Here is a 144,179-nt window from a genome sequence, read left to right as displayed (position 1 = left end):
TTATTAGACAGTGTAGAGGGAAAAGTCTCCTCCCATAGTCTCCTCATTTCCTCTCCCCAGAAAAAAAGACTGTTTTCAGCTATATGGTTTTCTTTTCTGGCAGAACTCAGTTTTTCTTACAGGTTTTTACAAATTTTCAGTGTGAGCCTCATTGAACACAAGTTACATTAAAGAAATGTCTATATAGAATGGTTAATATTTTGTACATTTTTAACATTGTACTCTAGACAAGTGATCACTACTATCATTAAACATGTATTATGAGCCAGGCATTAAGAAATTAGCACATAAAAAAAAAAAAAAAAAAAAAAAAACTAAAGCTCGGTCTCTTCCTCAACCTCACTCATAGTTGAGTGATGTCTTTATTTCTCTGACCAGGAAAAATAATTACTGTGGCATTGCATGCAGGAAATTACTATTCAATACTGGCAGAGCCTTCTTCCCATTTTACCCAAAGATAAAATGTAGGGATTTGAGTGTATATTCTCTTTGGTCAAGTTTCACTTCTCCACTGTGATTCCCATAAACCACTTTGTGGTCTGCACTCCAAGATAAACCATTTGAACCACTCCTTGGATCTATTTGCCTTCAGAAAATTCATGAGGAAATGAAATTGTATTTACAAAGCTTTTATCCGAGTACAAGACAATCAAGAAAAACTGGTTCTTGCCAGTCCTTTGACATAGGTTCCTCTGAACACTTGGGCTGAGGAGTCAGCTGCCTATGTGGAATTTACTCGCTCAACCCAAATGTATAGAGTTACTTCCCACAAAAATTTGTAGGATTTGAGTGTCCTGGGAGAAAAGTCCCTACCATACAAGAATAGTACCTTGTTGCCCTGGCCAGATAGCTCAGTTGATTAGAGCATCGTCCCAATACACCAAGGTTGCAGGTTAGATCTCTGGTTAGGGTACATACGAGGATCCACCAATGGATAAACAAGTGAGACAACAAATCTTTCTCCTCCTCTTCTCTCTCTTTAAAATCAATTTAATTTTTTTTTCTTTATTGATTTTAGAGAGAGAGGAAGGGAGAGAGACAGAGAGATGGAAACATCAATGAGAGAGAACATCAATTGGCCGCCTCCTGCATGCCCCCCACTGGGGATTTGGCTCACAACCTGGGCATGTGTCCCAGCATCCTCTAGATGCATGGGTCAACTGAGCCACACCAGCTGGGCAATTAAAAAAAATTAAAGAATAATACTTTGTCAAATAATTAACTACTTTGTCTTTATTATTTTGAATTTTAAAGTCATTTCTGAGTGCAAAATCTCACCTTTAAAGCTAATTTTAACCCACAAAGTTTGGAGTACACACCTTAAAACTTCCCCTGGAAATTACCTTCCCGCCCCCCCACGCCCACACCCGTGATGGCAGGGGGCAGGAGGAGGGTATCAATGAAGGAAAAAAGGAGGGACATCTGTAATACTTTCAACAATAAGGATAAATTTTTTTAAAAAACTATTTGCTAAAACATCCCCTAACTTAAAACACTAATGAGAAACCTAAAATTATACATATGGCATACTTGTAATCACTACTTGAATAAGAGAACTATTTAAATACATGAAACAGATACTTTTGCCAATTTGTATACAAAATGTCACATGGTCAAAAGGTCTTGGTTTATGTTTCATTTCGTCAAGGAGAGGCAAAAGCATGTGGAAAAATCTTCTTAAGTATGTGGAAATTTAGGCAGGAAGTTAATTCACATTAATCACTAGAATAGAGTCCTAAAAGAAGCATTGTTCAGTTTACATTTCAGATTTTCAAGATCAGGATGTGGTGGCCAAGTCTGCAGATGGGAACATAATGTGGTCTATGTCATATTGAGCACATGACAGACACCCGGCGAAGAGCACAGCTGTTCCTGGAGAAGACCAGGGCACTAAAACATTCATGAGTATGACAATAGAACCATTTCCTTTACCATGTACCACCAGAAGCATTAGTCATCTTGGGTAATATTTCCTTTTTCTAAAAATAATGGCAGTGGTATTGTCACTCAGTCCACTAAAATGAGTTTATAGGTTAACTTCCAAGACAAGAGCTCTTTTTCCTGGGTGGAACTCCATTTCTCCAGCCAATGGGAGACTCCTCACCTAGAAAGAAATATTATTGATGTTCACCTATGATTTTCATAAAAATGCAAACAGACTCCCCACTTGGTCCTTTTTTAATTTTTTTTTTAATCCTCACCCGAGGACACTTTTGCATTTATCTTCAGATAGAGCGGGAGACACAGAGGAAGAGAGAGAGAGAGAGAGAAACATTGATGTGAGAGAGACACATCGAGTGGTTGCCACCCACACGACCCCAACCGGGGCCAGGGACAAACTGCAACCAAGGTATGTACCCTTAGCGGGAACCCAACCAAACCCGGGACTCTCTGATCCATAGGCTGACACACTAACTGCTGAGCCAAACAGGCCAGGGCCCTACTTGGTCCTTCTATGCGTATTCAAGAAACTGCCTCCTTCTGTACCACAGAGTTTCTTTCCTGTCCCCTCCCCCTTCCCTACTGTAGCCCTTACTGTCTGACTGACTCTACTTTCCTGCCACACCTCCATCTTTTCTTAGTCTGCTTTCTAAGTTCTGATTGCCTTTTCCAGGTCAAAACAGGGTGGGGGATCTCTGCAAGAAGAGAAGGGACTTTGGAGGCCGGAAAATCCTCCCTCAGTGGGCAACAGCATCTACCAGCAAGCAAGAACGGAAGATAAAATCCAATTCTGTATCTAAGGACTCCAAGCATTTTAGCAGCTGTTCCCCCTCCTCTGTCTCCGTCCTGTTCCAGCCCTGAGATTGAGTCTCTACTTACTAAACACAGGAACCTCCTCAGTGATACAAGTGGGAAAGGAAGACAAGCAACCTGTCCTCTCCACCGGAATCTTCTTTTTCCAGGGCTCATCAACTCCCTCATGCCCAGTTCAGCCCTAGGCTCCAAACCCAATATAGGTTTCTCCCTCCTAAGGCCTTTCCACTCCCCATTAGAGTCTCTATTCCCCAATCCTAGAATACCAGTCCCAGCCCAAATGGACTCCACCTAGAGCTTTTCACTGGAAGGATCTACTATCCCATTTAAAGCTGTCTCAAGGAGTCAGGGACCTCTGAAGACTTTTCCCTTAGAAATATGGCTATACCTAGTGGTTCTCACCTATACTTCCCTTAACATAGATTCCACCTCCATTCTGCTTAAATTAACTTTTCTGTGCTAGCCTAGGAACCTGATCACATTTCTATCTTCTCATGTGTTATTTCTACTCATTGTGTCTATCTACTCAATGTAGTTTTTTAACACAGAGCCTAAGAACTGTTTTAGGCATTGTACAAAACAAATTCTCTACTTTGATAAAGGAGACCAAGCCACTGATTCAACTAAACTTGATTGTTATCACTGGGGTAAGTAAAAATCCCCACCCAAGCCCAACAATTACAACACAAAGTATAGCCTGGGCTCCTCAGAATGTTGACAGAAAACCTGTTCCATTAGAAAGCAGGAGCAGCCATTGATTCTCAAGACTTCCCACCTCTAGGCAAGGGCAGAGGATCTCTGAAAAGCAGAAGTTCTAATGCTGTGCTAGTAAATGTACTGAACGAAGGTTCTGAAAGCCTTGGGAGAGCAAGAAAAGACTCAGGGGATGAGGAGCTGATGCCCTTCTGGCGTCTGTCCCAGCCATGGTAAAGAAGTCACTTCAAGCAGAACCACACAAAGCAATTCAATCGGACCTTGAGAGTCCCCTCACATCAGGGCAGTCCTGAGGTGAGAAGAATTGCAAGTGAAGGGATAACCAACTAGGACAGCAAAACTATTGAAATCCTGAAGAATCTCTGGTTTTGTTCTACTTTGGGAAGGGGAAGTTTCTGCCTAGTGGCAATCTCTAGTTTATGGCTGTGAGGATGTGCCATGATGCATAAACTAGGGATTGCCGCTAGGCAGAAACTTCCCCTTCCCAAAGTAGAACAAAACCAGAGATTCTTCAGGATTTCAATAGTTTTGTTTTTGTTTGGTTTTTTTTTCTCATTCTTCTCCATGAATTACTCTTTCCCTTTCTATCTCTAGTCAATGACGGTGGCCACTCCCATTCTTCCAACCTCCTCTCTTCCCAGCTAGGATGGAGCAATTCCTTCCCCACCATTCCTCAGGCTCTGGCCAGTTCCCTGCCATGCACTCCATAATTCTGCTCTTTGCCTAATCCCCATTCTCTGTGCCTTCGTATATTAGCAGTTCTGAGTATTATTCCAAAGGCATTAGCTTCTCTTTAATTGTTTAAATTAATCTTACTTTAAAAAAGATTATCTTCATTTCGACTTTAATAGTTCTTATCACCTAGCAAAAGTATAGAAAATGTCAGTGAACTAAAACGTAATAGATCTCCAAGATCTATTGTAAGTACAAAAACAAGATATTAAATTATGTTTGTCTCTGGGAGGGTATGGAAGAAGCTGCATACCCTTTGGTAATTTTTGAAACTTTTGTACTGTGTGTATTTATGACCTTTTCTAAAAAAGAAAGCAAATCTTTTTTTAATCCTCACCCGAGGATATTTTTCCATTTTTGTTCACATAGAGTGGGAGGAAGAGAGAGAGAGAAAAAAAAAAAACATCGACGTGAAAGGGACACATCAAGTGGCTGCCTCCAACATGACCCCAACCAGTGCCAGGGATGAAATGCAACAAAGGCATGTGCCTTTGACCATAATCGAACCCGCGACTCATTGTTCCGTAGGCCAACGCTCTAACTGCTGAGCCAGGGCAAGAGAGAAAATCTTTAAAAAGTACAATTATAGTGTATGCAAAAAGTTATTTGCCACTCAATTATGTTCTAAGCAAAATTATTAAGAAAAAAATGTTTGTTTACATTAGAGTAGCCACCAAAAATTAATAGTAATTATCTTAAAAGATGTTATTTGAAAAAAAATTCCTTCCCCTCTCTTTGGGCTTAGTTGAAGATTTTATGTTTTATAATGAATGTTTTGCTTGTATATTAAAAATAATAAAATAGAAAACAAAATGAGCATGGGGGCAGAGAGTACATGGAAAGTCTCTTCCCCTTCTGCTTATTTTTTCTGTAAACCTGGGACTCCTCTGAAAAACAAAGTCTTAAAAATGATTGGACTATTGCCATATATAAAAGACAAATTCTAGAAATTCAAGGAACAGGAAAAAAGACAGGGAGAGAGACTGTTTACAGAAATGTACCATACACATTTTCTTACATGTCTTCCTAATAGCTGCCCAGTTTAAAGTTAAAGCTATTTTCTATTTATCCACTCAATACACTGAGTGCCTCATTTGTTATTATAAATATATACCCACATAGCACAGTTTTGTATTTATCTAGACATCCTCAATCCTCTGAGATCTAAGACCTGAGAGCTCCTTCCTCAGGATAGCCTCCATTCAGAATCACCTAGGACATTCCCTCCTGAGTAGCTAGTATACAGATATCTTCAGCACATTACCCAGACTGGGACAAATTCCAATTTCAGAAACTACTCCTCCTCCCTTTGAATGCACCTTGATCAAAGTGCCTTGACCAAAAAGTCAAGGATTCCAGCAGGCACCCTTCTGAGTCTTCTAAAATAATTGGTTACTCCCAGAACTAGCGCAATACCTGTTATTTCTACATGACCTCAGCTGTGGCATTGCCATTTACCTCCAACATGCTGTCTTGTCTTCTACATTATTCCTTCTTTATCTATTCAGTCATTTCATCTTTCATTCACTTCATAAGTTGTTTTTTCTGTTTGTTTGTTTGTTTGTTTTTTACTTTACCCTCTGTGCCAGAGGCTGGGAGATAGCTCCTACCATCAAGCAACTGTCTGTGTTTGACTTCCTGGTTAGTGACTGCCAATATTGAGTCATAAATAGTTTCAAGTCAGAATATCATAAACAATTTAATAGGGCCCTGGCCGGTTTGGCTCAGCGATTAGAGCATCGGCCCTTGGACCATTGAGTCACGGGTTTGATTCTGGTCAGGGGCACGGACCTCAGTTTTGGTTTGTCCCTGGCCCTGGTAGGGATTATGCAGGATGCAACCAATCGACGTTTCTCTCTCACATTGATGTTTCTCTCTCTCTCTCTCCCTCCCACTCTGTCTGAAGATAAACAGGGGGGAAAATGTCCTCAGATGAGGAATTTTTTTAATGATAATAATAATTTAGTAGGAAACTTATTTAAAAGGTGCTACTGGCCCTGGCCAGTTTGGCTCAGCAGTTAGAGTGTCAGCCTGCGGACCAGAGAGTCCCGGGTTCAGTTTCCGCTAGGGACACGTACCAAAAATAAATAAATAAATAAATAAATAAATAAATAAATAAAATAAAATAAAAGATGCTACTGGTATAATTAGTTATGAGAAAAATTTGACAGGTGACTAAACATTGGAGCTGAGTCAGGAAGAATGAAGAAGCTATCTTCAAGTAGAAATTGGTGAACAAATATTCCAAAGAGAGAGACCAACATGGGTAAAGTTAAAAAGATGTGAAAGCTGATGCACACTGAGGGAATAGTCAATAGTTCACTGTAGTTATAGCACAGAGACCTGAGGCCAGGGTAAGGTGGAGGAGTGAATGTAAAGGGGACAGAAGGAGAAGACTCAGGAAAGAGGGGCAGGGGCCCCCACTGGGAAGGACCTAGCATGCCTTGTGGAGCTGTGACCCCAGCCTCACCTGAGCTGGGATTCAGGCTGACCTGACATACTGGTGAGTAAGGTCAAGAGGATGCACTTTGTACAAGAATACCTTTGGTCAATGGGAAGGACAGCTTGATGTCTGTCCCACATATGAGTTTCCTACCCCTGCATTCCTTACTTACCACTGAGAATATGGCTTGTAGACAGAAGCTGAACAGTTGGTTTTAAAAGGAAATGTTGGCCATGGCCGGGTGTGGCTCAGTTAGTTGGAACATTGTCCCATATACCGAAAGGTCATTGGTTTGAGAATCGGTCAGGGCACATCCCAGGTTGCAGGTTTGATCCCTGGTTGGGGTGCATATGGGAGGCAATCAGTTGATGTTTCTATCTCTCTCTCTCTCACTCTCTCTCTAAAATCATTTTTTTTAAAAGAAATGTTGGCACAGGGACACAGGCAGGCTTGGGTCAATGCCCAGGAGATAAAATACAATGATGAGTGGGTGAGGGTGGACATTCTCCCCACTTCTGCATGTGAAAAGCACCTCACTTTTGTGTATCAAGGACTCCAGAGAATGAGAAGGGGCACTGATATCTTGAGGGTTTGCAGCATTAAAAACCTACGAAGAGAGTTCCCTTGATACAAACAGCAGTGTTCTCATGGAGTGGGGATATCACCATCTGTGTTAGGGTGCTGATACCAACTTCCAGTGGCTTTTGTGGAAAACAGATATACATGAGAGTACTGAAGAGGAAGAACTTGAGATAACAAGTGATGAGCTTATTTGAAACCCCATCCAAGATTCAAAAAATGAATAACTGGATGTACATTTAAGATTATGGAAGGATGCTAGGGGCCTTTGCTATGCAGGAAAGGGCAGAGCCAGTACAATTTGAGTTAATGAAGGAAGGCCTAGTAGAGCAGAGAAAAAAGCCATCTCAGCTGAGAGGCCAATAGAACAACAGCCTGACCACTATCAGTAAGTGAAGATATCCTAGACCACTCAGCTTCGAGCAGATCCTGGCCAGAGAAAGAACAACTGCCCAAGAAGCATATAGAATCATGTGTACTCATAAATAACAAATGTTTGTCGTTTTAAACAACTAAGTGTTTAAATAGTTTGTTATACAATCAAAACTAATTGATAAAGCCCCAAGATGAGAATTGGTGGGAAAAGCTACTTAAGTAGGGTCAACAGCTTGGTCCAGGTTTCTAAATGCATGACAAGAATACTTTAGAAGAGTGTGGAGGGTTTGTATTCTGTCAACTTCGCTAAGCTGAAACTACATTTCCCAGAACTTTCTTCCCTGCATATTTCCCGTTTAGTTGGAATCATGGGACATTCTGCACATCATTCAGAAGATGGAAGCAGAATAACAGTCATTTTCTCTTTAATTCAAAAGGTTGGAGGGGTATGAGGTACTGTTGCAGCTCATGCATGTGTGAACTGTCTGCTGGGTCTGCTGGTTGGCATATGGCAGCAGCAGGGTCGACAACTCTTCCAGGTTTCATTACATTCTCCTCCAGCTCCTCTGACTCCCAGGTCAAGTGTGTCTGTGCAAAAGGGACATCCCCATCATCAAAGTTAGAAGCTTAAAGGTTGTGTGAAACTGACAAGAATTCTAGTCCACCTTCAGGCTCCAACATCAACAGCCTCAGAAACAATTGCCTCATCTGTAAAAAAGGAGATCTTACCTTTTGCAACAGCATGGATGGACCTGGAGAGTATTATGCTAAGTGAAATAAGCCAGTCAGAGAAAGACGAGCACCATTTGATCTCACTTATTTGTGGAATATAATGAACTAAATAATTTAACAAACAAAATAGAAACAGAAGTATAGATACACAGAACAGATTGACAGCTTTCAGGGGCGGGGAGGTGGAAGAGGGCAAACGGTGGAGGTGGAAAACAAACTTGGAGGTGGAAAAGGGCATAAATGGGGATGGACTGGGGGTATAAATGACTTTGGGAGATGGGCACACGATGCAACATGCAGACTTTGTTTTGTTGAGTTGAATACTTGGAACCTATATGGTTTTGTTAACCAATGTCACCCCGATAAACTCAATTAAAAAATAAATAGATCATAAAAATATAAAAGAAACTATCACCTTATGTAGATTTTTTAACTAGCTCCTAAAATTGGATAAGGTCAAATCCCTGTGATAAATATATAATATTTATAATATAATGTGTAATATCCAGACTATATATAATATATAAATTATATTTAATATTCAAATGATATTCAAGTCTTTAATCCATTTTGAGTTAATTTTTGTCTATGGTGTAAGACAATGGTCTAGTTTCACTCTTTTGCATGTGGCTCTCCATTTTACCCAACAACCTTTATTGAAGAGACTTTCCTTTCTCCATTGTATGTTTTTGGCTCCTTTGTCGAAAATTAGTTGCGCACAGTTGGGTGCTGAACACACAGTGTGGTATGCAGATGATGTGTTGTGGAGTTATACACTTGAAACCTGTGTGATTTTGTTGACCAGTGTCACCCTAATAAATTCAATAAAATTTTAAATGATATTTTATGTACAGGACAGTGTGGGGCGGGATTAGCAGCCCACATATGTGAGGGTTTATTTCTGGGCTCTCTACTCTGTTCTATTTATTTATGTGTCTATTTTTATGCTGATATCATACTGTTTTGATTACTGTAGCTTTGAAGTATAGTATAAAGGCAGGGAGTGTGATGCCTCTGGCTTTGTTCTTTTTATTCAGAATTGCTTTGCTGTTCAGGTTCTGTTATGGTTCCATACAAATTTGAGGATTTTTTGCTCTATTTTTGTGAAAATGTCATTGGGTTTCAATGAGGATTGCATTAAATCTGCATATTGCTTTAGGTAATACAGCCATTTTAATGGTGATAATTCTCACAGTCTATTAACATGAAATATCTCTCCGGTTCTTTGTGTTTTCAGTTACTTTCAACAATATCCTGTAGTTTTCACTATATAGATCCTTCACCTCCTTTGTTAAGTGTATTCCTAGGTATTGTATCCTTTTTGTTGCGATTGTAAATGATGTTGGCTGTAGGTTTTTCATATATGGCCTTTATTGTGTCGAAATATGTTCCCTCTATTCCCACATTGCTGAGCGTTTTTATCAGAAATGGGTGCTGGATTTTGTCTAATGCTTTTTCAGCATCTATTGATATGATCATATGTTTTATATCTTTCATTTTGTTTATGTGGTGTATCACATTTATTGATTTGCAAATATTGTATCAGCCTTGCATCCCTGGAATGAATCCCACTTGGTCATGGTGAGTAATTTTTTTATGTATTGCTGGGTCTGATTTGCTAACATTTTGTTAAGGATTTTGACATATATGTTCATCAGGAATATTGGTCTATAGTTTTTTCTTTGTAGTGTCTTTATCTGGTTTTGGAATTAGAGTTATGCTGGCCTCATAAAACGAGTTTGGAAGTCTTCCTTCTTGAATTTTTTGGAATAATTTGAGGAGAGTGGGTGTTAGTTCTTCTTTGAATGTTTGGTAAAACTCGCTAGGGAAGCCGTCCAGGCCTGGGCTTTTGTTTGCTGGAAGTTTCTTGATTACATCTCCAATTTCCTTAGTTGTTATGGGTCTGTTCAAGTTTTTTATCACTTCCCAGTTCAGTTTTGAGAGACTGTGTGATTCTAGAAATTTGTTTATTTCATCTAGATTGTCCAATTTGTTGGTATATGATTGTTCATAATTATTTTTGTTTGTTTTGTGTTTTTCTTTTAGAGAGGGGACGGGAGAGGGAGAGAGAGATAGAAACATCAATGAGAGAAAACATCGATTGGCCGCCTCCTGCATGACCCCCATTGAGGATTGGGCCCACAACCTGGGCATGTGTCCTGACTGGGAATTGAATTGGAGACCTCTTAGCGTATGAGTTGACTCTCAACCACTGAGCCACACCAGCTAGGTGTCATTTTTTTATTTGTCAATCTAAAGGAAAAGAGGTCAGTGCCCCAGGCTAAATAATCAGGTATTGAATGTTTTAAAAATTTTGCGGCACACCAGCTGAAAATTGCCGCTCTACAACTCTGAAAAGTGTGTCCAGAGTGGGAAAGACTGCAGATGAATATCAGATGAACAGTCAACATAAAGTCATTATAAAATTTGCTGAGAGATGTTCAACTTCATTGTAATCAGAGAAATGTAAATTGGAACTAGAAGTGGTTTTATTTTTCCCTCACACAAATGGTCAAAGATATCTATTTAAAAATTTAATTATACAAACCCTCTGACAAAGCAGTTTTATTCTTACTTATTTATCATAGAGATATTATCACATGTGTGTGAAATGATGTATGCATAAGGATATTCATTGCAGCATTTTTATTATGGCAAGAGATTAGAAATTACCCAGTAAGGAATTACATAAATAAATAATGAACCATAATGCATCTATTTAAAAGAATAAAGCTGGCCCTGGCCGGTTTGGCTAAGCAGTTAGAGCATTGGCCTGAGAACCAGAGTTGCGGGTTCAATTCCTGTCAAGGGCATGTACCTCTGTTGCAGTTTTTCCCTGGCCCTGGTCAAAGTGGTGTGGGAGGCAGCCACTTGATGTGCTCTCTCAAGTGGATGTTTCTCTCTATTTCCCTCTCTCTCCCTGTCTCTCTCTCTCCCTCCCTCCCACTCTATCTGAAGATAAATAAAAAAAAAAAATCCTTGGGTGAGGATAAAAAAAATAAAAATAAAAGAATGAAGCTGGCCTGGTTGGTGTGACTCAGTGGATTGAGCTTCGTCCCATGGACTGAGAGGTCCCAATTTGATTCCCAGTCAGGGTGCATGCCAAGATTGTGGGCTCGATCCTCAGTAGGGGGCATGTAGGAGGCAGCCAATCAGTGTTTCTTTCTCACATCTACGTCTCTATCTCTCTCCCTTCCTCTCTCTACAATCAATAGAATGATACTGCAGTATGTTTACTGATATAAAACAATTTTATAGATATACTGTTAAGTAAAAAGAAAAGGACTTGCATAATATGTATGCAATATCTTTCTCTCTTCTAAATGCTAGGACATCTCTGGAAGAATTCACATGACACTTATAATTTTGGTAACCTATTACCCCTTTTGTAACATGTGTCTATATTACCTATTCCTCCCCAAAAAAATTAATTTTAAAATTGTTGCAGGCATGTTCCAAATACTACTTTTCAGGAGATGGTCCTTGACCTCTTTCCCGTGGCATAAATGGTCTGAAAAACAAGAGTGATAATTATATCTAAGATTAAACAAGCTAAAAAACAGATTTTCCCTGCAAAAGAGAGTCTCCTTAGGAGCTATTACAGTAATTAGGAACATGTATAGGCAAGAAAACGCACAGATAGACCCAGGAGGGATGCCAAAGAATGAGATACCCAGAGAATAAGAGATTTAGTGCATAATCAGTTTTAGGGCTGGCATAGTGAGGAAGACTATTCCACTCAGTGTTGAGTGAGAAATGAGGAAGACATTCATGTGGCAGAAACCAATGAAGCTAACAGAACAACAGATGGAGATAATGTGTTTTAGGAAGGATTGGAATCTAGATAGATAAATGTATTCAAAGCTCTATAACAAAGGGAGTTTGAAAATGCCACAAAGACAATAAGGCAATACTCCAAATATTGATAATTATGTATGTGGAATATATCATATAAGAGAAGTGTTTTTTTGTTTGCTTTTTAAGTAGTGTCTTCATAACAAAGAGAAGTGGTAGAAATAGTCCTAAAGTGTAGATTGCTCTTTGGGTCAGGACAACATATATTCCACTAGCTAGTGAATTCCTGAAGCTAAGATCTAGCTACATAGGCAGAGGTGGAGAAGGCATGCCTCTTGGTATATAACTTTGACAGGATCTCCAAAACCCCCTTAAGATCCAGATGGTGGGCATCTGAGCATGTGCATCCAGTATACCAATTTCCCATTCCACTCAACCCAATAATCAGATAAAATATCCCAGTCATAAATGGACTTTTACAAACATACATTTCAAATTTAGTCTGAAGTACTTAAAAATGGAGTAAGCTCTCTTTACAAACGTCAAAGTCTGTTCTTTTTAGCTGTTAAATAAGTTGTTTTACCTGACAGTTAATAATTAGCTTGTTTTAAATATAAAATATAATGGCTTCTGATATTAAGTACTTTATTAAGTACTTTACAGTTTTAAAAAGTATCTTCAGCCCTGGCTGGTTTGGCTCAGTGGTTGAAGCGTCGGCTTGCGGTCCGGAGAGACCTGGGCTCGGTTCCCGCTAAGGGCGCATACCTCGGTTGCAGTTTGTCCCTGGCCCTGGTTGGTCGTGCGGGTGGCAGCCACTCAATGTGTCCCTTTCACGTCGATGTTTCTCTCTCTCTCTCTCTCTCTCTCTCTCTCTCTCTTCTTCTCCCTCCCTCCCACTCTATCTGAACAAAGAATGGAAAAATGTCCTCGGGTGAGGATAAAAAAAAAAAAGTATCTTCATAAGTGTCTTTATTTGTTTTCCAAACAGACACAACTGTTTTCAAAACAGCTGTGTAATAAATGTTGAATGTGATTACCTAATTATTACCTACTTGTGTTTAATTTTGGAGGTATAAAATGGCTTGCTCAAAAGTCACACTGTTGACTCATAGCTGCAACATTTAGTGGTCTTTAGATTTGTCATTACTTGGGTGGTTTTCTCAGTGGTTAGAGCATCAGCCTGCAGTCCAGAGAGACCAGGGTTCAGTTCCCACTAAGGGCATGTACCTCGGTTGCAGTTTGTCCCCAGCCCTGGTGGGGTTGTGCAGGAGACAGCCACTCCATGTGTCTCTGTCACATCGATGTTTCTCTCTCTCTCTCCCTCCAACTCTATCTGAACAAAAAAATGAAAAAATGTCCTTGGGTGAGGATAAAAAAATAAATAAAATAAATAAATTTGTCATTACTCTATGAGAGAGCGAGAGAGAGAGAGAGAGAGAGAATGTGATATGATTTGAGGAATTTCCTCAGATGATTATACAGGGAAGAAAAATCTTAAATATGCAGAGCAGGATGACAGTCTGGAAATCCCAGCAAGAAGTCAATGTCTTGAGTCCGAAGTCTGTCTGGAGGCAGAATTCCTTCCTGTTGGGTGAACCTCAGTCTTTTTGCTTAAGGCCTTCAACTGATTGGATGAGGCTCACCCACAGTATGGAGAGTAATCAGCTTTACTCGGTCTACTTATTTAAATGTTAATCATATCTAAGAAATATCTTCACAGCAACATGTAGACTGGTATTTACCCAAACAATAGGAAGCACCATAGCATAGCCAACTTGACACATAGAACTAAGCATCACAGTTGGTATTTGGAAAGGCTGTGTGTGACTCATATCCTAAATTAACAAGATAGCTTTCAAATAAGTAGTCAAAACCAGCAGTCCAGAGCTGGTATGGTGATTCTACAATCATAATGTGTCCAGGCCTATTCCAGTTTGTTTCTCCACTATCCTCAACAGAGAGCTTCTGCCTCATGTCCCAAGATGACTACATCAGCCTGAACTATCACAATCTCATTTATGTTTGCAGGAAGAGGGGAATGAAAAGGAGAAGAGCATCTACCTCACTTTAAAACACATGTCTTACACACATAGTCTAAAATTTAGTTCCATAACTATAATTACAATGGAGGCTGTAAAATATTGGCTTTATTTTGGTATCTATTTACTGGGCTACAATTCAGGGAATCTGAACTTTGAAATTTGGGGGGGGGGGGTGGAATGGATAGATATTGGGAAGAAGTCTACCATGTACAGATTATTATACTGAATGACTGAAGGACTGCTATTTCTATCACGGTCTACATCATAGATTATTCAGGACTGCTCATGCGTGAATGTGAATTAGTGAATGCCACATAACAGTAGATTTAGTGTATGAATGGTTAAAAGGACTACACAAATCAAGGGGCACCGCCCAGCCGGTGTGGCTCAGAGGTTGAGCGTCAACCCATGCACCAAGAGGTTGCCAATTCAATTCCCAGTCAGAACACATGCCCAGGTTGTGGGCCCGATCCCCAGTGCAGGGCATGCAGGAGGCAGCCAACTGAAGTTCTCTCTCATCAATATTTCTATCTCTCTCTCTCCCTTTCCCTTCCTCTCTTTCTAAAATCAATAAAGAAAAAATATTTTTTTTTTTAAATCAAGGAACACCAAAGTACAGTTTATGCCATGGATTATTTTTTAATTCCTAATATCCTCAGTGTGGAGGCAAGCAGTGACCACATACAGTAGACATGCCATATATGGCTGGGTGTAGTACACAGCAGGAGGGGAGGGCATTCATATTCTACTCTATTCCACAGAGCTTTCTGGACTTTTCATATGCTCAATATGGAGGTAAAAGATGGCCACATAAAAGAAGACTTATTTCATGTTTGGTTATGAGCCCTGCACACTCAGAGGATGCCCTTCACCTTCCCATCCCACTCAATGACAGGTTTCTTTCAAGATTCTTAATATGGTCCAAATGGAGGTAAGTGCTGATAGATTCACTGCACAACTCAACTGGTGTCATTTACATTGCAGTATATATCATGTAACTTTCTGGAGTCCCCATATGGTCAACATGGAGTTAGTGACAATCTCATAAAAGTAAATGTGGGTACACTCCGTAACTTAAGGGATGTGATTCATATTAGTCTATTCCATGAATCTTTCTGGATTTCTCATATGTTCAATGTGGAAGTAAATGTTGGCCCAATGAAATTAGATTGTGCTACATACTTTTGGCATGCTGCAAAACATAAGTGGTCCCAATCATATCCTAGTCTATACCATGGATCTTTCTAATCTCCTCATATATTCAACATGAAGGTAAAGGATGACCACATTAAAGGAGACAATTGCATGTCCCTTTGAGTGTGCTGCAAAACTCAAGATGTACCAATGATATTCTAGCATATGCTATGCATCTTGGTGTATTCCTCACATGCTCAACATTCAAGCTCTTATTGTCACATAAAAATAGGCTTAGTTCATGTACATTTTAGTGCATAGCACAATTTTAGGGGTGCCATTCACATCACTGTCTATACCATGGATCTTTTGGTAATCTCATATTGTCAGTGTGGAGGTAAGTGATGGCTACATGAAAATATACTTAATGTACCCACCACCATTCATTTTTTTTTCTAGCTGTATTTAAACGTTTACAAATAAAGGTAGTCCTCACACTATTCACATGTTTCAAATGCTCCTAGATGGTTTAAAGAAGAAAGACCAAGTAAAGCAGTATATAGCAAAATAGTAACACTCCAATTCTTTACCAGATTTGCAGAATAAATGTTCTCTATATGAATATTTTTAAAATAATGCTGTTCCTTATGAATTAAAGCTTAAAATCACAGGTGTCACTATATTTGATGGAAATTGTTCTAAACAAATTACTAATTTTATCAGTTTCTTTAACAGTCTTAAATGTAATTTGACTTGTTTTTGATGAGTTGGTATCATCATTGTAATCATCTTTCATTACCCTATTCCATAAAAGGATGCCCTGAGGGGCTACTAATCAAATATTAAATAATGATTTGGAGACTCTCTTGTCAACTTTCTATAGTTTCTTTTCCTCCTCTCCAAGCTGAAATTAATTCAAGATGGCACTATATGTCATGTCATCTTTGCAACCTTCCCCATCCTCTCTGCTTTAGGCTCTAGTCTGTAAACTGACTGGATACTCCCTCAAATGTGCTTCCCCATCCTTGGTTTCTATAAGACCCCTGTCTGTCTGCAAAGTTTTCTCCCCTTCACTTCAAGGACCAGGCACATATTTACTACATAGCTTGCCCCAGTTGGATACCAACCCATTTGTCTCTGTCCTGGATGCTTTGTCTGAAGTCCCTTCACTTGCCAGGTATTTAGGATAATTTCACATTGCTGGTGAATCTGGATGTAATAGATTGTTTTTAAAGATGACCATGAAAACTGAGAGGTCCCGGTTCAATTCCCTGTCAGGGCACATGCCCGAGTTGCAGGCTCACTCCTCAGTAGGGGGTGTACAGGAGGCAGCTTATCTATGTTTCTCACCTCATAATGATGTTTCTATCTCTCTTTCCTTCCTCTCCCTCTAAACAAATCAATAAAAACATTTTTTTAAAAAAATATGACCATGAAAATTACTCCTACCCCTGGATGTATACCCTTTGCAATATAACTCTTTGCATACTCTTTGAAGTGTAGCTGTTCCTCCCATCATTAGATGGAGTTTATTTCTCACCCCTTGAATATGGGCTGAACTTGTGATTTGTTTTAACCAATAGAATGTAGCAAAAATTATGTCATGCTAGTCCCAAGTTAGTCCTCAAGAGGCCTTGAAGCTTCTGTTCTCACTGCTTAGGATACTAAAGCTGACAAGAGGAAGCTCAGGCTAACGAACCTCTTTGAGTTTGAAGTTCAAGGGAGAGACAAGCCCAGCTGACAGCCAGTATCAACTACCAGGCATGTGAGTGAGGCGCTGTAGAACCATCCATCCCTAGTCAACCCAACAGATGACTGTAGCCACAGGCATGACCAGAAGCAAGATCAGCAAAAGAGTCACCCAGCTGAACTAAGGCCAAGTTGCTGACAAACCAAATAGTGAGCAAATAAAATGACCAATATTGTATATTGTTTTAAACCAATATACACTTTGGGGTGGTTTGTTACACAGTAATGGAAAACTTATATGCTCGATATGCCAGTTGCATTATTAATCATGAGGCCTTTATTAATCATGAGGCCTTTCCTCAATAATTTCAACAAATATTTTTGAGCATCTGTTATTGTCTAGGTCCTGTGCTAAGTGTGGGAAATAGAGCCATAGGTCCATAGGATCACTGATCTTCCGGAGTCACATGGAAGCCAGACACTAAACAAGTATGACAAATGTAAGAAAAGAAGAAATACAGGTGATACAGAAGTGCATAATAAGAGAGAACCTGACTTCATTCCAGTCAGGCAGGGCCTCCCCAGAAATGACTTTTCTACTGTGGCTTAAATGAGAAGCAGTTTGCCAGGCTAAGAAACTGAAGAAACTGAGCAAAAATAACTAGATGCTCACTGGCTCGGAGTTATAAAATGAAAGTATGGTGTGTTCAAGGAATGAACAAAGCCTATGTTGGATGGGGCATCAAAAGGAAGCAAGGGAGGCTATGGTGTAATACAAGACAATCATCCTCGGTGACCCAAGGTTACCAAACTCCAATAGCCTACTTCTATTTCTTATTTCCTCAGAAATTTCTAATTTTTCCATCTTTTTAAAAACTCTACACTTCCATAAAAACGTCCCAATGTTCTGGGGACATTTGAAGCAAAAATATAGTTTCTTAAGCACTTGTCATGTGTTAGGTATACATGACATACTAAGTCCTTTATAAGTTTTATTTCAATTATTCATTTGCATGGTCTGGCCAGTATGGCTCAGCGGTTGAGCATGAATTCATGCACCAAGAGGTCGCTGGTTTGATTCCCGGTCAATATACATGCCCAGGTTGTGGGCCTGATCCCTAGTGGGGGTATGCAGGAGGCAGCCAATGTTCTCTCTCATCAATGTTTCTATCTCTCTCTCCCTCTCACTTTCTCTCTCTCTAAAAATCAATAAAGAAGAAAAATGTTTAAAGGCATTTAGTATTAATTTTTTTAAAAGTATTCATTTGCATGTCCTTATGAGTTAGATATTAGTCATATCCCATTTTAAAAAATAAGAAAACTGAGGGAAATAACAAAGCCAAGATTTAAATTCAGGTCAATCTAAAACCAGAGCTCAAAGTATACTATCTTGTTAATAACTTTTTAAACTATATTGTCATCCTACTAATAGTCTTTTGAGCAGAGAAATTTAGCTGCTCCATAAATATCATATTTTGAAAAAATGAAAAGTCCATTGAAAAAAATGTGAGTCAGAAGAGCTCAGACTGATATAGGCAACTGTCATGCATATAAAGTGCTGTATTAATTGTGTCCTGGTAGCTGAGATTCCATTCTATTCAAAGGAGATAAAATTTGAGATATTTAAGAAATCATAATCAGGCTATGGCCAGGTAGCTCAGTTGGTTAGAGCATCATCTCAATACACTAGGATTGCGGGTTCAATCTTCAGTCAAGGCACATACACGAAGCAACCAGTGAATACATAAATAAGTGGAACAACAACTCTCTCTCTCTCTCTCTCTCTCTCTCTCTCTCTCTCTCTCCCTTCTAAAATCAATTTTTAAAATAGAAATCATAATCACAGCCTATACTTGGATCTGCATCTAATAAAACAAACAAGTATGACTGAAGCAAAGTAAATTTGTTCACACATTTCCCCCAGAGGGTGCTCAGTTCACATCGTTAAAAGTGTGTTACTGCAGAGATGAAAAGAAATGTGTCTAGTAGAGGAAGCCATTGTAGTAGTGTGTTGTTCCTGCTGGGTCTGAGCCTTCAAACAGATTCTGAGACAGTATATCAAGACCTTTCTAAAACAACCATTATGTCAAATAACAAATAAACCATTGTAAAGTAAAATGAAACTAAAGATCCCTAAGAAAAGAAAATGAATAGTCTAGAACAATGGCTCCATAGCTAAATTAGGCCAACATAATTTTCTAAGTTCCACCTTTTAGGCCACTCCAATTTGTCTATCAATGTAGTATTGAATTGCTGACAAATCAAGGAGACATGGTCTTCACCCACAAGCTTCTGTTTATAAATACCAGATGTTTCTGGAACCACTGCTTTTGCTAGGGAAGTTTAATTTTTGCCTTGAAATTTCATAAGAAATAAGAATTGCAATAGTGGGAATATATTCTCAAAGCTGAAGTATTCCTGAATTTGTGGGACAACTAGTAGCAAACATATTCATCTTAAAAATTGAAGTTTTGTGGATGAGTAATTCTATAAATATTAAATGTCTTCTTAACCTATAAGAAGATACCATCCTTGATTGATTTTTTTTTTTTTTTTTTGGAAGCCTTAAGTTCAATTTAAAGAATTTCAAGCCTGGCCGGTGTGGCTCAGTGGTTGAGCATCCGCCCATACACCAAGAGGTCATCAGTTCAATTCCCAGTCAAGGCACATGCCCAGATTGTGGGCCAAGTGGGGGGCATGCAGGAGGCGGCCAATCGATGTTCTCTCTCATTGATGTTTCTATCTCTCTCCTTCTCCCTTCCTCTCTCTCTAAAAAAAAAAAAAATCAATAAAGAAAGAAAAAATTAAGGATTTCAAGCATGAGGTATACCAATTGATATAAAAATTTTTTTCTTATTTTACTTTCACTGCATTTCCCCATTCCTCTGTGTGTGTGGGGGTGTGTGTATACACATTCACCAATATCTTCTCTTAGAATAGAAGCATGGATAACACCAATAAAAGGCAAGCTGATTCTGCTTTCCTTATAAAATATGTTTAGTTTGTTGTTCAAATAAAAGATTTAGCAACACTATCTTGTAGAAGAGTCCCAGTCATGACTTACTGAACGACAGAGAAGTCATTGTGGTTTCATGCCAGCAGAGCTTGCTGGAAACCCACTCTAATTTGCTGACAAAAATCAGTCCTCTAGAATTCCTGAGGAGCAGCTCACAGAGAGGTGTTTCATGAGAGGCACTCTGTTATAACACCACTCAACGTGAATGCCAGGGGAAGCTTCCAGACAATAGGTGCTGCTGGCTTCTGTGCACTGTGGAACCTGGATACTGAAGAAGCTGCCCTGGTGCCCAGCATCCTAAAGGAGCCTGCTGAGCAAGCACATCAGACCATGATATGAAATCCTCCCCTCCTGCAGTATCCCTCTGGCACCTTCTACTTACAAAGCTCAACATTGTGCAGCTGGCAAAGTAAGCTCTAAAGGGGCCTGACCCAGCCCAGCCAGTGTGGTTCAGAGGATTGAGCATGGACTGAGAGGTCCTGGTTCAATTCCCAGTCAGGGCACATGCCTGGGTTGCAGACTCGATCCCTGGTGGGAGGAATGCAGGATGCAGCTGATGGATGTTTCTCTCTCACATCAATGTTTCTATCTCTCTTTAAAAAAAATCAATAAAAATAAATAAATAAAGGGTCCTGATCCATTTTCCCATAGTAGGCAAAAAGGGTAAAGAAAGTCAATAAATCAATAACTGGCACAGGAGAGAGAAAAAAGAGTGGTCAGTGAGCAAGGTACTGAAGTCCTAAGGATTGTCCACATAGGACCTCCCATATGCCCACAAGTTTCTGAGGAACAAAGGAGCAGACTGCTGGTTCTCCTCAGCCCTCCACCTATAAGGTTTTGGATCAGCTACTAGCTCTCTGCAGATAAAAACAGTTTAGCATATGCTTTGGGTCTATGTGCATTTCCTTCAGGAAACTATGGTGTCTCATGTAGAAAGATGAATCCCCATTCTCCAGCATTTTCAACTTGCTCTGGCTGTATTTATAAAGTGTTACTAGGGACCAAGGAGCATTTACCTAAAGATGATGGCTTCAACGGACCAACAATATAGTCCTTTCCCCAGCTTACCCTTCCCCAGCAGGAACCAAAAAGAAAGAAAAGGATAATATAAGAAACATTTATTAACTATTCTTTTTTAATTACTTTTTTCTTTATTGATTTCAGAGAGAGAAATAGAAACACTGATGAGAGAGAACATTGATTGGCTGCCTCCTGCATGCCCCCTACTAGGGATCTGGCCCACAATCTGGGCATGTGCCCTGACCGGGAATCGAACTGGTGACCTCTTGGTGCATGGGTCGACACTCAACCACTGAGCCACACCGGCTGGGCTTATTAAGTATTCTTTACCACATACGATACTAGATACTTTTATATATGCTATATGTACATTTTCTATATACATACATTTTACAGAAAAGGCATCTGAAAATTGAAAATTAGTGACTTGCTCAAGTGACAGAGCTATGACTTCAACTCATACCTTCTGACTTGAGTTCCAGAGTTCAGTTCACTAATCTATGTAGACTACCCCCCCACCACCACCACCACCAAATATCACCAAAACAACTTGTTGATAAGGCAAAACTGAGTTCATTCTTATCGCAGTAAAAGAGAGTGACCTTGATAAAATCTTGGATGGGGAGGAGAAAGTCAGGGTATGAGATTTTGAAATCTGGGTTAAGGAAAGGCTTTCAATGAGTAACCTTGGTGAGGATTAAGTAAGGATTGTGATATAATGGTTTAGGATTGTGGGTGAACACGAGAAGGTGAGGATTTTTTATTTTTAAAGAACTTTAAAGTTTTTTTTTTTTCTTTATTGCTTTGAGAGAAAGAGGAAGGGAGAGGGAGAGAGAAATAGAAACATCAATGAGAGAGAACATCGATTAGCCACCTCTTGTATGCCCCCACTGGGGATTTGGCCCACAACCTGGACATGTGCCATGACTGGGAATCAAACTGGCGACTTCTTGGTGCATGGGTCGATGCTCAACCACTGAGCCACACCGGCCGGGCAAGATGAGGATTTTTAAGGCAAGGAATTCAAAGAATCTTGGGGTGTAATGTGTCTTTCAGGAAGTTCCCCGAACGAACAGTAAAGTTATTTGCAACTATTATCTTCTTGGGCAAGAGTCTGATGAGATCGTAACTTATGGTGGTGAAAACAGTGGAATACAGAGTAATAAAGTGACATTAATGATTGTAGACAGTAAACTCTGTGGATATAGATGGCTTTCGTTATTATCCATAAGGGATTTTTTCTTTTCTTTTTTTTTTCTTCTTGATCAAATTCAAGCATGATATGTGGCAAATTATTAATGGATTGACCATTAACCAATTTTAATATTGAGACCACACTTAACATGATAAACTCTTACATAGTATGTGTTCTTCACATACTAGCTCATTTAATCATCATAATAATGAGGTAGGGTCTATTTTCATCCATATTTTATAGAAGGTGAAGTGATGTACAGAGAGGTTAAGTAAATTACTCCGTCATAATGCAATAGGCATGTTAGGGTTTTACAACTGTTATTCCCTCAATTCATGTGCAACTCATCTGATTCAAATCAGAAAGGTGTTTCAGACCAATGTGTTTCCCAAAATTACTCAGTTAATATGTTATGGCTTAAAACTAAGTTTTTGGACTTTCTTCCCTGAGGAATTTTTTCTTCATCCCCCACTTGGTCTTCTATAATGATCTATTAATTTCCAAAGAATAATTAACAGATTCATTAAATATTGCCCAACAAAGACAAAAAAAAAAAACAACAAAAAATCTAGTTCTCGATTAAGTTAGGGGTCACTGCAAGTTAGAGCATTGACTGAGCTTTGATTCCTGCTATAAAATAGAATAAGAAAACAACACAGACTTTTTATGTTCTGATAGTTCTGAAGTGGCTTTGTTAAATGACTTTCATTAAAAGAGGTGACTAAAAGTAATACCCTTTTACTTAAAGCAAATATTTAACTCTTACAGTAGAAATGTAAACAGAGTAATTATCTGTGATTTCTTAGTATGTTCTTCCTTGCTGAAGGACATTTAACTACTTTTGATCTATAGTCAGGATAAAAGAGTGCAAACTTTAAATTTCCTGCAATAGCCCTGGCCAGTTTGGCTCAGTGTTTAGAGAGTGGAATCACAGGTTCAATTCCTATTCAAGGGCATGAACCTGGGTTGCAGGATGGGTCTCCAGCCCCAGTCAGGGTCATGCTGGAGGCGACCAATTGATGTGTCTCTCTCACATCAATGTTTCTCTTTCTCTGTTTCTCTATCTCTAACAATATAAAATAAAATACATTTAAATAAATAAATAAATTTCCTACAATAAGGACACCAAGACAGGAAGGACAAGCCGTGTCATAAACCTTATTTGGAAGAGAGAAAATAAAGCATGGCACCATGAAATGTCTAACTCTAGTGATTTTTTTCCCCAAACTCAGGAAATAGAGATTTATAAAAATCACTAGGTTTAACCTTTTTTGAATTTTAACAGAATAAAAACTCTTCTGTCTTTCAGTTGATGACCTTTTTTCTGGATTCCAAAGTTGATGGGTAAGTTGATATACACCCTGAGAGAATGGGAGGGAAAGATAGGTGTGTAAGTTACAATTGCCAATGAAAGTATTACCTTTCTTTGTTGTGCATTGCACAAGCAATTACATAACCTTTCCAGGATATGTCAGCAGCAGCAGCAACATAGTATTTGAATAATATGCTAACTACACTAAAGTATTTGGCTTTTTAGTAAATGTAGTTTGAAGTGGGCTTTGGTGGTCCTGTCTTTCCTCCTGGTGGGTAGAGTGGAAGGAGATGGAAGAAGAGAAGCAGGGGTGACAGAAATGTTCTGTAGGCTTGCTCAGAGAAGGACACTCATGTGTTCCCCATTCCCCCCCTTCCAACCCAACATACACACACACACACACACAACCACATTACGTAAGGAGCCGCATGCAGATGAATGGAGCTCTTTATAATGCCTTGAAAATGACATAGCAACTGTGCGTCTCTCAACTGCCTTTCCCTGTATTTACACGCCCAAAGTCATGCATAATTTCCGCCTCTTATCCCACCCAAAAGCCTCTTCATCCCACACTCTCCTGACATTTCCTTGTGAACCAACCATTGTGGAGGCTGTTCACATGGTTTCTAATATGTTGCACCTTTCAATCAGGTTAAACAGAATATTACACTAGAGAATACACCATGTCAAGCAGCAAGTGCACACTTGCTGAGAGCCTGGAATGGGCCCACACCTTGACCCAATACCAGGAAGGGCAAATACAGGAAGTATCCTCCTAAACAACAGACTAACCATACCCTGTGCCAACAATGACTGGTTCTCCTAATTAGCCCCTCAGCCTTGAAGTTTTGCCCATCCATCCGAAATGCAACAAATCAGCATTTTGTCTCCACTTTAAAGAATAAAACTTCTAGAACTGAAAGTCGAAAGACCTGCACTTAAGTTCTGGCTTAGTTCCCATACCACTTCTCTAGGTAGATCACTCTTGTTCATGATTAATCTCCCTTATTTTGATTCATTTTAGCTGCATTTCAGATGGTGATTTTTTTTCTGAACAGGTTTTCAAAATTGGAGTTCTTCAAGCTGGACTAATAATGAAATTAAGAAACAGATTAACAAGAAAGTTTTTTATACAATTGCACATTCAAGGATGCCATAAAAATGTGACCAGAGGAGGCATTGGGCAGTTGGGGTTCATAGGCCATTATGGACAAAAGTGAAAGTGGGGCAGGAGTCTGGGATTTTTTAAAAAAAAAATTTCTGTTATTGATTTTAGAGAGAGAGGAAGGGAGAGGGAGAGAGGGAGAGAAACATTGATAAGAGAGAACATCTATTGGCCGCCTCCTGCATGCCCCCCACGGGGGACTTGGCCCACAACCTGGGCATGTGTCCTGACCAGGAATTGAACCAGGGACCTCTTGGTATAACCAACAGCCACACTGGCCAGACAAGGAGTCTGGGATTTTGAAAGGGGGAATAAAAAAACAATTCACAGGTAGGTGAAAATAATGGAACACCTGGCAAACCAATTCCTGTTAGGCAACCCAGAAACAATGGGTCACAGGCGGGAATCTAGTTAACAGGCCCTGCTTGGAGACTTTCCATCTAATGCTAAAGTGAGTATGCTAAGAGTCCCTTCCTGGAACTGACCTTCCCATCTGAATCTTAGGCAGAAAAAGGAGAAGGGCAAAGGTTCTTTCTTAGTCTTTTATTTCTTAATAACCAGCTTAAAATCAATATCCCAAAAGGCACATTTTGGATGACAACACTTTGGTCCCTTTCATCATGACATCAGAAGGGAAGATTAAGCTTCAGGGGTGAAATTACCTAATTGTTCACGAAAAGGTGCACTTGAGACTTTAGAAGTGATATTCCTAAACAGTATGATTTTGTTTAATTATAGAAGCAATTTTTCTTACTATCCCCAAATTAACTTTTACTCCTGAATTTTGCATGAGGTTTCTATTTCCAGTCAAATTGTAGTGTCCTTTTCTTTTTCTACCTAAACCTGCAGAGTAAATTTTGTGTCTGTGTGTGTGTCACACATATCCAGCTCATATTGGTGTTGCTAACTCAGACTTTTTGTCTGTGAAGAGTGGTGATGATAAGTGTATTTCAGCAGGGGCTCTGGTGAGTGGTAGAATTTTCTCGGGAAGTGTGCTAAGGGCAGAGTACTGTGGCAGCAGTTTCACAGTGCGGATGTAGTTGTGTTGAGGAATGAAGGACTCCACCAAAATGCAAAAGCATTGATGCAGATGAAGGGCCAGCAAATACCTCCTAAAATTAAAAAGAAGGGAGAAAAGATAAAAAAATTAAAAAATTATGTGGACAAAAGGGGCCACATGCTGACCTGACAAGCTCAGGGAAGGCCTGCATGGTGGCCTTGCAAACTCAAAGACATAAAATAACCACAAAGGATGGCCTGAAATTAAAACTTTTTAACTAAAAGCAGTTTGTGGCAGGTAGTCTTGTCCTGGGTTGGTACCTTCCCTGACAAGGGTCTATTTTCACCTTAATTGAACCTATTGTCTTTTTGCATCTATGATGATAACACGCTTTGGGAATGTGGGGTAACTTCCTTTTATCCAGACTTCTCAGGAACTGGAGACCACAAATCCCCTCATTGTTATTATTATCATGTTAATTGTAGACTGTTAACTATCCTGTACCCACTTAGGTAAAAGAAGCATGTGTCTATCATTTTACTTTTTATCCAATCCCAGAGATTCCTCCCCCGCCCTTTGCTTTCTCACACCTCTCTAATCTATCACCAATGGATTTCATGTAACCCACTTATGTCTTCTCTTTTGATTGTAATGTATAAATTAAGGTGCAAAACTGCCATTCTCTGGAGCATTATCTCTATCCCTTGAGGTTTTGCTTCCCAGCAGTTGTCAACAGTTTTGGCTCAAAAAAAAAAAAAAAACACAAAATATCTCACAGGTGTGAATGTTTCTTACATTGACAATTGGGAGTTCTATTTGCTTTCCACATTCAACTCAGGTAGGAAACTAGAGAGATAGGTTTTTCTTCAGGCTACACTAGACTGAGGCACTGTTAGTGTGAGATTGTAAAGCCACTTTCGCCCTGGCTGGTTTGGCTCAGCAGTAGAGTGTCAGCCCGCAGACCAAAGAGTTACGGGTTCGATTCTGGTCAAGAGTATGCACCTCAGTTGTGATTCGTCTGCAGCCCTGGTGGGGTCGTGCGGGAGGCAGCCAGTTGATGTGTCTCTCGCACATGGATGTTCCTCTCTCCCCTCCACCCCCACCAACTCTATCTGAAGATAAAAATGGAAAAAGTATCCTCAAGTGAGGATTAAAAAATACATAAATAAAGTCACATTAAGCCACTCCAGATATACTGGGAGCATCCCTGTATAGCCCCAAAAGTGGCCACTGTCCTCCTGTCCTGTGGTCCCTCCAAACGTGGTCTCTCCAAAATGTCCATGTTCTGCCCTGGCCAGTTTGGCTCAGTGGTTAGAGTGTCGGCCTGCGGACGCAAAGGGTCTTGGGTTCAGTTCTCAGTTAAGGGCATGTGCCTGAGTTTCAAGTTCGAACCCTGGCTTGGTTGGAGTCATATGGGAGGCAACCAACATAAATCTCTCTCTCTCTCTCCCCCTACCTCCATTCTATTGAAAAAATATCCTCTGGTGAGGATTTACCAAAAAAAGTCTTCTCCACTAAAAAAAAAAATAAAGTCCATGTTCTAATTTCTGGAGCTTTTGAATATATGTCTTTAAATGGCAAAGGGGAATTAGAGTTATTGATTAAATTAAGGTTGCTAATCAGTTGACCTTATAATAGAGAAGTTGTCCTAGATTATTTGGTGGACCCAATATGATGACAAGAGTCCTCAAAAGTGGAAAAGGGAGAGTATCAGAAAGATGCAAGGTGAGAAAGGCTGGATTGGTCACTGCTGACTTTGAAGATGGCCTGAGTCAAGGGATGCGAGCAGCCTCTAAAAGCAGAAAAAGGCAGAAAAGATTGTCCCCTGGAGCCTCAGAAGGAGGGCAGCCTTAACAGCACCTTGACTTGAGCCCAGTGAGATTCATTTTAGACTTCTGACCTCAGAACTGTAAAATAATAAATGTGTGTTGCTTTAAGCCACTAAGTTTGTGGTAATTTGTTACACCATTTGGCTTTGTGGTGGTATTTTTATTTAATTTTTTACTTTTTTAGATTTTTATTTTAAAAAATATAGGTTTTCTGTTTTTCCTTAACAACTCTGCCCATCTAAAGTTATAATGTAACAATTATCCTTCCCTGGGTTTTTTTAGTGAAAAATTTCATTTGCAACTTGCTTTTTAAAATTAAAATATATAAAAAAATAATAATAACTTAATTAAATTAAAATATAGTTAATATACAATATTATATTAGCTTCAAGTGTACAGCATAGTTACTCAACATTTATATCCCTAACAAAGTGATCACCATGATAAGTCTAGTAACCATCTGTCACCGTACAAAGTTATTACAATATCATTGACTATATTTCCTATGCTGTATATTACACCACTGTGACATTGATTTTATAACTGGAAATTTGTACCTCTTACTACTCAGCCTAAATAAAAAAGAATGAGGCCAGCTGGTGTGGCTCAGTTAGCTGAGCATAGACCCCCATGCACCAGGAGCTTGTAGGTTGGATTCCTGGTCAGGGCACATGCCCACATTTTGGGCTCAATCCCCAGTTGGGGACATGCAGGAGGCAATCGATGGATGTTTCTCTCTCATCAATGTTTCTCTCTCTCTCTCTCTCTCTCTCTCTCTCTCTCTCTCTAAAATTCAATAAAAACATTTGAAATATATAATATAATATCAGTAGTAGATGTAAAGAGGTAGAAAATCTACATTGTACAGACTGGCACAAAATATTAAGTGAAAGCTATCCACTTTCCCTTCCTCCATATCTCTCTCTCCAAAGGCAACTACTATTCAAAATTTATTTTGTTTTCTTCTAGAATTTATTTTACACGTGTGTGTTCGTGTGTGTGTGTGTCCCAGGGGTCATTCATGATTGGATATCTTGCTCTTTTTCTCTTAATAATTTATTCTACAGATCTTTCTCACTTTGATATACACAATCTCATTTTTAGTGGTTGTAGTGTATTCCATCTGAAGGATATTCCTAATTTATTTAACTAGTTTCCAATTAATCAATGCCTTTGTGATTTTTTTTTCCTAAATAATAATGTTGGAATAAACATCCCTTTGAACAGACTTTGAAGAACTTTTGCAAGTATATCTCTAGGGTAGATTCCTAGCAGTGCAAATTCTGGATGAAAAGCGCATTTAAATGATTGGTAACTATTGCCAAATTGCCCTCCAGAAATTACTGTGTCAAGTGACACTCCCTACAACACAATATGGCAATGCCTGTTTCCCCAAACTCTCACCATCACTGGATATCACAATAGTTTTTAATTTATTACTAATCTTGTAAGTGATACATAGCATTTTATTATTTTGATTTTCATTTCTTTAATTATGAGCAAAGTTGAGGTAATAATACTTTTAACGTTGAGTTACTCTGTCTGATGGACCATATGCACATTTGGAGATATGGCAAATCTGCTTATAAGAAAAAAAGTAATGCCTGCATATAATCTAAAAATTAATTTGCAGCTGACAAGTTCTGTGACTTTGAGCAGTCCTTTATCTTTCTGGGCCTCAATTCTCAAAGTGAGAAGTTTGGGCAAGATAATCTCTAAGAATGTATCTAGTTCCAAATCTACAAATTGAGTTGATTTTTTAAAATGTATCGAAAATATCAAAAGGTGTCACAATTATAAATAGTGAATGTCTTACTTAGTTCAGTTGGGCTGCTATAACAAAATCCTGTACACTGGGTGGCTTATAAACCACAAAAATTTATTTCTCACAGTTCTGGAGGCTGGAAAGATCAAGGCACCAGCAGATTTGGTGTCTGGTAAGAGCCCCCTTCCTGGTTCATATAGCTGTCTTTTCATGGAAAAAGGGACAGGGAGCTCTCTGGAGACTTTTATAAGGTCACTGATCCCATTCATGAGGGCTCTCCTCTGACAATCTAATCATCTCAACTATCCCATCTCCAAACCCCATCACATCGGGGATTTGGTTTCAGCACGTGAATTTGAGGATGCACAAACATTTCATCTATTGTAGTAAATAAATCACAAGGTACAGATGTGAAAAAATTAAAGATAATAATGCACAGCCCTGGGGAGAATGTTATTTAACTCTGATGTTTTTATGTATTTTCATATTTTTATGTTTTAACTTTTTAGTTACATAGTATAAAATAAAGTCAAACCAAATTATCTAAATAAGGGGGGAAACCTTTGCTTAAAAATTATTTGCTATTTAGCAATAGGATCCCTTCCAACCCTACTGCTTATACTATAAATTTTATAAGCCTGCTATCAATGTATGTACATTGGTTATTTATCTTACTTAACATTCCTTTATATATTTATTTCCAAATATTTATATGGTTCTAACATTTGTCATTTGTGATGAAAATACTTTTTAAATTATTTTTATTGATTTTTAGAGAGAGAAGGGAGAGGAAGAGAGAAAAATATCAATGAGAGAGAACATTGATTGGCCGCCTCCTGCATGCCCCCGCTGGGGGTTGGGCCCACAACCTGGGCACTTGCCCTGACCAGGAATCAAACTGGCGACCTCTTGGTGCATGGGTCAATGCTCAACCACTGAGCCACTGGCTGGGCTGTAATGGGAATATTAATCCGTTGCCCAAACATATCACAATTTGCCTAGCAATTTCTCCACTGCAGTACTTCAGAGATTTTCCAATTTTTCTGGAATATGATAAAGTTATTCTATTATAAAATAATTACTACCTTTATAAACCCATATCTCTCTTGCTTACATATTTTAGGGCTAAAATTTCTGTTCCTACATATGAATTACAAATATTTTCCTCACTCATTTGTTTTCATTTTATTATTCATTGTTGTAGAAAAACATTGCATTTCTTATTATATACATTTTACCACAAATATTTTTATTACTTTAATTATCAAGAAATGATCTCCCTTCCACATCCTATTTAAGATCTGTGATTCCACTGTCTTCTAGATTTGTTTATAGACAGCTTTTTAACACTTAATTCTAACTAATTTGAATTATATTTAGGATGTGATACAAGATATTGCTGTAAATTTATTTTCTTCATATTCATATTTGTTTTCTTTAATGCATTTATCAGTGATTCATTTTTATTACTTTGTGTTATTCGATTTGCCATATATTGATATCTTAAAATGTTATTTGTCATTTTTATATCTATTCTACTTCATCATTCTATATTCTCTACTTAAGACAGTACCAAAAAATTTTGACAATCATTTCAAAATTTGGAAGAGTCGATCCTATGCTGCTTTTTTCTAAAAATATTGCTTGGTTGCATGTTTTTCCATAAAAAGTTTACAGATAGTCAGGTTCTGTTAAGTACTCTGTTGGGATTTTAATTGATAATGTATTAAATCTGTAAATTAACTTGTGAAATACCTTCCTTATATTGTCTTCCTGAACAGGAGCCCAAATGTTTCTTCTTTTGTTCAGAATTTTGTTTCTGCTGTTAAAGTTGTCGGATCCTCCTTTATAAATTTCAGATGCCTCCCATTAGATTAGTACCTAGACAGTGTTTTTATTGTCCACTACATTTCTTTAGCTTGGATGATCTCAAATTTATTTTCACCATATAATCACTTAACATTTTGTTGTTTACACAGCGCTTTCCCAGACATTATCTCATTTGAGCCTCACACCAACCCTGTGAGACAGGTCAAGTTTCAGGCTTGTGACTTCAGAGATGAGCACATGTAAGAAGTTAGCTCAAGGTCACTCAGCCAGTAACTGCTGGAAATAAGTTTCAAGCTCTAATCTAAAACAACTTCTATCTCCTTATGGGATACATAAGAAAACAGTGAAATATCAAGTGTGTTTTTGTTTTTGTTGTTGTTATTGTTCCTTACTATCATTTCCTTCAGAATAAAAATTCACGAAGGGTCACATGGTATAGAAAAAAGCACAAAAATCCCAGCATGGTCATTTCTTACCCTTATGCAAATAACCAAGGCTTAAACTTTTTGAGCTTTGTTTTCATATCTGTAAAATTAGAATACCACCTGTCATGTCTACTTCACAAGGTTTCAAAGATAAAATGGTATCATGTATTTGAAAATCCCCCAAAAATGTTACCAGACGAAGTCACCAAATTTCTCTTAATTTAATTTTTAATGTAGAAAATGAGGAGTGATCTCCAAGGTTTCTTCCAACACAGATAGTCCATCATTCAAGGAATTTCATTTAGGGGAGCAATTTACATTTAATTTAAGGATCCAGCAGTCCTACTTGATCATGCAATTTCCACCTTTTACTGAGGGTGGCAGTGCTGGTCTCTGTAGAAATCATAATTTTTGGATTTCCAGCAATCTTGGATTTTACAAAATCCTTATTACCTCTCGTAAATGTCATATATAGTACATGTACAGTTGTAAAGTGAAACTTTGTTTTAAATTGAAATATGGTACTATCCTGTTTTTTGTCTTTTATTTTTTAATTTTTTTTCCTTTATTGATTTTAGAGAGAGAGAGATAGAAACATCAATGAAAGAGAACATTGATTGGCTCCCTCCTGCATGCCTCCCACTGGGGATCGGGCCCACAACCTGGGCATGTGCCCTGACCAAGAATCGAACCAGCGACCTCTTGGTGTATGGGTCGATGCTCAACCACTGAACCACACCAGCCTGACTATTTTTGTCTTTTTTTTTTTAAGTTATTTTTATTGTTGAGAGTATTACAGTTGTCCCCCCCCCCCATTTTCCCCTTATCCTATTATTGATTTTAAATGGTGCACCACTGGGATGTCACTGGTACTGAGGTTAGAATTTAACTCTGGTGATTTGTGTAACTTCAAGCCAATCCTTTATACTTGAATATTATGAAATTCTTGTGGGCTACCATCACTGTGTCCACATCAGTCCTTTAAGTAGGTTAGAGGTCATCCTGCACCTCCCCCTTTTTATCACCTATGTGAAAGGCAATGTCAGGCACTGAAAGTAAGGAAGAGTACGTGGGAAGGGGTTGAGGCACTCTGGTCTACCTAGTACACGTTGGATTTTGTATACGTTGCTAAGCAGAATTAATCTTGGGCAATAACTGTGAGGATTATGTCATTTATCCTCTGGCTCCAAACTTTTCTTTGATAACCTCTCCTTGACCTTTTGCCCAGTTCTCTCCTACCAGGAGGAGCCAGATCTGAGAAGCAGAATGTAGAGGAAAGAGCGTGGCTTTGGCATCAGAAAACCTATGTTGTCATCCTTGCTCTTCTACTTTGAATTTAATTGACTCCAGATTAATCATTAAACTTCAAGCCTGGTTTCCTATTTACAAATTGTCATATTGAAGGTGTCAGAAGATATAACAAATATGAGAGTATTCATGTAATATATACATTTAGCTTATTAATTTACCAAGATCTAAACATAAATATTTAATGTGTTTCTCCTTACAGCAATTTGTGAATAACCCCACTGTCTTTGCTTGTGGTACTGACCCTTTACTCACAGGATCCTGACTCCAAAAGGCTGGTTAAGATTTCCCTTCTTTGCCCGGGCCAGGTAGCTCAATTGGTTAGCATGTCATCCCAGTATGCCAAGGCTGTGGGTTTGATCCCTGGTCAGGGCACATATGAGAATCACCCAATGAATACATAAATAAGTGGAACAACATATCACTCTCTCTTTCTAAAATTAATAAATAAAACTTTTTTTAAGATTTCCCTTCTTTTTATTTATTTTTTCTTTATTGCTTCTAGAGAGAGGGGAAGGGAGAGGGAGAGAGAGATAGAAACATCGATGAGAGAGAACATCAATTGGCTGCCTCCTGCATGACCCCCACTGGGGATTGGGCCCACAACCTGGGCATGTTCCCTGACCGAGAATTGAACTGGTGACCTCTTGGTGCATGGGTCGACACTTAACCACTGAACCACACAGGCCAGGCTTAAGATTTCCCTTCTTAGAGGCTCCAATAGCACTTATACTTACTTTTGTTTCATCTTTACCACATGTTACAATTCTCATTTACTTGTTTGCATCTCCCTTTAAATCAACTAGAGTCTTTTGAGAGAAGAGACTTTGAGGACATGCAATTTTGTTGTTGTTGTTGTTAATCTTTACCCGAGGATATTTTTCCATTGATTCTTAGATAGAGTGGAAGGGAGGGAAGGGGAGAGAGAGAGAAACATTAGTGTGAGAGAGACACATTGATTGGTTGCCTCCTGCAAGCACCCCAACTGGGGCTGAGGATGGAACCTTCAACCTAGGTACATTCCCTTGATGAGGAATCAAACCCAGACCCTTTCGTACGAGGGCAGACACTCTAACTGCTGAGCCAAACTGTCCAGGACAGGACATGAATTTTTATAGGCCTAGATAAAATATAGGATGTCTAATAGATACGAAGAAGGAAAGGATAAATAAAACAAGTACAGGTAAAATGATAATACATCACAGACTATGAGATGGACTATGGGAGGAACAGGTCATATTTGCTTGAGTCATTCCACTTCATGGAAGAAGTGGAATTGGATATCGGCCTTGAAGGATAATACTAACTTGCTAGACAAAAATCGAAAAGACAGCATCTTACATGGCGGGAACAGCACAGTCAAAAGCACAGACTAGGGAAAGAGTAGGATGACTTTGGGGAATGGGAAGTACGCTCATTGGCAATGGGTAAAGTACAGATGGGGAAGTTGTGGGGGATGAGGCTGGAAAGGCAAACAGGAGCTTACTCTGAATTCAGAGATGAGGAAGTTGAAAGAGTTCTCACTGCTGCTTGGCCTGTGTCCATTTCTTCCCCTAAGTTCTTGTAGCAAGCTCCTCCCCAACTTCTCCTAACATTTACAGTCAGGCCACAGCCTCCTTTCCTACCTTTAGTAACTACCTTGCATTAGGAGCCTCTTCTAGGGCTCTCAGAGTAAACCCCTGCTAATGATTTACTTTTTTTTTCTGTATTGATTTTAGAGAGAGAGGAAGGGAGAGGGAGAGAGACATAGAAACATCAATTAAAGAGAACATTTATTGGCTGCCTCCTGCACGACCCTCACTGGGGATTTAGCCCACAACCCGGGCATGTGCCCTGACGGTGAATCAAACCGGCAACCTCTTGGTGCGTGGGTCGACACTCAACCACTGAGCCACACGGGCCGGGCTAATGATTTATATTTATTGTATCTCCCTCCTACCATCAGTTTACACTTACTGGGTCTTCTGACCTTGTTACCTCGATTTCTACTCCTTAAACTATCAAAATCAACTATATGGACATGGGCCTCCTCTGAATTTTATTTTGAAAAATAGTTACATAATTTTCCACATAATTTTCCACATAATCCACACATGACAAATTAGGGAAATAGATAATGCAAAACATGATGACTTGCCGACTGAGTCATTTAGACAAGTGTTATGATGGGTTAGGAGTGGGAGGCAGTGAGTTTACAAGACAGAAAAGGCACTGTGAGCTAGCAGGATCAGTTCATCATTGTCTTTTTCTTGCCAGGCCCTGAGGACCTTCAATAAGCTTTCATCTCTGGCCCTAGCTAAGCCTGACCAAAGCAGAACTTCTTGGGCCTGAAGTAGTTGTATCCTATTAGTCTTGGGCCAGTGCTCGCTGTTATGCTGACACCTTGCCTCTGATCTCTTCTGTTGGCCAGATATATGACCTTGTATCTGTGTTGCTTTCCTAATGTATATAGCAACTTTCTCATTCCAGAGAGTACAGCTCTGCCCTGAATAACCTGACTGGCTCTCTCCACTATTGGACCATGTTATGGTCTAGAGATTGCAGCTATTGTGCCATCTTGGATCTCCTGAAATAACAGCATTGATCCAGAGCAAGCCTATATCCATCATGTCCCTTTAAACGTTGTCATTCTGACAGCCTTTGAAGCCATTCCTATAGACAAGTTAGTTCCTGTAGGCCTAGACTTATCTCTTCCAGCTCTTCAAACTTAGTCAACAACACTGCCATCTCTGCTGGTCCAAAAGTGAGCATATCAAAGACATGAAAAGAGGAAAGTATACTAGGTTGTATTACTGGTCCCAGTTCTTCAGCCCTACCCACAGGTAGACACTTTCCATGGTCTTATCATGGGTGGAGTAGATTTCCCTGCCCCTTGACTTTAGGCTTGGCCATGTACCTTGCTACTATATCTAGATAGAAGTGCCAGTGTGACCATTTCTAGCTGAGCACGTAATAGGCCTTGAATGTTTCTATTTGTTCTCTTGTACTTTTACCATCACTGTGAAATGAACATGCTTAAGAACAAGCTTTCTCACTGGACCAAGGAAGATGACAACACACATGGAGCAGAGTCACCCTATCCAATATACAATTTGAAGTGATTTAAAAAAAAAAAAAAAAAAAACACCCTAGCTGCCACAGTCTGAGGCAGTGGTACCCAGTTGACCCCAGCCTAGATCAGCAGAACTCCAGCCAACCAGTAGATGCACAAAGTCTTCTTGCTCACCTTATCTGTCGTGTGTTGTCACTGCTGTCCAAATTGGAGTGATCTTTTTTTTAATCCTCACTTGAGGATATTTTTCCATTTATGATCAGACAGAGAGAGAGAGAGGGAAAGAGAGAGAGGGAGAAAGAGAAACATCAATGTGAGAGAGACACATCGACTGATTACAGCCTGCACAACCCAACCAGGGCTGGGAATGAACTGCAATCGAGGCACATGTCCTTGACCAGAATCGAACCCACGACTCATTGGTCTGTGGGCCGACACTCCAACTACTGAGCCAAACCGTCCAGGGCTGGAGTGATCTTTTGATTCAAGGGAAGCAAATGAGTTCAGCCAATCAAATCTTCCTTTTAAAGTTTTGTATTTAGAAACAGATTATAATTAGTAAGGGATAGAGTCTTCTAGACTTAGAGACTGAGGTACCATTTGGAACCCTATGCAACTTGATGAATAATCAGAAAACCAGTCTTCAGAGTAAAATAGGAAAACAGAACAGATGTTCAGAGTTTCAGAAAAGAGTCTCAGAGATTCAAAAAATACATATATATATGTATATGTATGTGTGTGTGTGTGTGTGTGTGTGTATATATATATATATATATATATATATATATATATATATATATATATGATTAGAGTAGACTCAGTTTTCAGAGGCTTCCCAGTACCAGCAAACGTGAAGCCTGGCTGAGCTACACGTCTTGTGTCTAATAAGTTGTCTGTTTTGTCATTAAAACCACATGCACACGCGCGTACACACATATACACATACAGACTTTTGTTTTTACCTAAGAAGGGGATGTGGTTCCTTGTAACCAAAGAACTGGACTAGTCTGGCTGTTATGGCTCAGTGGTTGAGCTTCAACCAAGAGGTCACTGATTCAATTCCCTGTCAGGACACATGCCCAGGTTGTGGGCCCGATACCCAGTGGGGGGCATGCAGGAGGCGGCCAATCGATATTCTCTCTCATCGATGTTTCTATCTCTCTCTTCCTCTCCCTTCCTCTCTCTTTAAAATCAATAAAGAAATAAAAGTTCTTTTTTAAAAAAAAGAACTGGACTATGATATTTTCAATAATGGAGGAAGAGGAAAGATGAGCAACCAGTTGTGTGATTGGTTCTCCTTCAAGATAAAAAACTGAACTGACTGCATGTGGGACTGTGTATCATATAGCTTTTTCTGTGTAATAGACCATCTTGAAATTTAGGGGCTTAGAACAACAAAATATTTTATTTAGTTCATGATTCTGTGGATTGTCTGTGTTGATGAGGACATTTGGTACATTTGTGATGGCTCTTCTGGTCTTCGCTGGCTGAGCTGAAGCTAGATGTTTTAGGATAGATAGCCTTACTCACATGTCTGGTGATTGTTAAGCTGGTTTTTCAAGTAGGGTCTTGGTTGCAATGACGTGTCTCTGCTCCATGGGGTCTCTCATTCTCCAAAAGCTAGCCCAGGCTTCTCCACATGGTGATTTGAGAACTGCCATAGGAGCAGCAAAGGAGATATAGCCCAAATGAAGAAGCTCATTTTAAGTCTTCGCTCATGTCATAGTTACTACTGCTCCCTTAGGCAAAATAAGCCACCTGGTCAAGTGTAGACTCAGGGTGATGGAGATTAAGCAAAAGCTTGGATACAAAAAGGAATGAACACATTGGAAGCCATTGTTGCAACAACATACAACAAACTACAATGGACATGGTAGGAGAAAGGAGTATTGGTAAAGAAGAGCCTGTGAACAAAGGCCAAAGGCCAGGAGAGTGTATTTTTAAGTAAATGAGTCTAAGAAAACCTTTAGTTTGCTGTAACTTGACCTACATACCTTTGGAAGAGTACAGACTTTAATTCAGGGACTCTTGACTCTAAAGCTATAGAAATATGAGTCTAAATAGTTATAAAATATACAATAAGTATCTGTAGTATTTTCACTCTTGTTGAAATATATAATCTGCCTTTCCTCTTTTAGGAAAAAAGAATTTCAGTAAAATTAACAGGGGAAAAGTAACAAAAAAATGAAAATACAATCATCATAACAAGCTCTCATATACTTGATACCAGAAAAGGTTCCCAAATAATAAACATAATTATAGGGAGAAAAACTATTCTGCTACAAAACATTTCACTGGGGGTACACAGAAGGCACCAAACCCTAACTTAAAATGGGGCTTGTTCCTTTAAGCTTCATAACCACAGAGCTGTGAATTGTAAGTTAAAAGTCATCACTCTGTTCCTTTTTCCTGAACACATGTACCAGTCTAGGTGTCCATATATGTGAGATTGGCAGACTAGAGATTTCCAAAGTTCAAAACAATATGGACTTTGTCGCACCTGTAGGATATACAAGCATCCCAAAGTATCTAGACATAGGTACTACATCAAAGCCAATTCTCTTTCATAGGCAGAGATATCACATCACCCCTTCCAAAAGAAGGAGTCATGAGAGGAGAATCATACAAACTTATGGTTTCTTCACTATACAAATACTAATTTACCAATAGAAGTTATTTCCCCTTTAACAAGGTTCCTCTTGCTATGTTGCCTAACTGCCAACCATAGATTGTGACACCACCATCATTTCCAAGCAGCCAGACAGACACAAAGTACAAAGAAAAATTTCCATTGATAGACTGTAGTGTCCTTAACCAGCAATTAGGGAAAAGGGCGTGATGGGGATTAGAAAAGTTAAGGTATATTTGAAAATGTTAGTAAAAAGTGTACTTGAAATCTTATGGAGGAGCAGGAATTTTTGGACCAACTTTTTGTTTTGTTTTTTAAATCCACCCAAGGATATGTTTGTTGTTGTTGTTTTAATTGATTTTAGAAAGAGAGAGAAAGGGAGAAGGAGAGAGAGAGGAAAAAAACATTGATGTGAGAGAGAAACATCAGTCGGCTGTTTCCCATATGTGCCATGTCTGAGGATCAAACCTGCAATCCTTCAAGGGTGCACAGGATGATGCTCCAAGTGAGCCACACTGGCCAGGGCGGGACCAACTGTTTTTAAAAGGAGGAAAAAAAGCCTCTATTCTCCATAAGTTAGTGGTTTCATGTTGTGCCAGTATTTTAAAAATATTTAAAATGGACAAAATATTTTTAAAAATTATTAAAGTCATAAACGTATTTAAATACAGCTAAAATAATTCTAATAAAATTTATTTTATCATAATGCAAGGAAATATACCAATAAAAGCAATGTGGTCAAAAGTAAAGAAGATCGAGACCAAATAATTGAAATGGCTGTGGGAGGGAAAGAGTGATGATATCTCAACCAAGGTAATGAAGGCCCAGTAATGTGCAGTCTGCTGAGGAGAATAAGTAGGGGACAGACTATCAAAACTATCTCTACAGTTTATATATATATATATATATATATATATATATATATATATATTTAGAGCCATTTTAGTTCACAGCAAAATTGAATGGAAAAGTCAGAGAATTCCCATATGACCCCTACCCCCATACCTACAGCCTCCTCCACTATCAACATCCCCACCAGAGGGGTATATTTGTTACAGCTCATGAACCTACAGTGACACATCATCATCATCCAGCGTCCACAGTGTTCATTCTTAATATTTGCATTCTATCGGTTTAGAGCATGTATAATGACATATATGCACATTTGTAGTATTAATACAGAGTAGTTTCAGTGCCCTGAAAATCCCTTCTGCTCCATTGATTCATCCCTACCCCCAACCCAAAATAACCCCTGGCAAGCCCTGATCTTTTACTGTCTCCATAGTTTTGCTTTTTTTCAGAATGTCATATAGTTGGAATCATACAGTGTATAGCTTTTTCAGATTGCCTTCTTTCATTTTGTAATATGCATTTAAGATTCCCATATGTCTTTTCATGGCTTGATAGTTCATTTCTTTTAACACTGAATAATATTTCATTGTCTGGATGTACCACAGTTAGTTTATCCATTTACCTACTGAAAGACATGTTGGTTGCTTCCAACTTTGGTAACTATGAAAAAGGGTGCTATAAACATCTGGTGGAAGATTTTGTGTAAACATATTTTCAATTCCTTTGGGAAAATACCAAGTAGTACAATTTCTGGATTGTATGGAAAGAATATGTTTAACTTTTGTTTTGTTTTGTTTTGTTTTGGAGGGTTCTGAATATACTTTATTTTATTATTTATTTTCATTTATTTTTGTTACAGATGTTTCTCCTTTTTTACCCCATTGACACCCTTCTCCCCGTCCCCCCACCCACCCCACCCCCAGCTTTGTCATCCATGTCCATTGGTTATGCGTACATGCATATAAGTTCTGTGGTTTATCTCTTCCTCCACCAACCCCTCTTCTGAGGCTTGTCAGTCTGTACCCTACTTCCATGTTTCTGGGTCTACCCTATTCCTCAGACTGTTATGTTCATTATATTCCACAAATAAGTGAGATCATATGATACTTGTCTTTCTCTGATTGGCTTGTTTCACTTAGGATAATACTCTCCAGGTCCCTCCATATGGTCTCAAAGGATAAGCCATTACTGAAACATCAAATGCCAGTGAGGACCTTGAGCAATAGGAACTCTCAGTCAGTGCTGCTGGAAATGCAAAATGATTCAGCCACTTTTAAAAGTTACAAATTTCCAAAGTGGCTGAATCATTTTGCATTTCCAGCAGCACTGACTGAGAGTTCCTATTGCTCAAGGTCCTCACTGGCATTTGATGTTCAGTGATAGCTTAATTATTTATACATATAATGTTTACATGTTTATAGTATCTTTGCAAAAACAGTACTGTTGATTCATTCTAGGTTGGATTCTCATGAGTGGCGGCCACTCGATGTGTCCCATTCAAGGTTGGATTTTATTCTGGCTTCTTCTTTTCATAAATAGTGATAAATTAATAAGACACACATATACATCTCACCACTTGGTGAGCAATTTCATACATTTGAGTGACCTTGAACAAATTACTCATTCTTGCCTTAATTTTCTTCAGCTGTAATGAGTGCAGTTGAGCCCTGACCAGTTTTCTCAGTGGTTAGAGGGTCAGCCCGAGAACGGAAAGGTCTCGGATTTGATTCCCAGTCAAGGGCAGGTACCTGGGTTGTAGGTTCGATCCCCAGCCCTGGTTGGGTCCTGTGGGAGGCAACCAATCAATGTGTCTCTCTCACATCTATGTTTCTCTCTCTCTCTCTCTCTCTCTCCTCTCTCTCTCCTGTCCTCCCTTCCATTCTATCTTAAAAAAAAGTGCAGTTGAGCTAGACAATCTGTAATGTTCTTTCCAATGCTTTAATTTAAAAAATTAGATGTACATGTTCCTTCACAAATAAGAGGTGCTCCCAAAGGTACATGTGATTTCAGTGAAATGTTTCCAAAGTGAGTAGAGTTTCCAATTAAGAAGACAATGTATATACTTCAATTAAGATCATTGTTCTTGCCCTGGTCGGTTTTGCTCAGTGGTTGGAGCGTCAGCCTGCGGACCAGAGAGTCCCAGGCCTGGTTCCCGATAGTGGCACGTACCAAAAGGCAAAAAAAAAAAAAAAAAAACAAAGATCATTGTTCCTCTCTCCTTACATGCCATTACTAAATGATAAATGCTAGGTTTTTCTTCTAACTTTTTTTCCTAATCAAGTTTCAGTATGGAGCCTAAATAAACTGTAAAGTTACATTTTCTTTTCAAGAGCACACATTTTTTTAAAGAATCAGCAAATTAATTATTGTGATCTCATTGAGATTAATAAATTCCCTCATCTATTCAACATATTCTGCACCTATTATGTGACTTGTCAGAGAAAGCATTAAATAATTTTTATATGATATAATGTGTGAATGGAGCACTTGAAAAATCAGTGCCCGGGAATTGCAAGTACAATAAAGAATTTGGAATCACAAACATAATTGAACATAATTGTGAACATAATTGTGCTTACTTTGGCTTCATTTTTGTTAGTATCTATGTTTTTTATATCTCTATATACAGTGGCAAAACCCAGAAAATAAAAAGAAACGAGCATCACTATGTCTCTACTATTAGCCACTGGAGGCTTAGAGATGGGCATGTAAAAAAAGAAAGACAAGCCCTGGCCGGTTTGGCTCAAGCGGTTAGAGCGTTGGCCTGCGGTCCAGAGAGACCCGGGTTCGGTTTCCGCTAAGGGTACCTACCTCGGTTGCAGTTTGTCCGCGGCCCTGGTTGGGCTGCGTGGGTGGCAACCACTCGATGTGTCCCCTTCCCGTCGATGTTTCTTTCTCTCTCTATCCCTCCCACTCAATCTGAACAAAAAATGGAAAAAATGTCCTTGGATGAGGATAAAAAAAAAAAAAAAAGAAAGAAAGACAAAACAAACAAGCACACAAAAGAGAAATCCTGAGGAAAATAAGAGAAATGTGAGACTGGAAAGCCAAAGGGATGCTGAGGGAAGGAAATAAATAATCATAGACAATGTTCCCTCCTTAAGCATCACTTTGCCTTAACAAGACCTCAGGGGCATTTCAACTTGCATCAGTTGCAAGTTTCCAAACATGTTTGGAAAAGGAGAAACTTCTGAATGTTCACACTTTGATTGTTCCAAAAGACTAATGTCTTGGTTGTAACCAAACATGACCAAGGATTAAATTCTGTGAAGAACAGAGCTCACACCAAAATGTATTCATTGTATCATTTATCTGTTGCTGCATAACAAACCACTCCGAAACCAAGTGGCTAAAAACAACAACCATTTGTTATTTTTCATGACTCTGTGGATAAGCTGAGCTCAGCTGAGTGGTTATCCTGTGCTCTAGGTGATATTGGCTAAGGTCATTCAACCAAGTCGCTCATTTAGCAACTACAATCAACTGGGAGCTCAGCTGGGACTGAAATATCCCAGTGGTTTCGTTCACATATCTGGAAGTTGGTGTTGGTCAGTTAGTGTGCCTTCGTTCTCCTCCATGTGGCTTCCCATTTGCTAGTAGATTAGATTGGCTTTCTTACAACACCGTAGCTGAGTTCCAAGGGGGAAAGATCCACTTCCTTTTGTTGTTTTTAATCCTCACCCGAGGATATTTTTTCCATTGATTTTTAGAAAGAGTGGAGGGGAAGGAGGGAGGAGGAGAGAGAAACATCTAACTTGCCCTTGACCGGGAATCAAACCCCCAACCCTTTAGTGCACAGATGTGCAGGCCAACATTCTAACCACTGAGCAACACTGGCCAGGGCAGAAAGACCCAGTTTTGTACAAGCATGTATCAAGTCTCTGCTTGCATAATGTTTGTTAGCATCCTACTGACGCTTCAAGTCACGTGGCACAAGCCTAGTCTTCTCTGGGCCTGTGAAGGGACAGAAGTGAGTTGTAACTAATAAGGATGGTGGAGACTAGACCAGGTAGAGCAGTTACAAGGAGATGGGAATATGTATAAGGTAATAGATGGGTTTAGACTGCTTATTAAGGGAAATGTTGCTGTTTTTTACGAAAAGCATTCATGTGGGCAGCCTATGACACAATGTATTCCAAAAATCAAGTTTATATTTTGAAATAGTTTTTACAGTTTAGAGTTTGTAGGTACTGCCCTACTTGTGAAAACTGTATGCCTTCTAGCAGCAAAGCCTACAATAAAACTTTAAAACAATAGAAAAAATGTAGGAGGGTACAACACAAGACATTATTACCATAAGGCATAATTCATCAGAAGCCACCTAGGCAACAGTCTATCACCTTCATGCATTCATTCAACAATTACTTATAGAACACCCAGAGCCTAGGGATATAATAATGATCAGCACAAAATCCTTGGCATCAAGGAGCCTCATTTCTTGTATTTGAGGTGTTGAGGTAGGGAAGAGGTAGCAGGAATATGCATCCTTAACAATCACCCTAGAAGATTCTGACAAAGACTAATGGTAGAGAGCCTCTGCCTTAAGCCTTTTTCTATCAGTATTCTAAGTGGATTACTTGGTTGTTGTTTTTTTAAAGAGCACTCACACAAATCATCAGACAGATTTCTCTTACGCAGTTTTGTCATCTCCTAGGAAAAGAGAGATTTCAGCAGACCCATAGCCCAGTGGTTCTCAAAGTGCAGTCCCTGTACCAACAGTATCAGCATCACTTGGGAACTTGTTAGAAATGTAAATTCTCTGATCTCACCTACTAAACCAAAAATTCTGGGGTTGAGGCTCAGCAACCTGGATTTTAACAAGTCTTCTAGGTGGTTCTGATGTAGGTAAAGTTTGGAAATTATTGCTTTGTTCTAACTCTATTACAACTGTGACATTACATAAAGAGACTCAAAATTTTAAGTAGTTATACTGAGATTTTTAGCATACATGTGAGTAGATTCTCCAGTTTACATGAGGGGAGGGGAAAGCTCCCAATTGGATTATTTTAATCAAGTATATTTAAATTCTTAATCTGTCTTTTTAAAAGATTTTTTAAATAATTTTTTTGTTTATTGATTTTAGAGAGAAAGGAAAGGAGAGAGATAGAAACATCGATAAGAGAGAACACTGATTGGCTGCCTCCTGCACGGCCCTACTGGGGATTTGGCCCACAACCTGGGCATGTGTCCTGACCGGGAATCGAACTGATGACCTCTCAGTGCATGGGTCGATGCTCAACCACTGACCCACACCAGCCGGGCGAATTCTTAGTCTGTCTTTAGCTCCCTCTGCTGCCTTGGGCAAATCACTTCTTATGTCTGCCTAATTCATCCCAGTCCCATAAAATAAAGAAGTGCCTGCCTATTTACTGTAATCTCTTCCAGCACTAACTTACCATGTCATTCTTTTCACATCCATATCAATCCATACCCAAGTTGTCATTAGAATAGCAAGGAGAGATTAAGGGAAGGCTAATTTTCCAAATAGACTAGAGTAGAAAGGATAAATCAGGTAAATATAAGAAGACCAAGAAGCGTTACTGGACACACACAAAAGAAAATGATTCTCTAAATATTCTCTAGGGAAAGGTAGACTCTTCCTGCTTATATAAATTCTGTATAAATTAACAAAGAACAGGAAAAGCTAGAGGAAAAGTAAATGGGGGTTAGCACTGATTTCTTGCTCTACCAGTCAGAAATCATCATAGTGAGCTTCACATGACTCAAGCTACTTAAATCATTTGCGTGAAAGACTTTGGTCTTCACCATTGGGTTTCTTTGGTGGAAACAAACTTGCCAGTGAGACTGCATCTTGCCTTTCATGATTAACCATGCTGCTTGTAGAGTGCTTTTACAGGCATTACATCACTTGCCTCACATTAACCCATCCACATCAGTGACATTTTCCCTATTTTGCACATGACCAAAGGAAACCATGGGAGGAAATGAGTTACTTAAGGTCAGGAAGATCAAGTGTTGAATGGCAGGGCCAAGATCAGACTAATGTCCTTAGCTTTCCAAGCCAGTGTTTCTTCTACTGCTTTGCCTTCAGATCTGGGGTGGGTGGTGGGGAGATCAAGGTGGACCAGCATTCTACTTTCTTCCTTTTTATTCATTTTTCTTCCTAAGTCTCTTCAGTTTCCATTCCCTCAGGTTGCCATAAAAGGGCACTAGGCTTGATGTCAGGAAATTAAAATTCTAGTCCTGGTTTGGCCACAGAGGGCTGGCTGGTCTTAGACAAGTCACTCGGGCTCTCTGGACCTCAGAGGCCCTCAATTCCATCTCAATGGTAGTATGATGAATGAAGTCAGAATATCTATTGGCTGATTTTTACATTTATTTTATTTTATTTTTCATTTTATTTATTTATTTATTTTTTTATCCTCACGTAAAGACATTTTTGCATTTATCTTCAGATAGAGCCAGAGGGAGAGAGGGAGGGAGAGAGAGAGAGAAACATCGATGTGAGAGAGACACATTGACTGGTTGCCACCCACACAACCCCAACAGGAGCCAGGGATGAACTGCAATCGAGGTCTGTGACCTTAGCGGGAACCCAACCTGGTACTCTCTGGTCTGCGGGCCGATGCTCTAACCGCTGAGCCAAACTGGCCAGGGCTATTTTATTTTTTAAAAAATTATTTTCCTTTGTTGATTTTTTAGACAGATAGGAAGTGAGAGGGAGAGAGAGATAGAAACATTGATGAGAGAGAACATCGACTGGCCGCCTCCTGCATTGCCCCCGCTGGGGATCAGGCCCACAACCTGGGCATATGCCCTGACAGGGAATTGAACCAGTGACCTCTTGGTGTATGGGTCGACGTTCAACTGCTGAGCCACACTGGCTGGGCTGCTTATTCAGTTCTTAACCTCATTACCTCCTATTGTCTCGGATCCTTAATAACTGTGCCTCTGCTTTCCTAGACATAACTTTAACCTGCAGACGTCTTTATCCAGGCTGAACCTAACTAGGTTTTAGCTCTACCAGTTTGAACTGAGCAGTCAATTCAACCAAACAATTCAATTGACATTCTCCAAATCAGTCACGCTAGTTCTTCAATTTAGTGAATTTTTTGTGTGTGTGTGATTAATGAGCAAATTTTTGACTGCACTAGATGATCAAGTTAAAACAGAAAATTGGTCATGTTTCCAATAGCATCGTTTTTTGGGTTTTTTTTTTAGCCTTTTATTCCCCTGCAAGAATACTGATTCAGTTAACTAGGTATAGGGAATAAACATTTAAAAACCTTTTTTTTTTTTCTTTTTAAATCCTCACCCGAGGACATTTTTGCATTTATCTTCAGATAGAACCAGAGGAAGAGAAAGAGAAACATCCATATAAGAGAGATACATTGAGTGGTCGCCACCCACACGACCCCAACCGGGGCGAGGGACAGACTGCAACTGAGCTACGTGGCCTTAGCAGGAACCGAACCCGAGACTCTCTGGTACCTGGGCTGCTGCTCTAACTGCTGAGCCAAACCGGCCAGGGCTACATTTATTTTTTTAATGTTTTTATTGATTATCTAAAGCAGCGGTTCTCAACCTGTAGGTCCCGACCCCTTTGGGAGTTGAATGACCCTTTCACAGGGGTTGCCTAAGACACAACAGTAGCAAAATTACAGTTATGAAGTAGCAATGAAAATAATTTTATGGTTGGGGGTCACCACAACATGAGGAACTGTATTAAAGGGTCTTGGCATTAGGAAGGTTGAGAACCACTGAAAGAGAGGAAGGAAGAGAGAGATAGAAACATCAATGTGAGAGAGAAACACTGATTGGCCACCTCCTGCACACCCCCTACTAGGGATTGAGCCCACAACCCAGGCATGTGCCCTGATCAGTAATGGAACCGGGACCTCTCAGTCCATGGGATGACGCTCAATCCACTGAGCCACACCAGCCAGGCTGATTTTTACATTTACTTAAATTTGAATTTTCAGACTGTAGCTGTGGCTTTAAGGAATGAGAAAGAGCAGACAAATGGGAGAAATTCCAAAAAGAAAAGAGAAAATAGGTGTATGAGAGAAAGTAAATATTTAGGGTATGACGTTGAGATAGGCTGTTAGACTCTTCCATTTAAGACTCTTCCCTTTGACCTTCCCTGATCTCTAAAAGAAAGCTTAGATGTGTGTGATTCCTGGAAGCTCAAATAACATTTTGGCCTTTCAGTTTTGTTTTGGTGAAAGAAATGAAGATGTGAAATACAGACTGTGGTGGGGACCACAGGTTCAATATGTTTGAAAATCTCTCATGTACATCTAACCCTACTTATTCTGAAATGTCCGAATTCTGATCCTACTCTGTTATCAAACAAATAATTTGCTCTCCTGTTAACATCTGAGAGCCAAAAATGTGTGAAAGTTCAAATATGGTCAGGAATTTTTTTAAAATGAATCAATGTGGTAAGTTTGGTGGCTTTCTTTTAACTGCCTGCTAGAGTCTCAGAAATCCTTATCTGTATCATTCCATTAATGCCTTTCACAGTGTTTAGAAGCACAGCACGCTCACCTAGTTTGCCTGCATGCCTGTCTGTGTCTTTTCCTCTTCCAAGAAATTCAGAAATACTGATTTATCTGCATCCCTGTCCTAAAGCAAGCCAGTTTAATCAGTAATTATCAAGTTCACTATCTCCATAAGCAGGCCTCATATGAAACACCAGAATCTGATTTCTAAACAGAGTATAGGAAAATTTATTTCCAGAGTAAATGTGGTAAAACTATAAACACAGAAATGGACAACTGAAGTAGTGTAAAATAAGGCTACAGGGGGAAAAGACAGAACTGATATTTCAGAACACTGAAAGATTGGGGAAAGGGATGAAAAAAAGAGAGAGTTGGAATAGCAGACTGCTTTCGAAATTGATAGAGAGCATGGTGGTTTACAAAATTAATTTGGTGGTTTTCAACCAGCATTTCAAAAAAAATGCTATGCAATGAAAAAGGGGTGGGGGAGAATTTTAAAAAGAAAAGAAAAACAGGAGAAGAAGAACAAGAGGGGAAAACGGGGGGAAATAATTTTAAAAATGAAATGCTATGCAATAGAATAGAACAATATAGAATGCATAATATGGAAGGATAAATATTGTTTTGGAAACATTTTTCAATATATGTAAATGAAGGGGTTCAGAACAGTCTTCCCCAAAGTGTGCCACTTTGGCATGTGAATTACTTTTATTTATTTTTATTTTTTAATTTTATTTACTTATTTTTATTTCAATATAGTTGGTATATAATATTATATTAGTTTCAGGTGTGGAATATACTGATTTGACATTTATATACCCTACAATGTGATCACCACACTAAGTCTAGTAATCATCTATCACTGTGCAAATTTATCACATTATTATTGACTACATTCCTCTTCAACTTTTTCACCCACTCCTTCACTCCCCTATCACTCTTCCCTCTGGCAACCATCAATATGATCTCTGTTTCTGAGTTTGATTTCATTTTGTTTTGTTTAAATATGTTTTTATTGATTTTTTTAGAGAGAGGGGAAGGGAGAGAGAGAAACATCGATGTAAGAGAGAAACATCCATTGGCTGCCTCCAGCGCACTCCTTGGGGATTGAGCCGAAACTTGGACATGTGCCCTGACCAGGAATTGAACCAGGACCTCTCAGTCCATAGGACAATGCTCTATCCACTGAACCATACCAGCCAAGCTCATTTTGTTTTGATAGTTCATGTGTTTATTTGTTTTTTAGATTCTACATATGTAAGTGAACCCATATGGTATTTGTTTTTCTCTGACATGTGAATTATTTTTGGTTGAAGGCAATTATCTCTCTCTTAAATAATTCAAAGTGGGGGTCTTGCCCATTATCAGTTAGCAGAAATAACCTTTTATGACCTGTCTATAAGGCAGAGCAAACTTTGCCCTCCTTTTGAAGCCTCAGGCACCTTATCTCATTCTAGCTCAGGATACCGTATATATGTCATTTCCCCATTCCATCTCTGACCCTTTCCTGTATGTAGGTCTCTGACTCACGCATGTATGTGAGGTTCCTATTAATATGGATGTAATTAAATTTGGTTATTTTCTTGTTAATCTGTTGCATATGGATTTAATTATTAGACTAGCTGAAAGAACTTAGAAGGGTAGAGAAAAGTTTTTTCCTCAACCACATAAACATAGGGTGTCCCCTCAAAATGTATAAACAATTTGAATAACTACAAAGTCAATGTGGATTAACAACAGTTCATTTTCAAAATTTAAAAGAATCTACAGAAATGAATAATTTTTTAAAAATCAATGCCTGCTTTCAACCTGTTGGGCTGGTCCAGACGGTCCTGATAACGCAAAGCAATGGAATAACAAACATCAAGAATCATTTTCTTCTGTGTTTGTGTGCATTCTCATTTCAATAGCTCCCTCAATTTGTTGACTGTTACCGATTTTGTACTGCAAACTTTATCCTTTATGTATCTCCATAAAAAAAGTCTAGTGGATAAATTTTCTTTGTTTGAAGCTTAGTCTGGCTTCACCCATGATTTCAAATCAGTTAAACTTGAAAAGGAGTGAGAATTGATTGAGTTATCAGCTGTTAAAGTGTGTATAAAGTTTTTTGGGTTTTTTTTTTTTTTTTGCCACACTATATATACAAAATGCATTGTATATATGTAACTGTAATATATGCTCTTAATAAATGAATGTGGACGCACATGCCTGGGGCTGTTTTGTAAACTATTTCCCACAGTGGGTCTTGGTCCAAAGTTTGAAAGCCCCTGAAACACAGGATCAGAATGGATCCTGACAAGGTAAATTCAAGGTCAAATGAGAAAGCCCCTTTTCTCTTCCTTGGCTGCCCAGAGCAGTAAAGGGAGAGAGAGGAAGTGGTGTGCGAGGGAGGGGGCACCAGAGTGAGGTCAAGCCAGAAGGAAGGGCAACTGGACAGGGAGGTGCTTTGTGCCAGGATAGTCACTTGAGGGACATGGGGAGGTTAATTTTGAGCCTTTAAATGCTACATCGAAAGAACTTCCGCGTTCCTTATCCGTGAAAAGTCTACAAGATGAGGGATTTGCGTTTCTTCTTTAGGTGACACTACTTGGGGGATCAGTTCCTTAGAGGGGATTATTATTACTAGCCAGGGCAAGGAGCGGGGAAGGTGGGCGGGGCATAGGGAGCGCGGGAAGGCTGGGCCGGGTCTGTCCAAAGAGCGATTTAGGTCGTACTGTACGCAGTCCATCAGAGGAACAAGCAGTTCTGCACTTTGGGACCCATCCGCAGGCAGTGAACCCAGGGCGCCCAGGACGCGGATGGGGTTGTGCCCTTGCCGCGGGCCATTGGCCCTCCTTGCCAATGGGCAGCACCAGCCTCCGCCCCCGGCCCCGCTTCAGGTTGGCTCCGCTGCCCGGTCGCCAGGCCCCACGTGACCTACCGCGCGGGCCACCGCCCCCGCCGCGCCCAGGCCCCGCCCCGTGACGTCACATAGCCTCGGCTTGTCCAGACGTTCAGTGTCTTTCTGCGTTTGCCAATTGGCCGGCCTGGAGGACAGCGCCCCTCCCGCCACGCCTCTGGAGTCCTGGGGAACGCGGTTGGGGGCGGGCTTGCGCCTGAGGGGCGGAGTGAGAAGGCTCCGCGCGGGTAAAGGGGCTGCCTGGAGCACAGTCCGATCGTTTTGCGGTCACTCGCCGGCTAGCCCTCCACACTGGGTGTCTGCGCCTCCCCCGCTGGCTGCCGTCACCCAGGAAACCGGCCGCGATCTCCCGCCGACCCGAAACTGGTTTCATGGCAGCCACGAAGAAAGCAGTTTTGGGGCCGTTGGTGGGGGCAGTGGACCAGGGCACCAGCTCGACGCGCTTTTTGGTGAGCCCAGGGTGACATTTGAAGAGCTAAGCCGGGCGGGAGCCCCGGGATGCCGGCGCTGGTTGTCGCGTCTCCATCCCGCGCCTCCCCCGGCCCCGCGGCTCCCAGCCTTTAGGCAAGGGACGGAGGCCAAGGCCCCCAGAGCAGAACCTGCCACGCTGGAGCTGTCCCGCCTGGGTTTGGGGGACTGCAGCCTCTCGAGACCCTGGCGGCCGAGCTGAGCAGCCCCGGCCTCGTGGTGGAGCCGGATCATCTACTAACGGGGTGATTCCTCCTCCGAAAGGAGCTAGGAATCGCCGAGCATCCGTGCGGAGCGGTCCGCCTGCAGCCAGGACAGGTGGTCATACTGACCGCTGCTGCGATCTTTCCCCTGGAGCATTTGGCCTACGGGGCGCAGGACGTCCTTGGAAGGGGGGGAAAGCTGTGTCACGGCTGTGATAGCTTAACACAACGTCCTTTGGAGCAGTAGAACAAATATAGTATTCGCATGATGATGCGTTGTCATCCTCTCCCACAGAAATTGTAGAAGGTAGAATGCTACGGGGGTGGGGGTGGGGGGTGTCGCAGAACACATTAGGAAAAAGACAGTACTCTGCCTTTACCAGAATCTTTACTTAATTTCAAAGACTCGCAAATTTCAGTTCTGATACTTTGCCTATTTACAAACACTTCATGCTTCACAGAGTAAAGTGACAGGGAAATTCTGTTTCACTTTTTATTTACTGTAGCAGTGCTATTTAAGTGACTTTATGCTAGGAATCTTGCTGTTAAAGTGATCTAGCACTGAGTTCAGTAAGATAACTTAAAAATAATTTAAATAAACGATTGTTGGTTAAGAGCCCATGCTTCAATGGACATTTGACTAACCTGGCAAGTTTATGGAAATATATAATGATTATTTACCTCCATCTTCACTACTTTCCTTCAGATAATTTTTTCGTGCATTATTATGTATATGTGTGTGAGTATATACTATATGTATACATTATACATATAGTGTGTATGTTGTTCCAAACTTCTGTTTAGCCCACTATTTGACTAAAACCTTCATTTGTGTCTTCATTTTGATAGTCCTCTCTCTTGCCTACACTGGAAAGCTTTTGGCACAGTTTTAGTTTGAATCTTATTTCATGGCTTACCTAGTTTGAGCTGCCAAGACATAGTTCTACAATCTCTTACATTGTTTATCTTTTGATCACCCGGGACAGGTTTCACTTTGTCTTATTCTCATAAATGTTTATAAAGTAATTCTGAATCATAAGGAAGTCTGCCTAACTGGATTTGATTAATATATAAAATATACAGTCATCATTGTGTATTTAAAATGAAGAAAGGCCATTAAGACACACATGCTAACTTGTGGATTGAGTTTTGAAGCAATATTCAAGAACTGCCCGCACAGAGACCAGCACAGATGCCTGCAAGGGCCAGGCAGGTAGAGGTTGGGGGAAAGACTGGAGAGAGCAACCCAGGTCAAGAGGACTGGCTATAGTTGCCAAGCAGGAACACCAGCCCAGTGTCGCCAGATCATCAAATTCTTTAAGAAAAGGTGGTCATCTCGAGTTTTCAGTGTAATCTTCCAATTCTTGAATGTCGGCAACTAGTTCATAAAGCACCGTGGAGACCAAATCAACATGGTGATTGTTTTCAAATTTATGCAGCCATTGCCTTCTATGAAAGTCAATAAAATATTTCATAACTTGGTGGGCTTTTTAGGAGACTGACTGTGCTTATCTTTCTTTAGAATCTTCACTCTTACTCTCCATGTAGCCCAGTGATCTTCTTTATCCACTGCAGGTTGTTCCTGGTCCCTCAGATTTTGTTGCCCAAGAGACATCTTTCTGTACTGGTGGGGAAGGAATAAGTCAACTTCATATTCTCACAATCCATTGTTCAGTATGTGACCTGAACAACCTGAGCCTTTGAAAGTTAGTTTCTGTTTATTGGACTCTGTATTCAGTGAGTAAGCTAAGGTGCAAATTCAGGAGATACGCATCCTGCTTATAGGATGATGTGTAAAAGTCAATCAATAACAGTTTTCCGATTCTTGAGAAACAACTAGAATCAGAGGTAGATAAAGGATTTAGATATCCTGTGCAAAGTCAAGAAAAACTTAGGAATGGTTTAGCAAAGTCTTTTTTCCTTTGGTTATAGGGAAAGAGCTTGTTAAACCACTCCCTGCAAAATGCAGATAATAGAGTTGCTGAATAAGTGCTTCAATCACAAGGTGATTCCCAGGAGTTGTTCCAGTCATATTGTTCCACGTTGTAATTATGACTCAAAAATAATTTCTTACTTTATCACTAAGATTACAGTGGATAAGAACTGTCATAAGGAAGCTTGTAAAGGAAAAGGTGTTTAAATAATTTCTTGGACATTAGTCATTGAATTTGCATATCCAGTTCAACTTTCACAAGACCAATAACCTCTCCAAGCTTCTCCCCCTTTCTCTGCTAGTGATGTTAACTCATGGTCTTTCGTGCAATGGAAATGCCTCCTCCCTATTTCCCTTACCATCTTTTTTTTTTCTTTATTGGTTTTTAGAGAGAGAGGAAGGGAGAGGGGGAGAGAGAGAGATAGAAACATCGATGAGAGATGTGGGGATTGGGCCCACAACCTGGGCATGTGCCCTGACCAGGAATTGAACCAGTGACCTCTTGGTGTATGGGTTGATGCTCAGCCACTGAGCCACACCAGCTGGGCTCCCTTACCTTCTTGAAATTCTACTCTGCCTCCAATAGTGGCTCAACTGCCATCTCTTAGTCTTCCTCAACCCCTTAGGCAGAATTTCTCCCACTTCCTATAGCACTTTTCTGATGTCTGATAGTAGCTGTCACCTACTTTGTATTAGAATTCTATACCTACTGTATGTACTTGAGGGTATAGACTTTTTAAGTCTAACTCATCTCTGTATTCTTTATCTTGCTCAACACAACAGATGAACATGTGTTTTGTCTACAGGGAGCATTTTATACAGATTGACATTTAATGAGTCTGCTGAACTTTAATTCTGGTTATCTTTTTTACCTAGTCAAAAAAAAAAAAACAAACGTAAAACTTTCTTACTTGGATATGTTTGATTACTTAATTTATTCTATTTTAGTAGTATATCTGCAATTTTTGAACATATTTATTTCTTCTTCCAGTTGTCAAAAGAATGACTCTTGGCAACCTATGAATGAATATGCTTTGTACTAAAGGAAAATTTTCAAGTTGTCCCATAGAAAAGTGAACTGGTTGGCACATGGTTACTCAGATTGCAGAGTAACAACTTCTTGGAAAGATAATTACTGTAACAGGTTTTAAGGAGGGGCCATTTCTTTATAACACAGAAGTTGCAGTTTAAACAGTCAACTTCCTTCTCTCATTTGGTAACTTTGTTTTTCCCCCATTACGTTGATTGTTAAAGAAAAAAAAAAAAAAAGCTTAGAATGTGTTGTGATTTGAAATGTGTTAGGTAATATGTAGAGGACTTTTCCAGCATTATTTCATTTAATCACATTTATAACTGTGATGCTGGTAGTATTATTAAGCTCCTTTACATAGATAATTAGACTGTGCTGGCGATAGTGCCCAAGGTCAAAGAGTAACTGGTGGAACTCAGATTCAAGCCCAGGTCTGTAGCACTTAGAAACCTGTCCTCCTAACTCCTTCCTTGGCTCCCTGGCTGCCTGGAGTCCATTGAAGGGAGGATGGGGGGCTGGAAAAGGCCACTTACCCACCTATCACTCAAGTGTCAGTTCTGATTCTGGTCATAAAGGAACCTTCTCAAAGAAAAATATACTTACAGCTTGGTTTTGCAATATATCAAAAAATTTGCCTTTGAATAAGTACTGCTGATTTAATCACCTTGTGACTCATCAGGGCCTGGGCTGGGCTTAGGTGTAGTCACCATGGATAATGGTTGTGTAATAATTTTTTTCCAATAGCCAGCATCTATGAAGAATGACTAGAATTGTAGTTCCATGCTTGTTTTGGCAGGAAATACTGCCTTGGCCCCAGTTGTCTCATTATTCTTAGAGACCTCATAAGGCTCAGGGACGGATTTCCGCCTTCTTTCTTTCATTTATTTATTCAATACATATTTATTAGGCACCCATTAGGGGCCAGGGACTAATGACCAGTAAATTTGGTCAAAACTAATTTGATTCATAGCTGTAACGAGGCCACGCTTGTGATAACTATAGTTGTGATTCTTCTGTGTAATTTTTCCCTCCACTAAGTTGGTTTGTTTTCTTGCCCATCACATTACACAGATAGCAAGAACACATCCTCTTGCCTCTCACAAGCAGAAGTGTCAAGAGCTTTCAACTTTGAGCTCTTTGAAGGGCAGAATATGGTGTCTTCTTTTCCTCCCCCAAAGGCTAATATAGCATCTGTCTTGTAGTAGGTGTTCATCATGGGAATAAATCACAGTAAAGAGGGGCCTACAGGGCTCAGAGGTGTTGACCAGAACTCCTGGTTTGGAAGACAGGAAGGTAAGCCTTGTAGGGTCTTGGAAAGAGTGAAATTCAGCAACTATAGATGTATTAGATGTATGTATAAGCTATTTGATACAATTTCATTTTGAAGAGAAACATAGTGCCATTTGCTGTGTTTTCTCCTGTGGCTTGTTGGAAGATGCCGTTATGTCTTTTGTGGTGTAATATGTGATGTAACGTATTTTTATTTTCAGTCATTTAAATTTGTGTAGTGTAAAGTCCTAGAAAGGGAATTTACATTCCTGAGAATTGTCTTATCACAGAGTCAAGTCAAATGGAGTGTGGCATAAAAAAGAGTAGGCTAGTGGGAAAATCACATGGAGAGGGAAATGAACGTGCATGTTTATGATTGGACGGCTGAATTAGTTTGAGGATGAGTGAGGCAAGCCTCCAAGGACAGTTACTTGGTAAGGACAGCATTTTGTCTCTCCACTACTCTTCTTGTAAGACAGAGAGGGCATGTGTCGTTTCAGAAAGTTGTTTTGAAAGAACTTTTTATGAAAATGATTTTCCTTCTCAACAATTCATGTTTCAATATTTAATCATATTTGGATAGAATCTACATATTCAGTGAATTGAACTTGACTTGTCATTAAACTTGACAAAACTCCAAGGTTTCAGGTTACCAAAAGATGTTGGTAAACTATTTAAGTAGACTTACCATAAAACATAAATATTGCTGAGTTTACCTAAAAACTTTTTAGCCCATCTGCATCTCTTTATTTTACTTGTTCTCAATAATTATGTTCAGGAAATCTCATCATACTGAGTTTTTTCTTCTTGCTGACAAGTTTTGCAACAGAGAAAACATGGACTTATTTGACCAATAAGCCCAGGTAGAATAAAAGTATTGTACTTAAAGATGATAATCTAAGGAGATGCCTATTTAACCCAACCAAACTCAAACCAGCTTTACTAGAAAATATTTTCTCACCCCAGTCCATGTGGCTCAGTTGGTTGGAGCATTATCCCACATACCGGAACCCTTCAGGTTCAATTCCTGGTCAGGGCACATACCTAGGTTTTGGGTTCGATCCCTGGTTGGGACTCGTACAGGAGGCAACAAATTGAGGTTTCTCTCTCTCTCTCTCCCTTTCCTTCTCTCTAAAATCAGTAAGTACATCATTGGGTGAGGATATATATATATATATTCTCATATCACATGATCCTGAAATAGCATTTGGATTACTCTTCTATTTTTGAGAATTTTTATATAAGCATGTAATTCCTTTAAGCCAATTAAACAGAGCTCTTTACAAACCAATTCTAGTAATATTCTCTGGAGGTAGACACACATACACTAATGTTAGATATAACCAGAGACCTGAGAGTTTTGTTTTTAAATTTTAGACATGAATAAAATTTTGGCCATGAGACAGGTACAGTAAGGCACAGAACCCACTAATTTATAGCAGTTGGAATAAGTTAAGTTTATTTGTTCAGATGGCTTTTTTTCTTATTAATATTTGTGGAGAAGATGATTAAGATTTGTATTTGTTCTCGGCATGAAGCCCTGGAGCCAGAGCAGCAGTTTGGGCTTTAAAAAACAAACAAACACACAAATAACCCTCGTTTGCTATTTTTTATTTTCAGTCTCAGGACTTGAGGATGGTAAAAATAGGTGGGCTTTGAACTACTTCTGGAGTTGCATTCTGGTTTCACAAAGATTTGTAAGATGTGGCCAACTGCTCTCGATTCCCCAGAGAATTTGGTTGTAAGTTATGTGACATTGTAGGTTGACCTATGGGCCCAACTACGTCATTCCAAATTTGATTCTTTCCCTCTGGATACGTAGTTTATTTTACCTTAGGGAAGGAGGCTTTCTTAAGAAATTTCTATTAGGCTCTGAATCTTGAGCTTCCAATTTTGCCAAGTTTCTGATGAAAAGTTATTTAGTTCTCTCAAATATCTTGTCAGGTTTTGGGCAGGAGAAACAGTAAGACATTTTAAAGTAACAGCTTAGATGCTAAAAGTATCTTTTAGGATCCTTTTAGGGCTGTTTTGTTTTTCAAAGTCATTTGGTCTCTTAGAAGCTTCTGCATATCAATCAAAGAATGCAGTCCATTGTCCCTGAGAGGTTTGGAATTCTCCTCTTCCTAAGGGGGGTGGGGGTGCTTTGAGGTCAGGTTTTCCTTTAAGTTTTTTTGTGTGTTTTTTTTTGTGGTACGTGCCCCTAGCAGGGACAAACCCGGGACTCCCTGGACTGCAGGCTGACGCTCAACCGCTGAGCCAAACTGGCCAGGGCTCCTTTAAGTTTTAAATTATTTCGGCTAAGTTGGTCCATTTTGTTTAAAAAGACAAGAGAGGTGGGACCAAAATGTCTGTACATATAAGTAGCTAGAGTTTTCCAGGAAGTTTTGGGAACTTTTAGAGGGTGAAGATCCCATGTTAAAGATAAATCCCCCTGTAAACTGTCAGCGGACCCCAAAAGGACCAAAAAAAAAAGGTACTAAAGCCCCATGTAGTTTGACTGCAGGGATCAAAAAGCCAACTCTCTCCAGGTCGGTGTGGCTCAGTGGATTGGGCTTGGACCCATGGACTGAGAGGAGGGCACAAGCCAGGTTGCGGACTGGATCCCCAGTCGGGGGTGTGCAGGAGGCAGCTGGTTGATGTTTCTTTCTCACATCAATGTCTCTCTCTCTTTCTTTGTCTCTCTCTAAACAACAAAAAAAAATCAATAAAAACATTTTTTTAAAAAGCCAACTCTCAGGATGAGAGAAAACCTCGTGTTTTTGTTTTTACATGCACATTAACAACACCTTTAGCTAAGCCTTCAGTCTCTTGGAGCCAGACTAATACCTAAGGGGGGTGTGCGTTGGGGTTGGGGTTGGGGATTGTGCACCAATTTACAGCATTCCTAGATACAGGGACATTTATCTTGATTTTGGTGAGTGACCTGATGTCAATCTAACCTGTTCTGTGACCAGATTTCAAAGACTTAGTACTATAAAAATGTAAAAGCACTCATTAATAATTTTTATATTGATCACATGTTGAAATGATAATTTTATATTGGCTTAAATAAAAATCTTATTAAAATTAATTTCACCTGTTTCTTTTTACTGTTTTTTAATGAGAACATTTAAAATTCCATACGTGGCTTGCGTTTGTGATTTGCATGATATTGCTATTCAGTGGTATTGCACTAAGAAAGGTGCAGGTTCTAAAAACATTCAATCTAACAAGTGTCAACAAGGTTGGAAGTGGTGCACAGGGTCAAATTCTTAACAGCTAAAGATGGTGCCCACTTTCTGCTCAGATTTAGTGCTCTAAAGAAGTAGGGAGGTCCAGGCTCCATCCTGTTGTATCCAAATGCTTTGTCATCAGATGGCATCATGCTCTTCTGTAGCAAACAGAATTTACCAAAATCTTTTCCTTTTCTCTGCCTATTTCAAAGGCCTATAAATCCATTTTTAGTGTGAGGGTTCTGAAGTTAGCCCAGTTAAAACTAGGTAATGGAAGAAGGGTTGCACTCCATTCATAGCCCTATAGGTCTGCTATTGACGTTTTTATACATCCAGCCAGCAAGAAACGACACCTTGTTGTGGGTTTTCTTTTCTTTATTGATTTTAGAGAGAGAAGGGAGAGAGATATAGAAACATTGATGAGAGAGAACACTGACTGGCTGCCTCCTGCATGCCCCTCACTGGGGATCTGGCCCACAACCTGGGCATGTGCCGTGACTGGAAATCGGACTGGTGACCTCTTGGTGCGTGGGTTGAAACTCAACCACTGAGCCACACCAGCCAGGTGGGACACCTTATTTTATGATACCAGTGTCCCTTGGGGATTTGAGAGGGGACCCTGGGGGCAGCAGTAATATAAATAAAAGGATACAACTGTTATTTCCTATTAGAGTGTAGGCCACGTAACCACTTCTCATTTTATTTGATCATTTCTCTCCAATAAGTGCCTAATATACCATATTTTTTCAGACATGCAACAAATATTTATTGAGCATCATCTCTGTGCCAGGCACTATTCTAGGACCTAGAGATGCTTCAGCGAATAAAATAAAACAAATGGAGCAGATATCCTATAAAGACACTGTAATGCTAAGTTATGAGTTACAAGGGCTTCTGCCAAGTGCCCTTTACTTTTGTGTTAAGTTAACCTTTGACTTGTAAGATATATTTTTAATTTTTTAAACTTATCTTTATTGTTTAATGTATTACAGATGTCCCCTGTTTTTTCCCCATTGACCTCCCTCCTCCCCAATCCCCCCCAGTCCTGCCTTTCCCACACTACTGTCTGCATCCATTGATTGGTTATGCATATATCATAGAAGTTCTTTGGTTTATCTCATCCTGCCCTCCCTCCCCTCTTTGAGGTTCATCAGTCTAACAACCAATTAGCTCTTCTTAATTCCTTCATCTTTTTCATCCATATCCCTAGCTCCCTCCCATCTGGCAAGCAACAAAAAAGTTCTCTGTATCTATGAATCTGTTTCTGTTCTGCTTGCTCATTTTGTTTGTAGATTCTATTGTTGACAGATATTCCTTTAGCTTTTTCTTGTTTGGGAAACTTTATATGTCGATCCATTCTAAATGACAGCTTTGCAGGATAGAGTAATCTTGGTTGTAAGTTCTTGCTTTTCATCAGTTTGAGTATCTCTTGCCACTCCTTTCTGGCATGGAAAGTTTCTTTTGAGAAATCAGCTAACAGTCTTATGAGTGCTCCTTTGTAGGTAACAAACTGCTTTTCTCTTGTTGCTTTTAAGATTCTCTCTTTGTCTTTAACCTTTGGCATTTTTTTTTTTTTTAATCCTCACCCGAGGACATTTTTCGATATTTTGTTAGATAGAGTGTGTGTGTGTGTGGGGAGAGAGAGAGAGAGAGAGAGAGAGAGAGAAACATCGACGTGAAAGGGACACATTGAGTGGCTGCCACCCACATGACCCAACCAGGGCCGGGGACAAACTGCAACCGAGGCATTCGCCCTTAGTGGGAACCGAACCCGGGTCTCTCTGGACCGCAGGCCAATGCTCTAACCGCTGAGCCAAACTGGCCAGGGCAACCTTTGGCATTTTAATGATGATGTGTCCTGGTGTGGACCTCTCGGGGTTCATCTTGTTTGGGACTCTCTGTGATTCCTGGACTTATATGTCTATTCCTTCACCAAGTTAGGAAAGTTTCCTGTTATTATTTTTTCAAATAGATTTTCAATTTCTTGCTCTCTCTCTTCTCCTTCTGGCACCCCCTTGATGGGAATGTTGGTATGCTTGAAGTTGTCCCAGAAGCTTCTTACACTATCCTCATTTTGGGGGTGTTCTTTTTCTTTTTTCTTTTTTAAGAGAGAGAGGAAGTGGGAGGGAGAGAGAAATAGAAACATCGATGAGCGAGAACATCGATTGGCCATCTCCTGCATGCCCCCCACTGGGGATTGGGCCCACAACATGGGCATGTGTCCTGACCAGGAATCGAACTGGTGACCTCTTGGTGCATGAGTCGACGCTCAACTACTGAGCCACACTGGCTGAACAAATTCTTTTTTCTTTCTGCTGTTCTGATTGGGTGTTTTTTGCTTCCTTATATTCCAAATCAATAATTTGCTTCTTGGCTTTACGTACTGTACTATTGATTCTCTGTAAATTATTCTTTATTTCAGTTAGTGCATTTCTGACTTTTTTTTTTTTATATTGTTGATGTTCTCACTAAGTTCCTTGAGCATCCTTATAACCAGTGTTTTGAACTCTACATTGATTGATTGCCTATCTCCATTTTGTTTAATTCTTTTCCTGGATTTTTTTTTCTTTCATTTGGGACATGTTTCTTTGTCTCCTCATTTTGACTGCTTCCCTGTGTTCGTTTCTATTTATTAGGTAGAGTTGCTATGTCTCTTAGGCTTCATAGGGTGGCCTGTTGTAGTAGGTGTCCTGTAGGGTCCAGTGGCACAGTCTCCCTGATCACCCCAGCTGGGCCCTCAAGGTGCACCCTTTGTGTGGACTGTAGACCCTTCTGTTGTAATTGAGTCTTGATTGCTGTTTGGTGCATTGATGGGAGAGATTTACTCAGGCTGATAGCTGCAAGAACTGGCTGTGCCCAGTGAACACTGACCTGACTACCTTGGAGGATCAGCTGTGCAGGGGCCCACCACACAGAGCAAGACTTACTTCAGGAGGGCTCTGGTACCCAGTGAGTCCACTACTTCAGTGTGTCACTTGTGGAGGTGGTTGGATGATGGTGTTTTGATGTGGTCTGCAGCTGTCCACTGCGTGTGCTGGCTCTGGGACAAGGTCAGCCACTGCCTGTGTTCTACCTGGAGCCACCAGGCATAAGTTACAAAGTGATCTGCTAATGACTGCTGCTTGTGCTGGGTTTGGAGTTGCCCAGGCATGGCCAAGCTGAACCAAGGTTAGCCAGGCCTGAGGCCACTTAATGAGAGGTAGGGCTCACTGAGACCAGATGCTGCTTGTTTAAGAGATTTCAGGAAACTCTGAAGCAGGATCCAAGACAGGCCTATCATACGGTGAAGCCACTGGAAACAGCTTGGGTGGTCCTGAAAGTTGGGTGGGGCAGGGCCTCAGGGAATCACCAGGGTGGAGCAGTGTGAGCCAGGTTGCTAGAGTCACAGATATGGTGACTGTCTGCCGCCCTGGGGAAGGGCTCACCAAAGGAACAACAGCCTCCGCCAGCACATCTGTCTGGGAGAAAGTTGCCCCTCCAGCTCTGGCCCTGATGCCAAACAGCTCAGTTCTTCCCTATATGTCTCTGGTGACTTTCAAGCTGCCTCCCTGACGCTGGAGCCTGGAGGGTGAGTCCCAGTAAGTCCGTGCTCGGGCCCTTTAAGAGGAGCTGCCTGGGGCTGCAGCAGCATCAGCCTCAAACCCCCCCCACCCCGGTTTTTCCAGCCAGAAGTTATGGGGATTCTCTTCCTGGTACTGGAACCCTGAGCTGAGCGCCTGGTGTGGGACAGGGATCCCGGATCCCTCACTCCTCAGGGAGGACCTTCCCAGCCGAGGTGTCCTCCTGATTTTTATCCGCCACATGTGGGTGTGGAACCAGCCCGTCCCCTCAGCCCCTCCTACCAGTCTCGATGTGGCTGCTGCTTTAATTCCGTAGTTGTAGGACTTCCATTCAGCTCAATGTCAGGCGGTTCTGAAGGATGGTTGTTCTATAGTTTAGTTGTAACTTTGATGTGGTTGTGGGAGGAGTTGATACCGTGTTTACCTACCCACCATCTTGACTGGAAGTCCACCGACTTGTAAGATATTTTATCTCCTCAAAGGGCTTGAGAATTTGCCTTCTTTCTTTCATTATGTTTATCACTTCCTCCCAAAAAGGAGATGATGTGTGGTGGGGAGGGAGTGGAGCAGCAACTCATCGTGTGTTTTCTCTTATTTCTTTCTCTTTCTTAGTGTTTTCTTTTATTTCATTCTCTTTCTTAGTCTTCACTGAGCAGGTAATTTTCTCCCACAGGAAACCTAGGTGTGGAAACACATTGTCACCTGATTGCTGGGACTCCATTGTTGCAATTACAATGATTTGGGAAGTTAACTTTAATACTTTAATAAAAATATGAATCCTTACTCTGAAAGACTAAGGACTTTGTTATTGGAGTGTAGGTACGCCCAGGTGAAAAACAATATACAGTTGACTCTTGAACAACTTGGATTTATTTTTAAATGCTTTTATTGATTTTTTAGAGAGAGAGGAAGGAAGAGAGAGATAGAAACATCAATGTGAGAGAGAAACATCGATCAACTGCCTCCTGCATGCCCCCTACTGGGGATCAAACCCGCAACCCATGCATGTGCCCTGACCAGGAATCCAACTGGGACCTCTCAGTCCATGGAATAACACTCAGTCCACTGAGCCACACTGGCCAGACTTGCACTGATTTATTTTAAAGTGGCAGAAATTCAATTGACCGGTGCTGTTCAAATCCACGTTGTTCAAGGGTCAACTCCAACGGTTGGGAATCCAAGTATGTGGCTGTAGTTATACATGGATTTTCAACTGCATGGGTAACTCCCATGTTATTCAAGGGTCAGCGGTATATGAAAAAGGTTGCTACCTTTTTAAAAGTATTGTTTTAGTAGTATTACATTTGTGGAGGACTGTAAAGCCCTTCTTTGTTAGCTTTCATCCATTGGGTTTTAATGTTTTATATCACAGGTCAGCAATTCTTGACAAATATGTCATAGAGAGCCCTCAGCTGGATGCCAGAATACACTTCCCCTATTTACCTCTTGTAAGAAGAGCTAGATGTATTGCTGCACTTTCCCCCGAAGGGATTCCCACAGTAGTTTCCCTGCCTAGACATCTGTGACTCTTTCTGTCTCCACGTCCAAGATGGATGCCAAATGGAATGTTACAGCCATCACCAGCTGTTTGCCAGCTCTCTTTTAATCTTGGTTTTGCTATTCTCAAAAAAAAAAAAAAATCAATACTATTAATTGGTTGGCTTCTACATCTGGAGCCATTTTTTTTTTTTTTTTTAAGAACATGGAATTGCCTCTTTAGGTTTATCTTCCACAGGTTTTTAATTATCTAAAGGGAAGTTATTATTTCTGAAGCTACCTTATAACTTTTATGTTTCTATCTGAAGAGAAAGTAGAACACCTTATGGCATTTCATCTGATTGGACTTAATGTCTTTGTTCTCTGCCTGCATTTTGACCACAATATTTCAATATATTTTTCAGGTTTTCAATTCAAAAACAGCAGAACTACTTAGTCATCATCAAGTGGAAATAAAACAAGAGTTTCCAAGAGAAGGGTATGTTTCCTAATTTAATATGTAAACATATATTGTATTTATTAGGCCATCTCATCCCACCTGCCCAGGGGCTTTCTAAAGTAAACTTGACCAAACACCCTCCTGAGTAGACTTGAGGGATGGGATAGGTATCAGTCAGGAAAAGGAGCAATAATTTGGTAGCTCAGCAAAATATTTGGGTGTTTGATGGCTTAGTGACAGAAAAGGGGATGATAAAGTAATAAAGGGAAGATGTATTAAATATCAGAAATCCTACATTAACTTTGAAGTCATTTAGTTTGTGTCTGCATCATTGCCAAACCGGTTTGCTAATTTGAGTGTAAGTAGGTTTTTTTCTTAACCAAAGATATGTTCTTTTAAAAGGCATTCACATTTCTAATACTAAAATCTATTATTTTTTGACAATAATGTTCATATGTAGTAATTGTGATTAAATAGAATGTTAAGTATATTATTTTAAACAGCCATTTTCAACTGGTATACTCTAAGAATTTTTAAAACATGGAATACCTGACTAGTCAGGGGCACTGACCTCTTTTGCCTTAGATTGTCAAATTAAAAAGTGACAACGGCCAGCACAATAGCTGTCCAGTGTAAATGAATCAAAGTATACCTAATTTTTTTTGTCGGATTGACAAAAAAAATTTTTTTGGCGTGCCACAGAAGTTTAGTAATTAGTTTATGTGTACCATGAAATGAAAAAGGTTGAAAATTGCTTATTTAAAATTTAATGACAGGTATGATACAACTGTGTGGCAGTTTCTTATAAAATTAACCATACTTCTGTAGCATTGTACCCTTAGGATTTAATCCAAGAGCAGTGAAAGCATATGTCTAAAGAAAGTCTTATACATGAACATTTTTGGCAGCTTTATGCATAATCACCCAAACTGGAAACAACCCAAATATGGCTGTCATCAGTAGAATGGGTAACAATGAAATACTATTCAGCAATTTTAAAGCAGTGAACTGATACATCAACAACATGGGTGAATTTCGTTGGTATCATGGAAAGCGAAAAGGGCTGGACATGAAAGAAAGCATACTGCATGGCTATATCTGAAATTCAAGAGGCTAGACTAATTTCAAAAGACCAATCCAAATATTGGTTGCCCATGGAGTATGTGATTGACATGAGAGGCATGAAAGAACTTTCTAGAATGATGGCAATATTCCATATGTTGACTGGGGGTGTTGGTTAGATGAGTATATACATTTGTTAAAATTCAACAAATTGTGCACTTTTGATCTATTCATTTCACTGTAAAGTTTACTTCTATTTAAGAAAGAGAAAAGATTGGTGCCCTACCAAACTTTATAATTTCTTTCTATGAAAAATGTTCTGTTTTAAAGAATTCCTTTGTTTAGCAATAAAAGCTACTGATACGTTAGCAGCATTAGAATGATTGTCCACAGGCCTGATCCCGGTGCAGTTTGGAAAGAGGATACATGGGTCTTGGAAGGATGAAAATTAGAACTATGTGGAAGGACATCGGGTTTTTGGAAAAAGAGTTTAGAGACATAGTTCAAAGCTCAGGAAAGCCGCAGGCCTGAGGAAGGCAGAGAAGAAAAGCATTTGGAAGTCTCTTGCTACTTGCAGCACCTAGGGTAGGATTCTTTTCACTTTAATTATTTCTGCTTTTGAGGTTTCCTCAGTTGCCATTTGTTTCTCCCAGGTTTCTCTGCCTCATCATTTATTATAAACCTTTCAGCCTTCTGAGGCCCTGGTACCTTACCAAACTTGCACTGGGATTGTGTCTGAAAACTTGGACCAATTACTTGTTTACTTGAAATAGTTATTAGAATAAATTTAAAATATCCCCTAAATACTAACAAAACATTTTGAGGGGGAAAATGTCAAAATAGATTAGTATACTTATTTGACTTTTCAGAATTCCTTTTGCTAGCTAGCTAGATGGATATCAATTTACTTGGAAATAACTTTAAAAAGAAAGAAATAGTGACTAGGGAAACATGCCGATAGTTTATCAATTTATCAAACCCACAGGATATAAAGAATTGGGGAACTAATTTTTTATTGGATTTGAAAAAATTATTTAAAAATAGAGTACTTGCCATTTTGTGTCCTGTTATTACCTCCTTTCAAATGATTGATTACTGTATGAAGAATAATAAAAACATAAGGGAAATAAAATAGGCTTTTCTTTAAATCATTTCTTTAGAGTATTGAATATGCTTTGCTTTGCTCATCTGATGTTAATTTCCTCAACAGCCATACTCTTATAAGTGAACATTTCTAGAGATTTGAATTACAGTTATATTGCTTTCTTGTAGACTAACCGAATGCATTCTTTTGTTCAAAGATGGGTGGAACAGGACCCTAAGGAAATTCTGATGTCTGTCTATGAGTGTATAGAGAAAACATGTGAGAAACTTGAACAGCTCAATATTGACATTTCCAACATAAAAGGTATTTTTAATAGAATATTTTTCTCCGTGGTATGATTATCTCAATCAAATTCATTCATTCAGCACATAATTGAGTGCCTATGTAGTGCCAAACATTTCTGGGAAAACTGAGAATACAACAATAAACAGGAAGATTAGGTCCCTGTTCTCATGAAGCTTTTATTTTGGTGGGTTTGAGACCAATAATAAAAACAGACAAATACAAGCTAATTTCGATACTGATAAGTTCCATGCAGAAAATGAAACTGAGTTACATGGTAGGTTGTGCCTAGAGAGGCTTACTTGATATTGGAGCCAGAGAAGGCCTCTTTGAGGAGGTAACACTGTTACTGAGATCTCAAAGGCCAAAAGGGGCCAGCCATGCAAATATCTGAGGAAAGAGTATTTGAGGAAAAGGAAGCAGCACATGCAAAGGTCCTGAGATAGGAATAAGCTTGTGGCACATTCCTGGATCAGAAAGAAGGCCAGGATGTCAAAAAGTAGAGTAAAAGAGGGGTGAGGGGTGAGGAATGAAGGTGGGTAGGTAAGAAGTTTCAATAGGAGCTGAAACGGGGGATAGGGCTTTGTAGTACCAGTTAGGAGTTTGGATGTTATTCTTAGTATCACAGAGAGCCATGCAAAGGTTTTAAACAAGATAACAAGGGATGACAGGATTTTATTTGTGGTTTAAAGACAACTTCCTGGCTGTTGTGCAGAGCCATGTGAAAAGTGGATGGCAAAGGCATCAGTGCACACAGGGAGACCAGTGTAGAGGCTGCTGTGGAAGTCCTGAAAGAAAGGATGGGGGCCCTGGCCGGTTTGGCTCAGCGGTTAGAGCGTCGGCCTGCGGTCCTGAGAGACCCGGGTTCGGTTCCCGCTAAGGGCGCGTACCTCGGTTGCAGTTTGTCCCCGGCCCTGGTCGGTCGTGCGGGTGGCAGCCACTCGATGTGTTCCTTTCACATCGATGTTTCTCTCTCTCTCTCTGTTCCTCTCTCTCCCTCCCACTCTACCTGAACAAAAAATGGAAAAATGTCCTCGGTGAGGATAAAAAAAAAAAAATAAAATAAAAAAAATAAAAAATAAAAAAAAAAAAAAAAGAAAGGATGGGGACAGTGAGGGTGGGGAGAAAGGGGATGCCAGAGCAGTAAAGAGAGGGTGAGGGGAAGGTGGGTCAAAGATAATGCTTGGACCCGGCCAGTGTAGCTCAGTGGTTGAACACCGACCCATGCACCAGGAGGTCGCCAGTTTGATTCCCAGTCAGGGCACATGCCCAGGTTGTGGACCCGATCTCCAGAAGGGGGCATGCAGGAGGTGGCCAATTGATGTTCTCTCTCATCGATGTTTCTATCTCTTTCTTCCTCTCCCTTCCTCTCTCTCTAAAATCAATAAAGAAAAAACTTTAATAAAATACTAAACATAATCAAAATAATTCATTCAGCAAACCTATAGAGGGCCTACTATGTGCTGGGTGTGCTAGGAAAACAATGGAGCATGGTAGGGTTGCACAGTTGATGGTCAAGTGGAGGGAACAAATGTTAATCCAATAATCACAATAATTGCAAATTAATGGAAAATAGTAACAATAATATTTCTGTTATTGCAGATTTTTAAGAGAAATAAACACCCATGTGTATATTTGATATGTTGTTGACAATTTTTCAATATCATATCCTTATTTTATCCCTACATCTAAGTGAAAGTGTTTCAAACTTCTTTTAGGGTTGCATTCACCAAGATTCAGATGAGTTGTGCCTCAAAGTGATTGTTGGTTGCTTCCTGAAATTGTTCTCATAACTTTCACAGTCTAAACCGCCTGAACATATAAGAGACATTCAATAGCACCTTCTGTTGTCAAAACATTCAGAATCACCTAGGTGACTTAAAGCTATGTACTGGATGTAGATTCCAGGACAATTGGCCATGGTTTTGACATCATCCTTCCTCCTTTTCAGGTAAAGCAGGCTGCAACCCATTGGCCTTCTGTACCCATTCTTGTGCCATTCTCTTTTCTCTTGTTTGTGGTGTATGTGAAGGTGACATACAACTCCAGTCCAAATGACTTGTCTTCCACTTGTACTAACTGGTCTGTAAGAATACTGAACACGCTGCTCTCTGCTCTACACTCCTTTGTCTGGATATATGAAAACACATAATTGAGCCAAAATGACCCAACACTTCCTTCTCAGTAGAGCCTATGACCAAGGAAGAGAATGTTCCACAAGCCCCTTCACATCAAGCCAGTCAGTTGTGCTAAATTTTTCCCCCAGATAATGTATTAATTGGCTCTGACAAGGGCCAAGTTTTTGCTTGTCTATATAGAACTCTACATCACAGAATACCAATGCTATAAAGGATCTTTGGTCACCTAGACTTAGGTGCAAGTGAGGGGAAGAGACTCATTGTAGGTCATGTAGCTGTGCAGTGGTAGATGATATTAAAGCACAACTCCGCTGTCTCCTGGACCTCTGCTCTTTTTCCTGAACCACACTGATGATAACCTCACAGACCTTCAGTTTTTAGTTCCAGTGTTGCAAATAAATAGATAAATAGATAGGGATGCCTTTCAGACTTTTTTTCTCCCACTGAAGAGTGATTTGTTATTTGTAGTCTTACCTGATAATCATTGAGTTCACCATAGCTCAGTGATTCTCAACCTTCCTAATGCCGTGACTCTTTAATACAGTTCCTCATGTTGTGACCCCCAACCATAAAATTATTTTTGTTGCCACTTAAGAACTGTAATTTTGCTACTGTTATATCTTAGGCAACCCCTGTGAAAGGGTTGTTCGAACCCCAAAGGCGTCACGACCCACAGGTTGAGAACCGCTGCCATAACTGGTTGTATTTCTTTTGCAAATTCCAGTTTCATTGGTTTTAGTTGTCTTCATTTGTCAGAAAGTTGGTTGATTTCAGGTCCCCATGAACAATGTCTCCAAAATTTAAGTTCACTTTCTAGCTGGGCAGCACATGTGAGCACAAGACAAGTAAATAGGCCGCTTCTTTTCTTCCTGACTTAGAGAGTCGGGCAGATCTGTTTTCCTGTCGCTTATACTGCATATCTATGATGTACAGTCTACATACAGGGTGGGCAAAAGTAGAGTTGTGAGTACATGAAGCACAGAGTTTATTTTTGTATTATTTATTCATTTATTATTTTTCATATGAAAAACTGAAAGCCTACTTTTGCCCATCCCTGTATAAAGAAATACTTTATTCACTTTATTTTAAGAAGAGTGCATATTTATGCTTATCAAAGCCTATAATATTATCTATGAGAAGATGATGCCAGATTCAAAATAAAATAGCCCTGGCCAGTTTGGCTCAGCGGCTAAAGCATCGGCTTGCAGACCGAAGGGTCTCTGATTTGATTCCGGTCAAGGGCCTGTACCTGTCAGGGTCGTGCGGGAGGCACCCAATCAATGTATCTCTCTCACATCGATATTTCTCTCTTTCTCCCTCCCTCCCATACTCTCTAAAAAAATCAATGGAAAAATATCCTCAGGTGAGGATTAACCAAAAAATAAATGATAATAAAATAAAATTTACATTATGTTGTTATAGTCTTAATTTATAATTTTCACATCTAAAGTAGTGTTTCTAACCATTAAGCCCATATGGTATGATCAAATTATAGTAGTGTTTGAATCAGGGAGTCACTGATCTAGATAACTTTAATTAATTATTCTTCAGAAGAAAACATATTACAATGTCAGATACTCTTCATTCATCCTCATGCGATGCAATCAAAACACAACATAAACTATTTCACAGTTGAGAGCATAACAGTCTCAGCAGTTGGACTGTCTTATATATCAAAAGTGGTTCTTTTAGTGTTGGAGAAAAGGGAAACCACCACATCTATTCCTCTGCTGCTGGGCCCTGCCCTACATACCCATTTTCATCACCTGAGACTCAGGGGTCTGAGAAAGATACCCCTGAGAAAGATACCCCATTCTCCTAAAGACCTTCCCAGCAGTGGCCACCATCTCATTTGCAATTGTTACAACTTGGCTCAAGCAAACACTGTCCAGAGACTGTTTTCTTAAAAAGTTTTATGCCTCCTCCCACATGGCACTTTGATTATATTGCACTGTGTCTTTAGTTTTGTAAAAACGTGTTCCAACTATAAATGATGATTTTATTTTATTATTATTTTTTCCTCACCCAAGGACATTTTTTGCATTTATCTTCAGATAGAGCAGGAGGAAGAGAGAGCCATGTGAGAGAGACACATCAACTGGTTGCCACCCACATGACCCCAACCAGGGCCGGGGACAAACTGCAACCGAGGTACATGCCCTTAGCAGGAACCGAACCTGGGTCTCTCTGGTCCACGGGCTGACACTCTAACTGCTGAGCCAAACTGGCCAGGGCAATGATTTTATTTTTAAATAGGGATGCATGTCATCCATAACTCTACCAAGACAACAATTATAACATCCTGAAGTATTTCCAGAGGCTTTTTTCGAAGTATATTTCCTTAACTGTGATGCTAACTTTTCACAGGCACACTTAAGCAAAATTGAGCCAGAGGGGTTGACTGTAGCATTCCAACTAGTTAATTTCACTAGCGATACTCAGTGTTAAGAAAAATACGCACACCCTCCCCGAGAAAGAATATATATGTGAAGCAGGAACCTGCTAGATATAAGAGTATTACATTGGGTTTACATATGCCAATGATTATAGCATCTCTAACTAAATTTGAGACCAGGAAATATATACTTTATGCATGTAACTTTCATAGCTTTTTTTTTTTTTTTTTTTTTTTGGTACGTGCCCCTAGCGGGGACTAAACCCGGGACTCTCTGGTCCGCAGGCAGATGCTCCAACTGCTAAGCCAAACCGGCCAGGGCTTCCATAGCTTTTAAATGGTAGATGAACTAGGGTGAAGAATTGCAAAACCTGAATGTGTTATTCTGAGAAAGAGAAAATTAAAATAACTATTAAGATACACACATGTGCTGGGATTAGCAATCAGAAAACTTAAAAAACAAAACAGGATTTCAGTGTAAAAGTGACAAGAAGTTAGAACACTGAGAAGGTTCAGAGGTACCACATAAGGCCGGTGTGCCCTGGGGAGAAACCAGTATTAGAGGTGTGTTTATGGCTGGAAGAGAATCAGGAGAAGCTATTTCATTGGAATTGGTATACAAGAAAAGCAATTTTACTTGGCACAAAGGAACTGAATTAAGATAGAAAGGAAAGAAGGAGTGGTCAGGGCAGAACCTGTGATCAATGAATCAGATGGAAATAGCTGTGAATTACATTCTGAATACAAATTAAAATGAGCCCACTGAGGTCTCTAGCCTCTGTTGTGCCCACAGTACTGCTAGGGAACTCATTTCTGCTTTGCCCAGTCCCATTCTCAGCAACTCTTACTTCACTCTCTCTTAAGTAATGATGACAATGAATGGCAACAGTAAGCAACATTTATTGAGTGCTTACTATGTGCCAGGCACTATTTTAATATGCATTACCTCAGGGATTCCTCTCTGTAATCCTGTAAATTGGGAACTGTTATCCTCATTTTACAGAAGATTAAACTGAGACCCGGGGTCACGCTGCTAGGAAGCAGAGGAATTAGAATTTAAACCCCAGCAGTCTGGCTTCAAGAGCCTGAGCTTTGCTGAATAGTGCCCCAAATTTGCCATCCAACTTATTCTAGGCCCTATTTCAACAAATAAACTTGTGTGCTTCACAGAACAAGTTGAGGTTCTGGGGCCTTAATTCCCCAACTTCCTCTTTCTGTACTTAAATGTCTGGCTGGATCTCTTGGCGCCTTCCTTCCGCCTTCCCTCCGGCACAAGGGAAGCAGTAGCCTTCTGCCATACTTGAGGCTCCTCCCTCCACCTGTGTATTAATCCCTTCCCCTCTTGTCACTACAAAGATCAGGACCATGTCCCACTGATTCCTAGACTTCTTTCCCCACCCTGCCATTCTCCTTTCTCTTCTTTAGTCCTGCAAACATTTGTGCCTTCTATTTTTTTCAAAGGTGAATTTTGAGCTTTTATTTATTTATTTATTTATTTATTTATTTATTTATTTTAAATATGTTTTTATTGATTTTTTAGAGAGGAAGGGAGAGAGAGAAACATTGATGTGAGAGAAACATCTATCGACTCCCTCCTGCACACCCCCTATTGAGGATCGAGCCTGCAACCCAGGCATGTACCCTGACCGGGTATTGAACTGGGATCTCTCAGTCCACCATACAATGCTCCATGCACTGAGCCACACCAACCAGGCTGTGCTTTCTATTTAAAGAATAATTCCCCCAAATCTCTTCCTTTTACCCTATGCCTCTAATTTTCCTTGAAGTAGAATCTCAATCATAGCTGTGCCTCTAGAAAAGGTGGTAAATAAAGTAAATAAATCTGCATTGGATAAAGATTATTTAGAACAAGGGAGCTGCTGGTCACCCTCAGCTCTGTGTTGGTCCTAATGTTCTTACTGTGTTTTTTATTTTTTTCTTTATTGATTTTAAAAAGAGAGGAAGGGAGTGGGAGGGAGAGACAGAAACACCTTGAGAGAGAACATAAATTGGCTGCCTCCTGCATGTCCCCCACAGGGGATTTGGCCCACAACCGGAGCATGTGCCCCAACCAGTAATCTAAAAGGTGACCTCTCGATGCATGGGTCGATGCTCAACCAGTGAGCCACACCAGCCGGGCTGTTCCTATTGTGTTTTATTCTGGGTGTACAATTTGAGTAATACAGATAATTGCATGTTCCTAGGAGAGGAGGCATATTCCATATGGAGGCAGGGGCTATGGAAGTAAATGTGACTGTTTAGCCTAGACAGGGAAAGAGAACAATTGAGGGACAAAATAGCTGCTTCAAGTATGAAAGTATGACATGTGGGAAGAGGATTAACCTTAATCTGTGTATGTCCAAAAAACATAGCTAAGACCTAAAGGTGGAAGCTACAAGGAAAAGGATTTTATTTATTTATTTATATAAATTAATTTTTTTGCCTTTATTTACTTTAGAGAGAAAAGAAGGGAGAGAGAGAGAGATAGAAACATCATGAGAGAGAACATCAATTGGCCGCCTCCTGCATGCTCCCCACTGTGGATCAGGCCCACAACCTGGGCATGTGCCCTGACCGGGAATCAAACCGGCGACCTCCTGGTGCGTGGGTTGACACTCAACCGCTGAGCCACACTGGCTGGCCAAGGATTTTATTTTTAATAGCAAAGCTATGCAATAGAGATTGTCTGCCTGGAGAGAGGTAGTGAGTATCTTTTCACTAGATGTGCTGTCTGAATGGTCACATGACAGGCAATTCTAGGAGATGTGAGGACAAGATGTGTTGTTGATATATATAGCCTTTAAGGTCTGTCCTGATCTTACGTTCCAGAAGAGCTCGATTTTTTTTTTTTTAAACCCAGTGTGTTCAATCTGGTCTTCACACTAGAATCACCTGGGGAATTTTAAGAAAAAATATTAATGCTCAAATCCCACCCTAGGTCAGTTAAATCAGAATGTTTGGGCCAGGGCTTGGACATTGGTATTTTTTTAAAGCTCTGTAGCCGATTCTAATTTATATCTAACCTGGAAACCTCTGATTTAGCTGAATCAAGCAGAATTAAATAAGATGGTATGGATTCAAATTGTACTTATAGTAACTTACTGTAACTATAGCACTTGAGTTGTATGTAGATCAGTATAATGTAAATGCCATCATTTATACTTAGATTTAATTCAAACTTGTATGTCTTATATTATTATTAAAATACAGAAATAAAATTGAATTTCTAACTAACCATAAGATACATTTACCCAGCATCAAGTATCTTCTCTGTGGCTATTTTCTTAAAATACAGGTGTATACATACACGCACACACACACACATACATGCCTACATGCACACACATGGAAGGAAATTTCTTGTAGCAGTTAGTAAATAAATGAATGAGGTGATTGTTGGTCTCAGAATAATAAATTAGGTATTGTAAATTTGGAAAGTTAATGCATTCCCTTTTTTAAAATATGTTTTTATTGATTTGAGAGAGAGAGAGATAAATATTGACATGAGAGAGAAACATTGATCAGCTTCCTCCCGCACACCTTAGACTAGGAATCAAGCCCGCAACCCGGGCATGTGCCTTGACTGGAAATCAAACTATCAACCTTTTGGTGCATGGGATGACATTCAACCAACTGAGCCACACCAGCTAGGGCATGGATTCCCTTTTTATAAGGTAACCTGGGAGCCTTTCATTTGGATATTGATCTGGGTTCATGTCATCGTGTGCTGGGAGTGAAGCAGGAAGGAGTCTGTAGCAATAAAAAGAAGACCTTGACATTGGGTGTTTACTTTTCCTGAGGCCACTTAGAGAAAATAAACTCAGTACCACTACAAGTGTTCCAGATGGTTTTCTGAATTGTTATGTTTTAGTTATGCCTATAAAAAAAAATGAAAACTATTCTGAAATAGTTTTCGTCTTGCTTAATTTTCTACTCCCTTCTGTTTAACTTTGTTTTTAAAGCTATTGGTGTCAGTAACCAGAGGGAAACCACTGTAGTCTGGGACAAGATAACTGGAGAACCTCTCTACAATGCTGTAGGTAAGCTGTTGTGCATGGATGTCAAATGCAAGGCCTTTCTCCACTTGCAAATGTTGTCATACTAAACTATCCGGCTAAAAAGCATGCAGTCATGATTCCTATAATTTGATGGGATGGACAGAAGAGTTCTCTAAGGAAATCATTGTTATTTATACACACACACACACACACCATTTTTAGCTATTTATTCACATCTTGAATTGACTCTCTTTCCCCTTTATCTGATTATTTGTATTATACAAATGCCGGTCGATGTTGCTAGAACTGTTTTATAATCCCTGCTGTTTCTGACACCTAAAAGAGATCTCCACTCCTCCTCCCCTCAACAATCAAAATTACAAATGTTTGTAGTCATCTCTCTATAAAGCACTTGTGTACTTGGTCTTCCCACCTGGGAATTTGAATTGATTCTTTTGAGGTTATGAAAATTTCAAAATTTTAGCTCCTTCTGTACAAATGAGCTATTTCAGTATGAGTTCAAAAACTCAGTCTCAAACACATCACTATTCGATATCATGTCTTATTAAATGTAAATGACCATGGTTATATTTTAGCACCATTCTTAGAACATGACAATTGAGCACTGAATGATTATGTCACTTGCTAAAAGGGAAATTGTGTTCTAAATATGTAATCACTAAAAGGCATCATTCTGTCACAAATAGCAATGCACAATTTTTGTCAAAATACCAGAATCTGGGGTGGGGAATGGAGGCAGAAATCATCAGAGATGGGATGATTTATACAATGAGCTATTTTTACTTTAGTAATATGGTAGTTACTTTAGTATTAATTGGAAGAAAGTGATATTTAAGCAGAAAATATATTAAAAGGAAGCCTGTAAGAGTAGCATGAACCCTTTGTAAATACTCTTTATGAAACACTAAGGCATTTAATGTTACTGTGTTATAGAAAGCATTTAGTATGTCGTCTGTATTTATGATTTTTAAAAGACTCAAAAGCTGTCAAACTGTCAAAGAATTGCAACCAAAGGTCCTATTACACAAAAGTACATCTTTTAAATCTTTATTTTGTCCTCATTCTCATGAGCAGCTTATGTTGAATATAAGTAAAGCAGAATGTTATAATTTTAAGGACTAGTACCTATGAGAGTATTGTTTCACAGGTCAAGTTTAGCCAACTTCTTGAACTAGTTCGGGCTTTTCTTTTTTCCTGGTGAAAGGAAGAGCCTACACAAAGGAACCAGAAAGTTCCTGTTAAACTCTAAACTCGAGTTGTAAAAGTGCAACTTTGGACTTTGAGTTGTCATTTTAAAATAATGCAACTAGGTTAGTTGAAGTTATGCTTATAGTGTAGGATTTCAAGTAAATGTTTTACCAGAAAAACTTTGTTTGCGATGTGCTTACTCATTTCCTTGTCTTCTACCTGTGTCCCTCTGTGCCCCTGCCCCATTCGCTGTGCTTTGGAGTATTAATCCCAACCATACCTATGGAATATGAAGAACTTTTTCTCTTTACTGAACCAATTGCATGTTCTGAGAACTTCTTATATGTTTAGTGCTATATTGGGTGTGTTGTGGAGGATAGGAATTATTGGCTGTTTTTTTTTAAACACTTTATAACCTAGTTTTGGAAAGAGACTAATACAAAATTAGGGAATAGTTGATAAATTGTATGTTGCTAAATTGAAGAATTAGGTTAGTATGGATTTTGAATTGTTGGCATGTCTTTGAGGAAGGTTGAACTCCATTTTAGGCCTCAAAGAATGTATTGCATTATATTAGGAAAAGGGAGAATTGAAGGATAGTGTAAACAAGCTATGACAGTGAAACTGTGTACACTTGTTTCACCAACGAGTGAAGAGATGATCAAATTTGAGCATAGGGTGACTTATTTAAGAGTTTTAATAGAACTAGCAGTGATAATAAGTGCTAACTGCTGTTACTGTGTACTAGGGATCGTGCTAAACACTTTACGCATATTATTTAATCTCAATGACCTTGAAATAGGTTTTACTAGCCTTATTTTCTTTTTTTATCCTCACCCAAGGACATTTTTCTATTTATCTTCAGATAGAGAGAGAGAGAGAGAGAGAGAGAGAGAGAGAGACATCGATATGAGAGAGACACATCAACTGGTTGACTCCTGCAAGACCCCAACCAGGGCCGTGGATGAACTGCAACTGAGGTATGTGCCCTTGACCGGAATCAAACCTGTGACCCTTTGATCTGCAGGCTGATGCTCTAACCACTGAGCAACCTGCCAAGGCTAGCCTTATTTTCTAAATAAATTATAGAAATGCTATATAATTCATCCAGTGCCATATAGCTATAAGTAGAGGTAAAGCCCATTTGAACATAAACCTCTCCAACCCCAAAGCCTGTGTTCTAATTTGGATAGATGGGGGTTGACGAAGACAGAGAGGGCACTGGAAATCATGCCCTGGGCAGCAAGGGACAAAAGTGGTGGGATGGTTATTTCAAGTGCACCTATCTGCTGAGAATAGCTAGAGAAGTGGAACAACAACAAAAAACTATCTGCCCGGTTGGTGTGGCTCAGTGGACTGAGCATTGTCCTGTGGACTAAGAGGTCCCGGTTCGATGCCCGGTCAGGGCACATGCCTGGATTGTGGGCTTGATCCCCAGTGGGGGGGGGTACAGGAGGCAGCCCACTGATGTATCTCTCTCACATCAATGTTTCTCTCTCTTTCTCCCTTCATCTCTCTCTGAAAAAAATCAATAAAACATTTTTTAAAACTATCTGAAGGACTGGAAGACTACCAAGGCAGTGATGAATTGTTGAACCAATATCCCAGATAGAAGAAAAACTCAGGGAGGTGGGCCTGGCATTTGGTGTTGTTTATTCCCTAGAGATGTCTATAGATTGTAAAAGGAGTATCTGAGAGGCTAAGCAGCACTGTCATAGGTTGTGAAGATAGGGAGGCAAAAGATGGAGTCAGGGGCTGCCAAGGGTGGGGATGAATATTGGTAAAAATCACAAACTTTTTAAAAATATATGTTTTTATTGATTTTAGGGAGAGAGGAAGGGAGAGAGAGAGAAACATCCATGTGAGAGAGAAACATTGATCAGCTGCCTCCTGCATGCCCCCTACTGGGGATTGAGCCCACAACTCGGGCATGTACCCTGACCTCTCAGTCCATGGGGTGGCGCTCAATCCACTGAGCCATACCGACCAGCTAAAATTACAAACTTTTTTTTTTATCCTCACCCGAGGACATCTTCCCATTTTTTTGTTCAGATAGAGTGGAAGGGAGAGAGAGAGAGAGAAACATCGGCGCGAAAGGGACACATCAAGTGGCCACCACCCGCACGACCCAACCAAGGCCAGGGACAAACTGCAACCGAAGTACACGCCCACAGCAGGAACCGAACCCGGGTCTCTGTGGACCGCAGGCCAATGCTCTAACCACTGAACAAAACCAGCCAGGGCAAAACTACAAACTTTTGATTGGGAGGGTTAATCCTAAAGTAAGGTAAACTGAAAATATACCAACCTTCACAGGAATTGAAGCCCTGATTCAGATAATTTAAAACCCCAATTAGATCAAGATATTCTGAGATTACTAATGTTCCTAGTCTAGCTTCCTTTTAGAATTTTCATATACAATTTTTAGTTTTCTATAAAAGAATAATCAGGCATACAAAACAAGACATGACTAAAACCAACAGAAACAAGCAACATTAGAAACAAGACACATAGGAAATCCTGATATTAGAGTTCTCAGACTTTAAAATAACATGATCAGCATGTTCAAGCAATTCATTGACAAGATGGATAACCTTAGCAAAAAATTAGAAATTTAAAAGTTGAAATTCTAGAACTGTGTAAAAAACTCGGTTGATGAGTTTTATATCACATTTGACAGAGCTAAAGATCAATTAGTGAACCAACCAGAAGAAAGATCAGAAGTAAATATCCAGACTGAAGGACAGAGAGACAGAGGTTTAGAAAATACAGGAAAAAAACTAAGAAAAATATGGAGTAGGTGAGGAGGCCCAACATATTTGTAATTGGAGTCCCAGAAGAAAAGGAAAGAGATAATAAAGTTTTTGAAAAGGGATGAAAAATATCACAGAATCAAGAAACACTTTGATCCCCAGGCAAGATGAATGCAGAAAGCTATACATAAATATATGCTGAGACCTGAAGATAAAAGACCAATTTTAACATAAGCAGATATAGGAGAATTTCAGAGTATTGTTAGTGAACATGAAATACATTTGTAGAAGAAGCTGAAGACTGAGGAAGGCTATTTTTTATGCTTGTGGTAAAGGTGTGTTTGTATACTGACATCTTTTAACAACAGATACAATTAAAAACATAGACAAAAGTTCAAATGGGTCTATTGAGTCACAGATGACCCATGTTAGTAGTTTCATATAGTTTTAGAATTTGTGTGTTCATTCTCTGAGCAAGGTGTGGTATCTAAAATGAAGAAGTATCACTGCATCACTGCTTCCCAGTCACTGCCATGATGCAACCATTTATTATGACCTCACAGGTGAATTGCAGGAGCTTTGTGGTCCCAGATCTGAACCGGGCCTTTGGCTACTCTCGCCTGTCTTTAGTTATCTTCGTCCCTCTGGTACTTTTCTCTCTCCCTCTTAGCATTATTTTCATCAATATTCTTTTCCAAAGAGTTCCCACCACCCCACCCACTCTCCTTGCCATTTTTCGAAGGCCTTTTCTTCCAAAACCAACTTTATTAGTGGTCTATACACCTTGGTATCTAAGTATGATTGAAAAAGGGTTTGGGTTTATAAATACACTACAGACTAAATTGATAAAGAAGTACAAAACTACCCAAGTGGTTTCAATGTCAAGTGGGGAAAGGCAGGAATGAATGATGGGTAGTGTGTTCCTATGCACATTTCACTAATGCCACCAGTGAAATGTTCTGGCCTAACTAGAATACAACATAGTAAGAACCAATATCCAGGGAAGCAAGAGCCACTGACTAAAGACATTCAATGTATTAAAGAGAACCACTAGCAAAAACATTTGTCTCTGGAACAATTTTTCTTATTTAAATTGTATTGCAAACATTTTTCCTAAGATGTTGGATTTAAAGTTCCCTATGATGCATAACTCTGTAGGCAGAGTGTGCAATTTTAAACTCATCCTCTTGGCCTTATAAAATTTTTATGTATTGATTAACCCTGGGTCACTTATTAAACTTGTGTAGTCATCTGTTGAGATCTGAAAGAACCTTGAGCTCAATTTTTTTTTTTTTAAATCTTTTCTGGAATGGGTTATGTTTCGCAGTATCAGCATGAAAGAAAACCATAGATGGCAAACCACCTCAAACTCCAAGTACACTTGGCCTTAAACAACAAAAGTGAGGGTTTTATTGTTTTTCAGGGTTTTTACTTTTGTAAAATCTAAAATATCCAGTTTTATCAAGACCCACTTATTTTTCATTATTTCAAGTCTTTTATGACAGTTCTTCGAATGCCTATGTGTCCTTCAATCCTGGGTAAAGAAATACTGCCATATTTTACAATGATTGGATTCTTTAACTCTGGTCAGTTTACATTTAAAATAACTGAATTAAAATAATGTTGACTATAAACCGTAATTGAAAAATAAAATTTAAATGAAAAAATACAAAATAAAATAACAGAATTAGATTTCAACTTTGAGGTCTGCAGTCTTTAGTATTTCTTAATGTTCTGTTTAAGACTATGAAGTCATCCTGGCTCTACCTATGTCATAGAGGTTTAATTCTGGGTTCAGACTCTGAGTTCAAATCCTGGCTTTTCCACTTACTACCATTCTGTGTCTGTTCCCTCAACAGTTAAACTAGAAAAATTAAGTGTGGACTTCATAGGTTTGAGCTGAGGATCAATGGTTAATACATAGGGTATGTAAAACAGTACAGCCGACTATAAGGCTTCATTCAGTAAGTGTTAGCCATAGCCACTGTTCTGAATTGGCTGATAACCTTCTTAATCCAGGAATGCCAGATGAAAAGACTGATTTATGCACGACAGGTGTTCTTAAGGGAAATGCAGAGCCTACTCAGGGTCACATACCCGTCTCAGTCATTGGCATTTTGGCATTTATACTCCTAACAGCTAAAATAGGTTTCAGCCCCCACATTTTGGCATATACATATATGTATTTTAACTCATCCCCTCCCCCACTTCATTTTCCTTTGGCCCCACCTGATTCTGAAAATGTCATCAGGAACAGTCATAAATATAATCTCTTCCTCTTTGCAAATGACCTCTTACCCAGCTTAATTAATAGCTTAACTTTGGGCAAGTGGTAACACATAGCAATTAAATCTGGTTTACTGTTGTGTCTCTTGTGGGGGAAATTTGGTAACACTTTGTGTAGCTGTCCTCAGTCCTTGCTTAGGGTGTGTTCCATAACCTGGAGCCTCCCATTCATCTCACTTCCTGTCAGGACACTAGCTCCTCATAACAAACCATCTCGAGGAGATGGATTGTCTGCCTTTGCTTCTAGTTAACAAAAAAATCGTTTAGATGGTCTCTAGTGTATTTTTTTCCCTTAGCTACCTTTCCCTTCTATTGTTATGGCTAACCAAAAATAACACAAGTTTCTAAATATTCTACAAATAATTTTTTCCTCTTTTCTGTTTCTGCGCCACTAAACTAACCCTGGTCCATGAGCACTGAGGCAACTGCATTTCTCTTCACTCTTAAAACTTTGTTTTCAGCACAAACCAAATCTACCAGATATACTGGAAGTGACTTGATTTAATACAAATAAAAGTTTCAGATCATCCAAATTGGTTTTTTTCTTAACTTATTTATTTGATGGTCTGAACCATTTAAATCCAATGTACTTGGTCTAAACAAGGGAAATGCCTTCTAGAAGCAGGCTGTATGATATTCTGGACCCCCTAGAAACTATTTTCCTTATTTTTAAAAAATTACTTTGAAACTTAGCTATTTCCTGGTCCCTCTGGACATGCTGTTCCTTTTTTTGGCAATGGCCTCCACCTCCTGCCACTGTAGCAGGGAAGTGCTTTCCTGAGGCCCCTTCCCAAAGCAGCCTTCTTATGCCTTCCTGCACTTGGCCCCCACAGAGATTGTGACACTTCCTTAGCATTTCTTTCTAGCATCCCTTGTGGATGTGCTCACTCACTGTATGCAGCCTTTCAATTTCAATGGTTGGGTGAAGGACCAGTAACTACCTGAGCCACTTTTCGAACTAGGTCACAGATATGTGGCCAGGTAGGGAAAGTCATCCTGAACGAAACACAGGTCTATACCTGGTCTTGTTCAAATGGAAATACTATTGAACCAGAGACTCTGACTGGACTGCTTTTGTCCCCCTTCTACTTTATGTCTCTTCTTTTCCTACACTCAAGTGTGTAGAGAAATGTTCATTCTGATGAACTTGCCCAAGTGAGTGAATTACCATTTCCTAAGTGGTCAACAAGAGAACATAGACCTTGAATCTGGCCATCTCTAGCATGAATTGCCATTATTTCTCCTAATGCTCCAGCCGCTCCAGTTTCTCCTGGCCCTTCAGATCCAGTTGCCGTTGTTCCCTTTGGCTCTTCAGTTCCAGCTGCTGGCCCTTCCTCAGGTATTGGTGCACTGGCTCTTGCTCACTTCCCGGCCTTCCAACTCAGACATGCTGGGGGAAATTGACCACTGCTGCCGGATCTGGGTCTGGCTCTTCTTCTGATTGTTCTCAGAAATTACCTCCACAAGGGGCTTAGTCTTCCAGCTTGGGGTCTTCTCTTTGGCTTTTGGTCTCTTACTCTGCAAATCTAATTCTGCCATCTTAGCTTCTTTAATGAGTTTTCTAATTTTTTATGTTCTTAATTTAATTAATTTTGAGCATTTGTGAATTGCTTGGTAGTATACCAGTGACTGACATTTTTTTTTCCTCTTTGGCAGTCTTACTAATTCATTATATGTATTCTAATTGTTTTAAACTCGTGGGCCATAAAAAACCAAGTACATATTATGCCAGCCCTCTGTGATCATGTAATAATGGAAGGAGAGGGACTTCAGAGAGCATCTAGTTCAACTGCCTGATATTCAGGAAATCTGGGCCACGTAGGGTAAAATGACTTGCTCAAGTCACGTAGTTTCTTGGTAGCAAAGCCAGAAGACATAGAACTTGGGTCTCCTGATTTCACACCCAGTGTTTTGACTCTTTCTGGTGAGAGGTTAACTCTGTGGATTCCACTGTGGATACTTGCAAGCTTTCAAATGAGGAGTCAAGTGCCCAGGTGACTAAATGGTCCTTGTCAAGGAGCAACTGAGTCACAGCAACTGCTACTCAGGGAATTACCTGATCATCAGTTTGTTTTTGTTTTTGTTTTTAAATAAATGATTTAAAAAAAACAAGTATCCTAAAGAATGTGCCCTAGAAAAGATGTTCTCAAATTCTAGTATAATACTGAAAAACCTGGGATGCCTATAGCAAAAGTACAAAGACTCAGGCCTTCCTTGCGTAGACCTGCAACCAGAATCCTGCAAGTTGGGGCCTGAGATGTGTGATTTCAAAGTTTTCCAGGTGGTTCTGGTGTGCTTTCTGAGTAAGAACAACTGCTATGGAGTCTAGCAGTGTTTCTTAAAAGTGGTGTATTTCTGGGCCCCCTCCCCATACCTATTATCCTAGAATTTCTGGGGACGGGGGTCATCTTTAAACTCCCTAGTGATCGTTATGTCCATTAAAATATAGAAGAATGCTCATCTAGAAGGCTTTGAATCATTCAACAAAAGGCCTAGAGCAATGACTTTCATGTCTCTTGTTTGCTTCCCTTGGTAAGAAATATGTTTTGCATCATGATTCAGCAAACCCACAGAACTAAAACAAAAGTTTCACAAGTCAATACTTATCTTAGCAAGTTCAGTGAGCTCGGATGTTTTCCGTTCTCGTCCATCCTATTTCCGTTTTTGAAAGTAGGTCATCAAAAAACTCACGAAATTTCTTTTAAACCCCTAACCCAGTGGAGTTTTAAAAACTAAGGGTCGAGATGTGCTTGTTAATTCTATCACAGATTTAATACTTTTCTTTCTCAAACTGCTCTAATTTTCCCAGTTACTCCTGTTAAGCCTTTAATACCTGCTGCCCCATGAGGAAAATCCACTTTTGTCACAGTCATACAATACTTCCACTGTGTAGAAAGTGGACTGCCCTTGTTCCCTGGACATGGGACAGCTTGCCAACTCCACGATGCTGTTGCTAATGGCTTGTATCAATCACAGTGCAAGTAACAGACAACTCAGCCACACTAAAAGGAAAATTTGTTTAAAGGAATGACTTTGCTCATGGAACCAGCAACCCAAAAGGAGCTTAGTTCAGGTGCTGATTTATTCCAGACTCAGACAGTCACCTCGATCCCCACAGATCTGTCTTTCCTGGGATGGCTCTGAATATGGCCAATTAAGTTCTTTCTTCATGAGGGTAGCAGGCCCCAGGCACACACTGCCATACTGAGCACAGATCTCAGCTGGGCTGATTAGACTGCATGCCCTCTCTTGAACCTACCACTGGGGTCAGGACAGGATACTGGTGCTGGAGATGGGGTCAAATCTCAGGGAAACCACGTGGTTAAGGATGAGAGAAGGATGATTGCCTAAAGAGAATTGGAGATACTGCTCTCAGAAGCAAGATGGATACTGGGCAGCAAATACAGGTGTCATCTATAGGCCGTGCATGTCCATGGTCTTCCTCTTTGCCTCCCATTTCCTCGGTTGTGACGACCCTTTTCTTGCTGCTTTTCACATCTGTGGAAATCTATACAGTGTCCTGAAGTTCCTGATTTAAATCTCATACGCGGTAGCCACTGTCAAAATCAAGCACAGACAGTGCTAAACTTAAATGACAGTTTAAGTAATTAGAAATAATTGATTAAAATTCATCACCTGAATTTTCCTGGTTTTTAAATGAAGAGAAAGAAGTAGTATAGGTACGGATGACCCAAACTAGACAATAACTTGGTATTCTCAGGTGTAGTGGACCAGCCTGTATAATGTTCCCTGATGTCCTTTAAATAGACTACGGGCCAGAGTCTTTTCAGGAGTAATCTGAGCACAGTGACTGCCTAAAAATACCTAGTGAACAGTAGTAACACATTAAAAGTTAAGTACAAAACTTAAATCTGGCAAAGAAAGCTCAGCTGATCCTATTGGCTAACTTTCGCAATTGCTTTATGTACCATTTAAATCTTTTTTTTTTTTTTGGTAATGCTCGAGGATATTTTTTTCCATTTATCTTCATTCATAATGGGAGGGAGGGAGGAAGAGAGAGAGAGAAACATCCATGTGCGAGAGACATATCAACTGGTTGCCTCCCACACGACCTCCCACACGACCCCAACCAGGGCCAGGGATGAACTGCAACCAAGGTACATGCCCTTGGCTGGAATCGAACCCAGGACTCTTTGGTCCATAGGCCAATGCTCTAACTGCTGAGCCAAACTGGCCAGGCCCTTTATGTACCATTTAAATGCTCTCTCTTTCTCAAGCCTTTTGTCATGAAGCAGAGCAGAAATACTTTCTACTAAGGGATCAGAAAATGGACAATAGTTATTTAGTTAAAAATAGTGTTGATCTGTTAAAATGGAGATTTTTTTTTTTACAATCTAGCATGGAAAAATAATGAAAAAATATTTTAACAATTCTGGGTTCTTGTCTATTTTGAAATAATTTAATGAAAATAGGCACTTCATGCATGAGAGAATGAATCTTGTTCCTTCAATAATCGTATCAGATTCTCTACTTTGTAACAAATTGCTCCCAAGTTTTCAAACGTAATATGCTTTATACACTCAGTATGGTGATTCTGGGCTGTGCATTCTGTCTTGGCAACTAGCCTGCCTAATATTTAGATTTTCTCTGCATTCTTGTATGCTTAGAAAATCCATATCCAAAACATTTTTTGTGTGTTTTTTTTCTATAAAATGAATACAAAATAAGCACCCTAAGGTTTGTATTGTTCTCCTAACTTGGTCTGTGATTTTGTATAAAAGCTTTACATTCTCCCTCATAAATTTATTCTCCTCTAACAATATGCCCATTCATTTCTAATGTTCTAATTTCTGTCTTTTGAAAGCTATAGCATTTTAATTGCTTATGGAAACTAATCAGTCTCTTATCCTTGACAGTGATTTCATTAAGATCTGATTTGTTTTTAATTGTTTTTAATATATATTATTATATTTTGGTCTATAGTGTGGCTTGATCTAAGAACCCAGTCTACTGTTGAGAATCTTAGTAAAAGAATTCCAGGAAATAATAACTTTGTCAAGGTAAGAGATCTCTTCAAAAGTATGCTATAAGAATGCTCGTTTTAAAATGTAGATATATCATCAGAAAGACATATCTTATTGCACAATAATTATTTGATACAATTTATAGAATACTTATCTGCAGATAATTGAGGACAACTCAGATTTTTTTCCGTCTTCCTTGCCCTGTAGTTGTTTAGAAGAATAATATTCCAAGGTTGGTTGCCTGGAGGGGATTATAAAATATCCCTGTGGTTTAAGCCATATTCTCCAGGGGTTGCTTCCTGTAATTGAACCCTGACTTTCAAATCCATCCTCCTGTTTTCTACTATCCATCAGAGAAAGTTCTGGGTGCTTTTGAGTGTTTAGGCATCTGGATTCAGGGAGAGAAAGTAGGAGACATTTTATTGACCTCTTTTTTAAAATTGATTTTAGAACGAGGAAGGGAGAGAGAAATATCATTGAGAGAAACATTGAGTGCCTCCAATACACACCCCAACCAGGAATCGAACCCACCACCTTTTAGTGTACTGGACACAGCTCCAACCAACTGAGCCGCACAGGCCAGGGCCATTTTATTGACCTCTTTATTGAACATTTCCACTCTCTTCATATGAATACGGCTAATAAAAAAAATTGCCTAGTTTTCTGTCTCTTCAGGTAAATGCAGGGAGAGAGAATTTTTGAATCAAGCAAGATATTTTTTTTTTAACAAGGTCAAGACCAAATTCTCCTACTATCCAAAAGGAAATTCTGTTTTTTTATTTTTTTATCCCCTTTATATTTTTTTAGTGGGACTCTTAGGATAATTTCTTGTGGTTCTTGGTTTTGAAATTGGTGTCCAAATGCTATTAATTACAGGATACATGGAACAGACTGACAGCTGTCAGGGGATGGGGAGGAGGGGCTAGATAAAAGAAGGTGTAGGGATTAGCTAAAGAACATATATGCATAACCCATAGACACAGATAACAGTGTGGTGGTGGCCAGAGGGAAGGGGGTGGTGAAGGATGGGTAGAGGTGGGCAAAGGGGGAGGAAATGGGGACATCTGTAATAAAAATGAAGCTAAAAATCCTATTAACTACAGCAATTTAACAAACCATTTCCTGCCCCCACCTGCCCAAATAACTTAACACTAGCTTTGAATATACCCTTATCATCTATTCTGTTCCCTTTCTCACCCTGTCCAATCTTCACCCCTACCTCCACTGCACTTTGTTTCATGGGATGCATGTTTTTCTCTTCAGTGCCATTTTAGGGGCCTTCTACACTTGCTACCTAAGTCGTAAAAATGAGATAATGCATACTACCTCATTATTAGTTTTCTGGGAGCATATTTCCATAAATTATTTCTTTTCATTATGTTTGATCATTGATCTATATTTTTTTCTAGGGAAGCTGGAAAACCATAAGTTAAGATTCTTACAGGTTGCATTAAAGTACTAAATCCTTTGGTTGAGTTGTCTTACCAAACATATCCATAGGAGATAAGGAAAAAATTATCACTTTTTAGTTAGATGATAAATGAGGAGAGTAGGATGGGGAGGGAAAGATAATTGCATTGTTTTGATGTGTATATTTTCTTAACCACTTTCATCAGCCCTAATAAAATAAAATTGCAAACAATAATAAGAGTTGGACCTGATCCCTTCTCAAGGAAGATTAATAAGCCATATGTGTTTTATTATTACACTTTAACCTTTATTTCAATTCACCCTCTCTTTGTTTGATTTATTTACTAATTTAAACAACTACTTTCTTACATAGAGTGACTCTGTTTTGCTTTAATCTGGTGTATTTTTTAGCTCTACTTTATTCTCCACTAATTTTATATTATATTATTTGAATATGAACGTATAAGTATATATTTATAATATACTTATTTTGATACACATAAATATAATGTTAAGTCTTATGTTTTAAAACAAAGTTTTCTAGTTTTGGTCATTAGTTTATAATTTGATATACTCTCTTATTGTCAATATAAATATCACTTTATGGAATATAAAATAAAAAGCAGAGCTTTGGACTAGGTTAGTACTAACTCATCACAAAAGTCTAGATTACAGGGCATTGCATCATTTAATTTTCCCTTTTCCTTGCTACGTGGATGCTCTTTGAACTGCCAACATATCACTGATCTTTGTTCATAAGCATGCTTTCCTGTACCATGAGATAGGTAAAGTATTTTTATCCATAACACTGTACATGGGATTGCTTTTAGAGCCCCTGAATATTTTGTGATTTGTGGAGTTTTGGGGTGGGTTTGGTATTTTGTTTTCTTTTAAAATGTTATGAATTTAATTTGCAATTGTTTTTAGTCCAAGACAGGCCTTCCACTTAGCACTTACTTCAGTGCTGTGAAAGTTCGTTGGCTTCTGGATAATGTGAGAAACGTTCAAAAGGCTGTTGAAGAAGATAGAGCTCTTTTTGGGACTATTGATTCGTGGCTTATTTGGGTATGTTTAAATAGAATTCATGTTTGGAGAAATTTTTTAGACAGCCATGCCTACTATCTATTGTCTACTAAGAGTTTAAAATTTTTATTTGGCAGCATTATTTAGAAAAGTCACTCAAGAAATAGCAGAACAGCCCTGGCTAGTTTTGCTCAGTGGTTAGAGTGTTGGCCCGCAGACCAAAGAGTCTCAGGTTCAATTCCAGTCAAGGGCATGTACCTCGGTTGCTATTCGTCCCTGGCCCTGGTTGGGGTCATGCAGGAGGCATACAGTCAATGTGTATCTCTCACATTGGTATGTTTCACTCCCCCTCCCCTCTATCTGAAGTTAAATGGAAAAATATCCTTGGGTGAGAATTTAAAAATAAAGAAATAGCAGAACATTTCACACTCCATTTGAGAAGCATCTTTACCTATTTCCTCTTTATTTTTTCTTGTCTTAGTTCATTAAAAATGGAGGATGATTACCAAAACCATATCTCATCTGTTATCTTTAGAATAAGAAATTTAGGTGATTAGTAATTGACAACTTAGGTAGCCTTTCTCTCTTGCCTAATATGAAGTTTCCCACTAGCCGTTTTTTAGAAGAAATAACTATTTAACATGATAAAACACCTAGGCTACTTTTATTATTTGCTTTCAACATTACATAGCTGTCTGTATCTTATTTAATTAAACCGTAATGTGAAAAATCATAGTGGAAACTTCTGTTATATAATCTTTTTGCCTAAGCTGAACATGGATAAGTAGAAGCTAACATTTCAAACATTTCCCAGATATATCTTTAAAGTACGTAATTTCTCTCTCTTTTTATTATAAGTATTTTCAAATATACCCCAAAGCAGAGGGAATAGTGTAACAAACCTGTACAGCAGTGAGCCAGCTATGTTAATCAACTATCGCCAATCTTGTTTCAATTAGACTCACATATACTTTCTTCCTACAGATTAATGAAATTCCAGACATATAATTTCATTTATAAATACTTCGGCATTTTTTTCACATTCAGAGAGCTTCAAGGGTATAACATCCCTATTTTTACTAGTCAGATCCACACAGTGGTCTTGAAACCGCTATCTGGAAGCCCACCTTACATACACACACACACACCCACACACACACACACCCGTGTTAGCTAGCTGTGCTTTGTGCTCATGGCCAACAGTTTTCACACATGTCAGTCACAGTTGAAATAGTTTTGACTATTTGACAATTGCCTGGAACCAGAGTAACGCACGAACGTGGGAACTGTGAGCTGCAGGGGACTCAAGGGAGCACATTGGGCTATATCCCCCACCGTGATGTCTTTCTCCACTTTTCTTTCTTTCTTACCTCATTGCTTTCACATAAAAGAAAGCAGCACTAACAACAACAACAACAACAACAATAATAAATATTTAAAATAATTTTTAAAAATTAAAAAGGAAAGCATCACGGCTTTCCATTCTGGTACAAGGGTATTAAACATCAGAGAGTCTAAAACTCTGCTTTCAAGATAATGTGCTTGGGTCAGTGCAGACCCAGCCCAATGAGAAGTATTCCAAACAGCCCTGGCCAGTTTGGCTCAGCGGTTAGAGGGTTGGCCCACAGACCGGAGAGTCCCGGGTTCGATGCCCGCTCAGGGCATGTACCTTGGCTGCAGTTTGCCCCTGGCCCCGGTTGGGATCGTTTGGGTGGCAGCCACTCCATGTGTCTCTCTCACATCGATATTTCTCTCTCTATCTATCTCCATTCCACTCTATCTGAAGATAAATGCAAAAATGTCCTTGGGTGAGGATTAGAGAGAGAGAGAGGGAGAGAGAGAATTATTCTAAACAAACCAAAAAGAACAGCAGCAACACAGGGTTTAGCAAGATCCTGAAGAGGCAGATATCTCAATGCATTTCACTTTGCCAGATATAGTAAAACTCTGCATTTTCCAAAGATAAGAGAATGAAAACAAAACTGGTTTTTTGTTTAACTCACAATGAACTAGAACTATGCTAATATGGCAGCCACTTTGCCTTGAAATGTGGCCGGTCTGAAGTGAGACGTGCTGTGAGCATAAAATACACACTGAATCTCAAAAAGTTAGTAGTCAAAAGGGGGGTAAAATGTCTCAGCAATATTTTTTTAATTTTTATTGATTTTTTTTTAGAGAGGAAGGGAGAGAGAGAGAGAAACATAAATATCAGAGAGAAACATCAATCAGCTGCCTCCTGCATGCCCCCTACTGGGTTTTGAGCCTGTAACCTGGTCATGTGCCCTGACTGGGAATCGAACCGGGACCTCTCAGTCCATGGGACGATGTTCAATCCACTGAGCCACACCAGCCAGGCTAATTTTTTATGTTGAAAGGACATTTGGATATATTGAGTTAAATAAAATAAATAGTATTATTAAAATCAATTTCACCTGCTTCTGTATGCTTTTTAAATGTAACTACTAGAAGATTTCAAATTACAAATGTAGCTTACATTATATTTGTATTGGACACTGTTGAAAACTAGAAAATTAAGTAATTAAAATGTGCTGTTCTGTTTTACATGCTCTGCTGCTGATTATGGCCCTTGACAAAATGTAGATTCAATTGGAAATAAGTACAGATTTAACATGTCCTTTTTATTCTGTCTAGTGCTTGACAGGAGGAACCAATGGAGGCGTCCACTGTACGGATGTAACAAATGCAAGCAGGACGATGCTTTTCAATATTCATTCTTTGGAATGGGATAAAGAGCTCTGCGAGTGAGTTGTGTTTTCTCCCAAGAATAGCTTTCCAAATATGTTACCTATTTATAACCTAAATCTTATTCTTTTCAGACATTAGTGGAGCACTAAACTTTAAATGTTGGTATTTCAGCTACGATATAAAAGTCTATGTTGTGTGATCTTTTAAGAGAGATTATTGTTGCATATACAATAAACATGCCAAATTAAGGAATTGCCTTGATTATTCTCCAAGGAAGGTTAAATTCCTTTAGAAAAGTACTTTGGTTTCTGTGTGCTTTTTTAATTTTTTATTGATTGGCTTGGATAAAATTAGAATCTTAAATATATAGTCATACAACTATGTTCTGCTTGTTTATTTTTGTTACTATTTAATTTTATACTCAAATACATCCATTCACTAATTGTTATTTACATTTTTTGCCTTTAAATGCATGTAAAATTTTTCAGATATTTACTTCAGTGTTAAATACCCAATCTTATCTTTTTTTTTTTTTTTCAGATTTTTTGAAATTCCAATGAAAATTCTTCCAAATGTCCGGAGTTCTTCTGAGATCTATGGCTTAATGGTAAATACAAATTTTCATTTAAAAAACTTCACTAATCAGAGTTTGAAATTGTTACTTTGATAGTTTAAGACTTGTGACTTCTCTGTGAATGTTGCTAATATGTAAAATAAGATGTTAATATTTAAATAGTTTTATAACTTAAAAATTATAGAGTTTTTACCAATTCATTTTGTATTTTATAAACTTGAATTGGCTTTCCCTTCAGTATTATACTTTTGAAGTATTACTGAGATAATCTAACTACAGAGGGTGACATGGGAATGTTTGAGCTATTTTGTTCTTTGAATCCAAATACCTGTTTAGTAGTTGTGTCTGTTTTTAATTTATAGAAAGTCTCTTCACATTTTAGTTGTGTTCTTTTTTCTGTTGAATCCCTTCTTTTTTAATTTAATTTTTTAATTTAAATATAGTTGGTATACAATCTCTTTTAATGGCCAAACCATGTTTTAAATTGCATTCTTTATCAACCTGAAGAAAACTTTAGCAAAGAAACTGAAAGCAAAGTGTCTGTTTCTGATATGTGATTGCTAATTACATTGGGTTCCATAATGGACATTTTTACTGTTGCTTTCATTGAAACTCAGAAAAGGTAGTTTCGGCAAAAAAAAATCTGCTTAACATCATTGAGTATCTCTGATTATACGTCAGGGATGGAAAGCTCTAGGATGATTTGAACTGATGTTTGAACACAAAAAGCTGGAATTTATGATAAAACTTAAGAATACATCTAAGAAAAATTGCAGAAAATATTTAGATATTTCATGATGAATATTAGAAAATCTATTTATAGTGTTAATTTTAATTAACTTGAACACTTACGTGCTCTGGATAAAACTTGAGCAAGAATTCTTAAATGTTTCATTCATAATAAAGCCTTTAAGGCAACATGGAGTTTTTTAAAGAGTAGTCACTTCTTATCTACAGTGCAAATACTTCGATGATTTTATAGCTGTCTACAAACTTACTTGAGTCAGAGAAAAAAAACTATTCTTGAGAAACCATTTCAGAGGATGGTTGAAAAGAACATTGAACTGGCCTAGTTTTCTCTTGCATTTAAAATATTATGCTTCTGTCCCCCTTTTTCCCCTTGCTGACTATAGAAAATCTCTCATAGCCTGGTGAGTAGGTTGCCCACCAATTATTCTACCCATTCATTTGGAAAAGATACAGTGCATTTCCATTTAGTTTTAAACAAGCATTAAGTCCATTTGTCAAATAGATTTATCTAAAACCATGACTCTTCAAATTATTATAAGCTCTAGTCAAGCTTTAGGTTTTTTTTTTATTTTTATTTAGTCTTATTTGTTCTTAAGCTTTCCATAAGACTGAGAGTGATGTTTCAAAATAAAAGACGATACGGTAGTTTCCTGGCATGAGAAATTCTGATGTCCCCATTACAAAGTACAGTTTGATGTGCTTTGGAAATTAGATGTGATTTTGAAATGTCCTAAACATATACCCTGACCAGCCTTTCAGACCAATTAGTTGGAAATGCACTGTCACTTTTTCTGCATGCTTCACCAGAGGATGTTCCCAGGGATCCTCCAGAGCTCCCTCCCTGTGAAGAAAAAGGAACTCTTTCCCTGCCTGACCTCACGTAATAGATCCTGCTGGTAGTTTGATCATTATGTCAGTAGTATAAACAAAGACTTCTTTTAGTGTTTAAATATATTAGGAAATACAGCCTCTAGGTTTCCTACTGGTTCACTTTCAGCCCTTTATTAAATTTACCCTTCACTTAATATCCAGGTTCAGGTTCCCTAAGAATAAAGATAGTAAATAAAAATAGCAGGTCTTGAATTAACAAGAAAGCGTGAAAGAAAGAAAATAATATCTGCTCTCTGAGGGTGTTTTCTATTCTGTAAAGGGCTTCCACATATATGCTGTTGTTTCCTTATCATCAGAACCATGTGAGATGGCTTCTATTCTTACCCTCACTCCAGCAGATAGGGGGCCCAAAGCTCCCGGAGGCCAGAGACTGGCCCACAAATAACAGAGTGAGAGGTGGGTCCAAAGCTTTTGTTTGGTGCACTTCCTAGTACATCACATATATCTCGGGGATCACATCCTTTCCCTTAATTCCTTAATATTAGCACAAATTGCTTTGTGTTAGTGTATTTTTTATATATCTTTATTGTTGAAAGTGTTGCAGATGTTTCTTCTTTTCTTCCCCCATTGACATCCCCCCTTCCCTAGTGTATTTTTTTTATTGATTTTATTTATTTCTTTATTGGTTTTAGAGAGAGAGGAAGAGAGAGGGCGACAGAGATAGAACCATCAATGAGAGAGAACATCAATCGGCTGCCTCCTGCACGCCCTCCACTGGGAATCGGGCCCACAAATTGGGCATGTGCCCTGACTGGGAATTGAACCAGCAACCTCCTGGTGCATGGGGCGACGCTCCACCACTAAGCCACACCAGCCAGACTAGTGTATTTTTTTTTTAAATAAGTTTGTTGAAGTATACAGTCAGCGACTTAAATTTTGTTTTTCTTCCTGGAATACTGGCCACACTTCATCAAAATAAAAACCACTACTCATGACATACATTAGCTCTTGTTTATCTAAACTTGAAGAATGATGTTAGCTATAAACAAATAGTACTTAATACCTGAACACTGTTGTGTTTCTTATCATAAGAGCAGTTTGAGTAGGAAGAATAGTTGGTAAAATGCAGCCTTCCAAAATTAGTAAGTTCCATGCTGGTTTCCTAGCTATTCGTATGTTCATTTTTAAAGAATGTGTTAGTCTTTTCTTAGTAATGGAGAGCAGCGCAAATTGCTAATGGACTTCAGCGTTCGTGTAGCCTGGGCCCCGTTTTGTAGATAAATAAAGCAAGGCACAGAGAAGTTTCAGCAGCCTGCTCAATGGCTTCATACTAACTAACCAGGAATAGCACCCATGTCTCCTGACTCCCAGTCCAATGATTTCATGTCCATTCTCCAATGCCATGTTTCCTCTTGTCAGTTTAGGAATACTTCTAATTTCTGTCTCTGAACCACTCATGTAGCTGAAACACTTGCTTTGTCTTGTCTGCCCCACATGCTCTGGCATGTCGCTATTTCATGTTCATTTCTATTGCAGTCATGTTAGTAGAGCCAACAGTTTGTAATTATTCATAATCCTTTTTTAAATTTTTATTAGAAAGCTGGGGCCTTGGAAGGTGTGCCAATATCTGGGGTAAGTTTCACCACTTAACATCTCCCTGCTACCTCCCTACCCTCACCCCTTCCATGTTAAGGCTTTACTTTTATATCTTAATCAATCTGCCCCTTCCTAAACTGTGAGGAAGAAGTCAGAGCAGCAAAATCAGCTCCTTCTTGTTCTCGTGTGGATTGAGACTCTTTGGAAGAAATCAATTCTTACACTCCCTTCCCATACCTGTAGTCTCATAGGGGTATTAACAAATAAGACAATGGCCAAATGGAGGCAATGCCGAAAACATAAATCAATTCATTCCTTGGTAAATAAAAAAGGAAACATAAATCCTATGGCTCCTCTAAAAAGGAAATTAATAATATTGTCTTACATGTTCTTTATTGTCATTTACACTTTCAGTGTTTGGGGGACCAGTCTGCTGCACTGGTGGGACAAATGTGTTTCCGAGATGGACAAGCCAAAAATACGTGAGTTTAAGAAACAGACCTAAAAATGAATGGTGTTTTGTTTATCGCTTTGGTGCTTTGAATGAGGAAAAGCTTTTAAAGTTCATCCAGGCTGCAAATCAATAGGTTAAGAGTTCCAATAGGAATATATACATTTGTTTGCCTTTTGTTTTTCTTGATCTCCTTCAAATAAAATGCACTGTGCCATATGTAAACACGTTGATGAGGCTTGTGAAGACCTTAATTTATGAAATCCAATACCTTTTCCAATCTACAAACTACATTTGGTTTACAGTACTCATGCCTTTTTAGGGAAATTAGCAGGGAGGACTGAGCAGAGGGGAGGAAGAGCCATGTTTTTAAACTATAATTTTTGCCCTGGCCAGTTTGACTCAGAGGTTAAAGCGTTGGCCCACGGACCGGAGAGTCCTGGGTTCGGTTCCTGCTAAGGGCATGTACCTCTGTTGGAGTTTGTCCCTAGCCCCAGTTGGGGTCATGTGGGTGGCAGCCAGTCAATGTGTCTCTCTCACGTCAATGCTTCTCTCTCTCTCTTCCTCCCTCTCTCCCTCCCACTCTATGTAAAAATAAATGCAAAAATGTCCTCAGGTGAGGATAAAAAAATAAAAAATAAATAAACTACAATATTGTTCCTGCCCTAGACTTTCTCACTATAACTAGAAAGTCATATTTTTGTGGAATTTTCAATGCTATTCTCCTGGTGCTGCATTCTCTCCATTATTTGGAGTTTCCCCTTTGACAAGAAGCAGAAGGAATGATAGAAGTAGAGATTTGGTGTACTTCCCTTCTAATCTCATCTTCTTAGTACTCACACACATGGAGTCTAACAAGCCCTACATCTAAGAGTAATAAGATTACTCCCAGTTTAGGATGAGAAAACAGATACTCAGAGAGGTTCAGCCATTAAGTGACAGAAGCAATCTCTGTACCCAGACCCATCTAATTTGACTTAGCCAAGCTCTTACTCTCTACATTTTACTGTCCCCGGTGTGGTAAAGATTTCCATAGGCCTGCCAAGAGACTATCTATATTTAATTGTTCTTTTCTTGAGAATTTTCTAAATTTCTCGTCAGTGTTTAACTTCAGTGAGCAAGTTCTTCTTTTGTGACTAATGGAATGTCTAACATTTTTTTTAAAACATTTTAGATTAAATGTTCTTGTAGTCTAGCAAGGTCAGCAGTCCTCATTGCAAGAGTGTGAGAGTTTGGGGACGGAGGGTTTGAGATAATGAAAATTCTTTGCAGGTCATGGTATCCTGAGGTTGCCATGAACAGGAGAGCTTGAGTCAGTGCGGATCTGGAGATATATCCTTTGAATTCTAGATTTCAGGCAGTGGAATAAGACAAATGATAGAAAACTAGGCTCTCCATATATATATATATATATTTAAATCTCTGGCTTTCTTAATTTTTTTTTTTTTATTGATTTTGGAGAGAGAGGAAGTGAGAGGGAGAGAGAGATAGAAACATCAATGAGAGAGAACATCAATTGGCTGCCTCCTACACGCCCCCCACTGGGGATCGTACCCGCAGCCTGGGCATGTGTCCTGACCGGGAATCAAACCAGCAACCTCTTGGTGCATGGGTCGATACTCAACCACTGAGTCACACCGGCTGGGCAGAATTCAGTTGCATCTTGCGCATAGACACCTTCAATTTTAAGAAGAGCAATGTATTTCCTCTGGTTCCGGAGACTCTGCTTATACCCAGAAAAAAATGGCCTTTGACCACAGCCTTCCACATATATTTGTCCTCATAGAAGTCCTGTTTCCAGCAGCCTTCACCGGCTCCAAGATAGAGGAAGGAGCCTAAGGACTTTTTCTTGATAGACTATGGGATACTTCTGAAGGTTTGTGAGCTGGTGTCCAGAGATGACTGGAACAGTTTGTTTAACAATATGGCAGTCCTAGGTCAAAGTGAGGAGAGACTAGAGGCAAAGAGGCCATGGAAGAAGCCACTCATAACAGTGTATTCATAACAGGAGCAAGAACTAAGATGGATGGGGATAGACAGGAAGGCTGCATATTCATGGCACATCAGAAGGACAAGATACATGAAGCAGGTGTGGAGTCTAGTCACCTGCACCTGGTACTTGGCTTAGCCAAAATAAGGAAAGGGTCCAAGTAGAAGAATTTCTGTTTGGGAAATGTGTGCGATACTGGTATGCTATATGTTGCACATATTTTGAAATGTGGAATGAGTTTAACATAAAAGTAGAGATTTTGAATTGCCCCTCTTTAGAGGTGATTTTTTTAAAGCAATGGGAATAGATGAAATTACCAAGAAAAAAGTGTACAAGTAGAGGAGATATTTAGGAGAAGTTAGAGACACAGACATGAAGACTTCAAAAAATAGAATGTAGTTATTTATTCATGTGGAAATCCAGGGTAGAGATTTTTTAAATCCTCCCCTGAGGATATGTTTTTATTGGTTTGAGAGAGAGATTGATTGATTGCCTCCAGCATGCATCCTGATTGGGGATTAAACCTGCAAGCCAGGTATGTGCCCTGACCAGGAATTAAACCTGCAATCTTTTTTGGTTGGGCGATGCTCCAACCAACTTAGCTATCCGGCCAGGGCAGGGTGGAGATATTTAAGAGGGAGGCTTGGTCAGCAGTGAAAAAGACCACAAAAAGGTCTTGGAGGCTGAGAATGAGAACAGACCATTGTACATAGAAATTAGGTCTTCAGTGGGCCCTCCAAGAATGAAGCTTGACTAGAATGCTCGAGATGGAAACCAGGTTGCAAATGGTTAAATGCTTTTTGTGGATAGGTTAAAAAACAAATACAGACAGCAAGACAGAATGTGCTTTGTAAAAATGCAACCATCCAGGAATGGTGAGTAAAGTGAGTAGTTTGTTAGGATAACAGGATCATACCAAGTTTGGAGGTTTTTGTTTGTGTTTTTAGTCACTGCAAGACCAGAGAATGTTTCCTCGGAGTCTGAGCAGAGAACAGATGGAGGTTGTAAAATAAACGAGAGATAAGTGATGAGCAGAAGAAACTCCTGAGAGATTGAAACTGAGAATTTAGTTAATCTCTCTGAAACTCAACAGGGAGCCAATGTCATTCAGCTCAGAATTCAGTGGAAAGCCCCATCTCTGTTTATGGGTGGAGGAGCAAATTATGGGTGATTCTAATTTTTCTTTTAGTTTATCTGTCTTTTTTTTTTTTTTTTAGAATGAATATGGATTATTTTAACATTAAATTTGCTTTTAAGAAAAAGAACCTAAGATAGATGCCGCCTCTCCCCAGAGGCACTAAGAGTAATAAATGAGGCCTCTTACTTCCTTCACAGATTCAGCCAGGGCCATTCTCCCCTCCCCCACTGTGCACCATCTTTGACACACTTCTCCGAGAAGGATAGTTAGCAACCTTTACCTTCGCAGAGATCTGCAAAGTCAGACATCTTTTTATTATTGAGCACAGGGCAATCTTGAGGAAGGATAGACAGATATGAATGTTGAAAGTGCCCTATCTGTTGGATGACTGGGAAGAAAGAATAGTAAAATTTAAGAGGAAACTAATTGTCCATGTACTGCTTTGAAAGCTGTGGCCTCCGCGTAGCAAGGGAGTCGCTTCATACATTGCTAATGCTCATTAATTACTTATTAAGTATACTAACTTAAGGATTCACTTTTACTGAGTGCCTTGAGTCTTGGCATCAATTTTGTACTTTGAGACTTATACACCAGCGTTCATATGAACAATGTTTATAGGAGTAGTAAATTGATACATATTTCTCCTTTTAAAAGTGTGAAACAAACCCTTAACTTCCATTTTTATGAATATTTATTAAAGTATATAACTTCAGCCTGGCCAGTGTGGCTCAGTGGATTGAGCATTATTCCATGGACTGAGAGGTCCCCATTTGATTCCTGTTCAGGGCACATGCCCGGGTTTTGGGCTGGATCCCCACTGGGAGTGCATGCAGGAGGCAGCTGATCGATTATTCTTTCTCACACTGATGTTTCTAGCTCCCTCTCCCTTCCTCTCTCTCTTAAAATAAATCACTTAAAAATGTATAACTTCAAATATATAGCCTTTTTCAGTATTACGAAAGTAAAAAGGTTTAAGTGATTTTGGTCTTTTAACTTGTAAATGTATTATTACCTGTACCTAATGTTACTTGACTGGTGTCTTTAAAAACTTAGATATTCATTAATCCCATATTCCCTGTGGGATAATTCTTATTCAGAACAATGGTACCTGGGAAAATGTTGATTGGAAAAAATTGCCTTCTGTTTATTTGCTCCACAAGACAGAGGCAGTGGATGGGGTCTGTTAATATAGCACTGACTGGTAATAGCTTCTGCTGAGGTCCCTCTGCCCACCTCTGGACTGAATGCTGCCTCTTCTCCCACCTGCCAGAATGTCACAGAGCATAACAGCAGGGCCCGTGGGGAGGGAATCCCAAGCTCAGGCAGGACAGCGTGTGGAAAGCCAGGGGTGACAATCACAGCCAACTCGGTTGAAACTGTTTCCCTGTGACCCTCACTGGTATCAGTTTGGGGCTGCTTATCTGCCTGGCACAAGTCACAACTACTCCCGTCCACATGCCAGACTTGTTGCAGAGTCCGAAGCTTATGGTGATAAAGCTGCCACAAAATAAATTCAGTTCTTCCAAGGCAGCCCTGTTGCACTCCAGCCCTCGCTCTCCCAGCACTGTTAGAATGCCCAGTCCTGCTAAGGGAACAGGAAAGCTAGGCCTCAAGTAGCCTTCCCCTCTGTGTCACTTCTGTGCCCATGGTCCAGCTACACTTTCCCACACTCTGGACTTGGTCTTTTCTTTGTGCCAGAGGAGAGTGGCGTTTCTGTTTGTGACTATTCTCATGATAGAGCTCAACTGGCCTGCCCCATTGGTGAAAGGCTCTTAGTCACAGTGCTTCAGTCCACATGGGTGAGGAGCGACGTCACTGTGACTGAAGGCAAAATTGGTTGTAATTCAGTGATATTTTATTAACACAGCTCTGGGCTATACTTGGCTAAGCACTGGATACTGTACCTGCATCTCTCCATAAAATTTGCACTAAGTACATTTATTAATTTTTAGATCTTTATTAATTTTTATTAATTAATACCTAAAGAATTAATCTTTATTATATTTTTGAGAGACAGGAAGGGAACTGGAGAGAGAGCTAGAAACATCGATGAGAGAGACTATCAACTGGCCGCCTCCTGCATGCCCCCCACTGGGGATTTGCCCACAACCTGGGCATGTGCTCTGACCTGGATTAGAACTGGCAACCCCCTGGTGCAGGGGTTGACACTCAACCACTGAGCCACACCGGCCAGGCTAAGTATATTTTCTTCTAGACTGATCTTTAAAACATGATTCCAGAGTGGGGTATGTGATGTTTGTTAGCTTTTGGAACTTTTCTAAAACTTTAATATAATTACTTTTGTTGTACTAAGTTAAGTGTCAGTTTAAATAATTTGTATTATTAATGTTTCCCCACTTACTTTTAATAAAATTGTCATACTGTTTCTTCTTCCCCCAATTATAGGTATGGAACAGGCTGTTTCTTACTATGTAACACAGGCCGTAAGGTGGGTTTTTCAAATCAAAAGATTGGTGAAAGTCTTTAACTTCATATAATAATGCTTGAGCACAATTTGCTGTTAAGTTACTTTTATTTTTATTATTTTTTAAATTTTATTTTATTTTATTTTTTTTATCCTCATCCAAGGACATTTTTTCATTTTTTGTTCAGATAGAGTGGGAGGGAGAGAGAGAAAGAGAGAGAGAGAGAAACATCGATCTGAAAGGGACACATGGAGGTGCTGCCACCTGCATGACCAACCCGGGCCAGGGACAAACTGCAACCGAGTTACATGCCCTTAGTGGGAACCGAACCCGGGTCTCTCTGGACCGCAGGCCGATGTTCTAACCACTGAGCAAAATGGGCCAGGGCCTGTTAAGTTACTTTTAAAATTCAACTCTTATTGTTTTTATCAGTTCTTAGTTAAGAACTCAATGATGACTATCACTAAATTTGAATGGTTCTAGTAAGAACCATTATAGGTTCTTTGAATGTTATATGTTTTTAATTGTGCTGGAGAGATATGTACACTAGGACCTTGTTAGATTCTTTTTTTGGATCCTGTTAGATTCTTAATGCGAATCTAATTTGGAACAAGGGATAAAATTTTTGCACTGTTTAAGTGCCTAATACTGGTAATTTTGGCTAAGATTTATTTTTTAAATTGTTATATTTATTGAATTATTTTGTACCTTGGTTATTGTAGCTTTGACAAACCTCAGAAGAGGTGGATGTGGGGGGAGGGAAGAGATGAACCACAGAACTTTTACGTATGTATGTGTAAACAAGGACATAGACAATAATGCTGGGGGGGTGGGATTGGGTGGAGGGTATTATGGGGGGGGGACATCTGTAACAAAAATAAATTAATTAGTTAATTTTTTTAAAAAAGCTATCTCTTCCTGGCCCATTTTACTCAGTGGTTAGAGCATTGGCCCCCAGACCAAAGGGTCTTGGGTTTGATTCCTGGTCAAGGGCATGTACCTGGGTTGCAGGTTTGTCCCCAGACCTAGTTATGCAGGAGGCAACCAATCTGTGTCTCTCTCACATCGTGTGTTTTTTTATCTCTCTCTTCCCCCCGCCCACTCCTTCCCTTCCACTTGATCTAAAAAATCAATGGAAAAATATCCTCAGGTGAGGACTAACAAACAAACCAAAAAAAAAAAAAATCTTTATTATTTTCCTGACTACTGAAATCTTTTTCTCTTTCCCATAGTGTGTATTTTCTGAACATGGCCTTCTGACCACAGTGGCTTACAAACTTGGCAGAGACAAACCAGTATATTATGCACTAGAAGTAAGTACTTTTCAATCAATATGGATAAAATGACAAACATTCAAAACTAAGAAAATCATAGCATTTTCTAACACCTTTCCTGGTAAATCTTAATTTATAGGACTGAAAACACTTAGTTTTCTTCTTCACATTGGATTGAGTGGAAGAAACTCAGGACTGAGCTGGGAGTCAGGTCTCCCATGAGACCTTGAGTATATTGGTTCCTCAGTCTGTTTACCAGTTAATTGTGGGACCTTAACCACGTTGCTATTATTTAGCTATTATTAAATATAATAAGGCATTGATTTGCTCTAGTATTTCTGTTTTGTATGTTTTTTTGTTTTGTTTTGTTTTTTGTTCAGATAGAGTGGGAGGGAGAGGGAGAGAGAGAAACATCGACATGAGAGAGACACATCGAGTGGTTGCCACCCACACAGCCCAACCAGGGCCGGGGACAAACTGCAACCGAGGTACATGCCCTTAGCGGGAACCGAACCCGGGTCTCTCTGGACTGTAGGCCAATGCTCTAACCACTAAGCAAAACCGGCCAGGGCTGTTTTGTATGTTTTTATTGATTTTTTTTTAGGAGAGAGAAGCATCGATGTGAGAGAGAAATGTTGATTGGCTGCCTCCTGCACACCCCTTACTAGGGATCGAGCCTGCAACCCAGGCATGTGCCCTGACCGGGAATCGGGAATCGAACCAGGACCTCTCAATCCATAGGCCAATGCCCAATCCACTGTGCCACACCAACCAGGCTCTAATATTTCTTTTAGCTTGAAAATTCTATGTTTATGACTACAGTGCCACAATGTTCCAAAGAGAAACACTGGGCACAAAAAGGCAGAGCAGCTCTCTTTACATGTCTCTCCATAAAAATAGTTTGTATCACACTTTGATCTGGGAAATGAAGTAAGAATATTTATGCCATTTTTCACTGAAAGCATTTGTTTCAAAACATGTCTGTAAATTCTAGTAGGAATATGTCAGCCTAAGCCTATAGGACATGATAAGTTTGTATTATAAACCATAGAAACATTTATTTTAGAAGTCAAAGAAGCAGTACTCTGTAAAATCAGATACATTTCTTAAAAGCATTTCTTTACAATTAATTTTAAATGGCTCCCTTGTAATCTACAAATATCATATATGATCTGAAAACTTATTGAGTCTTGTTTCCCGCAGTATCTAGTAATACTTTGCTTTTAGTTAAAACATATTACTAGCTTTTAAGCCTAGAGCATAAAGAATTGTAGTTTATTTCAGTTATTTCTTACCCTCTCCCTATAAACACTGTAGCCTCTGCTCTAACCCCTTATCTATGGATAATAGGAGCATTTGTGAACTACTTAGTCTGTGTATTAAAGGTATCCCAATACTTCTCAGAACTTAAACTCTTATAAGCCCTCTTTCCCTCTGTTTCCCGCCATGGAAAGTCCTTAGTACAGCACTAGGCACATCGAATATGTGGTACCTATAACAATAATAGTAAGTTGCTCTCTTTTTTCCTTATATGGGAGATAACCAGGCATTTAGAAGTATAGATGCCTTAGATATGGAAAGGGTCTGAGGGATACAGATTACCTGGCCTTAACTTCCATCCAAATATGAAAAGCCTTCTCTTCTAGCCTTCGTTCATATCTTTTCAACTTCTGTTTGAAGATAGCACCAGAAACTGCTTCTTGCCCAGCCAGTGTGGCTCAGTGGTTGAGCATCAACCCATGCACCAGGAGGTTGCTGGTTCGATTCCTGGTCAGGGCACATGCCCAGGTTGTGGGCCGATCTCCAGTGGGGGACATGCAGGAGGCGGCCAATCAATGTTCTCGCTCCTCGATGTTTTTATCTCTCCTTCCCTCTCCCTTCCTGTGTCTCTAAAAATCAATAAAGGAAAAAAAACTACTTCTTACTAACCATCAGACCTAGATTGGCATTCAAATACTAGGAGGCAGCTATCAGTTTTTCTGGGTCTTCCTACTCTAGGATAAACTTCTGTGTGCCCTCATGTCACATGGTTTCTAAACGCTTTTTAGTTCTGGGTTGCCTTCATTACATGCATTCCAATTTGCCAGTGTCTTCCAGAGCAGAATAGAATATTCCATATACAACCCGACCTGTACTGAATAGAGTGATTTGGGCATCTCTGACCATAAATTCTGCTTTGACTGCTCTGGCCTGAGTTCATTCATTTAGTCTGATAACCTCATCATAGCATGGGCTCCAAAAGCACATGGTAAAATATCTGTCACTTTTCCAAATGAATCATAGTCAAGCCAAGTCTCTTCCATTCTGTATTTGCACAGGGCTTTTTTTACTCGAAATTTGGGTCTTTGTTTCTTCCTGTTAAATTTCATGCCAACACAGACTGAATTGTTTTTCACTCTATTCTGTTACTCTTCCAGTTTCGTCTCATATGGAGACTTAACAAGCGTATGCTTTCTGTTTTTGTTTCATTTCGTGTGACTTTGTTTAGATTCATAAAAATTTAAAGCTGAGAGGGACAGTAGATTAGATGACAACAGATTTTGCTACACCCTGCTCTCCCCGAGTTTTACACTTGAGGAATCTAAGAGTAGACAAATGAAATTGGAGTCACTTGGCCTTTTTGACAGCTAGTAAGTAGTTGATCCAGGAGGCAACTATCCAGGTTATTGGGCTTCAACATCTGCATGCCTACCTAGGCCTTCTCTTTCCTTCTAAATCTGGATATTCAGGATTCCAGTCTCCCAAATCCAGTATTTTTTGTTTGTTTGCTTGCTTTTCAATTTTTTAATTATTGAGAGAGGAAGGGGAAGAGAGAGAGGAAAGGCGGAGAGAGAGAGAGAGACATCGATTTGTTGTTCCACTTATTTATGCATTGGTTGCTTTTTTTAAAAAAAATTATCCCCTTTATTGATGTTAGAGAGAGAGAAGGAGGGAGCAAGAGATAGAAACATCAATGAGAGGGAACATGGACTGGCCGCCTCCTGCATGCCCCCCTCTGGGGATCAGGCCCACAACCTAGGCATGTGCCCTGACTGGGAATCCAACCAATGACCTCTTGGTGCATGGGTCAATGCTCAGCCATTGAGCCACACCAGCCAGGCAATGCATTCACTGGTTGCTTCTTATATGTGCCCTGATGGGAGATTGAACCCCCAACCTTGGCATATTGGAATGATGCTCTAACCAACTGAGCTACCCAGCCAGGGCCCAAGTCCAGTGTTCTTTTCAGTGTATCACACATGTCACTTCCTTAGTCTGCTAATTTAGCAACTCAGCCATACACACACCAAACACACACACACACACACATTAGCAATAGTATAAGATTTTTTTCCTTTTGCATATTTTTCTAGTTTTTAAACATTAACAAACATTTTAAAAAATTAAACCAAAGCAAGAAAAGAAGGCAGGGAATAAAGCTAGATTGTTAAAACTTTTTCTCAGTAAATTCATGCTAATTGCACTTGGTCACACTGCCTTCTTTTTTCTGTAAGTGTTTACAAAGCATCTATTCAATATTCATTTCTTTTTTGTTTGTTTGTTTTTTGTTTTTTAAACCTCATCCGAGGACATTCTTGCATTTATCTTCAAATAGAGCGGGGCGGGAGGGAGAGAGAAGGAAGAGAGAGAGAGAAACATTGACATGAGAGAGACACGAGTGGCTGCCACTCACACGACCCCAACCAGGACAAGAGGACAAACTGCAACCGAGGTACGTGCCCTTAGTGGAAACTGAACCCGGGACTCTATGGTCCGCAGGCCGACACTCTGACCGCTGAGCCAAATCGACCAGGGCTCATTTCTTTTTTAATATGTTTTTATTTATTTTTTATAGAGTGAGGGGAAGGGGGAGAGAGAGAGAGAGAGAAACACCAATGTGAAAGACAAGCATCAATCGGCTGCCTCTTGTACGCCCCCTGTTGGGGATCAAGCCTGCAACCGGGGCATGTGCCCTGACCAGAATTGAACCAAGACCTCTCAGTCCATGGGACAACACTCAATCCACTGAGCCACACAGGCTGGGCTCCTTACTTTTCTTTACAGTACTAACTATAAAGTGTGCTAACTACTTAAATCTGTAATGCTAAGCACTCGAGTTGTTAAAAATAGCTATTGTTTCATTCTTTTTTATTACCATATGAAAATACCCCCAACAATGTATGGGAACATTAATTTACTCATCATCTCTCTCTATTCTACAGTTTACCAGATCTATTACATTTTTTTTTTATTTCACTCAGTAATTTCATTTCTAGGCTTTTTAAATGTTTACTTTTATTTCTCTTTTAATTCCAAATTTCATGATTTTTAAAAAAAAAAAAAAATGGAAATCATGCCTTAATTTATCTCTGATTACTTTTAGCACATGCTTTTATTTTAAAGTCTTTCTCAGACTGGAGTGAATTCTGTTCCAGCTGTTAAGTTTTGTTGGCTAATGTGTTAATAATAGATTTTTTCTTGTATTTTGGAATTTTCACTTCCTGTCTCTTCTTCCATTAAGCAGCAGTCTTAGGCAACAAGCAGACATTGCTTGTTTGCAAGCATCCCTACACTGGTAGGAGAGCGCCACCTAGCCTCTGGCTTCAAGCACTGAAGCTGATTCTGTTCTTTGTCTTATACAAAACATTTTGGAGGAGCCAGTTTTCCGCCACCACTCCTGCTCCCTGAGACATACAAGGAAATGAATCAGAACCCATCATGCTGTAGCTTCCAGTCCTCCTCGGTCATGCATTTCTGTTTCTGTCCATATCAACACTATCCTGTATTTGAGTTATTTCAGCATGTGTTATTTCAGTTTTCTCTTTTTATATTTAACCTGAAGTTCTCTGTGTTTAAAACAGAGAGAATCTTGAAAGTGCAAACTCTCCATCTCTGTTGATGTGAACATCTACTTCTTTTTCATCATCAAGAGAAATCTTTTATTCTCTCCCTATCCCCTGGCATGTGATTCATCTAGGCCTGACATGGTAACATCTCTAGGTTCCCGTTTTAATTCTCAAAGGAACGAAAAGGAATTGGGTCACATGATCCTCCACTTGTTCTAAGACTTTAAACATATTTAACTGCTTAAATTTGTCCCACTCTTGCTAGTTGGAAAATTTTTCTTAGTGGTGGAAGAGACTGAAGTGAAATAGAGCAGCTGAGTAGTTCTGCTTTCCTTCTCCCATCTATTAATAGTTCACTATCTTCGCAAAGTTGTGTTTTTCTCTTTCTTTGTTCATCTTTTTCTAAATACTATTTCCCCAAACAGAATCCTTTGGGGGCCTTTAATATGATTGTGAACTTAAGCTTATTTAGGATTTGTGACTTCTGTGTTCTGTATTCTGTCACTAGGATATAAATATCCTGAGGTCAGGGTACTTGTCTTTTTCACCACTCCATCTCAGCCAGCTGACATGTAGTAGACATGCAATAAATATTGTTTACATCCCAAATCCTATGTTGTGCCATTTTTATCTATTTAAATATGAGCTTCAAAGAAGGTTTCCTGTATCCCCCTACCTTGGTTTATTTAAACGTCCTTTCTCCTATCTCTTCTTTTACATGATTTATGATTATATATCAAGGTTTTCTTTTTTTTTTAATCCTCACCCGAGGGCATTTTTCCATTTTTTGTTCAGATAGAGTGGGAGGGAGAGAGAGGACGAGAGAGAGAGAGAGAGAGAGAGAGAGAGAGAGAGAGAGAGAGAGAGAGAAACATCGATGCGAAAGGGACACACCGAGTGGCTGCCACCCGCACGACCAACCAGGGCCGGGGACAAACTGCAACCGAGGTACGTGCCCTTAGCGGGAACTGAACCCGGGTCTCTCTGGACCGCAGGCCGACGCTCTAACCGCTGAGCAAAACCGGCCAGGGCAGTATCAAGGTTTTCTTTTAAGAGTTTTTCATCCCCCTCAAGCCAGCTATCCTATTTTACATATAAGCCTATGTATTAGTTAACTATTGCTCTACAACAATATTACCACAAATGTCAGTGGCTTAAAACCATGCACATTTATTTATTATCTCACAGTTTCCATGGGTCAGGAGTCCAGGCACAGCTTAGCTGGGTCCTCTGCTCAGGCTGCAGTCCAGGTGTTGGCTGTGGATAAAGTCTCATGCAGCTCCATCCTGTTCCAGCTCACTCAGGTTTTTGGCTGAATTCAATTCCTTATAGTAGTAGAACTGAGGGTTTTAGTTCATTGCTTACTGTCAATCCTAGCCTGCCCTCTGTTTCTAGAGGCCACCGGCAGTCCCTTTCCACCTGAAGACTGCTGCCATGGCCCTCTGCTTCCTCAAAGCCAGCAAAGGAGGGAGAGAGTCCAGAAAAGAGGTGTGCTATTATTTATAAACATATATATATATATATGTTTTTATTGATTTTTAAGGGAGAGAGAGAGATAAAAACTTTGATGTGAAAGAGAAACATTGATCGATCGGCTGCCTCCTGCAAGCCCCCTACTGGGGATCGAGCCTGCAACCTGGGCATGTGCCCTGACCAGGAATTGAACCAGGACCTCTCAGTCCATGAGACGATGCTCAATCCACTGAGCCACTCCGGCCTGGCAGGTGTGCTATACTTATGCAATGGAATCATGTACATCCTGTCACCTTTGACTTGTGCCGTTGGTTAGAAGCAAATCATAGGTCTCACCATGTTTAAGGGGCAGGGATGGTACAAGGGTATGAACACCAGGAGGCAGGGTTCCTGGGGGCCACCTTAGTTAAGAATCTGTCTTCCACAGCCTATAAACATTGTTTGTGGACTTCTGTAATGTACTTTCTTGGAAAATATACTTTCTGAGCTATAAATGCTTTTCATTTTAATTCTCTAACTTGTTATTGAAATATTAATGGTATAGGTTATATTTCAAAAATAATGCTCTCCCAATTAAACTCTGTGCTCCTCTTCTGTTTTCTTTTCAAGTAAAAATACTATGGTCTGGCCGGTGTGGCTCAGTGGACTGAACATTGTCCCATGGGCTGAGAGGTCACTGGTTTGATTCCCAGTCAGGGCACATGCCCAGGTTGCAGGCTTGATCCCCAGTAGGAGGGGTGTGCAGGAGGCAGCTGATTGATGTTTCTCACATCGATGTTTCTCTCTCTCCCTTCCTTTCTCTCTAAAAAAATCAATACAAATATATTTTTTAAAAATGCTATAGAGTTAGACTTTGAATTTGTAATCTTATACAAAGGAAGTGTAGCCTAAATTATATATGTAAAAAAAAAGTCCTGGCCGGTTTGGCTCAGCAGTTAGAGCATCAGCCCGCAGACTAGAGACCCAGGTTTGGTTCCCACTAAGGGCACGTACCCTGTTTGAACTTTGTCCCTGGCCCCGATTGGGGTTGTGTGGGTGGCAACCAGTCGATCTGTCTCTCTCAAAACACATCAATGTTTCTCTCTTTCTCTCTCTCTTTCTCTCCCCCCTCCCTCCCTCCCACTCTATCTGAAGATGAATGCAAAAATATTCTCAAGTGAGGATAAAAAGATAATAATTATAAATTATATATGTAAATATATGCATTACTGTAGTGTACACAAAACTGTTTACTCTGTCTAATGGATGATTTTAAGCAGTTTAAGGATTATCTTAATTTGACATAATTTTTTTTCACACCTACTGATTTTAACTGTAACTGCTTTGTAAGATAGAAATCCATTACATCATGAAATATCTACTTTATACTGATACTGTTCATGGTGGTGACATTCATGTCAAGGGACGTTTAAGGAAAAGTATGCGTGCCTGCTATTACATTACATCAGGTCTACTTGATTACAGTCAAATTTCAGTTCTCAAGTGTCTCCCACCTCGAACAATTCAGTTCTTGACCAAGTTGATCATAAAGAAAATGTCTCAATTATTGAACAAAAATTTGTTTTTTAACCCAACAATCCTTTCATGCTGATACCTGTATGATGAGTCACACATGTCTCAGGAAACAAAAAAGGAGAGAATGCACAAGTATGACTCAGTTTACCACTAAACCTCAAGTTATTAACATCTCAGAAAATTGTGCTGTGAATATTTTTGTGTAGTTTTTTTTTTGCTTTTGTTCCTGCTTATTATTATTAAATACATGCAATAAGTCACCATCAGTCCTAAGAAGGTTAGTGATAGCAGCAAAGTGAAAAGAAAAGTTGTGAGAACGACAATAGAGTTTAAAAAAGAAATAATTGCAAAGTATAATAGAGGTGTTCTGTGTCTGATCTGGCCACCCAGGATGGCATAATGAAATCGACAATTAGCACAATTTTGTTGTTGTTGTTAATCCTCACTCAAGTATCTTTTTCCATTGATTTTTAGAGAGAGTGGAAGGGAGAGAGAGAGAGAGAAATATCTACATGAGGGAGATACATCAACTGGTTGCCTCCTGCACGATCCCAACTAGGGCAAGGATTGAATCTGGAACCCAGGTACATGCCCTTGACTGGAATTGAACCTGCAACCCTTTGGTCCACACGCCGAAACTCTAACTACTGAGAAAAACCAGCCAGGGCTGTGATGGGATTTTTAAATTTATAGTTTACTCACCTAAAACTATTGAAAATATACACATTTGTTGATTGGATACCATTTTAGGTCATTGTCTTTTTCAGAGTATGAGGCAAAGGGACATCTGTTTTTTTTTCTTTTCCAAGTAGATCTAGAACTGTGTTGTCCAATATGGTAGCCGCTAGCCACATGTGGCTATTGAGTACACGTGGCTAGTCCCAACTGAGATGTGCTATGAGTGCAAAATATATACTTGATTTCAAAGACTTAGTACAAAAATATAAGCTATCTCAATAATTTTATATTGATTACATACTATAATGAAAATATATTTAATATATTGGGTTAAACAAAATATATTACAATTCATTTGACCTGGGCTTTTTTTACCTTTTTAATACAGTAACTAGAAAATTTAAATTACATATGTGGCTCACATTATACAGGGGTAGGCTAAAATAGGTCAATAATAATAATAAATAATACAATAATTAATAAATAATAATACAAGAAAAAACTCTGCTTCATGTACTCACAACTGTAAACCCACTTTTGCCCACCTTTGTATTTCTGCTGGACAGCACTGGTCTACAAAATCTTATACATTTACTAGTCTTTGGGAACTGCTGTTTCTGAATTGTTTGCTTCCAAAGGATATTCGAGAGTAAAAATTTTAAGTGTCTCTAAGCAAAAAAAAAAAAAAATTTAGTTAGTTTTCCTTGATAGTCCCACTAAAGTACCCAAATATATAACATATCAAAGTTAGGAAGTATACATATGATTTCACTTACATGTGGAATGTAAAGAACAAAATAAATGAACAAACAAAATAGAAACAGACTCATAGATACAGAGAGCAGACTGATAGTTGCCAGAGGCGGGAAGGTGACTGGCTGAAAGAGGTGAAGGGATTGAGAAGTACAAATTGGCCCTGGCCAGGTGGCTCAGTTGGTTGGAGCATCATCCTGTACACCAAAAGTTTTCGGGTATGATCCCCAGTTGGGGTGTGTATGGGAGGCAACCAATTGATGTGGCTCTCTCATATCAATGTTTCTATCTCTCTCTCTCCCTTCCTCTCTCTATAAAAATCCATTTAAATAATATTTAAAAAAATAAATTTAAAAAATAAAAGTGAACAATTCAGTGGTTTTAGTATATTCAGAGTCATGCAATCATCACCATAATCTAAATTTTTTTTCTTTATTGATTTTAGAGACAGAGGAAGTGAGAGAGAGAAAGAGAGATAGAAACATGGATGAGAGAGAACATGACTAGCCACCTCCTGCGTGCCCGCCACTGGGGATCGGGCCCACACCTGGGCATGTGCCCTGACTGGGAATCAAACTGGTGAACTCTTGGTACATGGGTCAACACTCAACCACTGAGCCACACCGGCTGGGCCAACACAATCTAACTTTAGCACATTTTCCTAACCCCATCACCCCAACCCTAGGCAAACACTTATTTACTCTTTGTCTCTATAGATTTGCTTATTCTGGCTATTCCTGATAAATGGAATCATACAATACATGGTCTTTTGTGACTGGCTTCTTTCTCTAAACATGTTATCAGGGTTCATCCGTGTTCTAGCAGAACTTCACCCCTTTTCGTGGCCAAATAATATTCCATTGTGTAGATATACTACATTTTATTTATACTACATTTTATTTATCCATGGAACCTTTTTTAACACTTAAAAATTAATGAACCAACAAGTACTGGCGAGGGTGTGGAGTAAAGGGGACTCTAGTACACTGCTGGTGGGAATGCAGACTGGTGCAGCCACTATGGAAAACAACATGGTGTTTTCTCTAAAAATTAAAAATTGATCTGCCATTTGACCCAGTGATCCCACTTCTAGGAATATATTCTAAGAAGCCTGAAACACCAATCAGAAAGAATATATGCACCGCCTATGTTCATAGCAGAATTATTTACAATCACTAAGACTTGGAAACAGCCCCAAGTGTCCACCAGTAGATGAATGGATAAAAAAGCTGTGGTACATGTACACAATGGAATACTATGCAGCTATAAGAAAGAAAGATCTCTTATCCTTTGAGATGACATGGAGGGACCTGGAGAGTGTTATGCTAAGCGAAATAAGCGAGTCAAAGAAAGACAAATACCACATGATCTCTTGTTTGTGGAATATAATGAACAAGGTGGGCTGATGAATGAAACAGACCCAGAGACATAGAAAGGAATATGGTTCAGACTGACAAACCTCAGAGGAGGGGGGCGGGGGGATGGATGAGATGAACCAAAGAATTTATGTGCATGTATGCATAACCAATGGACATAGACAACAATGCTGGCGGGTGGGGTGAGATTGGGAAGAGGGTGTCCATGGGGAAAAAGGAGAAACATCTGTAACAAAAATAAATTAATAAAAATTGGAAAAAATTAACAAACATAATATTTACCTTTAGTAAGAACTTTCCTGTATATTCTCATATGGGGCCTCATAATATTTTTTTTTAGGTAGGTGTTGCTGTAGTCAACACCATTTTATAGGGGAAGAAATGGAGGCTCAGAAAGCCTAACCAATTTGCCTAAAATCACAGCGTTGAAGAACCAGAACTCATACTCAAAGCTGGTTCATCTGACTCCAAATCATGTTTTTCTTCTTATTGCCACAGCTGCCACCCCACCACTCCTTGGTGATTTTGTTGTAAAGAATAATTACTCCATAGTTATCTTTTTTGCTAACTTTTCTGTTGTTCCTTGATTGAACATATTGTTAGATGCGTGAAATGGACTTGAAAAGAACTTTTAATGTGGCCTCTCCCAAAAACTTTGTAGATAAGATGGAAGTGTTTTCTAGGTGATCTTACACTTCATTAGCTTAGCAACAGATAGAACAACTGTACAAGAAGCAAACTTCTCAGCACATTGATGTCCACCTATGGGGACAGGTACAAGGGTGTGCTGGAGGGTTTTCTTTTCCCTGTCTCATGAAAAACTTTTATAATGACCTAGATAAAACAATGCTTGTGTTAGAAGACCTAGTTTATAATATCTGTAGAAGTCCTGAAGCTGAATTTTTAAAATTTTATCCATCTGGTAGCGTCATACACAGAGAATATGCACAGTAAAACTTTTTATAGTGATAACATACTTCTCTTGGTTTCCTTTTTTCCCATAGGGTTCTGTAGCTATAGCCGGTGCTGTTATTCGCTGGCTAAGAGACAATCTTGGAATTATAAACAGTTCAGATGAAATTGGTGAGTATATTCTAACAAAGGATTAGAATCTAAATAATAAAAAATTGAAATATTTTACCTTTGCAACCTGTTAGTACTTGTGCTTTTGCCCCATGTGTGACATTAAATTATATGGATCCCTATTATGAGTTTGATTTATACATAAAGGACTGTTTTGTGAAGATTTATAAAACAACGAGAATTGACATATTTAGTGGTGGTTATTAATAAACTGGCAAGGTAGGGCATAAAAATTACCCAAGTGTAAAATTGAACACCAAAGATTGCCAGAACCTGCAGGGGAAGTCATTTAGTTAAATTTATCTGATGAGAAAGAGCTTTAACTCTTGGATTACAGTGAGCATTAAAACTCTAGTGCCTACAATTTAAGTATTGATATGGCTGTTTTCAGTTTATGGATAATTATTTTGAACTTACCTACCCACTCTTCCATCTAACTGTTTAATTTTGCCTGAAGGTGAGCTCATCAGAAAAACATTTCTGATTAGGAGTGCACTAGAGGCCACTTCTTCATTTTCCAGTCAGCAACCTTAAAAGTAGTGGAAATGAGCTAAAATACCTTTAGTGAAACTAACCCAGTTCCTTTATTTGAGGGGATAGATTACATTTTAGTGGTGGCAGTCAATGTGGGGCAATTTATTTTGGTTGCTCCTAGCATACTGCTATAGTTAGGAACATTTCATTGTATTAAGGAATAGGAAATTAAAAACCCCGTTCTAATTTTTTTAAATAGATGTGTTTCTTGACAAAAGTAAGTAGGATATATTAGAGTGATTTCGGTTTTTGTTTTTTTCTCACATTAGAAAAACTTGCTAAAGAAGTAGGTACTTCTTATGGCTGCTATTTCGTCCCAGCGTTTTCAGGGTTATATGCACCTTACTGGGAGCCCAGTGCAAGAGGGTAAGAATTAAAAATAAGGTATGCTTTGGTGGGTCTAATAACTTATCAGTCAATAGTTTCCTATCTATTTTCAAGTGATTTTTAAAAATATGTTTTTATTGATTTCAGAGAGAGGAAGGGAGAAGGGGAAAGAGATAAAAACATTGATGAGAGAGAGAAATTGATTGGCCGCCTCCTGCATGCCCCCTACTGGGGATCAGGCCCACAACCTGGGCATGTGCCCTGACCAGAAATCAAACCTGCGGCCTCCTAGTGCATGGGATGACGCTCAACCCACTGAGCCACACCGGCTGGGCTATTTTCAAATGATTTTAAAGTATTGAGGAAACCTTTTTTATTTTATAACCTTTTATCTCCAAGAAGTTATAAATCATCTGACACTAAGCCCCCACCATGTCCATATTCACATTAGTGTTATTTTTTATCTTCAAGGCCTCTGCAAGTTGTATATCAAAGGGTCATCATCTAGATCAATGCTATTTGGTTTTATATTTTTGTCATCTATTCACATGGATCATGAATTTTTTCATATGTGGATGCAGGATTGTGGACCACAAGGACTTTCTAAACTACTTAATGTTTCTGTCCAGTTTTGCTTTGTTTTTTTTGGTTTGTTTGTTTGTTTTTCTATTTGTTCTATCTACCAAATTCAACCTTTCTATATTCAGGACATTTTAGATTGATGACTCATTTCTTATCACTCTTATCACTCTAACCTTAAAAATGTTTGTATTTTTAGGATCATCTGTGGCCTCACTCAGTTCACCAATAAATGCCATATTGCTTTTGCTGCATTAGAAGCTGTATGTTTCCAAACCCGAGAGGTAATAAATATAGACCTGTTTTCTTATACTAAATCTGCTCTTATCATTCTTAAACAAATTACATGAGTGTCAGGAAGTTATTTGAATACTTTATACATTTATTAAATACTTAGTCAAAAATTAAACCTGCCTAAACACTAATGTAATAAATGTAAGTTTTTGTTCTTTTTCCAGATGGCATTAACTTCTGAGTTCCTGTCATCTGCCAGGCACTGGGCACTTTGTGGATGAGGGGAGGCTGAGTGGGACATGTTAGGCAAAGGGAGTAGAACTAACAGCCATTGAGGCAGGACACCTGAGTATAAATAGAGTTATTTGGTTTGGGTGAGGTCAGAGGTATAGGGAGAAAAGAAGTTGGTTGTGACCAGGCCAAGGAGGGCTTAGAAGATCAGAATAAGAAGTCTAAATTTTATTCTGTAGGCTTTGGGAAGCTCCTGAGCATTTATTTATTTATTTATTATTGATAGTTTACAAATGTCCCCCATTTTCCCCCTTTTTGCCCCCCTCCCCCCAGCCCCTGCCCCACTGCAGGCCTTCCCCATGCTATTGTCTGTGTCCATGGGCTATGCATATATGATCTTTGGTTAATCTCTTTCGGTCCCCTCCCCACTGAGATTTGTTATTATATTCCACACATCCATGCCTGTGGTCCTATTCTTGAGCATTTTTTGAGTAGAAAATCGCCATTTTCAAGGATGTGACTATGAAGTAGTTTATGTTCATTACATTGGTTTATTTAAGATTTTGGATGCCATGAACCGCGACTGTGGAATTCCACTCAGTCATCTGCAGGTAGACGGAGGAATGACCAACAACAAAATTCTTATGCAGCTACAAGCAGACATTCTGTATATCCCAGTAGGTTAGTAAGCCTTCATTCCTTTCGATTCTGAGAATATTTCTTTTGGAAGAACTGTTGTTTAGGCATATGTTAGAAAATAAATACAAAGTTGTTAATGTTGCTCTCTCCTTCAGTGAAGCCCTCCATGCCGGAAACAACCGCCCTGGGAGCTGCCATGGCAGCAGGGGCTGCAGAAGGAGTTGGTGTTTGGAGTCTGGAACCCGAGGACCTGTCAGCCGTCACAATGGAGCGGTTTGAACCCCAGATCAATGCTGAGGGTACATTTCAAAAATGAAACTTTTCTTGGTATACCGTGAATACAACCTCAGTGAGAGAGAGCTTGCCTTTGTGTTTATTCATAAGAGAAGGCACCAAGTACAATGGCAAATGCTACTGTTTCAGGTTTGGCTAGTAAGCATGTTGGGCTATACCGAATGAGTGTGAATGAGAGAAATCGTTCCTTATATACATAAAAAAAAAAAACCTTCTATAAAAAAAAGCTAAAAACTTCTAGAATCATATTTTTACTGCTCACGTTTACAGTGCTTTTGTGTAGGAGGATAACACTGCCACACTATCAGTTCTAGCTTGTTCAAATAACCTTTTTTAAAAGGAAAAAAGGAGCTTTATCAGCTACCCATCCCTAATGTCTACACGGGATCAACTTTGATGCCAATGGCCTGGTTTTAGGACATGATTACCTGGGCTAAAGGACGTTCTGGTAACTTTTTTTTTCCTTTATTAATTTTAGAGAGAGAGGAAGGGAGAGGGAGAGAGAGATAGAAACATCGATGAGAGAGAACATCAATTGGCTGCCTCCTGCATGCCCTCCACTGGAGATCAGGCCCACAACCTGGGCATGTGCCCTGAATGGGAATCGAACCAGCGACCTCTTGGGCATGGCTTGTTGCTCAATCACTGAGCCACACTGGCTGGGCCATTCTGTTAACTTTTAAGCACAGTGGGGTTAGCCAGGCAAAAGCAGCAACAGTTTAAATAACTAAGTGTTAAATCTTATTCACTTCCTAACAAACTAAGCTAAGGCCCAAGCCCTGACCACACCATTATAAAAATAATCTAGTGAACATTCAACAATCAAGATAAGTGAAAAAAATAAAAATAAATAAATGAAATAAAATAGTCTAGTGAGCTTGGCCAGTGTGGCTCAGTGGATTGAGCATCGTCCCATGGACTGAGAGGTCTCAGTTCCATTCCCAGTCAGGGCACATGCCTGGTTACAGGCTCGATCCCCAATAGAGGGCGTGCAGGAGGCAGCCAGTCGATGTTTCTCTCTCACATCCATGTTTCTCTCTCTTTCTCCCTTCCTCTCTCTAAAACAATAAATAAAAATATATTTGAAAAAATAATACTTTAAAAATTGTCTAGTGATATACCTCTTAAATTGAAACAAATTTGAGTACAAAAATAAGGTTTATATATATATTGAATTTGGTTTCATAACTTTTTTAAAACCTATGCATACAAACAGCATCAAAGTGAATTTTGAGCTATTGGGAAATAAGCTTCAAATCCATTTTTAATTTCCTGGAAGACTATGCCAGTGTGTCTTAATTTAATTCAATCTTTTCCATATATAAGAAAATGGGCTGTAATACTAATGATTTTAAAGTCAGACAGTATCGGCTTCTGGTCAAGATGGCAGCATAGGTAAATGCAGTACTGGCCTCCTCCTACAACCACATCAAAATTACAAGTAAACTACAGAACAAACATTCAGAACTGACTGAAATTGAGCTGAATGGAAGTCCTACAACTACGAAATTAAAGAAGAAGCCATATTGAGACTGGCTCCAGCATGAGGGAGGAAGCTTGAAAGGCACCAAAGACATACAGGGAAGAACTGAGTTGTTTGGCATCCGGGTAAGAGCTAGAGAGGCAGCTTTCTCCTGGACAGATCTGCTGACAGAGGCTGTTCCTTTGGTGAGCCCCTTCCCTACGGACCCTGGAGACAGGCACAGAATCTGGGACTCTACCATTATGATTCACACTGTATGCCCTGCTCCACCCAAGTTTTGGGCCCACCCAAGCTATTTCCAGTGGCTTTACTGTAGGAATGGCCTGTCTTGGCTCCTGCTTCAGATTTTCCTAAATTCTCTCAAACAAGCAGCACCTGGCCTCAGTGAGCCCCATACCTCTCACTAAGTGGCCCCAGGCCTGGCACCAGAAGCAGCCAGCCTTGATTCACAGCTTGGCTTTGCCTGGGCACCTCCAAGACCAGCACAAGCAGCAGCCATTGGCGGATCACTTTGTACCTTATGCCTGGTAGCCCCAGGTAGAACACGGGCAATGAATGACCTGGCCCCAGAGCAAGCACACCCAGTGGACAGCTTCAGACCACATCGAAGCATCACCACCCAACCACCTCCACAAGTGACACACTCAAGGAGTGGACTCAGTGGGTACCAGAGCCCTGCTGAAGTAAGTCTTGCTCTGTGTGGTGGACCCCTGCACGGCTGATCCTCCAAGGTGGTCAGAGGTCACTGGTCAGCAGGCACAGCCAGTCTTTGCAGCTGATCAGCCTGAGTAAATCCCTCCCATTGATGTGCAAACAACAATCAAGACTCAATTACAACAGAAGGGTGCATAGCCCACAGTAGGGGTACACCTCAAGGGGACATCTGGGGTGATCAGGGAGGCTGTGCCACAGGACCCTACAGGACACCTACTACAATAGGCCACCCTACCAAGCCTAGGATACATAGCAACCCTACCTAATACATAAAAACAATCACAGGGGGCAGCCAAAATGAGGAGACAAAAAGACATGTCCCAAATGAAAGAACAGGAAAAAAAAAACCTCCAGGAAAAGAACTAAATGAAATGGAAATAAACAATCTAACAGATCCAGAGTTCAAAACACTGGTTATAAGGATGCTCAAGGAACTTAGTGAGGACCTCAAGAGGATAAAAAATGACCAGTCAGAAATGAAGAATGCACTAACTGAAATAAAGAATAATTTACAGGGAATCAATAGTAAAATAGGTGAAGACAAGAAGCAAACCATTTATTTGGAATATAAAGAAGCATAAAACACCCAATCAGAACAGCAAAAAGAAAAAATAATTAAAAATAAATGAGGATAGTATAAGGAGTCTCTGGGACAACTTCAAGTATAACAACATTTGTATCATGGGGTGCCAGAAGGAGGAGAGAGAGAGCAAGAAACCTATTTGAAAAAATAATGACAGAAAACTTTACTAACTTGGTGAAGAAGACAGACATACAAGTCCAGGAAGCACAGAGAGAGTCCCAAACAAGATGAACCCAAAGAGGTCCACACCAGGACACATCATCATCAAAATGCCAAAGGTTCAAGACAAAGAATCTTAAAAGCAGCAAGAGAAAAGCAGTTTGTTACCTACAAAGGAGCATCATAAGACTGTCAGCTGATTTCTCAAAAGAAACTTTGCAGGCCAGAAAGGAGTTGCAGGAGATATTCAAGCTGATGAAAAGCAACGACCTCTAACCAAGATTACGCTATCCTGCAAAGCTATCATTTAGAATCGATGGACATATAAAGAGTTTCCCAAACAAGAAAAAGCTGAAGGAGTTCATCACCACCAAACCAGTATTATATGAAATGTTGAAGGGTCTTCTTGAAGGAGAAGAAGAACAAAAATATGAACAATAAAATGGCAATTAATACATATTTATCAACAATTGAATCTACAAACAAAATGAGCAAGAACAGAAACAGACTCATAGATACAGAGAACTTTTTGTTGGTTGCCAGATGGGTGGGGGCTGGAGAGATGAGTGAAAAAGATGAAAGAATTAAGAAGTACAAATTAGCTGTTAGACTGATGAATCTCAGAAGTAAGGAGGATTGGGAGGGTGGGAAGGGATAAACCAAAGAACATATATGCATATATGCATGACCAGTGGACACAGACAATAGTGTGGGGAAGGCAGGAGTGGGGAGGAGAGGGTCAATGGGGAAAAAAGGAAGGACATCTGTAGTACATTCAGCAATAAAGATAAGTTAAAATAGCCCGGCCGGTGTGGCTCAGTGGTTGAGCGTCGACCCATGCACCAAGAGGTCACCTGTTCAGTTCCCGGTCAGGGCACATGCCCAGGTTGTGGGCCCAATTCCCAGTGGGGGGCATGCAGGAGGCAGCCAATCGATGTTCTCTCTCATCGATGTTTTGATCTTTCTCTCCCTCTCTCTCTAAAATCAATAAAGAAAAAAATATTTAAATAAAAACACACAAAACATTTGTTTAGAGCTGACTAAAGGCAGAAACTGTCTTTATGTGGGGATATAAAGATGAATAAAGACCAAGTTCTTGCCCTCCAGAAGGCTCAAGTATATTAGGAGAGGTAGACAAAACCATGAAAATTCACTGTAGAAGCTGCTATCTTGAGGTGTGTGTGAGGTGCTATGGACGTTGGATGAGGGGCAGAAGTGGGGCAATGGAAAGCTCTCTGAAGCCAGTGATATTTGGGCAGTGTCTCACAGGAGTCACAGCCTTGAGGTGCTGTGGAAAGGCTGGGAAGCTGGAAAAAACCATAGCTCTGTACTGTACATGTTGCCCATTGTTAGGAGTGCAGTGTATGTGTGGATGCACCAGTGCCCATTTTTGTTTAGTCCTCTTATTGTGGATTTCCACCTTAAAGAAATCCTGTCTCCATGTCCACTGTTCATGCATACATGCATATAAGTTCTGTGGTTCATCCCTCTCTCGCCTCCCCACTCCTTAGGGGATTGTCCTCAAACTGTTATGTTCATTATATTCCACAAATCAGTGAGATCATATGAAATTTGTCTTTCTCTGTTTGGCTTGTTTCACTTAGGATGATACTTTCCAGGTCCCTCCATGTAGTCTCAAAGGATAAGAGATCTTTCTTTCTTACCGCTGAGTAGTACTCCACTGTGTATATGTACCACAGCTTTAAAAAAAGAAATCCTGTCTCACAGGAATGAGATTTGAATCCTGTGAGAAATCAATACTTGTTAAATACTTTGGCTGGACCAAAAATAATTCTCCTTCTAGTCTTTCCACATTGTAGCATGCCCCTCCCTGTATTGCCAACAACCTCCCACCCCTTCTCAAAAAAAGAGAAATCAGCCCGGGCCAGTGTGACTCAGTGGTTTAGTGTTGTCCCCATGGACTGAGAGGTCCTGGTTCTATTCCCGGTCAGGGCACATGCCCGGGTTGTGGTGGGCATGCAGGAAGCAGCCGATGAATGTTTCTCTCTCATCAATGTCTCTTCCCCTCTCTCGCTCTCTCTCCCCATCTCCCTTCCTCTCTCTCTCTAAGGTCAATAAAAGCATTAAAAAGAGAGAGAGAAATCAGATTAAATGAGATTTGCCTTTTAAATTTATCACCACTTACTTGCAAATGGCCTGGCCTTAACAGGCAGCCTGTCTCCCATTCTCCCGTCACCCTGTAGACCATGCTGAATTTCCCCTCCAACTTCCAAAGAACCTTCTTTCCCAGTCATTGGCTATCACTAGCAAACATACTCTCTCAAATCTGAGTCCTGGTAAAGTCCCACACCAGTTAAATGTGTGTAACAATTTGCCAAGAAATGCTAAGTGAACATAAGTATGGCGCCTAAAACATCTCAGTAAACAGCCTTTCATATGTGTGTGTGTTTCCTGTCTTCTATTTCTAGAAAGTGAAATTCGTTATTCTACCTGGAAGAAAGCTGTGATGAAGTCAATGGGCTGGGTTACAACTGAGTCTTCTGAAAGTGGTAACTGTGTTTTCTATTATTATTGCCACTTTGTCTTAGTATGTTAACTAGGTTATTTAAGTATTTGACCATTTATACTTAGCAGAGATGCTCTGAAAAAAAGCATTACCATATATCCAGAGTTTCTCACATTTTGAAAATACTTTGAAGTTCTAAACATAAAATGTAAATTATCAGAGTGATTGCATACATCCTGCCATGTCTTTCGTTATTAGTTTATTCCTAGAACTTCAAGTTATACCTCAGTTTTCTAAAAGTGAAATTATTTCTAGTTTCTTCTCCTTTTTTCTAGTTTCTTCTTAATGGGAAAAAAAATCAACTACAGTCTTTGTTGTTTTTTTCTCTCTTAATGTCTTACTTTACCTTTTTGGGGGGCCGTCTTCATTACCTGAACCAATCAAAAACTATATTAATTTCAGAATATATTTCACTACTTCCTAAGCTGATTCCAAGTTCTTAGCGAGTGTACATTATGGGAATTCATTATGATCTGAGAGAAAGAAATGTTCCAGTCATAGTAAATTAGAAGTGTCATAAATTAGGAAATGCTCTTGGAAGAAAACAGAGGACTATTTTTTTTTTTAGTTGTTTAGGTTGGAAAGTATTCAGCTTAAGTAAACCATTTAGTTACAAGCAGCCTTAAGCTTCCTTTAATATGCCTATGCTATTTAAACAGCCTTAAACAGGCCTTTTTTAAAAAAAAATATGTTTTTTTATTGACTTTCTAGAGCGAGGAAGGGAGAGGAAGAGAGAGAGAAACATCGATGTGAGAGAGAAACAACGATTGGCTGCCCCCTGCACGCCCCCTGCTGATGATCAAGCCCAAAACCCAGTCATGTGCCCTGACTGGTAATGGAATTGGGACTTGTCAATCCATGGAATGACGCTCAATCCACAGAACCACACTGTCTGGGCTAAACAGGCCTTTAATATAACAATATTTTAATTACTTGCTAAATGCAAGATTTGGAACACAATGAATGGAACAACTGACCAATAATACATTGAAGCATATACTTTACTGAAGAAGGGTTTATAAATTATCACCTGCCTTCCAACCCCACAGTGGACATAAAACCACTTTTCCCCCCCACCTCCACCCCCTAGAACCACTTTTATTTTGTTTTGTTTTGTTTTTATTGATTTGAGAGACAGAAACATCAATTTGTTGTTCTTTTTTATGCATTTGTTAATTGCTTCTTATATGTACCCTGACTGGAGATCCAACCCACAGTCTTGGCGCTCTAACCAACTGAGCTACCCGGCCAAGGCCAAAACCACTTTCAATGAATCTGGCTTTCAGGAGAACCTTCTGGAACCATCCACTACCACAGATCACTATGATCTGTACTTTTAGTCCTGGATCTTGTTCCCACATGAAGCTTTCTCCTTAGTAAGCTTAATATCCTCCCTCCCCCCCGCCCCAATCTTTTATTCTGAGACTTGGTTAGAAAATATCAAAACAACCGCCCTGGCCGGTTTGGCTCAGCAGTTAGAGCGCCCAGAGAGACCCGGGTTCGGTTCCCGCTAAGGGCACGTACCTCGGCAGCAGTTTGTCCCCAGCCCTGGTTGGGTCGTATGGGTGGCAACCACTCGATGTGTCCCTTTCACCTCGATGTTTCTCTCTCTCTCTCTATCTGAACAAAATATCGAAAAATGTCCTTGGTGAGGATAAAAAAAAAAAAACATGTTCTCAGGCAGGTTTTTAGACTGTAGATTAATACAATTTCGTTTTCAAATGAGAGTAATATTAACAGTCAGATGCATTTTTTTACATCAAATTCTATTTTAAAAAGAAAAACAAAACCGATAGGGCTTGAAATTTATGATCGGTGGGTTAATATAACTTTTCTGATAGCCAATCTATAATTTGAATTTGGGGGGAATTGCATTGCTTATTTTGTAACTTTGGGGAAAGACTCAAGAAAGCTAAAATCAACAGCCTCCCAAAAAGTTCTCCATCGGCTTTCTTTGGCTTTGCCAGTGGAAGGTGTATGGTCTATATGCATTATGTTCTTGGCTACCCGTGGCATGCTATCTGCATTGTTTGTTAATTGTCATAAGCCTTCTATATTGATTATATTTTTGATTTGAAGTAATAACTCTTTGCTAGCTTTTATGAATATACTTTTTGTAACTTATTTTGTTTTGCTATCATGTGATTCTTAACACAAATATTGTAATTATGTGTCTCTCTTTTGGTTTGCTTGACTGGAATTCCCTTCTACTTGGATGACCACAGGTGACCCTAGTATCTTCTGTAGTCTACCCTTGGGCTTTTTTATAATGAGTAGCATGGTAATGTTAATCGGAGCAAGGTACATCTCAGGTCAGTTACTCTTTAAATTAGACAATTTTATTAGTTAGTGTTAATGTATTTGTGTATAACGCAGCAGAAAGTTTTCAGTGTTTTTCATTCTTCCTGTGCTTAGGAACCTGGAAAATCCATTAAAGGTCTAATTAGACTAGAATTAAGGATTGTGGCTCTGCTCAACCTCTCACTTTTAGTAGATGATTTCTTTGAGGGGCTGCATTCTACTGTCAACTACAGCAATGAGCAAAAGTGCAAGTACTATTGCTAATGCTAAATGGCAGGACTTTCAAAGTGACAGATGAAAGTTCAAGTATAATTTTTGACAGTAATTAAATTGGCTTTCAAGTGTACATAAGATGTTTTTCATACTATGAGAATTTGCTGTGTATGGCTTAAGATTTTAATTCTGGTAAGAGTTTTGGCCAGAGTATGTTACCAGAGTTTCTGTAAAATGCTTAAATGGGAAAATGTCTAGTCACTTTTGCTTTCATTAAAAGACTACATTTTGTGAACTGAAGTTTTTAAAAAAATATTGCTTAAATAAATTGGGGTAGAATTAAAACTGAATTATTATTTTTTATACCTTAACTTCTACTGAAGATTTTTATGAAAGTAAAATTGCTCAGCATGTGATGAAATATGCTGCATAACTTATATTAATTTAAATATAATAATCATTTTGGAAGCTGTTCCTGATGCTAGCTCAATTTTTTTTTCAAATTAATGGCTTAAATGGAAATAACTTGTTCCATATGTTGCCAAGAAAGTGCAACATTTTAAAAGTCTTCATGATTAGGGAAAGAGTTAAATTATTTCCCTTAATTAACTAGATGATGCACTGCTTTTAAAATGTAAAATTTAAACTTTATTGATATGGGGGAAACATCTGTTTGTAGAAATCTGACAAGCCTTAATTCAGCTTGCCATCATCAGTTTAGTGCTATATATAAATATAGAATGAAAATTATTTCTATTAGTGATAAAATTTGGGTTACTTACATGAGAATTTAAAAGTAAGATTCTCTTTTTCTGTACTCTTCATATTTAGGATAAATTTATTCAAATCTGCATTCATAATGACAATACCTTATGTTGGTATTAGTGCTTTACACCTTACCATGGGCTTCTGTATATATAAATCTATAGGGAATTAGCAGATGTCTATTTTCTTGGTGGAAGAAGCCAATCATTCCCCAGAAGAGCTGTAATTTAAATGTATAAAGAAATGTATATGCAGTTTGGGGAGAACTTTTATTATTTTTCAGTATCCTGAGGTATTTTGGGCTGCATAATGATCATCTGGAAAAAGAAAGAAAAGTATATTGCAGCTAAAGGTTTTCATTGATTTTCTTTTCCCTCCAGTGTTTCCCCCTTGGAACCATGGCAGGATGAAAAGGCCTGCTCACTATGAATATTGAGCATATCTGTGAGCTAAAGGATACATTAAGTTGCCAAATTCCTAGGCTTCCAAAATGGATATGGTTACCATCTTTAGGTTCTCTGTTGGTAACCTATGCTGAGATTTGAGAACAGTGGGAACTGTTTGCCTTGGTAAACAACTAGCAATATTGTTAATATTTGCTAATTCTGGAGTTGGCCGTTATATTTGTTGCATTTTTAACCGTGAAGCAATATTTAGAGACCATATGGAATTTCTAACTCTATAAATGATTAAATAGTCTTCATTGCTTTAACTCCTGAGTTGCATGTATGTTATTATTGACATATATGGTTTTTGTCCCCCATTTTAGGTAACGCATAAATAATACCAATTTCATGGATTCCAACAATTCGAGTTCTTTACCTAACAAGAGACTCCAGCGGTTCTGTCTCTTAATGTGATGACACTATTCATAGACTGATTTTATTTATAAGCCACTTGCTGCATGACCCCTGAAGTAGACCTGTGGCTCGAAATAAAGAAAATGCAGCAGAAAGAATGCTATAGAAACATTTGGTGTGTTTTTTAACATCAACCATAAGATTGGACCAGCCACCTTTGGAGCTGAACCCTCCTTTGCCATCACTTCCTGCCCCATTTCCTCTAAGATCTAGGAATAATCCAGATCCTGTCCATTGGCAACTTTCCTCAAGCATAGTCAATTGCTGATGGGCCAGGATTTGATTCTCTGCACTACACACACTAGATCAAACGGTTATTACTAACTGGCTAAAAATGAGTGACTTTGTGTTTCTTTTCAGAAGACCCCAAAAGTTCTCTTTTCTGCATATGAGGGAGACCACAGAATCTTCACTGAATGTTTAAATGGAATCCTCTACTAAATTCTTATGATGAACGTTTAGTATTCTCATAGCTTAGATATTTTTCTGAAAGGTATTTGCCAAAACCAAAATTCTTCAGACATTTTCCATGATCTCACTAATTACACTAAATTTCTGTCTGGGTTTTATAGGGAAGAACGCTTTTTCCTCCACCCACCCCATCTCTCCTTTTTATATTTTTTACTTTATATGTATTACATACATGCCTATATATTTTATATACTGAGGGTAGCCCATTTATAAATTAAGAGTACATTTTACATGGCCTCACTAATTACACTGAATTTGTGTCTGGATCTTACAGAGAAGAACACTTTTTTGTTTCCTTTTTATATTTCTTACTTTGTATGTCTTACATACATGCCTATATATTTTATATACTGAAGGTAGCCCATTTATAAATTAAGAGCACATTGTATTCAGTAGTTTATAATGGGGCTGGTCTTAAGTAGACCACTATGTGTATAAATATTTTGGGGAAAATAGCTATATATGTTTTGGGACAACAGTTATTCACATTACTTGCCAGGAAAAATTTTTTTCTTAAAGAACCAACATTTGAAATAAAGTATGTGTTCTATGTCAATAAAAGAAAATATACTTTATTGTGACTTCAACTATATTTCTTAAACCGTACATTTTATTTAAATTTTATACCTGGATATATACTAAAGAAAGAACTGTGGAATACTACAGAAAATATTGTTTTCAAACACAAGTACTAGTCCATATAAAGTTATTTTCCTTTGACATAATTTTAAACATATTTGGGATCCTTTTGAGGGGATGTCAAAAAGGGTTAAAAGCTTAAGTAAAAAACAAATAAAAACAAAACATCTTAGAAATAAAGCCAAGATCACTTTCTATCCAAAAATGTTATTAATTACTGATAAGCAATTATAATTTCTATTTGGGATGACAGAATTACTTCTGCTTACTGTCATAACAACTGAAAAAGATTTACTATTAGAAATGGCTTCCAGTGATATGAAGACTTTCTCAAAATATTTAGTATTGTGTGTGCCTAATCTAACTTCTTAATGTCGATTTTTAAAACATCTTTAAATTAATTGCTGTTTACTACGAACAAGAATATACTGCCTCCTAATTATTCAATCAGTGCTGAAGATGGAAAAATATTTATATGTTAATATAAAAGGTTTTGTTTGGAATTCATGCTAACTTGGATTTGCAGTTCTCATTGTGCTGTTTCTAAATTGCTGAATCTGCTGGATTTTACTGATGTTGCTGCCACTTTAGTGACATAGATATTATAGAAAGGTACTGTGAAATGACCACTTTGGGCAGGGTACTTTTTTTTTTTTTATGGTACATGCCCCTAGCGGGAACCGAACCCGGGACTCTGGTCCGCAGGCCAATGCTCCAACCGCTGAGCCAAACCGGCCAAGGCAGTGGCAGGGTACTTTTAAACATAATTATGTTTCTACAAAGGTAGGTTCAGTTTATTGTAAATAATTGTGAAAATCACTGTTCAAATAATTTTAAGATGACATTAATTTTCTATAAATTGCAATATTTATAAATGTTTGAAATTGTATGCATTGCTATTTCGTGATAAATGTACTTAAAATAAATTGACCCCTCATTCTTACTTGCATTTCTCATTTACAGACTTTAACTTAGATCTAAGTTAAATTAAGACAGATGTTTAAGAAACCTCAAACTCGCCTATTAGCACTTGGTCAGGCACATTCTGAAGAGTTAACCAACAGCCAAGGAAGTAGTTTCTGAAATGATGAGCACATCAATCATTCTATTACAAAAGGCTACTCTGTCCTATTTTAGCATCCAGAAAACACCCTGGCAAGGTCAGCAGCCATTATCAATATGGTCTTGCGTGACTAACCATGACCTCCTGGTTTCATTCTATGCTTGCTTTTCTCTACCTGGACGTGTCGGTGGAGTCAAGTCTACCATTGTTCTCCCAACTCAATAGCCAACACTTGAATCTTTTGTTCTCCAACTAATCAGTAAACTAAGTAATGCATCTTTGCTTCTGTAACAGCACCTTAGATTTTTTAGTGTATGTCTTTTGAAGTGCCCAAAGCTCAGTCCTTTGGTTCATGGGTGTTTTATATCATACCGGAATGAAAAATGATAGCTATTTAGGAGAAACCACCAAATGAAAGATGTCGTAGCAAAGAAACCAACAGCATTGTCAGTAGAGCAGGCAGTATTTACCTCATAGTATCTACCTGATAGTAAATAGAAGTACAAAAATTATTTTTATAGCTTTAATGAGGTATAATTGATATATAGAAAACTACACATATTTCATGTATGCAATTTGATGTTGGACATATGCATACACTTAGCATACCATCACCACAATCGAGGTAATAAATATATCCATCACCTCCAAAAGTGTCCTCGTGTCTCTTTGCTCTTTTGTGTGTGTGTGGTAAGAATGCTTAATACAAAATCTACTCTTTTAAATGTTTTTATGGATTTTTTTAGAGAGGAAAGGAGAGGGAGAGAGTGATAGAAACATCGATGAGCGAGAGAAGCATCAACATGGATTGGCTGCCTCCTGCACGCTCCCTGTTGGGGATGGAGCCCGAAACCCAGGCCTGCGCCCTGACCAGAAATCAAACCAGCAACCTCTTGGTGCTAAGGATGATGCTCAACCACTGAGCCACACCAGCCAGGCTACCCTCTTAAATTTTTAAGGGCACAGAACCATATTGTAAACTACAGGCACTGTGTTGTACTGTAGATCTCCAGGGTTTAATTCATTTTGTATAACTAACCTTTATACCCATTGAACAACTCAACATAATGTATTCTAGGTCCATCCATGTTGCCACAAATGGTAGGATTGCCTTCTTTATTTAAGGCTGAATAATACTCTACTATATGCACACCTCACACTTTCTGCATTTATTTAGTAAATATTGTCACCAAAACATCCATCAAAGGGAGACTGGTTAAATAAATTGTGGTACAGCCACAAAAGAGAAAATTTGTAGCTTTAGAAAAGAATAAGGACACTGTAGAAACATGGAAACATCCAAGATAAGTGAAAAAGCAGGGTGCAGAGGGGTGCGTGTGTTACCTTTCTGTTTTTTTTGTTTGTTGTTTTTTGTTTGTTTGTTTTTTAAAGAGCTAGGATGTTTGCCTGCACTGGAAGGACATGGAAGAAGCTGTTATAATAGCCCAGCCAGTGTGGCTCAGTGGTTGACTGTTGACCCATGCAACAAGAGGTTGCCAGTTCGATTCCTAGTCAGGGCACATGTCCAGGTTGTGGGCCTGATCCCCAGTGGGGGGCATTCAGGAGGCGGCCAATTGATGTTCTCTCTCATTGATGTTTCTATCTCTCTCTCCTTCTCCCCTCCTCTCTCGCTCTAAAATCAATAAAGAAAAAAAAATTTGCCCATCTGGTGTGGCCCAGTGGGTTCAGTGTTGACCCGTGGACTGAGAGGTCCCAGTTCAATTCCCAGTCAGGGCACATGCCCGGGTTTCAGGCTTGATCCCCAGTAGGGGGCGTGTAGAAGGCAGCCGATTGATATTCCTCTCTCACATCGATGTTTCTATCTCTCTATCCCTTCCTCCCTTTCTAAAAAATCAATAAAGCCCAGCTGGTGTGGCTCAGTGGTTGAGCATCGACCTATGTACCAAGAGGTCACCAGTTCGACTCCCGGTCAGGACACATGCCCAGGTTGTGGGCCAGATCCCCAGTCGGGGGCATGCAGGAGGCGGCCAACCAATGTTCCCTCTTGTTGATGTTTGCTGTCTCTCCCTCTCCCTTCCTCTCTCTCTAAAAATTAATAAAGAAAAAGTTTTTCAAAGCTGGAAGAATGGGCAGCGCTGGGTGGAATAAATACTTGAAATGAGATTTTAAGTGGGGCTGGGGCAAGGCCCTTCATGCCTGGAGGCCAGGGCACTGCTCCCTTCTGTGCTCTCTCATCAGTGAAGGGGACAGAGGGGACCACTGCAGCTGAGATGGCCACCCCAGACTACCCAGGGTTAATAGCATCCCTGCTCTTGATCTGTCCCAGTGCCCAAAACGAAAGCAGCATTCCTCTTGGCTGAGGTTCTTTTCCTCTTTGAAAAGGTTTTTAATTTTTCAAGTTTCATTTTGCAATAACTTCAGACTTAAAAAGTTCCTTTCAAAACTGTCCAAATGATTGCACGACAGTGTGAATGTACTAAATGCCGCTGTATTAAACTTTCAGATGGTCAACTTTAAGTGATGTGACTGTAAGCCCAATTTTAAAAATACTTTCCAGGAAACAAATAAAATAAACCAGTGCACACACTTCTGTCGCTCCTGCCCAGATGACGCAGAGGGTAACATCTTCCCGGCCTTGCAGTGATAAGACCAGGAAACCTCAGGGCCACGCTAGGATTTGTTCTATCAGCCGCCTTCATGTCTGGGCAGCTGTGACCGTGGTGTCCTTGAGTAGGTTGGAGCCCTTTCTTGGGCTTCCTTTTCCTCCACAACCAAAGCACTGCTAACAAGTATGACACATGATTTAATAGAATGTTTCCTGATTTGGTTTGTCTGATGGTTTCTCATGAATAAATTCCAGTTAGGTGTTTTCAGCAAACATATCACCGAGATGATGGTCACTTTGACTACACCATCTCGATGAAACACAAAATGTGTGATGTCGATTTGTCCCTTTCTGGATTTGTTGACTTGGATGACTTTATTCGGGTGGTGTTTGCAGGATTCCTCACCATCATGTTAGTTAGTCCTTTTTCCCCGTGTACTTACCAAGTCATATTGTATGATTTCATTTATATGAAATGTCTAGAATAAACAAATCCATGGAGACAGAAAGTAGATTAATGGTTGTCAGAGGCTAGCGGGGAGGGAAAATGGAAAGTGAGTGCTAATGAGTACGGAGTTTCTTTTGGGGTGATGTATGACCCTGAAATGAATCCTCTGAAGGAAATGAATTGTATTTACTCTTTGAAAATAGAGGTTAAGAAATTTAACTCCTTTTTATTCCACTTACACTGTTTTCAAGCTTTTAATATTGGAAATAAGAAAAATGCTTTAGTCATTAATATATAAAAGATTGATGCAACAAAAGGTCTAGTGTTCCACTCACCTTCCCAAGGGATTTCAAAGTTTGTCCAATAGAAAGTACTGATATTAAAGCATACAGTTAGCTCTGGCCAGGTAGCTCAGTTGGTTAAAGCATAGTCTCATACACCAACCAAAAGACTGCAGGTTCAATTCTTGGTCAGGGCACATATCCAGGTTACAGATTCGAGGCCTGGTTGCGGCACATACGGGAGGCAAACAATCGATGTTTCTCTCTCACATCTATGTTTCTATCTCTCTCCCCCTTCCTTCCTCTCTAAAAATCAATAAAAATATATCCCCATGCGAAGATTTTAAAAAGTTTAGAAAAAAGAATAGAAAAGTATTCATAGTCATAAAATAATGCCTGTGGTTATTTTGATCTTTCCCCTCAAGCTTTAAGGGAGTATTTTTATAGATTTCAAATGTTCATAAACTTTATATAAAAACTTAAAATGCAAAACAATATGAGGTGTCATATACATGGACATATACAAGTGAACTAGAAGTACAAAACTTGCATAGGAATAACAGATACCAAGTCTAGGGTGGTGGTTACCCCTGGAAGGGAAATGATGGAATCAGGGAAAGGGACTTCACTGGAACCTGAAAGATCATGGTTCTTTTAAAATAGCTAAAGCAAATATAGCAAAATCTTAAGATTTGAGTGAGTGGTGATACACATGTAGTTACTATATTCTCTACTTTTCTGCATGCTTGAAATATTTCATAATAAAAAGATAAGGTGGGCCTGGCCAGTGTGGCTCAGTGGATTGAGCATCGTCCCATGGACCAAGAGGTCTCAATTCAATTTCTAGTCATGGTACATGCCCCGGTTGTGGGCTCGATCCCCAGTAGGGAGCATGCAGGAGGCGGCCGATCAATGTTTCTCTCTCACAGTGATGTTTCTAATTCACTCCCCTCCCCTCTCTCTCTAAAAAATCAATAAAAGCAGTGGATTGCCATCCTAATTTTATCTAAGTCTACCACTCACTGTCCATTAGCTAATTTTGTTTATCCTGATAGCTTTCCCAGTTAAAAGGGTTGAAATCTTATTGATCTGGCACAATTATTTCAAGCACAGCATATAAAGTATCAATATACAGAAGACATAATATGCATTAGAAATTATATCATTGCTTAGCCATTCACTTATTATGAACCGAATTTAGAAGACTAAAAAGAAATACCCATTTGTCTTCTTTCCTATATAGTACCTTCCACAAATTTTATTTGCACTACTGTAAGCCCACCACATTTATAATTACATATTAAAGGTAGAAATTTTCTGAACAGAAAAATCTCAACTCTACACTTAAGTTTGACGTCAAGGGAAAAGAACTCATTGCGATCATCATTGTATTCGATTTTAAGTCAGGCACAAAAACTAGAGCCAGGTTCTAGTTCACTGGAGTCCAAAGAAAGCACATTATTACATTATTTTAATAAAATTGGATAAAATTTGTCTTCTGAACATGTGTTCAAAATACCACAAAGATACAATGATAGGATGGCAATCAGAATGATTAGCACCTAATATGAAAGACAAACCTGGGTCCAGCTGGTGTGGCTCAGTGGTTGAGCGTCACCCTGTGCACCAAGAGGTCACCGGTTCGATTCTCAGTCAGGACACATGCCCAGGCTGTGGGCCTGATCCCCAGTGGGGGGCATGCAGGAGGCGGCCAATTGATGTTCTCTTTCATGGATGTTTCTATCTCTCTCTCCCTCTCCCTTCCTGTCTCTCTAAAATCAATAAAGGAAAAAATATGTTTAAAAAAAAAGAAAGGGAAACCTGATCTCTTTTTTTTCTGTTTTATTTATTTTGTTATTTATTTATTTATTTTTATTAATTAATTTTTGTTACAGATGTTCCTCCTTTTTCCCCCACTGATTCCCCCCTCCCCCTCCCTCCTGCCCTTTCCCCAGTTTGTTGTCCATGTCCACTGTTCGTGCATACATGCTGAACAATTATCCAGCTTTACCTATGCTGGGCTTTTTTTTTTTCCCATTATGGCTTGATATTTCACTTCTCTTTGTTCACACGCAGTAATGCCAATATTAAGTGACTATAACATGAACAGATGCTGAACCACTTCTGTTGAAATGTCTTAAATAACCAATTACAATTAATGTGTACTAGTCAAGATTCTCCTATCTTTTCAAAGTCCATCACTTGTAGTCTAAAATCATATCAGCTTGCCAAAGGGCATGTAGAATAGGATCTAGTAGTGACTAGCTTGAAAAGCTCCTTTCTTGTTAGAAACAAATTCAACCCTAGGTGGAGCTGTTTTCCACACTCCGGCTTTTCTGTCTTCCCATCAGTGTGTACTGCAGAGGTTGCAAGGGTACAGGCTTTTTGGTGATCATAATTAAATGAAACCATTGTTAGTGACCATGGGAGATATCCAGGATGCTTTCATGCAATATGGTCATAAAAAACAAAGGCTTACAAGCAGAGAAAGACAAATACCACATGATCTCCCTTATTTGTGGAATATAATGAACAAAACAGACCCAGAGACATAGAAAGGAGTATGGTTCAGACTGACAGACCTCAGAGGAGGGGGGCGGGGGGATGGATGAGATAAACCACAGAACTTATATGCATGTATACGTAACCAATGGACACAGACAATGCTTGGGGGGTGGGGGATGGGGAGGAGGGTATCTAGGAGGAAAAAAGGAGAAACATCTGTAACAAAATAAATTAATAAAAACTGAATAGATAAATAAATAAAATAATTATTTAAAAAACAAAACAAAAACACACAAAGTCAGATTTATAGATAATTTTCTTCATAATCTATACTCGAACAATTTTAAAACTAGAATACCTCTGCCAATTAAACATGATATACTCTTCTAATAAATTCATTCAATCATAAAGATCTTAGTTTTTTTTAACGTCTCTTTTAAACATCTTTTTTAAAAACATCTCTTTTAACTCTTAGGAGATAACATAGTAGAATCAACCAATCAATTCCAAGGCAAAATTGTGCCCATATTATTTTCCCAAAATAAACCAAGTTATTTTCATTCTTCCTTATTTTATTGTTTTCTCCTTTTATCTCTTTGGTACTAGAAAATTATAAAGAAATCATCTCTTTATAACAACCCACAAACATGATCAAATCAAGATAAAGCCCTTATGTTGGTATCATCATTATTGTCTCAATACCAAGCAAATCTTTTATAACTCTATTATCATTGTCATTAGCTTTTTACATATTGAGCTTTATGAAGTTATTAAGAAAATTCGTTATTGCTACAGTCCATCAGCATTTTAGTCATATGTTCTGAGCACCACCATAAGCACTTTGGCATCTAAATATAATAAAACTTAACTAATTTGGAAAATAGTGAATAATCTAATTTATAGACTATTTTATGGTAAAATAATTTTTCACATATAGATGAACTAGACAAGAGTATACTTTGAAAAAACAATCACAATAGATTTATCTCAATGCTAATAAGCTACTAGTAGGATTAACTATTTTAAATCATAAAACAGTTACTGAGACAAAAATTTTAACACTCTGCCCTGGTTGGTTTGGTTCAGGGGTCAGAGCATCTGCCCTCGGACCAAAGGGTCTCGGGTTCGATTCCTGGTCAAGGGCATGTACTTGGGTTGCAGGTTTGATCCCGATCAGGGGGATCAATGTTTCTCTCTCTCTCCCCCCCTTCCTTCCTTTTTAAAATTAAAAAATTTAACACCCTAATTCTTTACATATCTTTTGGGTAAAGTGTATTTTAAGTGGAATTATTTTTATATAAAGTAAGACTTTAAAAAAAATGTTTTTCCTTTATTGACTTTAGAGTGAGAGGGAGAGAGCGATAGAAACATCAATGAGAGAGAACATAAATTGGCCACCTCCTGCATGCCCCCCACTGGGGATCAGGCCCACAACCTGGGCATGTGCCCTGACCAGGAATCAAACTGGTGACCTCTTGGTGCATTGGTGACTCTCAACCACTGAGCCACACTGGCCGGGCTAAAATAAGACATTTTTTAAAACAAATTTATTTGAATGCACTACTCTTTTTTTTTTTTAATCCTCACTCAAGAATATTTTTCCATTTATCTTCAGATTGAGTGGGAGGGAGGGAGGGAGAGAGAGAGAGAGAAAGAGAGAGAGCGAGAGAGAGAGAGACATCAATGTGAGAGAGACACATCCATTGGTTGCCTCCCGCAGGATCCTGACCAGGGCCAGGGACGGAACCACAACCAAGGTACATGCCTTTGAACAGAATCAAACCCAAGACTCTGGTCCACGGGTTCATGCTCTAACCGCTGAGCCAAACCAGCAAGGGCTGAATGCACTACTCTTAAAAAAATCATACAATACTTTGTAACTGAGTGATCCATTAATTTTATCTAAGAGAAACAATGATGTTTTGTTTTGCATTGTACTATTAGTGAGAAATGCAGATGTATAGATGCTAAAAATACACAAGGAAGAAGGCATAGTGAAACATTGCCTTGCTTCCAAAACTCTTCTTGGAGCTCCGCTGTAGAAAGACATTAAAACGGTTTTTATTCAAAACAGTGAGTAGGATGTTAACTTACAATCAAGTGAATGGTCTTAGAGTTATACTATTCCATTCTCTGCCTTCAGGTTTCTAGGTTAAGAAATAATGAGCTCTGTTTCTAAAATTACTTTTAGTGGAGTTAATTTTAGTCCCCTTGGGAAAGGGTTTGTAGAAAGGAAGGTAAAGTTTTTCTTACATGCTTTAGTGATCAATTGACTTTAGTATATCCAAATGAACTTGGCCATTCTAACCAAGTATACTTAAAGATTTTCTGAAATCAAAAGGAAAAAGGGATTAAAACCCAATTCTGCCATCAAATATTTGGTTACTAAAGTACGATTAGATTGTGCCCAGCTGTTGCGGCTCAGTGGATTGAGCATCATCCCATGGACTGAGAGGTCCTGGTTCGATTCTCAGACAGGGCTCAGGCCCCGGTTTTGGGCTCATTCCAGGGTGGGGGTTGTGCAGGAGGCAGCCAATCAATGTTTCTCTCTCTCTCTCCCTCTTCCTTCCTCTCTCTCTAAAAATCAATTTTAAAAATCTTTGTTGTTATTAATCCTCACCAGAGGATTTTTTTCCATTGATTTTTAGAGAGAGTAGAAGGGAGGGAGGGAGCAGGGTATGGGGGAGAGAAATATCCACATGAGATAGACACATGGATTGGTTGCCACCCACATGAACCCCAACCAGGGCTGGGGACTGAACCCACAACCCAGGTACATGCCCTGACCACGAATTGAACTTGCAACCCTTCAGTCCCTAGCTGATGCTCTAACCATTGTCCCACACAGGCCAGGGCAAATGTTAACTATTATTATTTAATAGGAAAAATAGTAATGATACGATAAGGCATTACAAAAAGAAGAGTGTCTACTGGGGTTTTTCTCCTTTCTGAATCCTCCTGATCCCTTCATGCCCTATGTCCAGGCCAAAGTGTCAAATGTCCACAGAGGACAGACAAGAAATGTAAAGAGGTAAGAAATAAAGTAAAGAAAATGGGGAGAAACAACTCTGTAGAAACAGACCACATACCCTGTGTGAATGGGGAAAGTTGTCATAGGGTAATGCAAGTCTGTATTACAATATGTTTTTTTAAATATGTTTTTATTGAATTTTTTTAGAAAGGGAGAGAGAGATAGAAACATTGATGTAAGAGAGAAACATGGATGAGAGAGAACATCGATTGGCTGCCTCCTGCATGCCCCCTACTGGGGATCAAGCCCGCAACCTGAGCATGTGCCCTGACCCAGAATCGAACCAGGACCTCTCAGACCACGGAATGACTCAATCCACTGAGCCACACCAGCCGGGCACATGTTACAGTATCTTAATTAGCACAATCCTACTCATCACATAAAGTAGACATTTTGGAAATAAGAATAAACTATATTAAATTTAGAAGCTCTTGGGAAACAGGTTAACAATGTCTAAAAAATATGGCATGTCCTTAAAAAGGAGGAGCCAGAATTTGAATCTAGATCTGTTTTTTGGGCAAAATGCCTGAGAGAGTTAATATAAAGTATTGACCCTCTGGTTTATAAAATGGTGTTCATGAGAGGTGATCGGTATGCAAAAATAATAATAATATTTAGTGAGCTGTTAATATATATTCAGCTTAATTGCTTTACATACTTTCTCATATATTATCACATTTAATTCTCATAAGTACCCTTTAAATTAGTTAATACTATTTCCACTCAGCCTAGATCATTTATTAAGCTATTACAATATATTTTGCTTCTGCCTAGCCAGTGTGGCTCAGTGGTTGAGCATCGACTCATGCACCAAAAGGTCACTGGTTTGATTCATGGTCAGGATACATGCCCAGGTTGTGGGCCCAATCACCAGTGTGGGGCATGCATGCAGGAGGCGGCCAATCGATGTTCTCTCTCATCAATGTTTCTCTCTCTCTCTCCCTCTCTTCCTCTCTCTCTAAAAATCAATAAAGAAAAAAAATGTTTTGTTTCTGCTATGTTTTTTTTAAATTTTTATCCCTTGGAGAGGGAGAAAGAGATAAATGCTTCTAAAAGCAGTGAATGAGGAAAGAAAGGAGACAAAGCCCTGATTTTCCATCTCAGGGGAAATCCGGGTTCTTCTCCCTGCAAAGACTTGGGGAGGGAATTTCAGAGGCATCTCAGGTGGACAGGAGTGGAGAGGAGCAGATAATAGAGGGGTTGGTGCTCAAGAAAGTGAATCCTAGAACCAGAATCTTCCCCAGGAACAGACAAGCTCCTGGAAACCTTAGAAGGCCTCTCACAGAAGCTGACTGATTGGCCCAAGGTCAAAGAGCAAGTGAGTAACAGAACTGAGACTCAAGCCCAAGTGTGTCAGACTCCAGAGCCAATGCTCTTAACCAGAATACTTAGCCTCATTGTCTCTCTTCTGATCATGATTAACTGTTGTTCTGACATATGCATTTCTGGGACCAAAAGCTGAATAATGTATACTTTTAGAAATGTTACCAAGAAATGGTAGTGGGATAGTAAATGGTGACGTGGAATTCAGGTATCTGCCCTGAAATCCTAATGCATTACCTTTTTATTTATTTATTTTTTAAAATCTTTACCCAAGGATATTTTTTTCATTTTTGTTCAGATAGAGTGGGAGGGAGGAGAAAAAGGGAGAGATGGAGAAAGAGAGAGAAACATCCATGTGAGAGAGACACATCAACTGGCTGCCTCCCGTATGACTGGAACAGGGCTGGGGACCAACTGCAACTGAGGTATGTGCCCTTGACCGGAATCGAACCCACAACTCCTTGGTCCCCAGGCCAACACTCTAACCGCTGAGCCAAACTGGCCAGGGCCTAATGCATTACCTTTGATTCCACATTCTAGTGTATGACACAGGCTTGTTTCCTAGAAATGTGACCCACTTTCAAAGTTTTTATGATGAATATTTGCAGGTGCATTTACTTGGAAGCCATTATTTTCTACTTCGGTAACCTCTGCCATTAATATTTATTATGAATTCATAAAGCATACGTAATTGTACCTAAGTAGGTGACCCTAAATTAGCAAATTTTTATCCTGTCACCCACAAAAGATTTATCCATTTCAGGAGTAATTCATTTTTTCATCACTGATTCTCTAGAGGAATTTCAGAGCTTCTTTTCATGGCCATTGCTTTTCAGATAACTGGCAAAATAGCCTGAGCAGCCTTTGAAAGTGCCGGATGTTTGATAAATGTCCAGAAGTTCCATTTAAAGTTGAGGACAGAAGGTGATCCTTCCTCTGTGAATAATAATACCAGAAAAGGAAAGAATGTCTCATATACTTAGGGTAAAAAGGGCACAGTGAGCTTGATAACTTAGTTTAATGAGCAAATTTGTTACCCACCTGTTCTGTCAACTGACAGGTGTAGAAATAATAGACAAACTAAGATGTTTCTGTTAATTTCATAAATAAAATGGCCTAGCCGGTGTGGCTCAGTGGTTTAGCATCGACCCATGCACCAAGAGGTCACTGGTTCGATTCCTGGTCAGGGCACATGCCCAGGTTGTGGGCCCGAACCCCAGTGGGGGGCATGCTGGAGGCAGCCAATCCATGTTCTCTCTCATCGATGTTTCTATCTCTCCCTTTCCCTTCCTCTCTCTATAAAAACCAATAAAAATTAAAAAATAAAAAACTTAAAAGAAATGGATAAAAGAAAAGGCATCTCAGATAAACATTATTTAGGAAAAAATTGGAAATAAGAAGTCGAAGAAATAATCTACTGTGTCTTAAACCTTTTTAAAAAACACATTTAAAACTTTGGGGTCATGGGCGGGGGAGAAATTTGAAAACGAACAAGCAAACCAACCAACTCAGGAACTCAGTGTGGCCAGTAGATTTAAAAGATGTCATTGAAAATCCTTTATTAACCCTGTATAGATCAAGGACAGTGAGAGACACATGGAACTGACCCAGGTTCACCTTAGATTAGCAAACTCCCCAGCTATCCTACAGACATGTAAACAAAATCAATGTTGTTTATTGTTGTATGCCGTAGAAATGTGATGTTGTCGTTACATATGAATAGCTGACTGATACAATCATAATATCTGTTAGCAAAGATATTTTTAGAATGAAAAGCTTACATAAGCAAATGTATAGTGATCCATGAACTACTTGGAGTCAAACACAAGACATGTGAGACCAGAAAATACATCAAAATTTCCTCATTAGAAGCACAAAAAAATCACAAGAAGTTATCCTGCAGTAGCTGGAGGGTGGCCAGGGAGTCAATGCACCAAAGCCGTGGAATCAGGAGGACAGTCAAAACATGGGATGAGCATCAATGAACTCTGCTCTTGTTTTGACCACTAAGGACATACATTATGTCACCACGGCCAGACACTAGATCAAATAAACAATGGTTGTGCCTAGATAAGAATCTATTGTGTCTATAGAATGTAAATAAATCCCTGAGATCATAGGCAATCCTCCCATGAGTTTTGAAGTCGCTCATAGTTAAAACAATAAAACCATGTGTGGCAGGTTGTTTCAGTAATTGTCCCCAATTGGGTCACAGTTCTCTATATTCATAGCCCTGAGAGATCCTCTTGGGCAATAACCCTGGGAGAGACGATGTGCTTTGCTTTGTTCAATGAGACAACAGTAAATGAGATGCAAGCTTGCAAAGCAATGGCACTTAGGGAATTGCTACTCTTGTTATTCTTGGGAGCCCAGAGACCACCAGGTATAGAAGTCAGGCTTGTCCACTGAAGAAGAGATCACATGGCGCAGTCATTAAGTTATCAGCTGAGGGCTCCTAGGCAGCAGTACGAAGAGCTGACAGCATTCACATGTGTGAGCACAGAGGCTAGAAGCAGAGGAACCGCCCACACAATAAATGTTGTTTTAAGCCATTACATTTTCGGGGTGGTTTATGACACAGTGGAAGCTAACTGATAGACTATGTAAACCACCTCATGGATTGCCTTCGCAGTTCTTATCCAACAGAAAGTGTGACTTTGTTTCCACCTCTAACAACTTGGTAATGTGATATTTTGATTTATAATAAATATATATTTGGTCTTCATCTGGGTTCCTGGCACAGAGCTCCTAAAACCCTTTGAATTTTCTGTGTTGAGAGCCTAAAATGTGTCTTTCGTTATGTTACAGAGGTGGCTTTTGGAAAGTCCCTAGGTCATCTAGGAAGGAGCGGGGGTGGCGCTGGTTGCCAGTGAAACCAACTACTGACCAGAAGATTGAAACTTTCAGTCCCACCTCCAGATCTTCGAGATTGGAAACGGCTGGAGGTCTAATTAAGAACCAATAGTTAAGGACTTAAGCAGTCAAGCTTGGGTAATGAAGCCTCCACAAAAGCCAAAAAGGAGGGCATTTGGAGAGCTTGTAAGTTGGTGCCCTTTTCCCAGGCCTTGTCCTACGCGTCTCCTCCATCTGGCTGTTCCTGAGTTACATCTTTTTATGACACACTGGTGATCTAGTAAGTAAAATGTTTTTCTGTGCTCTGTGGCCACTCTAGCAAATTAATTGAACATTGAGGAGGGGGTCTTGGTGTTTGGGGCACCAGGTGTTTTTAGATGAGCAGGATCAGACCAGACCTGGGTTCAGTAACCTCAGTACTTGAGTTCTGGCTAGGAAAGAATTCAGAGCCAAGACTCAAACTATAAGAGAATGTTTGTTTGGAAAATCACAGAGGTAGAAGTAATTTGTAGAAGAAATGGGCTTAGAAAAAAGTTATAGAGGTAGGGACCCTTGGAGCTTGAGAGTAAGTAAGGCAACAGTAACATGCCTGGGGGAGGGGACAGGGAGGAAGAAGGGGAGGTGAGGAAGAGGAAAGGGACAGGGAAGGGGAAGGAAAAAGCAAAGGGAAAATCAAAGGCCACAGCGTGCTCCGGGGAGCTAGAGCACACTGGGTCCTCTACCCTAAGTGTTTTAAGGGTGAAGATTTTAGGGGAGGTCCCAGGGGAAGTTTTCAATAGAATACTCAGTAGTTTTGCAGGTGTATCCTTTCAGGGTCTAGGTTTCCACTGATTGATTGGTCAGCACCAGGGCAGGGAGTCGTCATCCAATGCAGCTGGTCCTGAGGTCAGCCCTGGTTCTGCTTGTCGGGTTTTGCTTCTTTTCTGGGCCTGGAGCTGAACTACAACTGAGGCCTGGATGTTATTTCTAGGGAGGAAAGGAGGGGGTCCAAAGTGCTTGAGCAGCGTTATGCTGGGGGAGGAAAGGTTACCCTGGGGCAAAGTCCCACCCTACAGTTGTCCTTTGCTAGGCATTGGTAACCTTTTGCACCTGGCCTATCCTTGCTCTGCTCTTGTCTGTCCACCCACCGCATTGGGAATCTCTGAGCTATAGCTGGTCGGTCAGAAACACAGTAAAAATTTGGACTTGTGATCAGTGTCTGAAGTGGGCGAAGGGGGCAGTCTTGTAGGACTGGATCCCTAACCTGTGATATCTGTCACTATCCCCAGGTAGTGTCCCAATTGAGTTACATTGTACCCAGTTGGTGCTGGAGAGAACTGAATGGTGGTGGAGAAAAAAAACCACACATTGGAATTGGGTGCATAATCATTGGTAGAAACTTGATGAAAGGTATTATTGAACCATCTGGGGACCTGGGAGTCAGATTTGATAACTCTTTCTCTCCCTCAGCCTGTATATACCCTTCACCAAAGTCTGTTTTTACCCCCTATAAATCTGAAATCCATCTCCTGGGCTAAACAGGGAATCCTCCTACCCATCTCCCCGCATCTACCCTGGCCCCACTTGGATCTGTACCCCAATGTAACAGCAATCATTTAAAAAACCAATCTGACTATGCTCCCCTCTCACTTAAAACCCTTCAGTCATGCTTGGCTGGTGTGGCTCAGTGGTTGAACATTGACCCATGCAGAACATTGACCCAAGAGGTTGCCGGTTCGATTCCCGGTCAGTGCACATGCCCAGGTTTTGGGCCCAATCCCCAGTGGGGGGCATGCAGGAGGCGGCCAATCGATGCTCTCTCTCATCAATGTTTCTATCTCTCTTCCAATTTCTTTCTCTCTCTCTAAAATCAATAAAGAAAAAAAATTTTTTTAAATAACCCTTCAGTCGCTTTCATTTATCCTCTGTTATTTCCCATGACCCACAGTCCCTTACAGCATGAGCTGTCCCCCATCCCCTACCACCAGCCTCATCTCCAAAACTTTCCACATCCTCTCCAATGCTCATCCTGCTGGAGCCCTTCTGTGTACTGTGGCTTTTGCCATTGATTACACACCTCTTGCCCCTGACCACCCCCCCCACTCTACTCAACCTGCTCATCTTAACTT

General features: G+C 39.4%; 1 protein-coding gene across 4 annotated transcripts; it reads left to right on the top strand.

Moving 5' to 3' along the window:
• Positions 1 to 50,969: 50,969 nt before the first annotated feature.
• On the top strand, positions 50,970 to 127,975 carry GK (glycerol kinase). Of its 4 annotated transcripts, XM_036270219.1 has the most exons (21): positions 50,970 to 51,200; positions 64,328 to 64,401; positions 66,726 to 66,832; positions 75,307 to 75,384; positions 86,535 to 86,611; positions 88,913 to 89,050; positions 91,661 to 91,770; positions 92,255 to 92,321; positions 93,422 to 93,439; positions 95,466 to 95,501; positions 95,880 to 95,947; positions 101,451 to 101,493; positions 102,703 to 102,783; positions 114,370 to 114,448; positions 115,252 to 115,348; positions 116,088 to 116,172; positions 116,914 to 117,034; positions 117,148 to 117,291; positions 122,655 to 122,735; positions 124,978 to 125,064; positions 126,801 to 127,975. In XM_036270219.1, the coding sequence occupies exons 1-21, from the start codon at positions 51,123 to 51,125 to the stop codon at positions 126,809 to 126,811; spliced, it is 1,680 nt and encodes a 559-aa protein (XP_036126112.1). In that variant the 5' UTR covers positions 50,970 to 51,122; the 3' UTR covers positions 126,812 to 127,975. The 4 variants fall into 4 exon arrangements, with proteins under 4 accessions (XP_036126112.1, XP_036126114.1, XP_036126113.1 ...); XM_036270221.1 differs by lacking the exon at positions 124,978 to 125,064 and having other exon boundaries at positions 126,801 to 127,974; XM_036270220.1 differs by lacking the exon at positions 93,422 to 93,439 and having other exon boundaries at positions 126,801 to 126,982.
• The last annotated feature ends 16,204 nt before the right edge of the window (positions 127,976 to 144,179 follow it).

Source organism: Molossus molossus, unplaced genomic scaffold (genome assembly GCF_014108415.1).
Source record: "Molossus molossus isolate mMolMol1 unplaced genomic scaffold, mMolMol1.p scaffold_m16_p_2, whole genome shotgun sequence".
NCBI classification, from domain to species: Eukaryota; Metazoa; Chordata; class Mammalia; order Chiroptera; family Molossidae; genus Molossus; species Molossus molossus.
This window is presented reverse-complemented; position numbering and strand designations above follow the sequence as displayed.

Bases quoted from the DNA above. Each gene is read 5' to 3' on its own strand.
- GK (XM_036270219.1), top strand. From the start codon at position 51,123: ATGGCAGCCACGAAGAAAGCAGTTTTGGGGCCGTTGGTGGGGGCAGTG. The intron at 102,784-114,369 runs GTAAGTACTTTT...TTTTTCCCATAG, and splicing joins CAGTATATTATGCACTAGAA to GGTTCTGTAGCTATAGCCGG. The intron at 117,292-122,654 runs GTACATTTCAAA...TTCTATTTCTAG, and splicing joins ACCCCAGATCAATGCTGAGG to AAAGTGAAATTCGTTATTCT.